The sequence below is a fragment of the Stigmatopora argus genome, chromosome 1, assembly GCF_051989625.1.
Source record: "Stigmatopora argus isolate UIUO_Sarg chromosome 1, RoL_Sarg_1.0, whole genome shotgun sequence".
Lineage (NCBI taxonomy): Eukaryota > Metazoa > Chordata > Actinopteri > Syngnathiformes > Syngnathidae > Stigmatopora > Stigmatopora argus.
In genome coordinates this window covers 10,342,477-10,464,372 of record NC_135387.1, presented here as the reverse complement: position 1 = coordinate 10,464,372, position 121,896 = coordinate 10,342,477, and the positions used below count along the sequence as shown (strand labels likewise).

The 121,896-nt window shown below is 40.7% G+C and overlaps 4 protein-coding genes across 11 annotated transcripts; all 4 read left to right on the top strand.

Moving 5' to 3' along the window:
- Positions 1 to 294: 294 nt before the first annotated feature.
- Positions 295 to 83,862, top strand: LOC144073748 (nck-associated protein 5-like). Of its 8 annotated transcripts, XM_077599799.1 has the most exons (19): positions 295 to 436; positions 7,249 to 7,345; positions 21,536 to 21,609; positions 36,766 to 36,829; positions 46,525 to 46,658; positions 61,067 to 61,157; positions 63,778 to 63,951; positions 65,890 to 65,958; positions 67,550 to 67,588; positions 67,669 to 67,788; positions 70,856 to 70,960; positions 71,592 to 71,780; positions 71,872 to 75,380; positions 75,762 to 75,867; positions 76,420 to 76,507; positions 78,130 to 78,435; positions 78,947 to 79,068; positions 79,802 to 79,940; positions 82,063 to 83,862. In XM_077599799.1, exons 1-19 carry the CDS (start codon positions 318 to 320, stop codon positions 82,137 to 82,139), a joined length of 5,622 nt encoding a protein of 1,873 aa, XP_077455925.1. In that variant the 5' UTR covers positions 295 to 317; the 3' UTR covers positions 82,140 to 83,862. The 8 variants fall into 8 exon arrangements, with proteins under 8 accessions (XP_077455925.1, XP_077455932.1, XP_077455931.1 ...); XM_077599800.1 differs by lacking the exons at positions 295 to 436; positions 7,249 to 7,345 and adding an exon at positions 12,684 to 12,800; XM_077599801.1 differs by lacking the exons at positions 295 to 436; positions 7,249 to 7,345; positions 21,536 to 21,609 and adding an exon at positions 28,589 to 28,902.
- Positions 83,863 to 86,699: 2,837 nt separating this feature from the next.
- LOC144073252 (ly6/PLAUR domain-containing protein 1-like) lies at positions 86,700 to 91,731 on the top strand. The gene is made up of 3 exons (XM_077598949.1): positions 86,700 to 86,872; positions 88,295 to 88,429; positions 90,251 to 91,731. The coding sequence occupies exons 1-3, from the start codon at positions 86,821 to 86,823 to the stop codon at positions 90,508 to 90,510; spliced, it is 447 nt and encodes a 148-aa protein (XP_077455075.1). The 5' UTR covers positions 86,700 to 86,820; the 3' UTR covers positions 90,511 to 91,731.
- Positions 91,732 to 93,956: 2,225 nt separating this feature from the next.
- On the top strand, positions 93,957 to 98,401 carry LOC144078826 (actin-related protein 3). The gene is made up of 12 exons (XM_077607228.1): positions 93,957 to 94,165; positions 94,504 to 94,559; positions 95,901 to 96,025; positions 96,091 to 96,201; positions 96,280 to 96,375; positions 96,454 to 96,561; positions 96,649 to 96,792; positions 97,171 to 97,344; positions 97,419 to 97,511; positions 97,580 to 97,705; positions 97,872 to 97,955; positions 98,028 to 98,401. The coding sequence occupies exons 1-12, from the start codon at positions 94,122 to 94,124 to the stop codon at positions 98,121 to 98,123; spliced, it is 1,257 nt and encodes a 418-aa protein (XP_077463354.1). The 5' UTR covers positions 93,957 to 94,121; the 3' UTR covers positions 98,124 to 98,401.
- A 450-nt stretch (positions 98,402 to 98,851) lies between these two features.
- On the top strand, positions 98,852 to 100,882 carry LOC144075707 (transmembrane protein 182-like). The gene is made up of 5 exons (XM_077603026.1): positions 98,852 to 99,057; positions 99,176 to 99,235; positions 99,285 to 99,468; positions 99,536 to 99,673; positions 100,278 to 100,882. The coding sequence occupies exons 1-5, from the start codon at positions 98,884 to 98,886 to the stop codon at positions 100,550 to 100,552; spliced, it is 831 nt and encodes a 276-aa protein (XP_077459152.1). The 5' UTR covers positions 98,852 to 98,883; the 3' UTR covers positions 100,553 to 100,882.
- Positions 100,883 to 121,896: the final 21,014 nt, after the last annotated feature.

Here is a 121,896-nt window from a genome sequence, read left to right as displayed (position 1 = left end):
GAAACTCATATCACAAAGAAAAACACAATGTCCGCCACTCAAGGAATTCCATGCATAGTAATGCTTTTGTATGTTTGTTTATGAAAAACCATTATGTTAGCATACCCTCCTCGATCTGCGGTGCACCTCCACCACGTTCGAGTTAATAAACACTGGGTTGTCAACAGCTGTTGGTGATGTCATGTGTAACTTCTCACTCTTCATCTGCCCGCCCCGGTCCGCCTCCTCGTGTGTATTTACAAGTCTTATTGGATGTTGCAGCAGACAACCCCACAGGCCCTGGGCCCTGCAACACTTCCTGGAGAATTTGCAGCAGCATGTTTTCAGCTGCCATTAAAGGAAATTCCATTTCATCACTCTGTCGTTCGAACCCAAGCACCATTGACGATGAGGGCTCTGATGACATACTGGCCTCCAACCTCGCTGCTGGCAGAGAGTAAGTGTACTTTGTAGCTCTTTGCCCCCTGAGCAATGTTCCCTCTAAGCTGCGCACGTGCGCAATTGAGCACTACGCTCGTCTTCTCTGCGCACAGCAAATCATATGGAGCGCACAAAATAAAATCCCTTTTTTTTTTAGCTGTGAGGCCGACGCGCGAACCACTCATCTGCCAGGCCGCCCATTCATAGATATTCATCATTACATTTTATTATTACTAAATCATTTATGTGTAGTAGACATGCACCTGCTTATGGCAGGTGTGATACTGGTGTGTGCCCTTAGCGAGCAATGATGATGTTGCGCACACTGGTACTCAGTGTGCTCAGGGAGGTTGTCTTTCTGCCCAGACAAACACAAAATTAGAGGGAACATTGCCCCTGAGTTTCTCTAAATGGACATTGTCACTATGGCATGTGTTGTTAATGTGCTGTTTGATGTAAACATTCTTTTTGTTCATATTTGAATGAATGAACAGTTAAATAATTCAATTCAGATTTAGATCTAGTAGCTTGAAAAAAAATTCTAGCCCAGTGGTTCTCCAATTCTGGTTTTGAGATCTATCAGTGGTACACAGGCTCCCTATAGTGGTATACAAAGGTTTGACTAAATTAAACATCCAAACAACCTGTCTTTTTTTTCTTTCCAAAAGTGATGTTGACGGCGTCTCTTGGCGTAGAGCAGACCTGGGCAATTAATTGCAGAAAGGGCCGCTGTGGGTGCAGGTTTTCGTTCCAACCCATTAGAGGAAACCTTTCCACCAACCTGGTATCTTAGAAGTTCAATCAATGGATTGCAGTCAGGCGCTTCTTGTTTCAGTAGAAATCTAATTGAATCTAAACTGTCTGTGTTGGATCGGTTGGGACAAAAACCTGCCCCCACAGCAGCCCTCGAGGACCGGATTGCCCAGGTCTGGTGTAGAGGTTCACTCGCCTGACTTTGGTGTGGGCAGGCGTGGGCTCAATTCCCGCTGGTGGCAGTATCTTTATGAGCGCGGATGGTCGTTTGTCTCTCTGTGCCCTACGGCTGACTGGTGACCAGTGTATGGTGTAGTCTGCCTTTCGCCCGAAGACAGCTGGGTTAGGCTTCAGCAACCCCCGCAACCCTTTCGAGGATGGGCGGTATGGAAGATGAATGAATGAATGAATTAACAAAATGATGTTGACATGAGAAGTCCGGCGGATGAGTGGTTAGTTTGTCGGCCTCACAGTTCTGGGGTCCTAGGTTCAAATCCAGGTTGGTCCTCCAATGTGGAGTTTGCATGTTCTCCCCAGGCTGGTGTGGGTTTTCTCTGTGAATTCTGGTTTCCTCCCACATTCCAAAAACATGCATGTTAGGCTTTTTTGGACACTCCAAATTGCTCTTAGTTATGAGTGTGAGCGTGAATAGATATCCGTCTCCTCGTGCCCTCGATTGGCTCTGCCACCAATTCATGGTGTTCCCCTGCCTCGTGCCCAAAGCTGGGATGGACTCCAGCACCCCGCACGACTCTTGTGAGGAGAAGTGGTTTAGAAAATGAACAAATGAATGTTGGCATGAATTGGTAAGATCATGAAACCAAACACAAAACAAGTAGGGGAGAACCAACAATGAAACAAAGTCACACTAAAAACACACAAACCATGACAAACACTGTTTCTTTTTAAATATGTATGAAAAACCTGTTGGTGTAATAGCACTCAAGTATATCACCAATTCATTAATATTTTTTGCAATGTTAATTCACAAACTGTCGCTTAGAAATATATATGTAAATAAATAAAGTATCTGCTTTTTTTTTCTATACATTTGTCCTGCCTATAGTATTCATATGAATTTATATTTAACTCCTGCCTCATGTCACTGTTAGCGACAGACATCCAGTTCTTTTGAACCGAGGGGACAGGTAGTAAATTCCCTTGTGTCAGTTCCTTTGACGACTCTAGCTGTCCAATTCATTTTGACTGGGGTGGAGGGAGTGGGCAGCAATCATTTCCTGCAAGCCTCTCCCAGTCAAAAATGGCTTAGATGTTTACCATAAATGGAAGCCAATGAGTTATGTTTGCACTCATGGTGGTATTCAGATAGCCAATTTTTCTTTAATGTAATAATGGCTGTAAAATATTTGCGAATGCTGTCCTCGTCAACTATCTTTGCTGATTTCTTTGCATTGTAATATTCTCCGTGGCATGGCCTTGATTCTTGCACTTAAAGTGGTATTTGGGAGCAAACTCCTTCCTTTACTTGAGAAAGGCATGCAGAGCTTTTGTTTCCTATCAGCAGTTCAACAACGTCAGAGTTCAGTTATTCTTCACTCTCACATGCTTCTGTATTTTAATAGTCAAACTAAAAACTCCACTGGCATTTTGTCCAAGCCACGGGGATGTACCTGAAGCAGGATCATGGGAGAATTGGGTAAAACTTTGCTGTCTAGCTAGAGCATGTTGGGTTTTAAATGACCTAACACTACTTCACATGTTCTTGGTAAGTGATATTGGTCTTTGGGGGCAGTTTAGGACGTTCGTACAGAGAACCGGTTCAGCCAGTGATCTTAGTTGTGCCTTTGGGTGTTGATTAAGTACGTTGTCATTTGTGTTTGACAAGCTTTGGGCATAAACAAATATTGAGAGATTGATGATGTAATCCAGTCACGGTTGAAAAGGTTACTTTCAAGTGGTGGTGATTTAAACGTGAACAAGTCGCATGACTTAGATAAAGGTTCACAACCTGTCTTTAGTACAAGTTGTTACCGTCACTTTTGTTCCTACTTTTATCTATCTATATATATCTATATCTATATCTATATCTATATCTATATCTATATCTATATCTATATCTATATCTATATCTATATCTATATCTATATCTATATCTATATCTATATCTATATCTATATCTATATCTATATCTATATCTATATCTATATCTATATCTATATCTATATCTATATCTATATCTATATCTATATCTATATCTATATCTATATCTATATCTATATCTATATCTATATCTATATCTATATCTATATCTATATCTATATCTATATCTATATCTATATCTATATCTATATCTATATCTATATCTATATCTATATCTATATCTATATCTATATCTATATCTATATCTATATCTATATCTATATATATATATATATATATATATATATATATAAATATATATATATACATATACGTACATACACACAGATTTAGTCATCTTGTTTCGTTATTATTCTAACCATTTCTCCTTGCCTGGTTAACTTTTTACTTGTGGCTCCATTTTGTATTTATGACCTTTTCTTTAACTTCTGTTCATTACACCCGTTTCCTTGTTTTGTTTTTATCTCCTTTTTGTCTCTGTTCTTGTTTCAAAATTAAAGAAATGTCTTCTCAATGTCTTTAAAAAAAAAAATGCTGTAATGATTATGATGTTTTGTTTTACCTTCTTACTGTTTTGTGGACTGACACACCCAAATATTTAATGAATGGACATAATTCTTTGGCACTTAACATGATGTGCAAATAAAGGCACCTTGTAAATTTCCAGGCGCCTGAAAGACATAGTACCCAGTAACAAAACCAAAATGCCAACTCATCAACTCCCTCACTTTCTAAAGCGTAGATCTGTTTTCGCATTCACATCTTACATACTAAACTGTAATTATAGTTCTGTGTGAGGAGGCTTGCTCCAAACGCCTTAACGTTAAAAGGCAGTGCCAACATCCAGGAAACAATTTGGTTGCTCATGGGAAAATATTAAAACATTAATAATAATAATCATAACAAATCTAGAAATAAGCTCATTTTTGGAAGGACCCATATATCCGGATCAGGCCCAAAAGATCAGATGAGTCCTCCAGCAGAGGGACCCGAAACATCCGATCAGCACAGACCATCTGTGCTGCTGCAGATGGATTCCTCTCTCCGCACATTAAACCCTGTGTCACACACTCAATGAATGGAAAGTAATAGCCTAACCCCCATACACCATGTATCACTCTCCTTACACTCCCCTCATTTAGCAAGCAAATTAAAGATCTCCAATGTATGTTGTTGTTGCACTCGCTCACATTTTGGATAATAGATTCATAATTGAGCTGACTGTGACTGACAGGTGCAAGGAAGGCAAAAACAAATTGTCCAGTTTCTATTTTTCAATCATCAATAATTTGCCTTCCTGAGAAGGAGTGAGTCCTAATATCAAGCTGTGCTTCAGTCACCTATTTCCCACTTTGGCTTTCCCCAGATTGCCATTAAAACATGTATATACAGTATTCTTTATATGTAATCCATGACTAATGCCATTGCCAAGGAAACAGCTATTCAAACATTCAAGTCTGAGGTGGATTTGGGCCGTTTTATTAGTGTTTAAATACACAAAGCGTTCATGTTCGGAACACATAGTCCTTTGTGGCAGCGACAGAAGGAGCAAAATGCAGCAATCGACTGTATCTCAATGAAAATGGTGGCTACAAAAAGCATGGAAATGAATAGTTCACAAAAGAACAGTATCTGAGCCATGACAATCCATATTCATGGTTTGAGCACCATTTATCCACAATGCTCATGGTCTTTTTTTAGAAGCAAGCTCTCAATGGGCCTAAGTGTTCTCATTAAGCTGTTATCCCTTCACATTATCCTCATCGTTGTGTTGAAGCTGACTGGGGCTAACCCCTTATTGCTGCAGCAGATGCCCCAAAAAAAAGCGGGACCCTTCTTCCGACCTTTAACACGCACACAGACACACAAAATATCACCCATCATCCTGGTATCTAATTAGGCTTGCAGCACAAAGACTCCCAGATGTCAGCGTCCTCCTGGCCTTCTTTGATTGCCTCCTTTCCACACCACAAACTGCCTGCCCGACCGGCCCGGGGCTGTGTGCGCTTGTAGGCGTCGACGCGTGTCACTCTGCGGAGGTCAGCACCAGACTGCTTTAACATACCAGTAATTGCTTTAGGTGTAAATCACAGCAAATCAGGATGGAGGGAGGACAGTCCTGAATGAAGCAATAAATAACTACAAAATTCTTCTTTTACCAAACCAGAAAAATGCTATTTCGCGTGGCAATGCTTTCATGCCGGTTGCTAAAGTCAAGTGGATTTGGAGTCTTATCCTGTTGATTTCACAGCTCGCCCACCATGTTACATGATTAGAGTGTCTATGTTATAATAATGTCTTTTTGGAAAATAATACAAAATAAAAATAATTAATAAAATTAGCATGATTTCAATATTATATTTGTTAATATCACCGTATCACTTGGGGTATAGCGCACCATCAATGAAGTTGAATGAGTTCATTTTTTATACATTCGGGGCACCTGATTATACAATTCATACAATTGCCTCACTGAATTATTAGGTTAACTGTCAATTGTGGGGGAAGAAAATTATTTTTGTTGAGTTTTATAGTATGAAAGTGTTTATCATTTATAGTAAAATACTATAAATGAGTTGGTTTGCGTCAATAGGACTACACTTCCCATCATTCGTAGTTCTATCTAATTCTATCTGTGAGTGATTAAATGCAGACAAGAGATGAATGAACAGGAATAAAAAACTGAAGACAATCCTGTCAATGCCCATGATTGATGAACAAGGGAGTGTTACTACACTATAGTATACTGCAAAAAAATAGCACTTTGTCCCACTATTAGATTTTTTTTTCAGTTAAAGCTGAATTTGACCAATTTTGCATTGAGACATTTAAAATAAAACGGGCTACTGCGCAAACATTAATCACTGTTTGATCTGTCCAACAAAGGATGATTTTTTTTATTTTTTTTATTTTTATCAGCTCCCTTATCTGAGCGGACACATTAATGTGTTTACTTATCACTTCCGATCCGTCTACAACCTCCTCCCGGCCACTTCCAATGTATACTGATGGAAACGGTGCCATACTCTCGTGCAATTCAGTGCAGTACTGACACCTTTTGATCTCAATTTTCCATGCCCACTTCTCCCCAGATTGACTTTCCGTAGATCAGAGAAGGCTGTGGGCTGTTTCATTTACATGAAATTGGAGCTTTAAACATGTATTGTAATTACATGTGATGCAAGACACATTTATACAATTAGCCTTTAGAGACTGCGTTTCACATCCTGTTCCCTGATTAGTCAGCTTCCTCCTCAACTAAACTGCCCCCGGACGTTTGGAAATGGGGCAGTGGGTTTGAAAACGTACCGGGGCGGGTCATATGTACTGAGGCTTCATGTCGATCATTTTGGATTTGGTGGTGTTGCACTGAACGGGATGTGTCATGTTGATGTGTGAGGATGTTTGACATGTGCACTCACGCAAGGGAGACCTCGCAAAGGGTGTACACCCGGCGCATGCCAAATAGGGACACATAATTGACCTGATTGTAATCCCTTTTCAATGCTTCTAATTATCCTCATACCAAATTAATTACTAGGTTCATTATCTTTTGCTAAGCAGAGTAGGGGTCATATTTTGAAGGCCTCTGACCCCAGGGCATCCATCAGCTGACCTTTGACCCTGGTCTTGCCAGTGAGGAAGTGTGGTGTCTCCTCTTTGCACAGCCATGGCTGTGTCTCTTTGTACAGGAGTAGTATGCATAAAGTAAAATGTTTATCTTCGGCTATGGCCTTAGCCAGGTCGAACTGGTTCCCAGCGCTGTTTGGAGAGGCCTAGAAAAACAAAGAGCTCAGGGTGGGTGGAAGGGGTGGGAAGATCTAGCTTTGTGAAGCCAGGAAAAAGGGAGGGAACTTGGACTATGATCTTGTGTAGTAGGTGAAAACTTCAACAAGAGCAAAAATCTGCCAGACATGAGGTGCTTACTCTCTTCACCTCTTTTCTACCCAACAGAGCGTCCCAGGTGAGCGAAACACTCCTGGACGGAGGTACCTCGAGCCGACATGTGGAGAGTAACAAGCAATTAAAGAATTTGTCCCTAGGCCCACTGGTGAGTAAATGAACATATCATCACCCTTTTTGCAATTGCAGTTTAAGGTTCAGCCAGTGTTATGTGAATGTGATATACAGGTAATGCTAATGCAGTATAATTTCAACTCCTGTGTAAAAGATTTTTTTTCACTTCCTGTGTGAGAAGTCATGGGCCACAAGACCTTTTCTGCTGGGTTCCACACTTTTTGAACATGCACTAACCTACATTTACAAATGGTAAATGAACAGTACTTATATAGCATATTTATCTACGGATTGGTACCACACACAAAACGCTTTTAAATCATACATAATGATGCCGCTAACATGCAAGGTGCTGCCAAACGACTTGGGGTAAATTAGGGTTCAGTGTCTTGCCCAAGGACACTCCAACAGTGGGCAGTCGTAGCCAGGAATCTAACAGCTGACCCCAGGATGAATCGAGCTACCACCTGCGCCACAGCCTCCCTTAAAAGCACATTCTAAATTTCAATATTTGTCCAATTTCTATTCTAAAACTATTCTTTTAGTATTTATTATAATTTGGTAGCATTTTCTTGCCTGCAATTATATTGTGTGAAATTGGATTGCTTTTGTCTAATCAGATGTCACTCTGTACAATGTGTGTAACAGCAGTATTGGCCAACATTATTTTATGTTCTTGACCCAATCACCCCCTGGCCATGAGGCCAGCATTTCAGCCTTTTATGTTTTCTGATTGGTTGGTCAGAGCAGATGTGTTCATCCAGCAAAATTGTTGAACGAAGTGTTAAAATTATGTTGCGAACGACATATATTATTAGCCATGTTATTAATAGCTGTGTCTTTTTAAATGTTTCATGAGTTTGTCATAGTTTTCTTTAAAGTAAATAATCATTTTGAAGTGCTCCAGCTGATGTGCACGAACACATTATGTGCTGTTTTATGGTTTGCAACATGATAGTGTACTAGATTCTAAAAAACCTGAAAAGTCCCATTGGGATTTTCTGTATCCTGAGAGAACAGATGAATGAGAATATTCACATGTAACATGATAGGGGTGGTAAAGGTGGCTTAGGAGGCCCAGGTACAAAATGAATAACACACCAACAGGTAAAAAAACTGTCTCTTGTAGTTTAGGAGAGATGATGCACAAAGGTTGAGTGTTCACAGCCATGGACAAATGATTACACTATGTCAGTCCCTCATTAAATCCATCCCTCGGTATAATAAGTAACTATGCACACGTGTGCGATTTGTGGAAGCCAACAGATTGACAAGCAGTTATCAGGGGTGGAAACTTATTGTGGCCAGGGGTTAACTGAAGGTGAATCCGTTTGTAAGTGCCTCTTAAAATGTCAAGTGCAGCCATGCACTGTGCCGCGTCACATCTGCAGCCCCTAGCCATACACACACCCCTTCCTCACGTGTACATATGAGAATGCTTTGCTACACGGGAAACATGAATCACCGATTGAGAGTAGTTGTGTCAGCAGAGAATACTGGAACCTGAGATTTATTGTTTCCTATTCCCTTGTCAATAAGCAATCCCATTCCGAACAATGAATTCACACCAACTGTCTAGTTTCAGTGTGCATGATAACTTGATATAGTGTCAAAATAAAAGTAGGTCATAATACCGATACATTTTTATGCTTCCACGTAGTACTCCCAATTGCACACTGATCTATCCCCCTAAAAGACTTTGATTATATTCAGCATATTTTGCTAGGATCTGGATAAAGCTGAGGTGTATTTAGAGATTAATTTTCGGTCTTCCAATCAAATTTGCATCAATGAAATATAAAATCATGATGATGCTGGAGAAAGAAAATCCCTTCAATCCAGGTTAACTTTAATACTGGAGATGGGCTATCAAGCACAAAATATAAAAGACTATTTTAAGTTGTGTGTACTGATGTCAGGAAGTTGTGTCCTTGGTGACAGGAATCACTATGGAATTATGCCTTTCAGAGCCTTTCTAACTTTTTGTGCTAAGTGGACAGCTGGTTTACTCGATTCTGGTGCAGTTGATAGCTTTATGCGCTTGCAGATAGGTGACCGATGCGAACATGTGGGATGTTTTCCATTCATAACAACTGTATATTAACTGCCCTCAAGCCAGGCTGCTGAAAAAAAACATTGCTTGATTTTCATTTATTGTTTTTGTAGTTTTGATACAAAATGCAAATTTATTAGTCTGGTTATGACTGGCATAGTAAACTATGGAAGATTCGTAGTATTTTGCAGCTCTGGATGAAGTGCAAGTACTTACCAAATGAATGAATAAATTGCATATTCAAATATGGCATGATAATCAGTTTCGTCTTGGCGAGCTGTACACCAAAGCATGCCACATTGTAAGGGAATGTGAAGGTGACTGTTATTGGCTGCAAATGGAGCCAGAAGCGAGTCTTCTTGCCAGGCGAACATTGCAAATATGTAGTTCTGATTGCAATCAAGAAGAGCACATTTTTCAGGAAGATGTGAATGAAGTGTACTCTGGGGCATTTTATTGATGTGTAATACCATGCTGTTTCCCTGTTTTCTGACAGAAGCTAAGCTGGGCACATTGTGTGATCTGAATTAGGTTGTACAGCTCGGGAAGAACCCAGTGCAGGCACAGAGTATCTGGGACACAGTCAGAATTACATAAGTGCTGTGTTGCTGGGTTGATTCCATGGCACTATTTATTTTTATCGCTGGGTGTCCGCCTGTGGTCGAGACGCTTGTCGTTACGTGGGGATGTGCACGGTGAGCGGCTGCCAGTGAGATTTAAACTAGGTCACCGACAAAGTGCTGCCGGGGGTCAAGCATGGACGGAAATGGTTCGATCGACCAAAGTTCCATGAAGGTGAAAAGCGTTTTGTCCATAATAAACCATATGATGTTGAAATTGTGGTGAAGTTGTGGAAAATGGTGTTTGAGTTAATTGCATTCACCCACACAATTGTGAAAGACAATTGCATCCAACTTAATTACAATTCTATCCAACTTAATTAGTGTCATGTTTTAAGGTCAGCAGCACGGCAAAGTTGAACCCAGGATGCAGAAAAAAAGGCGGCGAAATTTACTGGTGCAAAACTTAGGCTTTTAATGACAAAAATGGTGAATACAAAAGTGACAAAATAAACCCGGAACACGCATACACACAAAGAGGGCAAAAAAATGACTTAGTGGACGAGACACACAGGGTAATGGTAGCAATACTCCCACGCCAGACGTCACCAAACACTTTCCTTATATACACACACAAGGGTTAATTATATAAACTCAAAACAGCTGGCTACGAGAGGAGGGGAAAACACGCACACACATACACACACACCAAAATCCCAAAGAAAACGTGACAAATAGATTTGAATTCGTTTTCACTGAAACTCTGGAAGTAAATTCAGCTCAGTTTGTATACTTGTGTGTATTTGCATGCTCGTTTCTGGTTCATGGTAAGTGAATCAAATATTAGGATTGGACGGCGGCGAGTACCGAACCTTTTTTTGTGGTTGGGGAATCACCCCTATTCCGATTCAAATGACAGATAGATCAAATCAATTCCTCTATTTAGTTCAATTTGTGATATGTAGTCAAATCAAATTCAAAATGAGTTGTTCGATCTTGCCTATTTTTCCTGATTTCACAATAATGCTGTTCTACAAAACCTTGTGGTTAAAGCAAGATCCATTCATTAATAAGTCATTTCAATGTGGATCTTTTAATTTTTTTAGTTCATTTGGTCATGTTAGTGTTACAAGACATTGTTGACATGAAGTAAAAAAAGCTATTGAAGTGAAGCCAACCAATCCAAATGTAGTAAAGTGAAGTCACTGTTACTGTTGTGCATTCTCGGCAGTGTCGCAGTGACGAATGCATTTCCTTAAGGCGTGAAGTCATCAGCCCTAGGTCGGCCAAAACGTTATTCCCTATGTCCTTGCTCGTTCTGTTATATGCTTGCTTTATCTTCGCAACCCTCTGATATGTGCGGCATGCACCAAAGCTGAGCGATAATGCATAACATGAGGATTAATGGAAAGCACTCTGTGGGATGATGGTGAATGTTAATAATCACAAGAGCTTCATATTAATGGATATGACATAAACTTCACCAATATCTTTTGCCAAGATTATAGGGCTAGCATGCCTTAATGACCTGGAAAAGAATCACACTTTAATTCCTGAGCCTGAGTACCAGCCTTCATCATGACTATCGTGCAGGTGACGTACAACAAATACCCAGACGGACAGCATTTGTAGCCCCTCGCCCTGTGAACCCCACTTACCATTTTAGTTTGTCTTTGACTTCACTGCCTCCCAGCCTCCCCATTCAATTGTAAAATTGCTATAACTGTCAAGCCGGTTTTGAGGTGCGACATGTTTTTCCATCTTGCTTGATTTGCTGTCGCCCCTCGGCTATGCTTATATTGCAACAATTTAATCCAAGTCCGTCTCATGTGAACATAACCCTGGTTTCACAATTTTTAGTGGAGATTCCAGGTTATTGCAAGCGTTACATTTTGCTTCGGATTGAAGCCAAGTTTTCTGACTGACCTGGTTTTCCCTGCTTGGCATGTGTACCCACGCCTCTGCCTACCATTGAAATCTCTGATCCGTGTTCCAAGTTGCGTGTTGCACCTACAAATGATGCTCGGTTAATCTCACCTAATTTAAGTGTCTTTTTTTAACATAAATTCCTGTCCACAAAATTGTTTTGTTGGAGAATCATTTGGCCTGCATCTAGAGATCGTCTTTCTTGCACGATATCTTTTGACAAAAATAACAGTTCAAAAGTTGTTGTTCTGATTTGAAAGGAATGACTGTCATTGAGATTTGATTGCTTTCATCCTAATTCCAAAAATAATAATATCCAACAATTCTGGAGGAGAAACCAGCGAACGAATATAATGCCATTTAATATTGTCTACCCCTGGGGTTTTATTCACGACTGAAAGATCGACATGTAGATTGGTGAGACATCTGCAGTTATTTGGAGTCTACATAGGTCCGTCATGCTGAAAAAGAACTGAGCTGAAAGACGTTGCTCTCAATTTACCGGTCAATCTACGTTCTTACCATCATCCATGTTCACAACCTCGGATAAATGGAGGAAGATGAAGATGTTGTCTACTTCCACACAACACACAAACACACTGCTCTTGAAACATGAAAACACTTAAGGCATACTCTCAAGGATGATTAAATATTGACAACTCAACCGGCCTAGTTGAGGACAGACAAGATTTCAGACAAAACACTTGGCGTCCTGCTGCATCACGTCTACACGGTCACTTCTATATTCACACACCAACACACTGCTAAACACACATGCACGTGCTGTGGTATACAGCAGCTGAGACTCTGCCAGGGCAGAAGTGGGGAATGATGCATAAGAAGAGGGAGCATGCGGCGAGAGGGAAGAATGAGGATGAGTGAGGATGAGCCTGTTTTCTGACCACACCGACCCCAAGATCAGGAAGGTTCCCCTGCTTGAGCAACTGGCGGTGAGTGTCATCCCTCCATCCCGTCTTTTGGGACACGGTAACTGGGGCAGACCAGTCGGCGACCTGGCCCATCATCAGGGTGCCCTCCAGTCAGGGTAAATTTATTAGCGCTTAGCTTACGTTCTGCCAGACATGAATAGGATATGGGTTGAGATGTAGGTGGAGTGGAGGACGAAAGGGCATGCAGAAGCAAGTGTGCATGAAAGTTGCTATCAAGCAGTATTTAAAATGTAGTAAAGACACAGTTTTCCAATATGCAATATTTATATCACTGGAGAGCAGTGATGTTACGATGATTCAACTGAAGCTATCTGATCTTATACACCATGCACTGTGTGCAAACTAAACCATATCTGTTATACCATATGTAGGTCACTTGCAGCCAAGCTGTGATGCAGCTAATTATGCACCACATTCTGACTTGTTCTACATCTTGACAAGGCTGCATGGATTTAGGGAACTCGGCTGCCATCTGTGCACGTTGACCTGAAGCCTGGACTGTGACTGACATTGTGAAAGCATGTTGGGAGAATAAAACTGGTCCATTTTTTTTCTTGGCCATGTTTATTGCACAAACCTCAATGAGCAAGAAGTGCTTATTGGATTGCAGCATTGCAATGATACAGACAAGTCTTTATCACTCCATATATCTTTTAGCTAATTACATTAACAGGAGCTGAATGGTGACTAATGGCTCATGACGAGATAGGGAGTCAAACAAACAGCTAACAACTGGCGAGCCATGTGATGCATGATTGAAAATTTCCATCCTATTTCACTCTCTCATGCACAGATTACCTCCTGAGAGCTCCCCCTCCCAAACTTGAATGTACTCACACATGCAGACTGACCCACCAAGCCTGAAATACTTCCGTGTAGCAACATACATCACAAGTATTGCCATCCTTGCTGATGTTGTATTTCTTCAGAGCCTGGATCAAAACGATGCTGCATCAGGCCTCCAGAGCCGTCCATCTATCTTGCTTTTACTAGCAATCCAGCAAAAGCTTTACGTACACTAAAGGTACACGTGATTGCAGATATTTATGTCTTCCATGTGTTGTTTGGCACGCACGCCGACTCATCTTCAGCTGGCAAAATATCAAAGCTGTCTTGAAAACACAGTAACAGGATGACCCCTTTAGCACCAACTGTCTCCATATACATAGATCATCTTTTCCCCTCATGCAATACCACGTGTTGTAAAATCGCAAAAGAGCTACTAAATTTGAAGTTGAAATCTTGAATACATTGGACTTTCTTGAGTGGAAGTGGGATAATTTGGTATATCATTGCAATTCATGTTACTCTGGGTGACAGTATATTATGGCATAGGATACAATGGTCCTCCACTTTGTATTGTAAATTACAAGTATCTTGAGGATTACACTGCAATCTGCTACCTAACTTTATGCAAATATCCCCCAGCTGCAAGCTGCACCACCCTGCTGCTTCCTGACACACGTACACACACGCACATGCACGCACACACAAACACTCACATGCCCTTGGGACAGTCATGGGAGGCCTATGAAAAGGATGCTGAGATGATTAATTAACTCTGCCCTGGTTTTGATAGCGCCTTATTGGCTTTAAACACACTGTGTTTCTGCTCAGAGCTTTGCATAGATTAGCTCTCCAACCAGAACACAGACACACTTCCAAACTATTGAAGTCAGTTTATTTACTGTTTGCCAAGCTGAATGCATCATGTTGCTTGTTAAGGTTGACAGTTTTTTAAGCTATTGTTTCTCATAAGTGGAAGATGTCACCACTTCGGCTTGGATAAAGTAACATTATTGACCATGAGGCTTATTAAGAATGACTATGAACATTGCCTTTCAGTTAGCTGTGGCCATATTGAGTGAATAAATGAATGAATTATATCCATATCAACTTTGAGCATCAGTAAGTCTCGTGCAATTGCATGTTTGCTATCAGTGAAAATATATGTGACTCCTCGTGAGCATCCCTGGGGTTGGAAGCATTTAATGTGGTTGCTCACTGTATGTGTGTCTGTCCATTTGTGTGTCCCCTCCAGCTGTCCCCGAAGTAGCCCTGACCGAGCGTCCCTGGGGCTTGTGTACTTTTTCATTGGTGACAGCTTCAAAGGGCCATTTGCACAATACACTCCTGCGTGTCACCCTCAGCCCGAGAGAGAAGGCCTGTCTTTCAGTCTCACATTGGGATGTATTGTGCCTTGGCAATCACCTGCTTACATGGATAGAGTACGTGTAACTCATTGCACGTTTGCATATTTTTTGATTGAGTTTGTGCAGCGTTGGCTTGTGTCGCACTTAGTCAGAAAATGGTTTAAATCCTGTCTGGCGTGTTTGAAAGTGGTTATTTTCATAGCAGGAACCACTCCCTTAATTTCTTTCCTAAGTGCTTTTCTGTTAAGGAGCAGCACTGAGGCAAGGTAAGCAGAGACGTCTGTCTTGACTCAAACGTACTGGCTTTGCTGTGTAACAAGCTGTTGCAGGGTACGTTCTTTTGTACCTTCTCTGAATCAATCTCCAGTTTTAGCAGGTAAGCAGTCGTTATTGTCTGTTGTTGTTTAAAGCAAAAACTTTGTTGCGATAATGGGGGCGGGTGAAAGCATAATCATCAAATGTTAAGACCAACCAAATGTATACCGTATACCTGTGTATGTATGTATATGTACATTTATATATGTATGTGTATGTATATATATGTGTATATATCTATATCAGCAAAACGCTAATTAATTGATTTAGTTATCATTTATTTATTTATTAACATATTTATTACCTTTTTATTTATGTCTAAAATGTATTTTCCTGTGTCTGTATTTTCACCCTCTTGCAAATGTGATAGTGAAATTTCCTGAATACGGTATGAATAAAGTTATCTAATCTAATCTAAATAATTCTAGGGAAATTATTGTACTGCAAGGGCAGGTTATAAGTAAGTGCAATATTTCTGCTTGGTCATGAAAATGACCTAGCCCACCTCATCTATGAATAACACTTGTCTTAATAGGAAGGCGAACTTGAATATAAAAAGGTGTTTGTCAGTAGTTGATTTGACAAATTTATCTATATACTTCTTTGTCATTTGGAGTCGTTTGGTCATATACAGTACAGAATCCAGTATTTATCACAAGCATTATAGCAGGAGAGGGCAAAAGGTGTGTATATCTTGTCAATCTCCACAGTCACAATGTAACTAATTTATGTTTATGTTTTTGTGCAACCCCAAAACCAAGCTTTTGTCAGCATTTAACGTATTCAAAAAAATGTACAGACACTTTTGTTGCACCTGTTCAACTGTGTGCCTGTGTGAATAAATATAGCATATATTTAGAATAAAATGTACATCCTGGACCACATCTTTTGAGTATAGCAAAATCATTACACATGGGCCTTTCCTGATTCACTTTCAGAGGACACAACATAAGCTGTATGCCTCCCATGACTCTATAACTCATGTTTATGGTGATGCCCTCGTAGCGCTCACTGGGTTTCTGGCATGCTCACATGCAGCGAGCAGACAGAACTGTGATTAGGATTTTATGAGGCGGGCCAGGGCCCCAGGTGAACACTTTAAATGGGGGGACGCTCTTTGTGGGATGGGGTGATGCTCAGCGCTTGATTATGTAGAGGCAGTGGTCAATGGTTGTCTTTGTACATGGCCGCAGCGGTCACGCAGAGGCAATTGTGAGTACCCAAGGGCTCATTCTGCGAACTAACATCCATCTGGTGCTACAGCTGGAGAAGCCAGTTTAAAATCAAGGCTTCAAATAATTCAAATCTAATTTCTTTCTGTCTTCTTTTTGCATAATGGCAAGACATTGGAGTTTGTGGGGGACACTAGCTAAATTATTTAATCAATAACACTTCGACCCACTTCCCTCAACAGAATACATGGCGAGACTCCAAAATTGAAGACCCTCATTACAGTATGGTCCGTTTCCTGGTTTAGCATTGCATGAATGGCGCGAGGGTTCAGTGGACTCCGTAAATAACCCAACCCCATGTGGATGGAGCAACTTGTGACCTACAAGTGAACAATGCAGAATGCCCCAGTGTGTGGTGCACAATGCCATGGCAAACAGCTCATGCTGAAGGTAATGCTTTCAGGGGTAGAGGGCATCTGATGGGTGAGCCATTGTACACCCTTAGAAAGAAGCCACTACCTCACTTCAATCAGCCTGTTGGCCAATGCCGCTTGAGAAATAGCTTCCAGAGGCTTCAGAGAATGGAGAGTAAATCGCTAGAAGGGGCTTTTGGTTGGAGGTCAATGGGGGGGTTGCCCCAGATAAAAGGGTTAGCTGAGTAAACATGTAGTAATGATAGAACAGTGCTGTTTTTGTAAGAGCGAATAGCTGTCGTAAGCAAAGGAAGTTTAGGTACATTTTCCCATAGCAGTGGCATGATTACCTGATTGTGATGTTCTAGGACCTTCAAGAAAAAGGATAGTTTGGGACTTAAAAGATATTGTAAATCAGGCTGACTTGCTTGAAGTGGGAAGAGTTATCAATGGAGTTAACCATTGACACTCCACTGACAAACATGTTTCACTACCAAGTTGAAAGAAGTCTGCTGATGTAACCCTGTTTGAGAGGGTCAATGAGAACCAGCCATGATGTCAAATTCCTTGCCAGCACGCATCTGGAAACATTAAAACTGGTGTAACTGCTAAAAATAAGACTGCACATGAGACGATAACAAGGATTTTGTGCCATTAAGAGTGTAAATTTGGCACGTTTATGACACTGAATTCGCATTGGAATTCCAAGATTGCATTCTAAGTAGTTCACTCTGGAGATTTAGTGCAACCTTTGTACTAAGATAGAATGTACAGTATGTTGCAATTTCAGAATTCTGCTATGACAATAAAACAAAAGACCATTTGATAAATGCATACCAAAGGATGTAAACCAAATTCATGTATTATTTAACATGAAATGCTTACTGGGAACAGCGTTATTTACAGTTAGACCTGAGGATCGGGGGTGGGAGAAATTTACAACACCCATATACATAGTTCATTTCTGTTCCATTCAAGTTTAAACCTTTTGGCCTAGGCCAGGACTCCACACACCTGGGATTTGTAGAATCCCCCACAGTCTTCAGCAAGCAGATGAGAAATAATTCATGGCCCAAGGATTAATCACCAAACTTTATCTTGTTGGGATCAGAGGTCACCACAAGTTACCGCTTTCTTATTATGAATTAATCACAATTGCAACATGTCCAGCGTTGTCAGCCACGATGGGAAACCTAAAAGGCTGGAGTGGCACAGATCGTGCATGTAGGTGTGTAATAGTCAGCATCTGTCATTCACTTTTTTTTGTTTGATTGTGGACGCTTTCATAAAAAAGGGTTAGAAATTCCAACGCAATGATTTGGGTAAAGTTTGAGCTGATGTAAATGTACTCCAAAAGGCTTACCATCTGTTTGACACCTGGGTCGACAGGCTTGGTACATAAACGGCTTGAGACAATCAATCAGACTTTGCCGTAAAAAGCCAAAGGCTTTGATAGAGGTCAGTTGTGAATCCTGAAAGAAGATATGCTTTAAGTTTTAATTTCTGCTGCAAATGCATTTCACGTTGGCTTGTTAAGACTATTCGGCTACAATTCCACAGGACCTTTAATCAATATTTGCTTTCTATAGTTCTATACCACTTATCATCACGTGTACTGTTGGCTGGTCCTACCCATTGCCAGGGAACTTGGAGACAAACACCACAGATGTTTTTGGAAAATCACACAAGCCCAGGGGAGAATATGCCCTGAAATCTAGAAACAATTTCCCCCAAATCAGAACTGTGACACTATGTTATCCACCCGTTTACTGTGCTGCCCCAGTCTGACCCCCAAAATTTGACTGCTAAGTCAGGTGTGTCGTCTTCCTGTCAAATGCTAAACAGAAGCTCTACCTCCCACTTGTGAAAAGGCAGACATCTGTTTGCCATCACTCAGCCCAGTCTGCCCTTTTCCTCCTTTATCACTTTCCCCTTCATCTCATTTCCAAGTCATGATTGGAATGCTGAGATGGCGTCTAAGTTTGGGTGCAAGCAGCAGTCAGCAGTCTCTTGTCCAGGCTCTCTGACCATTTTCTCTTTGTAGCGGATAAAGCAGCCAGTTCACCTCAGCCCCCATGAACTCCTTGTCCCACCCAACTCCCCTGTTTCCTTTTTGTGTCTTTCATCACCAAGCCCCCCTATCCAAAATCTCCCGCTCTCCCTACACCTGGCAGAATATGAGGCCCTAGACGATCATAAAACCTGGGCTTGTAAAACTGGGGGCAAATCTGCACCCCTCCTGTCCGCATCCAGAGGGAGGTTCCACACATATTTTTTGAGGAAAAACACATAAACACGGACCATACTCATAGTTTTATCTGGGGTGAATTGGGCCATTACGTCAAATCATACAAGGAAAAACACAGGTGTTCCTAATGACTCTATTTCAAGTGTGGCTTTGTTAACACAATTACCAACAGCATCATGTTTCTGGCACCACCTGATTTGATTTATCCATCATATTTAATAATAACATGTCTGCAAAAGTGGTGATATCCATTTTGGGTGAATGCCACAGGTTTTGGACACTTCCACTCCGTAGCCTCTTTTCCAAATTTCCCGTTTGTGGTTTGCACCCTGAACAGTTTCACCACTGTTCTCTTTAGGCATGAATAGAACGCTCTGTGCAACTCAAAGACCCCGATAAAGACCCAAACACAAGGGGGGCTATTTTGAGAATTGCTGGTGGCTTATGTTTGGAAAGATAATCTGTCAATGATTCTTGATGGCGGTGAAGTGTTGATGTTTGGGCTAGGGCCCAACTGAAGGTGCTGCTAGAGTTGGGACATCAGATAGTCCAAACCCACTGAAGAGGACAAACAGGGTCGTTTTTGTCTCCAAGGTAATCCGTGTTGGCTGACTCGATGGCATTTGGGCCGGATAGGCAGGAAGAGAATGTCCAGTGAACTGGAAGCATTTGTCCTGTGCACTGCCACAGCCGAATAAGGCGACTTTGTCAAGCCGCTGATTGAACTTCCTACCTAAAATTAAAGCGATATGACCCTCACATTAGGACCTGCAAAGTAGATGTAACGTTGTCATATGAAAACTAAGCTTCGAAACTACGGTTGGCATCTAAAGTCTTGTCGTTTCTTCTGATAGGTTACAGCAATTTTAAGGAAACGTAACAGATTGTAGTCCCTAATGCTTCCATTTCACAGTTGGCTAATTTTTCAATTCATAAACCATATTAGGCACGTCAACGTTTGGTTTTATTATGGACAGCGGAGGTTTGTTCTCTATTTGGTCCCCAGATGCACACAGATTTTGCTTTCTAGTGCCAGAAGTATTGCCTTGCTGAGGCGTTCTTCTTTGTTAAAGCTGCAATTTAGAGTTTGGCTTTAGAAAACAAGAGACAAGTCCGAAATATCCCAGCCGACCGCTGCAGCTGGGGTTGATGGAATAGAAGGCACAGGTCATAACATGCTATTGTCTTTCTGACCTTTAAGTCTGTCTTATTTTGACCACTTACTTGGACATGATGAATGGTACTCATTTTTAATGAAATCAAAAACCCACAACAATCTTTGAATTATCATTCAGCTGGCAAAAGGTAATCAAATGTAGAAGGGTTTAATTTTTCGTAAATCATTTGGGAGACCCATGATCTTTGACGTAGCCCAATATTTCTGACGCTGGGCAGTACATTGCTCTCCAAAATGTGTTGATTATGTCGAAATTACTCAATGAAAATGCTTTGCAGATCTTCAAGATGAACACAAATCTGTCCAAAGGACAGCTGCCCAGAATGTTTGTGGTTTTTGCTCATGCAAATTGGCAATTTCTGGTCCGTTGCAAGTTATTACAATGAATAGTATTGTGTTTTTTTTTGTTTAATTGCAAGAATACACACAATTTCCACGACTGTGCCCTGACCACGTCTGGGAGGAATGGATAATCTTACCTGTCTGTTAAAATTACTGTGATGTCTGCATAAATCTGATTTCATTTCTTTCATATCCAGATAATAGGGAAATACAGTTGTGTGAAATTTTTACCACAAAATAGTGTAACATTGAAATGTTACAGTCCAGGGTGAACAGTAAGCAAATGTCTTTAAAAGGCTGGCTATCTAGTGTTTTTCACGACATTTGATTTCATTTAGTGCACTTTCTTGTAGAGGTAAAAATTTACCATTGATGATGACTTTTTAAGATCTGTTTAATTTCAGTGCTTAATTGTCTTGAACACCAACTTCTAAGCATGCTAAGATAAAGTTTGACCAAGTCCAGATCCACAAGTGCTTTGGCGGCATCATTTTTTCTTCTTGCTTTACAAGCTGTCAGAAATACAGCCTGCACAAAGGTGTACTACATTGCATTGCATACGTGTGCAAGGCTTTTAAAGACGTTGAATACCCTCCACATGACAACAAGTACAGCATTCCTAGCATTCCTGCATGTGAGCTGAGGATTGTTGTGGTCCCCTGTCATTAGGAGTGGGCTTCTTAATCACAGCACTGACTCAGGCACCCTTAGTGTGAGTTTGATGTAGCCGGCAAATATTTTCCCCAGACACGGGTTTTTCTACAGCAGTTGAAATGATTATGGGATTGTGTTGCTAATGGGTCAAGGGCATTTAAGCCCAGGCAGTCATTTTGTTTTACAGTGTGATCTTGTTCAGTTGTTTGTATTTGATTCTTAAAATCAATGAGTATTAATCATTTACGTTTATTTTGACAGGAATACATGGATGCCAACCTATGCATCGATAAGCTCTTCAAACAGCTTGCGGAAGAGCGCTGCAACATTTGGAAGTAAGACCTTCTTAAAACTAAAAGGCAGATGTTTAATGGATGAGAGACATGAGCAGCTGGCGGTAATCCATTTCCAGTCAGAGGCAGCAGAACAATGTTGTTTGATTCTAAGCCTGTGACAAGCTTTTCTGCACATCTCTCTCAAAAAGATGCTTTTTGTGTCTGGCAACAATGGGTGTGGGAGCTCAACTCTGGGCTCAGTGTGGGGTTGACTTGGGTTATTTCTCATGGAGAAGATTTTCAAGGACAAAGAGGGTGTGGCACTGATGGAGATGACAACCTAATGACCTTGTCACCTTGCTACTTCTAGACCGTCCTCTCAAAGACATGAGGCAATTTTTTCTTAAACTTCACGCTTTTGTGAAAGAAGCTTCTCTCCATCTCAATGGAGCTATATCCCCGTGGCCCAAAGTAATTTTCCCCTTCAGTAAGCAGAGAGAGGCTGAGGTTGAAGGGTCTCGAGACGGGTGGATGACCACTAACCAGCCAGCCCCTTTACTTGGTGAGGCCAAACCTCAATAAAGGAAGGGATGCGTAAAAGAATGACCCTTCTGTCCATGTTGTCCGCACCTCTATTTAGACACCCGAGAGTCATCGTCAGTGACCTGATGGTTTCTTAGCATGATTACAATGTCCTCACAGATGAAGTCTGTCTGCTGTGTATTTTTAAAGAGGCCATGAACTTTGTGGCTCTTTTAGTTCACAGTGAAACTTGACTGCATCTTTTCCTGGTTTCCTAACTGGCCAGGCAATAACTAACACAGAGTCAAAAGGTCTCTTCACTTTTACATTTGGTGCAATAAATGCCACACCTAAGAGACAATCTGAGCTTTAATAGAATGTATATATTGTTTGCTCTTCTCTGTTTCTAGAGATTTGACTCCATTTCCATCCATATATATATATATATATATATATATATATATATATATATATATATATATATATATATATATATATATATATATATATATATATATATATACATAACCATGCAAATTTAAGCAACCATCCTACCTAGCATTAAATCAAATATGCTGGATTGATGCTTTTACAACATTTTTTTTATATCATTGTGTTCTAGTATAAAAAAGAAAAGGGAAAAAACACACAGCTCCCCTCATTAGCTACGACCACTCTGTGTAGTAGACATCTCCCTCTGGACCCAATGGCGCTCATCAATCCGTCAGGCTCTTACATTCCTCTAGTCCTATACTTCATGACCTAGTGACCCGGTGCATTCATGTCAATCGTTGTACCGTATTATCGTGTATTTGCACACTGATGGAGTACAAAGATTGGACAATTATGGCTTCTTTTTAACCCTGATTATTTATAGGAGTCTCTGTGACCACGTTCGACTTTGTGCAAATTTAAGTAAGCCTTTTCAATATGCCCTTAAAAAGGTGATTGACAGTTTGTTTATTCATCACGTATTTCAAGCAGCTGCTGAATTCTCAGCATCTAAAATCAATGCACAAGTTGGATGGGGCCACTCCCACTGTCACTTGTCCATTCAATGTGATTATGTTTTGTGACAGGTCAAAACAAAGCTCTTAGGCACAGTGCCAACCTCAGATAGTGAAACTCCAATTTTTTATATTTTTGGCATATTTCCATTAGTCTTGGGAATTTTTGGCATGAGGCTGATTGGATATGCATTTATGTATATGTCTACGTACACTAATTGTGATTTAATACAATAAAACAAATATTCAGAGCCAAGATGATTTGCTAACTATTTGGTTCAGTTTGGAAGCGATATGATTCAATATAGGGATATATATGAAATAAAAAGTATAACATTTGATACCACACGGGGAAAAGGCATTTTTTTTCTCTTTTTTATCTTATAAAAAAGCCAGAGAAGCCATTAAAAAATTCTCAAACCAACAATTACAACAGGTATGTAAAATTAAATTTTTATTTATAACCCTATAACAAACAACAGAATCTCTGGTAAAGAAAACACATAAAAAAGAAGGATATATGTACTGTTCAGTGGTTAGCACGTCAGCTTTACAGTTCTGAGATTGAGGGCTCAGTCCTCAGTGGGTTCCGACCATCATGTGTGGAGTTTGCAAGTTCTCCCTGGGCCTGTGAGGATTTTCTCTTTCAATTGAGAAGCTTGCTATTGACACGCTCGTGTTTCTTATAATATCGGATAGATTTGGTCGAGTTATTCATAATTTTCACGTCTCTCCACTTTGTTGGTATTATTTCTATATTTCTCGGAAAGAATATGCCTATTAAAGAAATAAATTGTGTTTAGAAAGAAAATATTGATGCTTCATGGACCAAGACATGATGTTTAAGACAATTTGTTATGTAATAAACCATCTAGATTAAAGCATTTTTACGCAAGTTATTTTCCCGCTTTTGTGCTGAGCTGGTATTACCAGAAGTATTTGGAAAAGGGCCTGTTGACGCAGATGGTGTTTCATCCGCAACATCTCACACGCCATTTTAGAGAACACTGACAGGCTAATGAACCCCCCTTAGAGTGACACCAGCCAAAACTAAATTAGCAATGACATCTGCTGCCCAATAACTGTTTGTCATAATTTTATAGAGCCAGATAAAACATGGAGGTCAGATCAGATGTGTGCTAAAATAAGGAATTGTGGGTCGTGAGAAAAAATCTTTATTAAGAAGAATTCCCCTTTTATTGACCATTCCCTTAATATTCCACATCTGACTGTTTCTAGCTCTTCTTCTCCAGTAATGCAGTTAAAAAAATATTTAAAAAATAAAAAAAAACTTTCAGGAACGACCTTGTGGCTACGAGGGGATGCTCTTTGAAGAAAATCTCGTGAGTGTTCAACAAAGCAGCAGCTTTAAGCTGGGAAACAGCTTTACTGAACATGACCATACTGACGATACTACAAGGCATATATGGCTGGCGAGATGCCTGTCTGCTGGCGGCCATCTGAGCATAATGAAAGAGCCTAATCTTTCGTCCAAGTACGTAGTGAGCCTGTTCTTTCGAAGAAGAGGTGTGTACTTTTCAGATACTGAAGATCTGTTAGGCTATACTGTGTGTTAACTTTAATATCCAAAGAGCTCTCAGTCCAAAATTGCATCTTCTAAAGGTAATCACATGAATAATCCAGCCATTTGAAGTAAATATTCAGTAAAAACAAGACTTAAAGACCTCCAATTAAGACATTAATTGAGTTTTCAAATCCTTTGTCAGAACCTTCAAGTATTCCTTGAATATTAGTGAATGTTGTAAATAAAAAGAACGCTCTGTTGCATCTCAAGCTACGAAACCATCATGTCTTCCACTTCTCACAGATAAATGAATGCATCCATTTTATAGAGCCTTTGAGAGGTTAATATGGTGGTTTAATGTAGCCTTTTACCGTTGCTCCCTCAAGGTTGACCAATGAGAGTTACAGTACTTAAGCAGTATTATCGTAGTGTCTGTCCCCCTATTGAGTGCTTGTGACACGGTCAAGGTGAAACACAGAGCTAAGCTGTCGCTCCACAAATTGTTTTACTCAGCACATATTTATCTATCTTCTGTTATTGGATTTGAGAAGCACACATACATTTATAAGATGGATTCACCGTGCTGTTTGAGCTATTCACCACTGTGTAATGAAATTCTGTTTATCAGTACGGTACCAGAGAATGAGTGTGCAATTTCCTCTTTAGTGTTTATGATAGCATGAGATTTTGGACCAATTTTCATGCTTTCAAGTGCGTCTTGCCATAACATCCTCAGTCCAAAAAGACTCATAGGTGCGGTGTGTGTGTTTTTATTAAGTCATGTTTTGTGTCGTTAAGGATGACAGGGCGTCCATTCCATGATACTTACCTACAGTTTGGAGGTTTTTTGAAAACATCACTTTGTCCCACAGGAAACAGGAAGGAGGGAAAATGTGTAAAATCCAAAACAATCCTACGTGACTCACTGTAGTTCAAGCTTTGATGTGCTTCAATATTTTGCACAAGATTACAATCATTGACATGTTTTCTTTTTTTTGTTCTGATCATCACACTGGAAAATCTAAGATTAATTCTACATCTACTGCATCTGAGTTAATTGCGTTTATGGAATACTTTCAGCATTTCCTGAGTTGAGAGCGGAAATGAATCTTTACAGATTGATGTCTAGTCAGACCTCCAACACCCCCCTTCTCGCACCACTGCCTAATTGGAAAATGACTAAGATGCCGTAATGTCTCTGTCCTATTACACACTCATCTTGCCGCATACAGATTCAAATATAGGCACTCATGGGTTCTGTCAGCATGACCATCTTGTGATTTGCATCTGTCTGGCCCCTCACAGATCTGAGTGGGTTTGTGCTGGGTAAACAAACAGGCTTGCCGTCTGTATTCTGGAATTTCCTTTGCTCATGCAAGTGCAGGAAATGAAAATGTCGCCATGTTGACACTTACTTGTCTGCTGGACAGGCACCACATGTCCTTCTCCCTGACGTTTAAAAAGCATCCTGAAATTATTAAGAGCGGTGTTTTCAGTGTAACAACTAGTTATTTACCTGATGTGTAATAAATGTCTTCTGTCTTGTAACACACACCAAAACAACATAATGCACCAGAGGAATAATGAGCTCCAGTGACGCATGCTGGCGTCCCTTGTCTGCCTCTGGTTACTCAACTGTGATCAAACTACAGAGGATTAATGTCACAGGGGGAGAGTGTGGCTGATGGCTCTGGCGATTCCACTGCCGGCCACACAGTGCATTGGCACATTTATGCTATACTAATTGAAGCCATGAAACATAGCAGGGGTCTCAAAATACTCGGCTGTGGCCCTGTGCTGGATCCTATATCATTTATTTATCATCATTTATATATATATATATATATGTATATGTGTGTGTGTATGTATGTGTATATGTATGAAAACTTTTACACCCATAGTATCCAATACATACACAAAAAAATGTAATTGACATATTTATATCACAGATATATCTCCTGTAGTCAGGAAACCATGCCAAAGCTCATCCAAATATGAGACGGAAAAAGCGCTTGTACCATCTCGAGTGGTGGTGAGCTTTGTGAGAAATATGTAAGACAATCCTAAATATGTATTTGTTTTTTTAACTGACATTTTCATGCTACTCTAGTATAACATAAATCTGACAATTCTTACTGAACAAATCAGTATTCAGTGGAGAAGAGTGCTAACACTATGAAGGCATTGAAACACAGCTTGTACAAGCCAACATTTTTAAAAGCTTTTCAGCCGCACATTGTTCCAAACTGAAACAACTATTCCTGGGTTTTGGAAATGAGTCCGATCAAATCAAGGCAACATGCAGTCTGGTTGTCCCACCAAATAATCCGGTATTAAAACAACATGCTGTCCAACTGACTAAAATTAATTGGACAAGCCCATGCGCCACTGCACTTGCATTCCAATAGCCCTTCACTCTTTTCTATATCGATCTGTCGGTCCTCCAGCGACTGTCTCACCACTGTCTTGTCTCCCTGTCTTTGCTTACCAGCTCCCAGCGGAATACTAACTTAGACACTGTGTGTCAATCTCTACATGTGACACCGGTGGTCTGAGTGTATGGGCAGCCAAGTGTTCCTAAACAGAGGAATTTCTCTCTGGCACCACTAACAGTACAGCTACTGTGCTGTCTGTACTGTTCTGCACGTGCTTGTAATTTTTAAATCCATAACAACATACAACAGCTGTTTAAATAAAACATGCGTGCATCATGTTTCTTATTTTGAGAAGCTTAGTGGCATGTGGAGAATCGTTATTGGGAAACCATTGGCTGCTAGCTCCAAATCTAATTAGTATGGAACACTGACTTTTGATTTTTTTTTAATTACGCCACACATGTACATGTTACTGCTGACTCAGCCGTCCATTTGTCTTTTTTACCCCAAATAGGACAATGGCATGTAATTGGCAGCCACCTGCTATGAGAACCAAATCGCGCTGACTCCATATTCAGATTTGCCTGCGAGACAGCTGTGCGTATGTTAAACTCGATTATCTCGCTGCATAACACTCATCATCACCAGCCATCATGAATCTTTCAGATTTTTATGATGATGAATGAGACGGCGGGCTCCGAACAATGTGCAGCATCATTCCTAATTCTTCATCCACCTTCTGTGGATAACTCCCACTTTGTCCTGCAGACTAATTTCCTCACATGGTTAGTGTCATTGTTCTTTCAGCACATTAGTGACAGTGAATGTGAGGCCAAGTGGCAGGGATGGCCTCGACTCCAAGTCAGACCAGTGCCTTTATTCTCTCTCTTTAACTGTCCGCTTCTGTCAACGGGACCCTTTTAATTCTCCTTTTCTCTCCTCCCATGCACCCCCCCTTGCACTGGTCCCATTGGGAGGCATACAAAAGGGGGTTCCCCCTCCCCTACTACTCATTTTCCTCATCGTCTTCCTCCCCCTGCGTCCCATCTCCCTACGTTCTTGCTCGCAGGCCCGGTTTAGGCGGCAGTTTGTCACAACCATTCAGCTGAGACTGATTATGATTGCAGCAGATGGGCAAGAGAGCTCCGTTTTTTTCTCCTACTCTGCCTTTTACCTTCCTGGCTGTTTCACTCCCTCAGTCAGCATTGCTGGACTTCACGTGGTTTTTACCTGAAACGATCATTCACCATCATACCGATTCCAGTGTAGCATTTTTGGTTCTTCTTATACTGGTTGTTTTGTTGCTTTTTCTAAAGGATGGTTTTAAAAATTTCTGCTCCTTTCCAACTAACATTTATTCTACTATCACACACAGAAACCAGTTTGCTCCTTTCTATCCAACCTTAGATTGCAATAACCCCATTCCGAAAATTCCACCTTCTCCTCCATGCAATCCCCCAGTCGGTTCTCCCACTGCTGGAGATGCAGCAACAAACACATGTTCAGTGTCCTGCTCGGAAGGAGAAGCAGAAGTGGAGATGTACTACTGAGGCAAGATAAAGCTCGGGGGCGGGGCGGGGCAGGACGGGGGGAAGGCTCACAGAGCTGCGTGTTGATGTGAAAGAGACCACAGCTGAGAGCCAGAGCGCATGGAGAGAGAGGAGAGGAAAGAAGAGTCTATGCATGTCGGCCGACTGAGAAAGGGCTCTTGAGAGGAAGACACAGAGTACTAAAAGGGGTCACAGAGAAACGCAGGCAGCTTGAGCTCAATCCAGTCGAGAGAGCTCTGATGACTTGTGGACATTAACTTTATCATCTGCGGGGATCAGCGGGGTGCCAGCTACAGAGAGGACAGAAACTGCTGGCGCTGGTGGATTACCATGAGTGTCCTCTGATTGCACCAGAATGCCGCATCTCTACCACAGTAAGATCTAGTTTTTATTTTGGTCCACATTTTACTGAGGGAATCTATTCACTTCAAACCTGGAATATTCAAGTACAAGTACATAGCAATCTTGGATGCATTACTGAGTCAGACAAACGAGTTGGAAAGGGGGCAGTGAGAATAATTGTGTGTCCTGTTGCTCTAGGCAACTGAATGTGGCATGAACCACGTTGAATGTGACAGATAGCAGGAGGAAATACATAGCTGTCATATTGACTATAGCGTTGCAGGGGGATTTGCAGGAATGTTGCCCATCTACTCTTTTGTTCCCTCACAGTCCATTTCAAACAGATTAAGATTTTCTTGGTGGCCTCCTAAGCCCTTAGTGGAATGACTAGTGTAGATGAGGATGTGAATTTTAGATTCTCATGATATGGTATCTGTGGGTACGACCCTTCAGCTCTTATTTCGGTCTGTCAAGCTGTGCAAGAATAAATCAAAGTCAATGACAGATTCAGCTGTGTTGGGTGAACACAGAAGAAGTACTATGAATGGGTATTTAAACTTTTCTTGTTGTCTGTAAAAACAACCGTACAAGAAGATGATAGTGAAACATGGGAGAGTTAGGGAGCTTCACTCTTGTTGATTTTGACAAAATGCCAGAAAAAAGAGTTATTTTTCTGCCATGGGAATCACTGCCGTCCAACTTTGACAACAGAAATAGATTCTTCCATGAAGTCATCGTTTGAATGCCACCCATGAAGAAGAGAAGGTTCTTGTTGTTTCGGCGGAGAAAGGTGAACAGCACTGTAACGTGTAAGGTACTTTGATTTTTACACACAGGGGCAGTTTCTCATAGTCTCTTTAAAGGCAAGGTGGGCAATATGTCAACTTGTGACCGAGCCAGATGTGTTGCCACACTGGGCTGTTTAGCCTGCCCCTGTGAGAAACCTACCTGGGGATTACAGGATAAGAGGATTGGCTCGGGGAAGGATTTAATTTGTTGAATTAAAATCCTAATTCTGCCCATTGCGGCCAAACGCCAAACGATTGTTTGTGACATTTTCATTTTTACTCATGCTATTCCTTTGGGCAGCTAAAAAGTCACTTTGTTAGAAACGGTCCAACGAGTAGGACCACAATGCAAGCATTGGAACTGTTTGAATAATAATTGCCCCAAATTCCATGCCTGGTGAGAGCATAAAATCTAGGATAGATCTAACTGAAATATCACTGCTTTTGTGTTTCCTTTTCATCAGTTTGCCTTTCAGTCCTCTACATTCAGTTTTACAACCTAACCCCGACCTCCCTCATGCACGAACCCCCCTTCCCAGCCTAATCACTCTCTATCCATTGACCCTCAGCTAGCGTGTTGGGCTCAGGTCAGAGTGAATTATTGAGGAATGTACCCCCTTGTTTAATGGCTCGTCAAGTGGGCCTCAGCATGGAAGTGTTCCCTCTTCTTTGACAGCCAAGAATTAGGAACTGGGTACGTCCTCCTTCAAGGCAACTTTCCCACACGACCTCCACCTCCATGTCATCTTATAATGGAACAGTGGAAGGTTAATTAAAAAAATCAGGAAGATGTGGTTCTTGCTGTCTTAACTTAGCAATAGGTCCATTAGGCAACACACACAAACACATCATTTATGAATAACAAAAGGCTTTCATTTGCTTGCAATCAATGGCTAGTTGCGTACAGAGAAGCTCTTGCCTAGAGACACACTTTTTTGTTAAGGCTGCGAGCAATCTTATATGTAGTCTTTAAATGGCTGCGGTGCCTCGGTGAGATTTTAAACAGCCCGATTCCCCCCTCATAACATAAATATTCATTGTTGATGAATCTCCTTGTGATGCCTTGAGTGTCTAATCTAGATGTTTTTAGGTCACATGATTGAATGTTGCGCATTCCTGCTTAGAGCAAGACCATAGGGTACCATCCTTGTTCACAGCATGGAGGCGCTGAAACACTTCCACAATTGTGTGTGTCTCTCAAGATTTTGGATCAAAGCCAACAAAGATAATTTCAAATTTCTATAGTTGTCACAGTGAGACGTTTATGAGAATGAGCTGCTGAAATGGGGGGATGGGGGTCTTTGAGTATTTGGCTGCACAGGCAACCCGAATGTCAACAAACCTTAGCTCTGGACTATCTGGGGTATAAATCAGCAGGTAATAGTCTCAGAAACATGCAGGCTGGGGTCCAATTTCTCAAGGTGTCGGTGCAGCTGGAGAAGCTCGAGGTCCTGTTCTTTTTCCAAATACCTCTTCTGCTCTCTTTAAACTTCTGAGCCGTTTGCTTTTTTTCCTTTGCCGGGAGTGAATTATTGCAAGTAAAAGCCCTCGTGCAACTTTAGTGTCGGCATGCCTGAAGTCCAAAATGAGGCTGCTATGCCGATTTCCACCTCCTTAAAGTGTTTAGATAACAGACCATCAGCTCAAGTGCTACTGTTTACACATGTTCCCATTGTATGTGAAGCCATTTGTCCACACTGTAAAGCACTACTGTTTGATTGACACTCCGAAAACGATGTGTTGACATCCAATGTAAAACATCCTATAGCCGACTCTAGGTGTCCATGAGTCAGCAGAACATTCCAGTAAATATGAGTCCCTGCTGCCCAGTTGTGTCAAGCCAGGGCAGCCAGTAATAAAGAACAATGCATGAAAACTGTGAATTACAGTTTCCAAAGTGAGCTTTTAAATTTTCCCTCGGACAAAAGGTTGGCTTTTTCCAATGCAATGTTCGAATCAGCAATAAAAAATTGGCATTCCTCCCATGGTTCATGACACGTTTGTGAGTAGACAGTAGTTCCTAAGAGTTCTTCACTTGTTCTTCTTCCAACTTCCTGTCAAGTGTCAAGTCAGGAAAGCAAGTTAATAACATACTTGAACATTCCTTCCCTTTTGGCTATTTATTGCATAGCAAACTCAGTAGATCTTTTTTAGAGATCCTTTTTTTCACAATTATTATTCTCCATAATGAAGATTTTATCCACAACTAAACGTTTATTTCAAAGTTGGACCTTAGTCTGTCAAAGGTGGCCTGGGCGTGCTCACCTTGAAAGAGCCGAAAGGCATGTGTGAGAAATGTGAGAACATGATCATTGGAAAAGATGAAACACACAGCAGACAATTACCGGAGCTCAAGGCAAGGTATGTTTGTGTGTCAGAATGAGGTGTGTCAGGAAGATAGTCTGTTAAAATCTTTAATCATTTTACATCTAATATCATCACTGTTCTCATCCACCCTTTGAATCAGACGTATGGACATATACATCTTTTCATTCCATCTAATCAGGAATGTGTCTATGAAATTAAAAAATAAAAATAAAGGTTTGGTCCCTGTATCAGTTTAGAAAAAAAAATTGGGGCATTTGACAGTGAAGCAAGAGTAAGCTACACCTGACAAACACTTCTTTGTGGTTTAGGAGGAGTTTGTCTTTTGTGTTGTAATTGTCTGATTCATTTTGGGCATACACAGCAACATTCCTTTTGGGCTTCTTAACAAGCACACTATATTATGTGACATTATACATGGGAGAGGTTATTGTTAGAGTTGCACCCAGAATTTAATGGCTACAAATATTTGGCCTAAGTATGACTAAAAATGTGGTTTTGATCCGCCTTTTTTTCATTGAAATATGATTACTGAAACCGAAAGTTGCGATAGCACACAAAAAGCTTCATTGTGTGCACTTGTCTTATAGTGTGCTTTACTAGGGCGGCGAATTTCGGTGTGTCTGCTCATTGTAGCTCTTCGCACTTACAGTGGAACAGCGTCTGTGACATACACTTCTTCTTTGTAGACCGTTTCTCTTCTTGCACTGTTTGAGCAGCTATAACAGGGCTTTTCTTGGTTGTCTTTCCAGTTATGCAAACTTTTAGTTTGATCTCATTCTGGCGTGCGGGCAAGCTCTCTCCCCTAACATTAACTTGACTGCATTCACAACTACATGTCTGTTCAAAGGCCACTCCAAGAAATCAGTTTCAAAATGAGCCCTTCAATTACATATCCGAATACATAAAAGAAAGTGATAGAACACCAAAATGTAACACAAATCGTAGTACAAAGGGGTGTCTTGGAACCAATAATGGATTATTATTGTTATTGCTGTTTGCACTTTCACATCGTTTTTGTTCAATAATGTGTCAAATTAATCATTTAATTTTGTGTTAAATCGTATTCTATATTGTGCTTTGGCTTGAAATTATTGTATCAAATAAATCAATAATTTAGCCATTCTAAGTATTAAGAATTCATATATCAATATCATATTTGAAAAACTGAAACAAATAATACATAATATTTTAATTGTGTTTTTCAATATTAATGTGAAAAATATTTTTAATGTAAATGATATATATATATGAATATATATATGAATATATATATATATATATATATATATATATATATATATATATATATATATATATATATATATATATATATATATATATATATATATATATATATATATATATATATACTCCCTTGATGCTGCTGATTATGGCACCGTGTGACTATGCAGAGCATTGCCACTGGGCAAACAAATGGCCAAATAGATGGTCCAGAATATGCTACTGTAGTGACTTAAGTCATTCACAAGTAGTATGAGGAGGTTCTTTGTGTGCACCAGATCATTACATTTCACCATGTCAATAATTGATGGTCTGCTACTGTGGGGTAAGGCTTTATCAGGCCACTCCTGCCAGCTGCATGGGTGTGTACTCCACTGCTGTTTGTTTCTTCACCACCATCCAGCACACACAGCGTCTGCATCGGGAGACGCTAGGTCTCCAGCTGTGGGTGAGGCTACATCCTCGATGGGGAGTCTCACCAGTCTGATTCACCCTCACTATTTGAACGTTTACAGATGTGCGCGAACCCCGCCACTCAGACTCTTGTAAGAGATGAGCATGCATCTTTTCTTATTACTGTTGTGAGTGCTCTGCTCCTAGACACTCTTAAGCATTAACAAAATTCGCTACGATTGTGTTACTACTACAACTACCCCACTATAATTTAGGAATGGAGAGCCAAATGTTCAGAAAGTGTAAAACAAGTCACTACTTAAATGGATGCTGTAGAGACTGCTTTAGGAGGCTCTCTGCTCACATGAGAGGATTTTGGATCGCTTCTGACAGTTACGTAAACAGTCAATGGCCCGATTAAAGATGGGAATGACCAGTGCTGAACCGCAGCCAGTATGTAGAGAGCATCTCTGTGTGGGCCACATTCACATCAGAGCTCTTAACCCAGCAAGAATACAAACACTAATGTGTAAATGTATGGCAGCACTGTCCATTACAAATGTTCAACTGTATCTTTCTGGCTTAAAACATTGTTTTAGATCACTGGCATATTCTGTGTTTATTGTAGGCGTGTGCATGGTGGCAAGAGGGGGATGTGACAATCTAAGGGAAATGGGCTAAACTATACTACAGTTTAAACTATAGGCCTTCTAAAATCTAATGCAAGTGTTGTATGTATTTCGGCAGTGCAAAAAATGTGCAGACCATCATTGCGTACTAAACCATTAAAGAGATTATTTTTTTGTCTCAGTCACAGCAACAGCATTAACGGCAACCCAGACTCTGAATGCAAAGTGCAAACCTACCACAATATAGTAGTTCAAAGTCCATTATGTTCACATTCTTACTGTGATTTGTTGTCCTTAACCTTGTCATTTCCTCATATCGTTGAATGCTCTTGCAGATTGCAAATCATCGATTTTGTCACCCCACCTTCAAAAAAATCAGGATGTGGTGCTGCGATCTTAAGAAGCTCATAAATTGTCACCGTCATCTCCCACTTATCCATTTCCATGTCGTGGGGGCAGCAACCTCAGCAAAGAGGCCCAGACAGCTCTCTCCTGCCACTTTCACCGGGCCTTCTAGGAGAATCCGCAGCCCAGCTAAGAGATATAATCCCTTCCCTTCAGCGTGTTCTGGCTAAACGTGAGACTCATCATAGTTGGACATGCCTGAAACACCTCCCGAGGGAGGCGCCCAGGGGGCATCCTCACAAGATGCCTGAACCACCTCAGCTGGCTCCACTCGACATAGAGGAGCCACAGCTTTACTCTGAATCCCTCCCAGACTCTATATCTAAATCTGAGCCCAACCACCCCACTGAAACTCCTTTTGGACATTACCCAAAATTCATGGCCATAGGTGAGCGTAGGAACATAGATCTTGTAAATCAAGAGCTCCGCCTTACCGGTAAACTCTCTCTTCACCATGACGGATTGGTTAAACTCTGCAACGTTGTGGATGCCACTCCAATATGCCTTTTGATCTCACAGTCCAATCTACCCCCACTTGTGAACAAGATCCCAAGGTAGTTATTAAACTCCTCCACCTGGGAGTAGACACCCCCACATTCCATGTCCCAAAAGTCAGTTCCCACAACCAAGGATTGGACTGCCAAGGGCCTGGTCTTGGTCTGACACAGGGGTCAACAGACACCGATATTTATAGTACCCAGTATTCATTATTTTTGGTTTTATCACGCAAACTATAAAGGTGTTATTCTTAGTATGTTATATGTTTGATTATAAATAACTGAAATACAGAATACTTTTCTAACAGCCATTCTGTGGCACGGTAAGCATGTGAATTGTTGTTTTGGAGTTTTTTTTATTGGAAAACATTGATTAAATTCTTATTTGCTACACCAGCAAATTGCTGGACTTTGTTTCTTAACTTTGTTTGAGCTTTACAAATCCCACAGCAATGCCAGTCACATCTCAAAGGAAGCATTCCTAGATTTACATTCTAAATGCCTGATGTGCTGGTGCTTTTCCCAGAGTGGAGTTGTCCAGTAGAACAGGCCTAAATGATGGAAGCCCACAATATAATACAAAGTGAACCAGTGCCAGACACAGCTTGTTAAACAAAATAATATGTGTAAGACTGTTGAAATGTCTGGTTCCCACCAACATTCACGGTACTCAGGGAACAATATCACCAGAGTAATGCATAGCTGGTTCCACTCAAGTCTTTTATGAGTTTACTAATAGAATGTGAAAAAAAATCCTGTAAAATTCGATTGTATTTAGTAATTGAATACAGTTTGGAAACCTCTGTCCTTCAATTTCTTTTTTTCTTTTTGAAAAATCTCCATTTAATAGAATATTAAATTTCACTGAATATGCCATTGCTTCAGTCCAGACTGACCATTAATCCATCAGCCGGTAGCACCCATAGGTCCAATTCTAATTAACTACGTGTTCCTGCCTAGACAGGTGAGCAAGCAGCAGAGAAACTGTGATGTCATGCTGAAATTTGTGAGGTGTGATTTAGAGTTGTTTTGTGGGATAGCGCTGCGGGTGGTCTAATGACATGCTTGCAAATGTATTCCACTTGAGAAAGTATTCTTCTCCCTGTGTTAGGAGAGAGCAATTTGCACTTTCTAGACATTTATTGATAGTCATGACTAAATTGTTACAGAACCTCAATGCAGGCAATTTTTTTGGAAAGGCCAGAAAAAGCAATGCTTTATAGTCAATGCGGGTGTTCCAAGATTTGACCCCATTAATAATCTGGAATAGCCTCACGTGGAAGAAGGCTTTAACCCACACACTCTTTGCCTTTGTTTTAGCCTGCTCACGTTTTGGGGGTTTTAGACGGAAGGAGAAACATGCATTGTGACACCCTGCTCCGTTTCCTGTGAACTATTTTGTTCTTGCACAAATATGCCAAACATGCTCAGTTTGTGTTTTAGTAGCAAGGACTGTGTAGTTAACTCCTGTTTCTAATGAACTGCTTTGACCTAAATAATTGAAATCTCCTGAATTATTATTAAGGGAAATTTAAGCCTTTTAGTGGGTTGAGTAATCATGTCACACCGCTTATTTTCTGCATTTTTCTCTCTCTCTCTCTCTCTCGGTACAGGGAAAAACTGGCCGTGGCTCGCATGCAGAGGGAAGTTGCGCGGAGCGAGAGTGAGGGAACAATGGTAAAGTACCCTAGAGTGGCTTGTCTGCAACATCTGCACATGCACCCGCAAGTCAGTCACATGGTGCCTGCTCATCATCTTGTTTTGTAGGAGACAATTATGGAAATTAAATGATCTAGAAAGATTACAGGCAGATTAATGCTAAACGAAGCTATGCATCTGAGGATTTTACAAGGTAAAACCCCAAACTATGTGATGCGTTGGCGTTTAGTTGATGTCTAACCACAGTCTGCCTTTGATTTGCTGACACGAAAGCAGAATTCCTTAAGAAAAATGCATATGCTGTAGTAGACTTATGTTCAAGTCTTTATATATATATATATATATATATATATATATATATATATATATATATATATATATATATATTCATGGCCTTTAGAGTCACGTGGACTGTTCATATTGGCTCTTTCAAGCTTTTTCCTCTACACAAATTATATAAAATGGTTACTTGTCCCTCCAAATTTATAGCCCTGTCACGGCCTCTGATTCCTCACCGTGTACATACACTCATTTTATATGAGCACACACAGCAATTCTTTGTGCTGAATCTGTGTCATTGCCTCCTCCTGTAACACTAACCTCGCCGACTTCCGCCAAGGAAAACATGTCATTGGGCATGGAGGAGCAGCTCACTCTCCACTGGGAGCACAACATGCCAAATTTTGTCTTTGAAGGAGTGTGTGTGAGTGGATGTGTGTGTATTGTAGGCGTGTGCATGTTGGCAAGAGGGGGATGAGTTATCTTTATGAGACAGGAGCTGGTAGGGGGGGTATCACTAAGCTCCATTTGAAATTGGGATTATCCCAGTTGGAGTCCCCTCACGCTCCCTTTTTGTCTCTTTCTGGCATTCCTGGGAGGCATCGCAGCTCCAAACTAAAAGAGAGAGGGGAAAAAAGCTGCATGGAGATGATAATAACTGCCGAAACGTTGCTGGTTGGTTTATAAAAAGTGGAAACCAGCAGCGACTTGTGAGGATGCCCACTTTCATGCTTGGGCTAAACCCCCCGTCTTCCTTGGTCAAGTAAAGGAGATTAAACAGTAAAGGATATGTGATGCTTCTCTATGGGAAGCGGGTCCCAGACAGAGGAGTCATCTACCTGCATGTCTCTGCATGGAGACTTCACTGTTAGGAACACAGCATGCAGGTTGGTGCAAGCCACAGGTCTCTTGTGCAAAATAACACAACTGAAGCGCATTAACAACCTAGTTTACAGTCAGTGTTGCGATTTCATTGGAGCTCCTGTTGGGTAACACGACAACTTTTGTACTGCACCACTCTGAGTTTATGGATCTTTTGGGAGAATGACTTGAAACCTATTGAACAATTTGCAGGTGTCAAGCCGCAAACTTTATCGTCACACTGTTGCAATTTGTTATTAGTTCAGCTGGAACTTCTTCACCATCTGGACACCAAAATTTAAATCTCAGACAAGAAAAACAGAAGCGTTTGACAGAGGTCAGATTTGATCGTGTGGGGTCTCCTTCCCAAAGCCTCATCTGCTCTGAGACGTATTGCTCATTAATGGACTCGTCGCCATTTGAAGTTCCGTCTGGAATTCTTCCCAAAGGCGTGGTGCCGGGCAGGGCCAAACTCGTTTAATACCATGCTCTCCGTCCTTTCGGGGAGGGGGCAGGATGCTGGGTTTCCTGTCAGCCTCAAAACACACGTCCACATGCAGACCCATAAAGAGTGCGTTACATGCTCTGCTGAGGGGGCGGGGCTCTCCATTAAAAAGGCATTTGGACTGTTAGCTAAGATTATGGGCACTGGAAACGGCTGTATAAACAACATGTGAAAATAAACCATCTCCGCTTCGGGAGCTTTATTTTTCTTTGAGGTCTGTGGACGCTCACTGACACGTTAGCCAAAAAAGATAGAACGTATTCACGGAGGTGTTACTGTCAAAATTTAGCTTGATCTTTGAGGCTGAGCTTGACTAAACAGAAAAACACTGTATAAGGAAAGCAAAAAAATAGAGCAATCATCGAAAATGTTTCATTTCAAACTTCCTTGTCTTTTAAGTGCGTGAAATTAATGATATGCGTACGTTTGCAAATCTTCGGCACCATGGTAAAAGCTTGATTTTTTTTCAAATACAAAACTTTTAGTTGCTATTAATTGTGATAGACATCTAGTAATCCATTTTAACTGTTTAAATGGGCTTTATGTCTTTCGCTATCAATGGCAGCAAACATATTCCAATTAGATTAGATATTTTGGTGTTTGAAGATCATAACATTAAGGGGGATTATCAATGATAATAACAGAGGAAATCCCAGGGTTCCAGTCAATTGGCCCCTCTCCCTTATACAAACAAATATAATTTACATCAATGTATCAGAAAGATTAAATATTGGTTATTATCGTCATACGATACGGTAGTGAGCAGTTTTCACCTCTTACATCTTATTCATTCTCAATAAGTGGAGGCTACATATTCAACTCCATTATTGTCGTTTTAAGTTTCATAGAAGTCTCAGGCTCCGATTTTCTTGGTTTGCTTCAGTAACCTTTTTCCACAGCAGTCATTCTAACGTTTCAAGACAATCAATAGGGAAGATGCGGGATGTTGAACATTAAATACAAAATCTAAAATAGAGCTGAGTTAAGTTAGTGTGACATCAATGTAACCAGTTAATACTATGTGGTTTGTACTAATTAAATGAGAGTTGACAACATGATTAACGACCATTCCATTAATCTCTAAACTACATTGACAGCACCGCAAAGATGAAAATCTTGCGTTGAGCTGATAACGAAACGCCTGACAGGGCTTCTTGGTACTCGCAGAGTATTTCTGACAGCCATAGCCTGAATGTGTGACAGTGTAGCCTTCTGTGCGTGCAAAATGGAAAGGAAAGAGGAAGGGGGGCATTGGTCTCAGGTGCTGTCTTTGCACATGGGGCTTATCGTCCACGTCCAGCGGGGCTCAGCTTGCCTCCCCCTGGAACACATTGACCTGACCGATGACAGCCAGGTAGAAATTGGTGCTGCACAACATCCCGCTCAACCACTAGATTGACTAAATGTCCCAGAGTGCATGGCAAGGGCAGCTGAGATAGGATGAAGCAATACTAAATAAATGCTAATTGATTATTGAATTGATGATATCTTAGAGATGGAGTTAGTTAGATGCATCCCAAAAAGTCAACATCCAATTTATTTTTTTGTTTGTATTTATTTCAATTTAAATATTGAGACATGTACCATTGTTCTGTGATAGAATAGTTTTTTTTTCATACCGCAGCATAGACAAAACATGGATAAATATAGTGATATAAATAATAAACAGTATATGTAGCATACATACAGCATTCAGACTATTTGGTTTGTTTCATCCTTATAATGCAAGCTATATCTGCTAGTCATGGTTTTAAGTTAGAGCTCAAAATAAAGATAGCTATTGTCGCCGGTTGTTACCTAAAAAAAGACAAGAGATTGAAACTGTAGTTTTAGCTTTGTTCTTCTGTCCACTTCTGGTTTTGTCATATAGGAGAGCATTTTCAGTTTTTTTTCTTTAATTCTACTTCCATCACTATTACTGTGGAAAAAATATTTTAATTTCCTTTTATTATTCTGTAGAGAGCACAATAAAATTGCTCAGACGTATCGTAGATTTTTAGCTTTTAAATATAGCATTAATAATATTTCATGTTGGATTTCTTAACTGCTTCAGATCCTGGGAGTAAGTTACATTTCCTCACTGTGAGATTAATAATGTACAAACTGAACTAATGTATTTAATTAATATCAGGAATACTGGCTCTGAAAATTCTTAGTACCAGCCAATAAAATATGCATGTTTTGTACACTGACTGTGTCAGATATCATTATTATTCTCCAAAATCATTTTTTTATATACTAACATTAATTCATTAAATTTGTTGAGATTGTTTTGCATATTAGATTCTGCGCAGTAGCTGGCATGTATAGTGTTGTGGAACGTACGAGGGAATATGAACTACAATAGGCTCAAATGAAATGTAGATAAATACCAAGATGGAAAACAATAGACTAAAATCGCTGACTGAGATGGTCTCCATAATTACCTACCTTATTTTTAAAGTCGTGGAGCGAAACAGAAGCGCATTTTCCACAATAAACAAGAATAAAACTCTAGCCAGATATTTTGTCTTCGTGCCAGCTAGGCAGCCAAAATCCTTGTTGTACCCTCTTGAATATAGTGTTGCTGATGAGCACACACACATGCACACTGACATGTTTTATTAATGAACGGAGATCCTTTCTTTTGCATTGTGTCCCTGATGTTTGCTTTAGCAACGAGGCAGAGACCCGCTCCAGGCCCTTTGATTAGAATCTGAATAAGGGGGCAAAGGCGCGGGGGTCTGCGTAATGAAGAGATTACTGAACTGCCCCAAAATTCTGCTCGCTTTCAACATGAGGATGTACACACTCACAGACAGACGACAATTGATGGGCAGGCTTGGCCTACTCGTGCACTTAGTCTGATAATGCTGATGTAGCTTTTCCTAAATGGGAACTCCAAGCAGAGACTGAGGTTTCGAAATTAATTTACAGCCCTCCGTGTATCTTTCAGGGCACTCGGATGAGAGGTGGAAGGGGGTGGGGTGCTGTTATGTCTTGTAGTAATTCAGCTCGGATGGGCGCCATTACTTTCTAATGCGGAGCAATTTCAGAAGCAGGGATCATGCTGGACCCTGCTTCAGCTAATACAATTTAAGACTAAATAACAAGCATGCTCTCCAAATGGAATCTACATCCTTTCATTCAATTTTGAACATTGCATGTTCAGACTGATAAATTGATTCATTTTTATCATTAGGAAATGAAGCCCTCTGCGTCTGTGATGGAGGTCAAATATTATCCTCAAAGACCTAATCTGGGTGTATGGAAAATACTGTATATTGCTCAGTAGATAAAAAGCCCTCCTCGGGCCATTTGTGAAATTACTTTTTTTCCATTGCATTTGATATGGTTATTTTACCCACTGTGATGTTTAGGGAGACAGATTTGTTAAAGCCCTTTCTTGGAAATAGCGTACTCTTTAGGCTAAAGCAGATATTACACCTACAAGTCTCATCAAGGATGACAGACTATCAAAGGGTGTTCTTTTATTTTTTTTCTTAATTTAAGTAGAAGAAAAGATACAAAAAAAAACATTGGGGTAGAAATGGTATTAAATATTTCATAGTCAATTTGATCTAATGCTGTGGATTTCTGGACATAAAGATATGGGAATGATGCTTTTAACACCCTTCTGCCTTGTTAGACCGACAAAATTATATATTGAACTAAAGAGTGCCTTTATGGGAACGACTGTATAAATCATGCCTTGTTATTGAGATTCTTGGCAGCAGTTTGTGAGCAGACATGGCTGCTTTAGTCTTAGGCCTTTCACAGGGCCATGTGGGAAACAAAGCAACAAAAGCTACTGTTGCTTGAGGAGTGTGCAACAATACTGTGCACATTACTGCATGAAGAAAAGGGCCTTTGTTTTTTGTGGTATTGTAGCATTGTCACTCTAATCGCCTCTCCACTATTCGTGCTTCTTTTTGTGTCTCTGTGTGGAGTTTTAACTTTTAGGTAAAGGCAATAGAGCTGAACTTTATGCTTCTTTTAAACCTGGATTTATAGCACCCATTAGATTTGACAGGGGAAGCTCTATGTAGTGCAAGGAGCTGTTCCACATACTGTACTGGCCGCGATTTACAAGCATGGCAAGACCCTACACTGGTTTTAATAGCGTCTTGGGTTTTGGTATGTGCACCCTAACAGATTCAACAATAACAAATGTGCGTTTGTGTGTGGAACATTATTTGCTATACAAGATTTGAGCTGGTTGTTTGGTCGTATAGATTGTATAGTTTACCATAAAAAAAGCAACTGCTTAGTTGCCTAATTTACAGAGTTGAATGATTTTGAATGTGTTATATCTCTTTATTCATATTTAGCCACTTGAATAGCATCACAATATGAAAATGTGTTGGTCTACACCACAATCACAATATTCCTTTTAAAAAATGTTGATGCCTCTCTTAATTAGCTTTAATTTCTATATTAATCCTCTTTTAGGACGGCCCTACGGCTAAGTGGTTAGTGTGTTGGCCTCACAGTGGGGCACCCGGGTTCAAATCCAGATCGGTCCACCTGTGTGGAGTTTGCATGTTCTCCCAGGGCCTGCGTGGGTTTTCTACGGGTACTGCGGTTTCCTCCCACATTCCAAAGACATGCATGGTAGGCTTTTTGGACACGCTAAATTAGGTATGAGTGTGAGCGTTAATGGTTGTTTGTCTCCTTGTGCCCTGCGATTGGCTGGCCACAAATTCAGGGTGTACCCCGCTTCTGGCCTGAAGTCAGCTGCGATAGGCTCCATCACCCCCTGCGAACCTAGTGAGGATAAAGCGGTTCAGAAAATAGATGAGATCCTCTTTTATACAGATGTTAAGTCTAAAGACTGAGGGAAAAACATCATGTGTCTACCCTATTTGGCCAGTAGATGTCCCCCTGACACTTTTCTTCGTGCTCCTATAAAATTACAATTGGGTTGAGAAGTGTGTATACTAGAATTGGATTGGATTGGATAACTTTATTCATCCCGTATTCGGGAAATTTTGTTGTCACAGTAGCAAGAGGATGAGGATGCAGGAATAGGAAAGGCATTTTAGACATAGATAGGTAAAAGTGCAATAATAATTAAATTTCATGTTCAAAGTAATAGCAGACCACTGTGACTAACTATATCAATCCACATTTCCAGTATATATTTTTATTGCTCTATGTCAAACAACCAAAACTTTGCATGCTTACTAGTGTGTTTGGGGTCATTGTCTTGTTGAAACATCCATTTCAAAAGCATGTCCTCTTGAGCATCAGGCAACTTGACCACTTCAGATATTTTGACATGTGCAAACTGATCCGTTATCCTTGGTATGCAATAAATAGGCCTGAAAAGAAAAGGAGAAAAAAACACACACACAACAATATCATGATGCTTGCTCCCCCCATGTTACATTGTCTTCTGACAACATATGTTGATGTATGTTATTAAATGTACAATTAAATTTTATTTCTATAATGACAATGCAAAAGTGTTTTTATTACCAATGAAGTGCGTCTCAAAATGAAGCATAGCAGTCGCAAAAACATCACAGCCCTCGACCTAATGAGCAGCTGGTGGTTATAAGTTGGAGCTGGAGAGAGAGAGAGAGAGAAGCGCGGCTGCATCTGAGCCGAAATACCACTGTTTTAAATGATTTCTTCATATCAGCCGGTCAAATGAAAAAAGGGCCGATACCGATATGAATAAAATTCCCAAATATCGTCCCAATATATTGGCCGGCCGATATATGTGTCGATCACAATTTCACACAGACGTTTTCTCACGGTATCAGTACTTTTAGGTAATTCCAGGCTGTCTTCGGTCATCCTGGAGCTGATCATTGGCTGAGCCTTTGCCATTGTGGTTATTCTGCGGTCCATTTTGTTGATTGTCGTCTGGTTTTGTGTTTAATTTTAATTTTTAGAGATCATTTTAGTTGAATAGCATATCATTTTTTGCACCTCTTTATAGGTTTCCACTTTTCAATCAACCTTTGAATCAAAGTAAGTTGTTCTTCTGAACAATGTGTTGAACGACTCATTTTCCTCAGGCTTTCAAGGAGAAAAATGTCTGATGGCTTAACCTTTAAAAAGAGGCCACATGATTCACACTAGTCTGTTTTACATAATTGATGTTCTCACTGATTGAATGCCATACTTCTATTTTTTTAACAAGCCCCTTTCAACAAATTGCCCAATTTGCCCAAAATCCACAGCCTTAACCCTGCACACGTGGGGTCAAAAAGGACCCCAAGGCTCGTCATTCTGAATGTTTGTATTATTCGGTCATGCATCCTCGTATTAAGAGTGTGTATATTATAAGTGACGGGTCCTGTTGGTTTTCTGGTTTTATACTGCACATATTGGTAACTTATTTGTCTTGTTTGCATCTATTCAAGGGTTGCGTGCTAGAGCCTATCCCAGCCAACTATGGGCAACAGGTGGGGGACACCCTGAATTGGTGGCCAGCCAATCGCTGTGCACAATGAGATAACCATTCACACTATGTCGGCACAATTTAGAGTGTTAAAGCAGCCTACCTAGGGTGTTTTGCGGATGTGCAAGGAAAGCCAGAGAAAACCCACACAGACACGGGGAGAACGTGCAAACTCTACACAGGAAGGTGGGAATCCCACCGTGTATGGAACCCTTGATTTCAGAACTGTGAAGCAGACATACTAAACACTCCTTCATCGTGCTGCTTTATTTTCTATTTTGTAAATTATATGAGACACAGCTCGGCACATGAAACATTTTGAAGATGATGGGTGGTGTTAGTTAAGCAAAAAGAGCCTGAAAGTGTTCCCAGCACCAAGCTGAACTAATTCACTAATGCCTTCAATCTCCCAACCAGTGGAATGTCTGTGACTTTGAAGTGTATGTTGAAAATGGTCCTCATTGAGCAACAGATAACGGAGGCCATCAGACAGAAGAATCCAATTAAAGGATGAAGAAAGATTTAATTTCAGACTTGTCTTGAGTGAGAAAGCGGGTGATAAAAAGCCTTATGACACAAAGAGGACTTCACATACAACAAGTCCTTGTTGATTTGTGTTTGCGCTTTGGGCTTCTGTGTCCATATCAAGTCTTATGAGAATATGCATTTCCAAGACAAGCAGGGTACAAAGTCTCCAGAGCAATGAAAGATTGAAGTTGTGATGTAGTTTGACATTTTTGTGAACTTTCTTTGCAAGGAGAAATACAAACCTCTTTGAAAACACCCCGAAGTAGCAACAACTAAGTATTAAATGTCATCATCTTTTACTTTCATGTATTTCTTTGCCAAGAAAATATGTTTTGATCAAAACGGGTTTTGTTTGTGTTCAACTTCAATGTCAACCTAAGTTGTTTTTTTTTCTTCAAAAAAATATTATTTTATCTGTGGACGTTCTTTCAAGATAATATGTATTCCTCCAAATACTACTTTACTTTTGCTGTTAACATCAGATGAATATGAACTACTCAAATCACATTGGCCTTAACCATTACTGCACTTTTAAATGTCTTGTAGGTATGCAGAGGTTAGAAGGGTAATCGATAAAAAGATGTTGAAAAAATGTCAAAGAGCACTGAAAGAAGAACATAAACCTTAAATCAAATCATTTTCATTGAAGTACAGAGCTGAAAAATATAAGATATGGCACCCACTGCTTTTTTTTCATTCATTTTTCTGAACTGCTTATCCTCACAAGGGTGCTGGATCCTATTCCAGCCAACAGCCTTAATCGGTGGCCAGTCAATCGCAGGACACAACGAGGCAGACAACCATTCACGCTTAGATTCATACCTAGGGATGTGGGAGGAAACCGGAGTACCCATAGAAAACCCACACAAGCCCAGGGAGAACACTCAAACTCCACACAGTGAGGATGAAACCCTTGACCCCTGAACTGTGAGGCCAACGCGCTAACCACTCGCCCACCGGGCTACGCAGCGACTGTTAATCTAATAAGGATTCACTTTTTCACAACAAGCTTTTTTCCGTCTAAAACAAAAAAAAGGATATTTAATTTTTTTCATAAAAATATACATTTTAAAAATGTATTCACATTGGGCAATCACTCATGCAGATGCATTCAAGTAACATACTGATGTTTGTTTGCCTCTACAGCGAGAAAAGCTGATCCATGAGCTAGAGGAAGAGCGACGCCTGCGTCTGGAGAGCGAGAAGCGTCTCCGGGAAGTCACAGAGGAATCCGAGCTGGGTCGGGCACAGATCATCTCGCTGCAGCAGCAATTCTCCAGGTGAAAGCATACCGAAAGCTCAAGACGCTCATTTTACCTTGACACATGAGCCGTGACTAAAAGGAAAATATGAATACATATTCTTCAAACAAAGCCTCCATAACCTTATTTTGCTTGCCAATGTTGAGTTCTTAATTTGCAGATAGACCCTCTGTAGTCTTGTAGGAGTCTTCACATTGGCTTACTTTAAATTAGCTGCTTATCTCCTCATTAGAAAAGCACTTCACACTTTAATGATCCCAGCGTGGCGCCGCAGACTTTTCAGTAGCGGAGGGTGGGAATATTTGAAGAGACATTTTGATGATTAGTGCATATTTTAAATGTGCCATTGATGCAACAATGCTCTCAATTGCTCTCTCTTGTGTTCCCATAATATCCTTGCAGAACAGTATCTTTTTATTGCTCATACTTTCTTATATGATATTTTTTTACTTTGAGTTTGGTCTAGTCAGAACCAATTTTTGTATAGCCCACCTTAGAGCAAGCTGAATTCTTCTGTCTGGTTTTTGTTGTGGGAAAATTGCTCACTCAGACTTCTGTCCAGATACACAGAAATGTAATTATAATTTGAGACCCGTTGTTTAGCAACCCTTCCCGACTGTTAGACTCAGTGTAGCGACATTTTGAGAGGAGAGAAACGTATAAAGATGATCTCTGATTGGGTCTTTAAAATATATCCCAAATGATTTTGTCGGTATGACTCAATACCGGCTGAAATTGTCTTGGCAAAGGTTCTATTGTGCACTTGACAAAAGCTGCTGATCGTGCTGTCATTCCATGAGGTATTCTCGATTGCTTTCATTTCTGGGCTCAGATAAGAAGCCAAAATGTTGTTGTTGTTGTTGTGAATCAAACCTCCTCATTCACTGGATTAATGAAGTCAGATGGCTGCTAGTTTCAGTTAATTGGTGAACTTTTGGCATCACCTTAGAAAGCTGGTTACCATAACTGTCTCCTAGTCTTCCAATGGGGAGTTTGGAAGTCTCCTCCGCTAATGTTTCAATCTCAAGAAAAATATTTAAATCCTTTTTGTCAGGCCTTTTCAGATCAATCACAAATAAAAATACCACTTTGCTCATTTTTTCATGGTTGAAAAAAAAATAAAAAATAAAAAGGGCCAGCATTCTTTAAGTCACAGGCCACTTAGCTCCAGACGAAGGTACGCACACATGCCAGCATATGCAGACCCCTTCCCCCTAGAGTTCTAAGCTTGGTGTGGGTCACATGCTCAACCCCTCCTGACTTGGGTCAACCCCCCAGAGCTTCAACGCCACTTGGTGTGGCCTGCTGTCATTAAACTACAACGGATTAGTGGTAGACTGCAGCCCACAGCTCTGTATCCCGCTCAGCCCACCCTGAACTTCGCTCCATCTGGGCTGAGACCTTTAAAAGCAGGAACAGCAGGGAGAATATTTGCATTGAGAATAACATCAACTAGAAGCTACATTTGGACTTGTATCCTGCAACGGCATCATGAGACTTTGAAACCACACGGACAGAATGAGTGGTGAGCAGGCGGAAATAAAGCGGCTACTTGAAGCCTGTTCACATCTTCTTTTGCAAGGATGAAGAAGGAGGTCACCAGGTAAAGGCTATAACGGCAAGTGTGCCTTATCTCAAATTGTTTAACTGTTATTTCTCAAAGCTTAGATTTACTTATAATGAGGTGTAACACATAGCTTGAAAACAGAAACTCATAAACTAAGTGTCAGACGTGTCAGCCAATAAGGTAGTGCAACTCTTTCCGTGGTTACAAAGGTGAGGAGGATGTGCTTTGCAGAGAGGAGATCTATTCCACTCAGCTTTAAAAATGCCAGAAACATAAAATAATTGTGAAACATATTCAATTCATACATGAGCTTCAAGATAATTACTGACTCTAAACTGTGTCACATGAAGGAGTCATGCCATATCAACTAGGACAAAACTTCTTTCAGCTTTATATGTCTTGGGGGCGTGTTGTGACAATTGATGCTGGCATCCCTCAGAGCGTTGTTGTTTTGGTTTGGCTGTTACAAGTTTGGATTGTTGTGCAAAATGGTCAGATACATTGCCTATGCAAATACGTGGCTTTTATGTAGTTGTCTTCCCCAAGATAATCAGAGTAATATTTCTTTTAAGTCACTCAGTTATACTTTGTTTTTCCCTCCACTGACACTTAGAATTCCATCACATAAATAATTTCCTTTGTGATACAGAAAAAGTGTCTTAGAAATACGGAAGTCTTTACTTGTTATGAACAACAGTGGCAACCTGTTAGAGTGGAACTCCATTTGGCACCTGCCACTTGGGATCTTAGTAAATAAGGCCTTTAATTGCCTTTTAATTATTCTATGCTGCATCAAGAGTCACAATGATTTACCACTCTTCTCTATCACAGTGTTGCACTTGGCACTTTGTGTGGGACAATACTTTATGCCCATTGTGCTCTTGCCCTTAGCAAGTTATTCATTGCATGAGGACACAGGCAAGCATGAGTGATGAAAACAGGCAGGAATGGCTTTTCAAGTCTGGACTTGCTCGTTGGACGCTCATGCACAAGTTGAGACGCAGAGTAAACCTTCAGAAATGAGTGTGCTTATATTATTGTCTCATTAGCCCTAAAGAGCTAGAAGCAGGAAGCAAGAGGGTTGAAAAGCAAGCAGCGATGTCTGTCTGCTGATCAATTCTTTCTCTACTAATCATTCCAGCAGACGCCATGCCTGGCCCAGTCTTTTAATTTGGCACAGTGGAGAAGCCCCCACCCACTGTGCTTGGGAGGCCGTGGTATGAATTGAGCCCCTGTCCCAAAGCGCACATCTGGGGTCATTACAAGAAGGTCGGCTTGAATCTTTGAAAAGCTCGTACCACGCCTCCCAAATGAGTTGTTCGACGAGGGTTGTTCAAGAGAGTGTCTGCGCTATTTTGGGAGCAGCTCACATTTAAAGGCTTTATTGACTTTGCTTTTAACTTCTATGTTTGAACACGGTCGTAGTTCTACTCACTTTTGGTCATTTAAGTTTAAATCCAAATTAAAAGCTTTGGTACCAACCATGTTTTTAAAACACCTCCCAATGTATCTATTAACATTCAACGTCTTATTTCCATAAGTCAGCTGATTGTAAACACACATACAGATGCATGCCACCCTGCTGACTTCCGCCACAGATTAAACATGCTGGTTCTCATCTTTACGAGCATGCTGAAAGAGGTCAGATTACCAGCCTTTGCAGATGTAGGGCATATCCTCACTTTAAAATGGCTGGACTGTTCACTCTGACTCACGAAGCTTTTCCGCATAGATTGTCGCCTGCAGCCAAACAGCTTGTAATTCAAACTGGCCTTGTGATTGCAGTATAGATTTAGTTGTCTGGCAGTGGCTGTAGTTTAAATAAACACTACCACCGCGTCACTTCTGTACTTGGACTGTTAAATCTTTAATTCACTTACTCTATATGTAAAGAATGAAGTGTAACAAATCAATATAAACTGATCAATCCACGGTTGGATTAGACTTCTAATTTCCTTTCACCTGATCAATTATAATTGGAATGTACAAGAATAGAGATTATGAGTCAACAACATTGATTCACTATTCACTCTACTGGATTAAAAGCAAAATACTCCTGATGTCACTCCAAAACCTTGTCAAAAGTCTTATAGACATTTTTATTTTATTTTACTTGTTGTGTGGGTCTAATTGTCAGGTGTCCATATAATTTATCATACAACACCACAGCTGGATATTGTTGAGAGCACTGATCCGTCTGAAATTCTTGTTATTTTGTATTGCAGTTGATTTATTGCATTCATGCACATGGGAACACCTCTGCAGTCTATCCTGTCATCATGACAAAAGTTTCTCACTGGGAGGCCAATCGCACTCAGGTCTTCCCTTTTGGTAAATTACTTTGCAGGTTCTGTTCATGCATTTTGCTGAGCGCCAATAGCTTTCTCCGTGTTTGCTGCTTCTACTAGCCAGTGGTGAATATGTGGGGCACTTTGTGTCCTTCCAGATGTCCTGCATGTAAGATTAGAACTCTTTGGCTGCCTCTCTTTTATGTATCTTTGTTCGTAGGTCTACCTTACAGACGTGGCATCATGAAGTTTCTTGAATTTCATCATCGTTTGTTGAAACCTAGTCAGATACGGCTGGTCAAATGTTGAGACGTGGCAGTGGTTAAACCTTTGTACCATCCATGATTCATTCTAGAAGGTGGATTAAAAACTTTTGGCGTTTCGACACTCCAACATTGAGGTCAAATCTAAGAAAGGGTTTCCTTGCATGTTTTCTTCACAACAGCTCTGAGAGGATCAGAGCAGCTTTGCGTTAGGTTAAGCCAGCCAATCATTTGTTTGCTTCATATGAGGAGAGGAAGGAAGAATGGAATATTCTTGAGCCAGAACGCAAGATTTTCCATTGGGTTTTCTCTGGACACGTAAGGCGATTGTCGCACGCAAACTGCACAGGCTCCGCTCCCAACGATGGCCTCAATTCAGACGTACAACCAGGTGATTGTTCTTCCTATCGTTTCAGCAGCTTTGAGATTTTGCAATTGTTCTTTTGTCAAATCTGATTAGCCGCTCAGGTCAACTTGGTGGTGTTTGACAGTGGTGATAAAGTGAAAGTGGGACCTGCTTGCGTTAGACAAAGGAAAGGTGCTCTATTCCCTATTCTCTCCGCGATCGTGGACCCCTACTTTTCAGTAAAGAACTGTGCTAATTGTTTTTAAATAGTCACAACCTCATAAAAACATTATTTTGGTCAAAGTGTTTTGCTCAACGTATGCAGGCAACGCAAATGTCTTGCTAAAAGTAAACAAACCAACAGTAGGCCTGCATGCCAATGATTATCAAGTAGAGCATTTAATTAAACAAAGGATGTCTGATGGCATGTTGAGAGGGTCGAGCATATCAGTGTTCACAGAATGTGTTGATGGTAGTGAGGCTAAAGCCTCGTATTTCCCGTTACAGGGCCATAAGATTATCAGACAAAAGAGCGTAAGCCACGTTCATCTCGGCAAGCTTCTTTTTCTTTCTTATATGTTCCAACACTACTGAGTGGGTTCCGTCTCAGTGGGAGAGGATTTATTGACATGGAACATATGAGAAAATATCAGCTACGTGAGTGGACAGCACTGCTGTGAGGCAGTATGAATGTAAAAGATCTGTTTCTAGGTTGGCTCAAAAACAGTCACTGACCTAGCTGTATGTGGCTTTAGTTCTAAGCAATCAAGTATTACAGTGTTGCCATTTTTGGCTTAAACAGGCACAGCACCCTTTGGAGCGCGCACAAGAAGGTGATCTGTATCTGGGCCATGTTTAGGAATACTGTATCGAAAATAGGGGGAATCTTAGGTAAATTGACTAAATTGGATTACATTTTTTCTTTGGCTTTTGTGAGAGATTTTGTCACTAGTGGACTCTAGCACTATTACCCACATGAACCCCGATATGTTCTTTCAATATAAATAAAGTGTACACAATCTCAAAATACCAATGCATATCAATGCAATCCAGTTGCTTAAAAAATGCATAATTTATACAAGTATACAACAAACATGTAGCATGAAAACTTATCAAGTCAATACCATACCTGTCAACCTCGGCCAATTGCTCCCCTTATTAATGATTTCAATTCATCTTATTAAGCGATAAAAAAACGTACAAATGCAACGCCACACATATTTACTCACATAGGGAGCACGTAAAAGTCTAAAATTGTGGACGGCTTTCTGACGCGCTATATTAATATAATGAAAAGGCGGATGGGTGAAAGGGGAATGCTGCTAGTGACCGAGACGATCTGTATTAGAGCCAAAATGGATAAAACCAGATGGGTTTTACAAAAAACATAGTACTTAAAAAATCCTGCACTAAATTTGTTATATGTACAAAATTTGAAATGATCAAAAAATGTATAAGATACGGGAAAAACATAAGTTGACAGGTATGCAATACATTAAATGAAATTGGACATAAAGAGAACTATTTTTGTTAGTTGAGTGCAAATGTGTTGAGCTTCAACCTTTCATGCACATTTTTTTATTCTTAATGGGCACTCATTGAACTCATCTGGTGTCATTGACAACCTTTGGCGTACAATCCCTTTTGACTTATTTATAATGATAAAAAAATGCATTTAACTTTTTTTTTTTTAATGCTAATAATTTAAGTGACTAAAAATAGTCTAAAGAGTTATTAGTTATTCAATTGAAATGTTTTGCATAAAACAAAAATGAAAAATGTTACCAAAACAAAGAGTTCTTACAAGTTAATTCAAATGTATTGAACTTAAAAGTTAAATACACAATACTTATTTTTCCCTAAGAAGAAATTCATACTGTGCTGGACTTTGAGAATTACTGAATTAAAAAAAAAAGTACGTATAGAAACAGGAAAAATCAAACGAAACACAAAGCAACAGTTTTCCAGGGGTGAGTTAAATATAATTTTCTCAAGCAAGCACAACTTTCTTTTTTTGATCATGCCTCAATGTGACAAAATGAATAGAATTCTACTTTTTTTTTAAAAAGAGCATCAGAAAGGACCTTCATAGAAATGTCTTCTATCAAATCTATGCCTCGTAATAGCACAAGGCTACTTGCAGATCCTAAGAAAGCTGTTGTACAACATCCTATGTTTGACAGATTGCACACACAAAATCATTTTCTATCAAATCCATTTCATGTTGCCATGCTGTACAATGATTGTGCATCACTGAAAGTGAATTTCATATTCCTTACTCCTCTGGCATAACGTTTGTAACACAATCCTCTATGCCAGGGGTCTCAAACTTGCAGCCCGCGGGCCAACTGCGGCCCGCGGGACGATAATTTGCGGCCCCCGTCTTAATATGAAAGATCGATTTTTTTTTTTTTTAATTTTTTTTTATTTATTTTTTTATTTATTTTTTTATTTTTTTTATTTTTATTTTTTTTACCCCTTTCCCCATGATGGCGCCGTTTAAGTGGCAGCCAGTGGCAGTAGCTCTGTCCACTCATGTTTTACATGAAAAATTAGAGGGAACATTGACATGCACCTGCTTGTGGCAGGTGTGATACTGGTGTGCCGATAGCGAGCAATGATGATGTCGTGACCGGATGATTCGCCTAAAGACGTTTCGCCGACGGACGTTTGACAGACGGACAGGTCGTACTAGTGTTTGTTAGTTTAATGATTAAATACAAATACTAGTATTTGTATTTAATTATTAAACGCTGTTTTCAGCTGGATTTGACCGAATTTGAGAGCATTTTGAGCCGTTTGGCGAATGGACGTCTATAGACGTTTTTTTGCCTCCATCGCGATATCATCCAGTATTTGTATTTAATCATTAAATGCTGTTTTAGGATGGATTTGACCCGATTGCTGTCATTTTACGGCTCGGTTCTGCTACATCTGCCTGCCCAAGAGTGCTTATTCCCGGACTGCCATTGATGGTAGACGAACATTGATTTTTACTATAATTTGGACAACACCGGCGGTGGGCCGGATTAAAAATCCTAACGGGCCGTATATGGCCCGCGGGCCGAGGTTGAAAAACTTGTACACACACGATCCGGCAGGGCGAGCGTTCGAATCCCGTTTCGGCGAAACCTCCGTTCGGCCGAATGAACGTTCGGTGGAACGTCCATTCGGCGACCTGCCCGTCTGTCAAACGTCCGTCGGCGAAACGTCTTTAGGCGAATCATCCGAGTACCGATGATGTCGCTCACACTGGTACTCAGTGCGCTCAGGGAGGTTGTCTTTCTGCTCAGACCAACAAAAAATTAGAGGGAACTTTGGTTCGGAGCTGAATGAACCAATCACGGTGAGGTATACGGCTCTGGAGGGCGGGACATCGGCCGGGCTGTCCAGTGCCTCGCTCACTCACTCATTCATTCCTCCAATCAGCTGGGCGGAGGAGAAGCCGTGAGGCCGATCACTCCGCTCGGCGCGCACACTCCTCCGCTGCTCTCAGCATAGAACTGAATGAGGCGCTATGATCCGTGATCCAGCCTGTGTCAGTGTCTGTAGCCATCTCCGCGATTGAAACGGAGAGCGAAAGTGCACATGCGCCACAAACCCGCGCGACTGAATGTGAAAGATCAACCCGAGACTCATTCCAAGTGGAAAAACATATTACAGAGCCCCAGAGATGTCTCTTTCAAAGCCTGCCGTGAAGAGAAAGGTCGGTGATGAGCACAGACAGTTTCAAGAAAAGTGGGGAGTGCAATATTTCTTTGTTGAACACAGGGGCACCCCGACGTGTCTCATTTACACTGAAAAAGTTGCGGTGCACAAGGAATACAATTTGAAACGTAATTGTACTATGAGACATGCTGAGGAGTACGAAAAATACCAGGGAGATGAGAGAGCCAACCAGGTTGCCAGTCTTAAAACACGTCTTCTGAGGCAACAGGATCTCTTCAAGAAGGCTACCAAAGACAGTAATGCAGCAGTCAAAGCTAGCTATGCCGTTTGTGAGTTGATTGATCCTGTGCTAAGTGATCCCAAATGGCTCATGGACTTGGCTTTTCTTGTTGATATCACACATGAGCTTAATGTACTGAACAAGAAGCTACAAGGCCAGGGGCAACTTGTCAGTGCTGCCTATGACAACGTGAGAGCATTCTGCACTAAACTTGTGTTATGGAAAGCCCAGCTCTCTCAGACAAACCTTTGCCATTTCCCAGCATGCAAGGCTCTCGTGGATGCAGGCACACCATTCAGTGGTGAGAAGTATGTTGAGGCCATTTCGAAGCTACAGGAGGAATTTGATCACAGATTTGCAGACTTCAAGACACACAAAGCCACATTTCAAATTTTTGCGGACCCCTTCTCCTTTGATGTGCAAGATGCCCATCCTGAGCTTCAAATGGAGCTCATTGACCTGCAGTGCAACTCTGCACTCAAAGCCAAGTTCAGGGAGGTGAGTGGAGAAGCAGACAAGCTTGGGCAATTTTTGAGAGAGTTGACCCCCAGCTTCCCTGAACTTTCCCGAAGGTTCAAGCGGACCATGTGCCTTTTTGCGAGCACATACTTGTGTGAGAAGCTCTTCTCCACCTTGAACTTCAATAAGTCCAAGTACAGGTCCAGACTTACTGATGAGCATCTTCAAGCTCTACTGAGGGTCTCCACTGCTTCCTCCCTCAAGCCAAATGTGACTATGTGAGAAGAAGCGCTGCCAGGTCTCTAGCAGCAAGGAGTAGGCAAAAGAAGCCGTGTTCAGAATATTTCATGTTCAATGTTCCATTCAAGTTCAGAAAGTTAAAGGTTAAAGAGCTGTTAATACAGACATTTGAAACGGAATAAAAATAATTCATTTTCTCTACTTAGCCAGCCAGTGTATATCTACTGTATGCTCATTAGTATTATTTGGTTTTATATTACTGATTGATTTATTTTTTATTCATCTTTAAGTTAATTTATTTAATTCATTATTTTTTGTTAAAAAATAAAGATATTTGATAACGTTGGAAAGTTTTATCAGTGCTTTTCTTGTGGAAATCCTGATGCGGCCCAGTCTCACCCAGACTCGGCCTCTAGCGGCCCCCAGGTAAATTGAGTTCGAGACCCCTGCTCTATGCCTTGTGTGCCCTGATCACTTTGCTTTAGAGCAGGGGTCTCGAACTCAATTTACCTGGGGGCCGCTAGAGGCCGAGTCTGGGTGAGACTGGGCCGCATCAGGATTTCCACAAGAAAAGCACTGATAAAACTTTCCAACGTTATCAAATATCTTTATTTTTTAACAAAAAATAATGAATTAAATAAATTAACTTAAAGATGAATAAAAAATAAATCAATCAGTAATATAAAACCAAATAATACTAATGAGCATACAGTAGATATACACTGGCTGGCTAAGTAGAGAAAATGAATTATTTTTATTCCGTTTCAAATGTCTGTATTAACAGCTCTTTAACCTTTAACTTTCTGAACTTGAATGGAACATTGAACATGAAATATTCTGAACACGGCTTCTTTTGCCTACTCCTTGCTGCTAGAGACCTGGCAGCGCTTCTTCTCACATAGTCACATTTGGCTTGAGGGAGGAAGCAGTGGAGACCCTTAGTAGAGCTTGAAGATGCTCATCAGTAAGTCTGGACCTGTACTTGGACTTATTGAAGTTCAAGGTGGAGAAGAGCTTCTCACACAAGTATGTGCTCCCAAAAAGGCACATGGTCCGCTTGAACCTTCGGGAAAGTTCAGGGAAGCTGGGGGTCAACTCTCTCAAAAATTGCCCAAGCTTGTCTGCTTCTCCACTCACCTCCCTGAACTTGGCTTTGAGTGCAGAATTGCACTGCAGGTCAATGAGCTCCATTTGAAGCTCAGGAGGGGCATCTTGCACATCAAAGGAGAAGGGGTCCGCAAAAATTTGAAATGTGGCTTTGTGTGTCTTGAAGTCTGCAAATCTGTGATCAAATTCCTCCTGTAGCTTCGAAATGGCCTCAACATACTTCTCACCACTGAATGGTGTGCCTGCATCCACGAGAGCCTTGCATGCTGGGAAATGGCAAAGGTTTGTCTGAGAGAGCTGGGCTTTCCATAACACAAGTTTAGTGCAGAATGCTCTCACGTTGTCATAGGCAGCACTGACAAGTTGCCCCTGGCCTTGTAGCTTCTTGTTCAGTACATTAAGCTCATGTGTGATATCAACAAGAAAAGCCAAGTCCATGAGCCATTTGGGATCACTTAGCACAGGATCAATCAACTCACAAACGGCGTAGCTAGCTTTGACTGCTGCATTACTGTCTTTGGTAGCCTTCTTGAAGAGATCCTGTTGCCTCAGAAGACGTGTTTTAAGACTGGCAACCTGGTTGGCTCTCTCATCTCCCTGGTATTTTTCGTACTCCTCAGCATGTCTCATAGTACAATTACGTTTCAAATTGTATTCCTTGTGCACCGCAACTTTTTCAGTGTAAATGAGACACGTCGGGGTGCCCCTGTGTTCAACAAAGAAATATTGCACTCCCTACTTTTCTTGAAACTGTCTGTGCTCATCACCGACCTTTCTCTTCACGGCAGGCTTTGAAAGAGACATCTCTGGGGCTCTGTAATATGTTTTTCCACTTGGAATGAGTCTCGGGTTGATCTTTCACATTCAGTCGCGCGGGTTTGTGGCGCATGTGCACTTTCGCTCTCCGTTTCAATCGCGGAGATGGCTACAGACACTGACACAGGCTGGATCACGGATCATAGCGCCTCATTCAGTTCTATGCTGAGAGCAGCGGAGGAGTGTGCGTGCCGAGCGGAGGGATCGGCCTCACGGCTTCTCCTCCGCCCAGCTGATTGGAGGAATGAATGAGTGAGTGAGCGAGGCACTGGACAGCCCGGCCGATGTCCCGCCCTCCAGAGCCGTATACCTCACCGTGATTGGTTCATTCAGCTCCGAACCAAAGTTCCCTCTAATTTTTTGTTGGTCTGAGCAGAAAGACAACCTCCCTGAGCGCACTGAGTACCAGTGTGAGCGACATCATCGGTACTCGGATGATTCGCCTAAAGACGTTTCGCCGACGGACGTTTGACACTCTTGGGCAGGCAGATGTAGCAGAACCGAGCCGTAAAATGACAGCAATCGGGTCAAATCCATCCTAAAACAGCATTTAATGATTAAATACAAATACTGGATGATATCGCGATGGAGGCAAAAAAACGTCTATAGACGTCCATTCGCCAAACGGCTCAAAATGCTCTCAAATTCGGTCAAATCCATCTGAAAACAGCGTTTAATGATTAAATACAAATACTAGTATTTGTATTTAATCATTAAACTAACAAACACTAGTACGACCTGTCCGTCTGTCAAACGTCCGTCGGCGAAACGTCTTTAGGCGAATCATCCGGTCACGACATCATCATTGCTCGCTATCGGCACACCAGTATCACACCTGCCACAAGCAGGTGCATGTCAATGTTCCCTCTAATTTTTCATGTAAAACATGCTGTAAAACAAGAAAAACATGAGTGGACAGAGCTACTGCCACTGGCTGCCACTTAAACGGCGCCATCATGGGGAAAGGGGTAAAAAAAAAAAAAAAAAAAAAAAAAAAAAAAAAAAAAAAAAAAAAAAAAAAATCGATCTTTCATATTAAGACGGGGGCCGCAAATTATCGTCCCGCGGGCCGCAGTTGGCCCGCGGGCCGCAAGTTTGAGACCCCTGCTTTAGAGTTTATGAAATTGCTTGTGTAGAGTGAGAGAAAAAGAGTGAGGGAGAAAGAGGGGAGTTGCAAATTCACAGACCTTGGGCTGTAAATTGATTGCGCCCCAATTGTATTTCCTGGTCTGCTGGCTTTTTTGAAATTCAGCTGAAGCTGCCATGGGTCAAGCGAGTCATAACTTACTTTTGCCACCCTTTTTTCTCAACAGCCTTCAAGGGTTGTCTTCTTGCCAGGTTCCAGTGAGCTATTTGGTAGTCATCACAATCAGCGTTCTGGTTAAAGAAATTTGAAGTGAAGCTTTTTTCTTTTTTCCTTTTTTCAAGTTATCACTTCGGCAAAGGTTGTCAAAGTCATTATTGTCGGAGGCCACGTCATGATTACAGTTTCATTCGGAGGGCCACATTTAATCGACTAATAAATTGACATTTTTTCCTGATTGTCGATAGTTCATTTATTCATTCGTTCATTTTACATTCAGCTTATCCTCACAAGAGTTAGTACACGAAGGACACCCAAAAATGGTTGCCAGCCAATCTTGACATTAAAATAAGTCCTCATAATAGCATATATTCTGTTATATTTTTTTAATGTATTATTTTTTAAGGAAAACATATTTCAATTGTTTCTATCTTTTAATCTTTTGTTTAAAAAAATAAAAATGGTAAATATTTAATTTTTTATGTATTTATATTAACAAAATAAAATGCTAAAAGGGTAGGCATTCTTAGTTTCAGATCTTTTAACCTTTTTCTAAATTAAGATAAAAACACTAAACATTGGATATTTATCTCTTCTTAGTTTTCCATTTTAAAAAGGCAAGAAAAACATTTAAACAATTCTACTTTATTTCCTACTGACCTTAAAAAGTGGAAAAATATTCAGTTGTAGTATTTATTTTTCTTAGATTGCTTTTTTTCATAAAAAGAAAACTGAAAAAAAACTGTAAATAGATTTTCCAAATGAAAATGTTTATTTGAAAAAAAGAATTATACAAAAGTGAGATTCAATTCAATTTTACCATGAAATATAAAAATGGCACAGGATTTACATTTGTGGGCCCCACAAAGTGATGTGGTAGGCTGGATCGGGCCCCAGTGCTGCCACATGACACCAGTCTTAGACTAATTGTTGAATGAAGCTTGTTTATCTTACCATCGCATTACTGCCTTGAAGAGGAAAGTGCACCCAGGTTGCCCTTTAAAGCTCCGGGATGCCAAGACTCATTTTCCAAATGTTATTTTACGCCATGCGCAATCTGATGCATCAATGATAATGTAGCATTAATTGTGGTCATACTCACTAATTGATTGCCTTCTCCACACGGTCATCTATATGATTTGAAAACGACCAAGAATACTAGGTGGTTGCCATCTGTCCTGGATTAGAAACACGGTTTGAATTGTAAGTGAGGGATTTGCCACTCCAAGTGAATTTATTTCCCCCAAGTTGTGTGTGGATTTATGACGTGATCACTGAGACAAAGCACAGCAATCCGCCAATGTCCCATTATCATCAGCGTCATTTTCCTGACTCTACCGATTTCCTCCGGTTTAAAGTGTTCACCAGAGCAGTCTGTCTTTCCTTGTCTCGCTCGCTGCCTGATTACAAGCGGCTTTGCAGCACAGCCCGGACAGATGGCGAGACAAACCTTCCCTTGCATGTACTCGTCAGAGATAGTGAGGCAGATCAGCTGTCTAGCAACAGTTTGAATGTGACAAAGCTTGTTTACCACTGTTATTAGCAATCACGGCTCATTAGGTGTTTTCCTTTCATTAATATAATATATCTACTATGAATAATGGTCAATAGAAGAGAATAGCTTCATCTTAAATGTTAAATATGGCCACCAAAAGGTTTAGGAGACATACGATCCCATGATGTCACCAAGAAAAGCTTATTTTACTTTAAAAACACAACATTCCTGCTGGGTCAATGTTCCTCCTGAAACTCATGCGAGATGCAAATCTAGAGGGCCATTTTGCCTCGTTTCTCCGATACCTGCTCTGCATGCAGGCTGCACGTTTGGCGGCTGATTGTTTGGAGGAGAGCGAGCCCTCAAGGTCAAAGTCACTCAGTGGCAGTTGCTGCTGTGATTGCACTTTCATTCACACATGCAAATAGTCATTTGTAAGCACATGTTGTGCCGCAAAGCAAAAATGTTGGAGGCAATCTTAATCCCAGTTCCTGTTTGTAGAGGAAAAGTGACACCAAAATCCTGTGAAAACAATCAAATGGTAATGGAATTTCTTAAATTCACCTCCTTGATGTCATGCTTCGTGTGTGCAGGATGGAAGAGGCGGTGCGGTTGCTGCTGGAGAATCAAGGACTGGTGGAGCAGACGGCAACAGACACCGTGGACATCATGAAAATCTACAAAGTAAACAATTTATTTGTACAACAAGTTTTGGCTAATCTTTATCATACTTGCTAAAGGATCATTAGAATTGATGAGGTGACATCATGGGAATGGGTGTCTGACTCATATATTTATGTTTAGTGAGAAGAAAGGATGGACACAATCATGAGGGATTTATCAAAATAGGTTCTGTTCTGATTGCAGGGATGTAGAAGAAATAATCAGCATTCACAGGGCCACCTTTGCGTCACATTTACACAACTGTCTTGTTGGTGTGCTATTATTTTGTCCAGGAAATGAGAACACTTCAGAATAAAGTTAAATATAAAAAATACAGATTAGCATAGCAGCAAGATGTGCAGGGTAACTAGGATCAACCAATATTATCGTATTTTGGGGATTATAATTTGCACCAGCTCCCAACCAGACCCACAAAAAGCACAATTAGGAGGGGAGAAAAACAAAAACTGTCACACCTAGTATAAATAGGAGACCCAGCAAACTTTAGGGAAAAAAGTTTGAATTATAGTCTGGAACATAAGGTGTAATTTTAAGATGCAAATTCTCAAAAGTGATCGAGGCATTCAAATAAAAGGTCATTCCATCATTCCAGAGTACGCCGTTTTATTTTTGTGCATTGCCGTTCAGTGATGAGGGCAAATAAGAAGAGGGCCAAATAATGCCACTAAATGTCATTGGTAATGTGCAAAGTTTGGTCACACACACACACACACAGACACACACACACACACACACACACACACACACACACACACACACACACACAAAACTAATAAAGAAAGGGTTTGAGAAGAGGGTTGTTTTTTTCGATGAAAAAAAATAAAAGGAAAATAAATGATGAAAAAACTGTATGCACTTAGGAAGACAAGTAAAATCTGACAAGAAGGCAAATTCAATGTTTTAACTTAATTCCCTGTTCTCCTGTGTTTATCCGCCTGTGGATATTGTGGAAAAGCGCAAACATTCAGGGCTATTAGTTCATTCCCACCAGCTGAATAACCAGAACTACAGCTTGTCCTATGCAGCCACTTTCCGTGCATTCAGCAGCCAAACTCAATAACTTGAAAGGCCAGCACGCGGGAAAATGTCCCCACCCTCTTCTCTGCGGAAGCTATTACAGGGTCTTTTTAACAGAGCCTGATGAGCAGCTTCTTCAAACTAGCACAAAGACCCCACCACAATAAAGCATCGCCTCCATCTTAATTTTAAGACCCAATCATATACTGTAGAATTGCAAACCTTTTGTACAAATTAGATAAAGTTGGAGATAAAAGAGCCACCTGATGGTGTAGTGGTACTGACTTCGATGCGGGCAAGTGTGGGATTGATTCCCACTCAGTGGCAGTATGATTGTGAATGTGGTTGGTTGGCGTTCTCTCTGTGTTGCCTACAGCTGGCGACCAGTCTGGGGGAAAGGGGAAAGACCAATTCTGCCCTGAAGTCAGCTGGTATAGGCAGAAGCAGTATTGATGATGAATGAAGGAAAGGAGACAAAATTTTTATTAGTTTGTACCAGTCTGTAATAAAAATTAAAAACAGACAGGTACCGATAGCCTCCACTCTCTCTTAAGACCTCCTAACGATCGTTTGGTATACAACTTCCATTCCAAGAATTTAAATCAATAGACCTTACCATTCATTCATTCATCTTCGGGAGCGTGTATCCTTGTAAGTGTTGCGGGGGCTGCTGGAGCTTATCCCAGCTGACTTTGGCCGACAAGCAGACTACACACTTGATTGGTCTCTGTGGGAAACACAGAGAGACAGACAATCATCCACACATCCAATCTTACTACCACCAAGCGGGAAACGATCCTACGCTTGCCCATACCCAAATCAGGCGAGTGAACAACCTACACCAATCAGGTTCTTTTGCCCTTACTAAACACACATTTTTCTGGTTCCCTGTCCTTTCACTGATTCATTGGCCTCGTTCTTTTCTGGCCATTGTCGTTATCTAAGTCTTTTATGTGACACCAACTGCTTGCAAAAATGATCGAATTGCAAGAAAGTGCATCGGTGGGACAAATTCGCAAACAGACACAGCAGCGCTTGGAAAACTGCTATCGGTCTTGTGAACCAATTTTGAAATAAAGAATGCTCGTGTGACTCTAGCTTTTCGGACAAGGCAGATTGCCCATTAGTATCTCTCTATGCGTTTCTGCGGTTGCCAGAAATTGCCTAATTAGAGGCTTATTTGTACCAGTCGTTAATTATGGGATGCAATGAAGAACTCCATCTACTCTGAAGATAACTGGCAAAAAGATGTACCAAGGCCAAACGGGAGCGCCATGAAGGTCGCTGCCTACAATTTGGAAAACAAGAGAAACATGATTAGGGATTATGGGATGTTTAGTTGAAGCTGCCTCCCTGTCGGCCCATCTGCCCATTTGATCCGCTCCGCTCATCTCTCAGCTTTCATCTTGTATTTCACTTTCTCCTTCTTCTGTGATTTTTCCCTTTCACAGCTTCCTGCTTGCCTTCCAAAAGCCAGTCATCTTTCCTTTTTTTGTTCTCAGGCCATCTGCTGTGGTTTCTTCTTGCCAAATCCTCCCTCCCCTCACACCACACTTATTCTCGCTCTACCTCTTCTAACCTGCCCTCTTTGTGTTTGCCTCAGGAGAAACTCTCAGAAGAAGTGCAAAAGCAGCATGATTGCCCAGTGGAGAACAGCCCCCTGCCGGCAACTCAGACGGAGCTCGCGTCTGCCACGCAACTGCTCACCGATGCCAGCCAAACTGACAATAACGATGACAGAACCAAGCTTCTGTTGGAACGCCTGAAGACCCTAGAGGTATTTTCTCTAACAACATCCCTCCACCCCATCTTTTCCAACCTTGCTTCTTCCGCAATTAATTGTGGAAAAAAAACAACTATAGCATCCTAGAATATTCTCTAACAGGAAGTACATTTAGTCAAATTAGTATCAGAGATAATTATTCATCAGAAGATGATTTCCTGTTGCTTCACAAGTCATCCTTCAGGTTTGATGAACAACATTATATCAACGTTTTATTTGCAAAGCCTTTATCACGAGCCAGATGCCATTTAATCCTGCCATGCTGCATCATGTGATGGATGCACCACTTGCTGAAGTGGCTGGATCAAGGCAGACGCTATTCATCACTCGCCAATCCATTGATTATTTTTGGACCTGTAACTCTAATGTGAAGTGTTTAAAATACCAAATGGAAAACCTTAGGAGTTCTCCGAGAGAGCAAACTTCCAAATAAGCAGCCAAATTTCTTACTTTGTGACCTATGACCCTTTTCCTCTCCACCCAGCAAGTTTTTTATTCAAGTTTACGTCAAATTTCTTTTCTGACCTTTTATTTCATCAACCCAAAATTGAATCACTTCTTCTGTTTCATATTGGAAACATATCCTCCAAGTGTGATAATAATACATTCATCTTGAACAGAAATACATAGACAACAGAAATACAGAACCAATTTATCACCACCAACTTCCGTCAGTAATCCAAGCCATTTATTTTTTTTCTCTTAAGAAATTTCCTGTTCCTATTCAGTCACTGACCCTAAAAGCTTTTAGTTTCTTGCTTTTTAGTCTTATAGTTGAAAGTCATTCAGTATTCACGTCATCCAAATTTGTAAAATCTATATTCCTAACATTTTGCTGTTATAGGATAGATTATTCACCATAAATGTTTACCTAGTATTTTAAGATTTATTGTTCCGTATCAATGAAAAAAAATCAGGTGAGGTGGTGGTTCAATCAAACATTCATAAATACTGTCGATTTCTTTTCACACATTTACAACACTGGGCAATAAACATGAACCTCAGTTTATCAATGAACTGTTCCTGAATTGTTCTTGAGATGCATGATGTGAATGATGATATTTGTTATGATAGCTTGGCAACTCAGTCATAGTGGTCAGACCCACCAGCCTCGTGAGGATAAGCAAAAGGAAAATGGATGAATGGATAGAGACTGAAATGGCAATGTGGAAAAGTGTGCTGTTTGCGCACACCAATTGGAGTCGATGAGTTCAGAAGGTGCATTTGTGTGCACTCTGAAAGAACTCTTCAGACAAGTCTCAGATATTGCAATCACCCTATGAACGATTTTCTGAGCAATACATTATTTAAGTTTGATGTGTTATTAAGAGTGAGTAAGGCATCTGAAAGAGAGGGTTGCTTCGGTAACCATGGTGATGCCTTACAGCTATCTAAATCTACCAGATTGCCTTAAATACCTGCTAAAAGAAGTGTGGCTGAAGCATTCCTTAAGAAAATCACTTGTTCCTTCCTCATTACATTTACATCCATCTGGTGAGCTTTTGGGATTTAATTTAGCTTCTCCTCCCAGAATGTTTGGGGCTATAATTACGTCTCCCATGTTCCTAGGAGGAATGGCAAGTTCCTCCTAAAGGGCAGAGGGTGAGCGGCGCCGGGCTGGTTGACAGCTCCTAATGCGCTGCCGGCCTCTGACAAATTGGAAACCCCCAGAGATCAATAATGCTGCAACTAGTCCCTCTGCAATTGAAGCAGATATTCTTATTATATCAGAACCCCTAAAGTTCAGAATCATGACTGGCACCACCTTGACCTTTCCTTCCATGTTACCTTGGGGTGCTTTATTGGCCACGGTGAGGCTCTGTTGACATTTTTAAAGTCAAACATGAACCATTTCACTCTTGTTTTTGTTGCATCATATTGACAATGTCGACAATGACAGCAGTAATTGAACAGGGCATCTTTTCCCTGCAGGAGAGGAACTCAGTCTTAGCATTGGAGAATGAAAGCCAGAGAGAGCAGTATGAACGCTGTCTGGATGAGGTGAGTGCCTACCTTCATACAGTATCCATACTCTTTCTGCTGATGCCTTTCTAATAGAATATTCAATTCTGCAACAGTCAGTTTGAAACTTTTTAACACAGAATCAATATCATATCATCACTTACTTATTCGCAGCTTTCTGTTTAGTGCGAATATGTAAATAGCTCAGGATTTCAGCGGAAGGCAGTCGAATCAACAGTTCGGAATGGTCTTTGGTGGCATTAAAGGCATGTATTTAGCTAGATGGGCACATCTTAAGTTACATGACTTCGTAGAATGCGCATCTATCATAATTTATTTATGATTACTTAGCGACAGATGATGTGGACATCATTTTTCTCAGAAACTGCATAATGTAAAAAGATAATTCTTTGCTTTTACACTCATCGGGGCCCAATTAGCCTAAATATCAAAGAGAAAGTAAAAATGCATGCCTTGCAAGAGTCTGGGTCTTAGGATGTTAAGGATATTTTTCTTTCTATTCAGAGTCCACTATTTTAATAGTGTTTGTATTTAAAGTAATCTTTAGTATATGCCCCAAGCCACAAACCACAAATGGCCTTTCGAGTCTTAGTTTAGACACCACTATCCTACTGGGTGCCTTTAACCTGAGGTTATTTCACATGCTATCTGTGCTCAATAAAGCCTCCATAAAGCTATATGTTGGCTTTGATACAGCACAATTATCTTTGCCTTGTGGTTATTTTTTAGCTGAGTGCTGCTGAGAGAGTCACACAGGGGAATAGCTTAAGTTCAGCTGCTTGCTGAATCACTGTGACTAGAGGTGCATGGTCCGAGGGAGGAGAGGGAATGCGAGGAGACAGCATCAGCATGTGCTGGGGGGTGCAATTGATGGCAGATGAAAGCCAGTGATTAAAGAGGATTATTGTTTTCACGGGTTCGTGGAGTGTGTGGGCAAACACGTTAGCTCATCAAACAAGAGAAGAGCACAATCAGATGCTGGGTCTGAACTCATCGTTTTTGCTCTCGCCTTTCCTCTTTCAATAAGAGGGAATACTCCAGAGCCAACGTAAACTTAATGAGAGATCGATAAGCAGTAATGCGAGCCACTGCTCTATTGACACTGTGGTGAGAGTAAAGACGTGGTGCAGACACAACAGTACTTACACTACAAACACCTCTGTGCTGGTCTGACAAAACAGTCGTCAGTTTCACTGATTACTTGAGACTTTTACTGCGGCAATAATCCATATTACTACAAGCACCTGATTAAACTATAGGGACCAAAGTATTGAAACACTAGGCTACGGATGTAGTGGTGTAGCCATGGTACACATGCACATTAGCATATAAACATAAATGTCAATGTCATGCGAAACATATGGATCCTGACTCAAATGCTTCAGAGGTCTAAAAAGTCTAAAAAATGTATTACCTTACAAAAATTCACATACTCATACAAATATGTTTCTGCACCAATGCAATTTTGAGCTTTTGTGGCCATAACTTCAGGGCGTAGATACAGTGCTGTGACTGGCTAAGCGTTTATTCGTTCCCAAATTTTAATTAGTTTGAATGTATTCAAATTTGTTCATATGTTAATAACCATGATAATTTATTTCCTTTCAAGGTTGCCAATCAGGTTGTGCAAGCCCTTGTCACCCAGAAGGTTTGTCTCTTATTCTCCTTACATGGATTCAATATCCACAACCAAGGTTTTTCATCTTCTGATGATTCTTTTTCAACTAGGACCTTAGAGAGGAATGTCTAAAGCTGCGCACTCGAGTTTTTGATCTGGAGCAACAGAATCGGGCTCTGGGCATTCTGTTTCAGCAGCGTATCAAGCCCACCTCAGAGCTGCTCCTGCAGGTAGGCTGCACAACCCAAACAGCAAGAAACCTCTTGTGAACTCAAGTTATTTTACACTTGATTTGTTCTTAAAAGAGTGCATGGGGTCAGCTGATAATGAATAGAATTTAATGAAAGAATAGGCTGCAAAGTGCTGATTGTTTTATCTTATGTCAATTTTCTCAGTAAGGCAATGAAGTAAATGACTTTGCACTGCCTTCTAAAGGGAGGTGCTTTTAGATTGAGTAGAAATTGCCTCGGATCATTGCAGGCCAACCTGAAAATCAGCACTATACTGCAAAGCGTCGGACTGGAAGAAAAGAAATGAGTGCTATCCAACCATTTGTTGTTAGTGATGATATAATATTGCAGGTGCGGAAGGTCACCACTGGGGCCAAGAGGCTCCACGCTGTCAATATGACAGCAAATGGCAGCCTAGAAAAGGGGGAAAAATTGCACAGGACTGTCAGTGCTGGGAAAAAAATGAGCTGAATTGAACAGAGCGGGAGAAGCAGCATAAAGGGAGAGCCAGGGGAGATAAGAAGGGAAGAGCGGCGAGTTGAAAATGAAGCTATCAGTGAGCGCAAGTGCCACAGGGAAAGAGAAGAGACAGAAAAAGACAGTTTAGTGCTACAAAAGTATAGTGGGTGTATTGTCAATCTGAAACGTGTCAAAGGTTTCAAGTGGATTGTACTGTAATGATGTTGCCAGAGAGCGGCTTGTTCAGTCTCTGCAGTGATTTTCCTCCAATCCAAGCTTTTTGAGCAACAAATCATTCAAAAGATTATAGATTTTTTTTTCCTTTATTGGCGTCAACAAAAGATTGGATAGGTGTGACTCAGCAAAAATAAGGCAATAACAACACTGCTTTGGCTATTCAAATCAGCACATTAATTACGAGCCTTGCATTCTGGAGTGCTGAGACCACATTTGTATTTGTTCATGCTGGCGTCCATTCAATATGCATTTTCCTACTCTTTGCATATTCACAACATAACTTTGGCACCTCTTTAAAAGTGGACATTTTGGTGAGACTTTTCCTCACCAGGGTCATGGTGGGTGCTAGAGAGTATCCCAGCCAACCATTGGCTGCAGGCAGGGGAGACCCTGAATTGGTTGCAAGCCAATCGCTCAATGAAACAGACTACCACTCACGCTCACAATCAGACCTCCACCGCCTTGGAATCAAACCCAGACTGCCCACACCAAAGTCAGGCAGAATAAACACTGCACCATCGGGTGGCTGGTGAAGCCATATTATTGTAATCTAACTTCCTTCTATACTACAGCTTCAGTGCTTAGCTATTTTCAGTCCAGGTCTGAAGCTTTTTTCTTATCAGTAATTAAAATGTTCTGTGGTACCCCATGGGCATCTTGAGCTTCCCTGATAAAAAGCCATCATGAATTCGATGGCGCCATCGCCAGCTGCGTGCTTTCAACCGCCTCAGGTCTAGGCTGCATAGTGGTGCCGCATTGCCCAAACATCTAAAAGGGGCTCTTGAAAAAAAAAGGTATAAAACAATGATGGCTGCGTTCAGTTGGCAATAATAGAGTACAGGTGTGCAGCCACCCCTAAACAGCATGTACCGCTTATCAAATATGGCCGGCAATTGGCAATTAAGTGTCCCATTACTTGGGACAAATGCTGCCTTACTTCAAGGTCTCAAGGACAGAGCATGACCTCAATGCTGCTATTGCGTTTGCAGCATTCCCTGCTTGCTAATGTCGCAAAAAATGCCTGAATAGAACCGTATAGTAAAAGGGTGCCAATTGTTGTCATGCAGCTGTTTCTTGCTATTGTTATTATCACAATTAAATGCTGATGAGGACCAGTGCACACACATTACTGTCATGATTTTATCTTGTTAATCTGCTGATGTAATCTGATGAATAAAGCACGCTATCCACATTTGGTCATGTGGATGAGATGGAATATTTATGTTTAATACTGAAAATATATTTGCTGTATTTACATTTTAAGTATTACGGCCTTGCACATGTTTTGCAGTTTATTCAACATTTATTCTGACCTTGAACCCATGAAAGGGAAAATCCATGCGTCAGTTTCATCCACTCAACTTTTTGGCCGCATTCAACCCCCCTCCCTCCTTGACCCACTGACACTATCGACTGAATGCTTGATGAGGATGCTGAGGAGGGGAAATTCTATACCTTATGATAAGATCCAAAACCCTATGACACATCAGCCCACCTTACATCCCTGAAAGTCTAGATCAATTTGGCATTGGAATTGAACCATTAAAAAAAGACAATTTTTAAAGTATCTGCATTAAATTGCACATATTTATTTAGGCATTTCATGAAAAACGAACTAGTATCGCATATTGAGCTTCTTGCTTATACCGTAAATGTAAAAGATAAACATGTGTAAAAAAAATATTTTTTTGAATTACAGTTGTATGTGGTTGCACTCTTGTATCTCATAAAATACAAACATATACTGAACTGTGCTCTCAGGCAGGAAGTATACATCCAAATGGTGTTCATTTGATCACAGCAAAGCCATACTAATTAAACTGTAAGATTAATACATGGAGCCGTATTTCGTTTTGTCTCCTTCCCACTCAAGCAAATGAAATGGGCGAAATATTAAAAGGGGTCCCTTATTCCCTCATGCAATTATTTCTTGTTCACTTAATTTTTTTAAATTCCAATTGATGATGTAAATGCCTTCAGTTAGAATTTAGTCTGTTGATAAAACCATTAGAGAGGAGTTGATGGGCCTTTTCAAGAAATAATTTCAATGTGTGGCTGTAACTTCCTTCAATTTAAGCATTCATTTAGATGGTGTAGTGGTTCACTCCCCTGACTCTTGGTAGGCTTGGGCTCGATTCCTGCTTGTGGTGGTATGATTGTGAGTGTGAATGGTTGTCTGTCTCTCCATATGCCCTACGGCTGACTGGCGACCAGTCTAGGCTGTGGTCTGCCTTTTGCCCGAACTCTTACAAGCATGCATAGTATGGAAAGATGAATGAATGAAAGTGTTTTATTTTGTGCGCTGAGCAAATCGAGGGCATATTCAGTTTTAAATCGTGGAAGTCAAGTGTTTGCAACTTTTTGATTCCAGAAACTCCAGTCACGGATCATGGATCTGTCTGCGGCTGATTTGCTGCAGGAGCCGGAGAAAAGCAAGGCTTTCTTACTCTCCAGGAACACAGATTCTCCTTCAAATGTAAGCTTAATGGAAACCAGTTTCTCTTTTTTTCCTACTGGTGCCATCAATGTGCCTACTACAGAAATCGTTAGATGATATTAAAATACAGCCCGTATCTAAAGGCATGACCCTTACCCACTCTTAGCAGAAATAGCTGGTAGTATCACTTAACACTAAGATGAATAAATCCGTGTCATGTTACCAGAAAGCCATCGATTGGGATGGCTGCCATTAACAACAACTTTAAGTGAACACGTGCTGCATTAGTTTCCTTATATATTATTCAAAAAGGAGAGAAAATTAGTTTGCTTTGAAATAACTCCCAAAAGATTCATTTAACAAAATGAAACGAGTGGATGCCCTTGTTGTGCTCTACAACTGACTGGCGACCTAGGGGGTAGTCTGCCTTTCGCCCAAAAGACAGTTAGGCTCCAGCAACCCCCGCAACCCTTTCGAGGATGGATGGTATGGAAGATGAATGAATGAATGAATGAAAGGATTCCCTTGCCTCAGTCTCATCAAGTTTTCACATATTTATGAAGCCAGACTATTTTCTCAATTTTGGAGCAAGCACAAGCTTTGTTGTTAGCAGAGCTATTTAGTTTTTAAAATCTTACAATGGCATGTCTTCAATTTCAATACCTCATAGGATATTCAGTTGAATGGGAAGTCGGGTTTGCCCATCACCAAGTGTCTAAGCCAGCTGAGTCTAACTGCACCGATGCCAGTGTACCCACGCAGCAGCTGTAGCAGCAGTGAAGTGTCTTTGTCAAGTGCGTGCAGCGAACTCTCTAGTGGCTCCTACACCTGGAACGATGGCCGCTCCTGTGGGAAAGTGGTAAAATATTTTACTTCATTTCTCAAAATACGTGTCTTATCAGGATTTACATTTTCTGTGTGTATTTAATCCACTCTTCTTTTGTCTACAGCACTCATCCCTCACTTGGGATAAGAGGCTAAATTTGGGTTCCTCGGCCCCAAGCAACATCAGTGTCCCACTGGAAGAACAGACGTCTACCAGGCGCAAGGAGACCAAAATTCTAGAGGGACTAAGAAAATTACAGAGGTGGAAGCACAGATCTTCTTCTTCTTCCAGGATCTCTAAGTCAGGCTACAAAGATTGCATGAACTCCAACGAGGGCATTTACTCACTTGGCATCAAAAGTGGCAGTAAAGGTGTATCTAAACCCACCCATGTTGGAAGAACATCAGTTTTTGTAGCAAAAAAGTGTTTGTATGATTCTGATGATGCAGATGATGAGCTCATGCAAGCTGGCCATGTAGCCGAGATCCCGACAAAGGATAGCTGGTTTCACTGCAGGAAGCCCTCCCGCAGCATCTCTGGCACACTGTGTAGTTGGGACGGAATACAAGACAATAGTAGTATAGGAGACAATAGTGTTGGGCTTGTACCAACGAAATCGCCGGCTGACTTGGACTCAAAAGATTGTCCGGAGACACTCACGAGTTTCCTCAGTAGATGCCTCACAGAAGATGGACGACCATCAGCTTTCACTAGAGTGCTGCATGTTGGCACACGAGACTCCGAAGGGTCTAACTGCCTTTCAGATCTGGACGATATAGAAGAACTGAATTGTGATTCTAGAGATTTGCAGTTGCCCTTAAGCCATCGAACAGAGCAAGTGGAGAGGATATCTTGGGATACTTCAAAGTCACTTATGGCACAATGCTTGCAAAGGGAACAAGTAAGAGGCCAGACCGCAGATGGCACACCCGAACATGTCAATGCACTTAAAGGGGCAAATATTTATCTATCTGAGGAGAGAATCTCCACTGTTTTTGATGCGGAAGGGGAGCCAATTGAATTAAGTCCACAGGAGCGTACCGAGGATTCTGGTTCTATAGTTGAAACTCCAGTTAGCAATGTAGTGGATAAATACAACGCAATAGCCCCTCAAGAAAGGCCGACAAAACAGAAACCCACACTTACGGGAAACTTGACAGTCCTTGATTCTCCAGAGAAGCCATCTGAATATCAGCTCAGGACTAACAAAACAAACCACAGCATAGGTGGAAATGCAGATAGGTTATCAATGCAGTTCACTCCACAGAGGAAGTTATTCAAAACCCCTGGCAGCCGAGCTAATAAAGGACATTCTATCCCACCTTTGAATGATTCTGCCAGTCCCATGTCTGTTGCCTCAAAATTACGGGGGTTTAATAAACCTTCTGCACCCCCAATCAGACAGTCAAAAGGCACGACCACTGATCCAAGTAGTGGAAACTCAGGAAATTCTATTCAGGAGAAAACACCGCCACCTTCAACAACTAAACTATCCAGGTTCATCAAGAGCTCCCACAGCCCAAAGGTAGTCAACTCCAAGCTACCAAATAGGTCTGAATGGAATAAGGGCTCTTCCCCCAGTTCCCCTCGACTCTTAAGGAGACAATTACAGTATGCTGACAATTGTGAACAGCCAACGAGAGACAAACACTGTGAAAGCATCCAAAACAAACTCAGGTCTCCTTCACCACCCCCTCCCCCTGGCCGCACCACCTCCTTACTGATCAAACCAAATTACGAGGGGTCACCTCAAGCACATAAAAATGGGGTGTCTCAGCCATCGATGACAACCACTGTGAGAGGCCCTCCTCCGAGTTACTACACCTCTCTCCAACCATATATGCAAGCTACATTACCCATTAAAGATAAAGACTTAGATATGGATGCCGGCTATGGGACTGCACTTGCACCTCAAAAACTGGTTGAGAAAACCAGTCAGCACCTTCTAAAGTCCTCTGGCATGACACCATTACAGGAGCATTCCATTACAGAAACTCCCAAGAGGATCACCACAAAAGACTACCTCCCTCCCACAAACTCAGGCTTTGACCAAGACTCTGAAAATTCACCTAAAAGCTCAAAGAATGTCCCCCCTCCCTACAGTGCCGTCAGAGGGTCTTCTCTTCACAGCTCATTTGCTTGTAAAAGAGGGTCCACTCATGAATATGACCATCAGTCTGTGCAGAAACCCTCAGTTAGTTTACCCGTTTCTATTCAAGAAGCCCCTCTGGTGAAAACAGAGCTACAAAATGTAAAAACTGTCAGTACTGCAAACTCAGTTATGACTTCCACTAACTCTTCAGAAAAGGGTCAGAAGACTCGTATCTCAATGGGGTTCAAAGGATTTTTAAAATCACCCCCCAGTCATAAAAATACTCCCTCTTTGCCAGACAAGCAAGAGAAAGATCATATCAACTTAGTTTCCAAGGAGACTGTGACCTCTAATGCCTCTATTCAGTGTGATAGCTTGCATTCCGTGTACAGTATTGATTCTCCCACCAAGATGTCACAAGGTGAGGTTCACTGTAGGTTACCAGAGGAAGAGGTTATTCCCGTTCTGACACCAGAGGAGGTGGATGTTTGCGACAAAGGGAAGAGGAGCAGTCAACTTTTCTCTAGATCCATCTCTATTAACTCCAAATCCCATCTAAAGCCTGCCTTAGGAATGAATGGGGCCAAAGCTAGAAGCCAGAGCTTCAGTACCAACTACATTGAGAAGCCAAACGTCAATGTTATGGAGGGGCAAGGAAAAACCAGAACTCATATTATAACAAACTCCACAGAAAGGGGAAGCTCGCTTTCCAGACAGAGTTCCTTGGAGGTACCGAGTGTTGGGTTGATGGAGAGTCCAATCTATTCACCTAAGGCAAGAACAAACAATCAAAATGTTGTACCTGAGAGAACCTCTAAGTTAATCTCCAAAGGGGATGAATCTCAGGGCACAGTCAAGGTGCAGACACTCACGTCACCCTCTCACAAGGAAGCGTGCTATAAAAATAGTTTAAATAATATCTGTAAGCCTGGAAAAGTCACATCACACAATGCGCCTTCAGCATCTGGCCCGTGTAGTTCAGAAAACCTAGTGGGAGAGACAGGAGGCACAATGATCAGCCTTAATGAGGAAGAATTTAGCTCAGGGGTAAAAACCCAGACAGACTCTCCGAACAAAACCCCAGATACAGACAGCAAAAAAAGCAGCCCATCAGCCTGTACTATCGAAGAGAAGGTCATGATGGGAATTGAAGAAAACTTGCAAAAATGTCAAGAACAAGAGAAAGTTGCAGCGAGTGAGGCCAAACAAAAAACTGTTCCCTCACTGGCAAACTGGTTTGGTTTCCGGAAGAGCAAACTTCCCGCTCCAGCTGGGAAGAAAGCAGACATGCCCAAAGGAAGAGAAGAAAAAAAGGATATGAAAATTGGATCGATGCTTGGCGTCAAACAGACAAAGCTGGACAAGAAGAAGGACAAGAAGAAAAATGACACTGTGGAGACCCAGAATCAATCTGAGTTGAACAACAAGCTCAGCTCCATCATGGACCACTGTAACAATCAAATGGGCCAGATTGCCAGTCAGATCCAGTGCACGACGGCGCTCATCGGCAAGGACCAATTCGTAAAAGAGCTTCTTGGCAGGTGCGTAAATCCACAAGACAATCATGAGTGAATTCCCCTTAATTGATTTCTGATTACATCCTGTCGCTGCAACAATCTTGAGTTGTTCCTCAACTGAGTGAATCCAATCCTTCAAACAAATAGTGTGCTCATTCAAACATGAGCCCATATTGCTAAGAATGTGTGTGACAAAAAATAATCACAATCACAGCTGTCTTTTCCAGTTTTGACTTCATGACAGTTGTTACTCAGACATATTGCAATGCTTTAGTCCATTGATCTGTTTGAATTTCCATTTCTTTTGAGAATCATTTTTGTAGGCATTTTTGTCCACATGAGACAAAAATTTTGAGCAGTCCTAAATATGTCATTGAATACCAATAACATATACTATTTATTTAGGACTGCTGAAAAAGCCAACTTTGTGACTACATCGCCAACTGGGATCTCCACACCTAAGAAACATTCTGAGATGAAAGGAGACATCAAAATCTGCCCAGATGCAACTGTAAGTGGAAATTGTGCTTCTTTTTTTTTTAAATTGATTGCTGTTCTTTACACTTGTTATTGTATATCGCACTAATTCAGGTTTCAGTTAACACATCAACCTTAACCTAAAGAAAAAGTGCAATTTATAATGAATGTGTAAAGAAAATTAAGCAGGGATGCAGTTTTCGCAAGAGCTTGGAAAACAAAGGAAGGGGAAATTTAACAGAGAAGAGAGCCTTGCACAGAATAATGTTAGAAATTTAATCCTGATGTGGGGTTTTGATAGCAGTGAGGAGGCTCCTTATCAGAAGCAGTCAATTTGACAAAGGGCTATTTGATACCATTCCCCAAGCCCAAGCCCATCTTCTGCACACAAAACAGCAAAAAATAGAGGCACTTTATGACCTCTCTGACTTGTTTCGCATCACACTTGAATAACCCAATTATAACTCTGTATGTATTTTATTGAATAATTCACTTCACGGGTCTGTCCACTTTACTATGTAGATGAAACCAAAGCATATTTCTTGCCACATCATGCTGAGGTCATTTGGTCATTTTTATTTCATAGACGCTCCTAATGTGTCAGAAGCTCAAAATGGGGTGTGACAACAAGGAGGGATGCGTGGGAGATGCTGCTGGCCAAGACAACCTGATAGGTAAGTCTTACTATCATTGGCAAAATGTAAGCACAAAACATTCAGCCTATATCTCACACTACCACAAATTCAAGAAATGAGAGCATGTTCGCTCTGAGGAGTGTTTACAATTGGACATTTGGTCATGTGATGTTTTGCAATTTCTTTGTAGCCAATTAAGTTGAGCGCAAACTCGGATAGCATGATGTTCGTGATTATTGTAGTGATATTTTTTATTCAGCAGGTGGGATTTACTTCCAATTTGTCACTCAGGCTTCCAACTTTAAAGGTCATAATGACTGAATGGTTACTGTAAGCGAAGGTATTTCGAAGGTTAACCTTTGCTGACACAGATAGTTAATTATGATCAGTCAGACAATACTCCTTTCTGTCATCATTTTTATTTTCTACAACATAGTTTAATATACATTAAATGCTAAGCAGGTGTAACTAATTAAAAATAAGTGGGGCAGAAAATAAAACAACATTCTTAATTAGATGAACAGATAAAATTTCACCCCCTGCATGCATCCCAAATATATTTTTAAAAATCGGTACATGATGAACCAACCTGAAATCGTTCCCTTCTTTTGACTTATGATGCCTGTGCAGTAAAGAGCACTTTTTGTGGTCCATAGCACAAAAACAATAAATACATCAAAACAAATGGTGGCTAACCACCAGACAGAGAAAGTATCATCACACTAGCTTTCTCGCCCCCAAGCATGCAGCCTGGACGTGATAGCAGCTCATGAAAAACTACATTACGTCCAGTCGCTGTTGCCTCCGGCTGGAATTACAGTGGAACTTGTTATAGTTTGCTTATAGAGGGCATTTTGAACTGTCAGGCTTGGCATTCGATTATACGACTTGGTAATCTATGGCTGGCTCCACTTTGTACTCCCTTTCCTACATATAAGGACCCACTCCCAGTTCCCCAAACGCATACCCCCCACTCATGTTACTATTTATTATGCATTTTGATGCTGTACAGCAACTATTCTTTAGCTATTTGTCATCACTTTAGTGTCAAATGATTCTCACAAGTGCTATTTATGTGCATATATGTTAAATAGTATACAAACCAACAACTTGGTGAGCCTCATTAGGAGATATTTTGGGACGCTACGGTTAAATAATAAATTGGGGTGTGTTGGTTAGACATTTTGACAGTTACAGTATCTTTCCATTTGTGTGGGAACAGTTAAGGAAGTAAATTTTCTGTTATGGTGCAGAAAGTAACACAATGGGAGTGAACAAAACTATGTTCAGAAGAATTTGATCATAAAAAAAACGTGTTTCTCTAACCCTACTAGAAAAAAAAAGTCATTATGGCGACCAGACGTTAACATTTTACGTTCAGTGCATAATATCCATATACTATGATGATTGCTGCCGCAAGCCGGGACCAATCGCTTTAGCACAGCCTCGTTTCATTTATGACCATAAAATTTTGCATTATTTCATTTGACTCTCTTAACATAATCCAATTTTTTTCCTTTCTCCATTGTGCCAATGATTGAACCTGCCACAGACACCCTATACTCTCACCACCCTTTCCGTTGCATGTGAAGCCCTCTTTCCTCAGTCCGTGTGCTGACCCTTGCTCCCCATTGTTGTCATATTTCCCCATGTCACTTTAGGCTCCAGTTGTCAGATGAGAACACTGGACAGCGGGATTGGCACCTTCCCTCTCCCTGACTCGGTCACACGAGCCAACGGACGTCACCACTCAAAGTGTGACCCTGGGCCAGATGAGGTTACAGCCGAAGTCCGAGCGGAACCTCTGTCACCTTCTTCAGAATGCTCACAACGGCGTGTCAAAGTGCCTTCCCTACCCAACACCTGCCTGCATGCACCTGGAAGCTTGGGTCACTCCTTCTCAGACCCATTCCTTACTCACAGTGGTTCCAACACTGATGTTCAGACACGATTACCCAAACCAGCTGGTAAGTTGAGATCCAGTATCTCAATTTTTGTGTTAAAACATTTTCCTTTTTGCACTACAGAGGACACTACTTCATGTTTAAGAGGCTCATGCACAATTACTTCTCTCCAGAAGCAATACATAGAACAATACCTGGTCAGAATTTTTGACACTAATCAAAAACCTTTATGTGATCAACACAATATATTCCAATCCATTTCCATCATCTTTGAGCTTAAGTACTTGAGATTGAATGTTCTGATGTTTGGCCACTCAGCATACAACACAAACTATTGGAACCACAACTTCATCTTCTTAAACAGCTCAAGGTTCTCTGTAGACACCAAACAAATACATTCAGATAGTTATTGTAAGCATAGGTCAGAAGGCAGCCCTAACCTCACAAATGGCAAGGTTTATGGAGTACAATCAGAACAATGTGTTTTACCTTAATGTAGTCAAGGTACTACAGTTGTCAACACGACTACTAATCATCATCTAACCCTAAACCATCATCTTCTTTAAACTCGTAGGAGCAAACAGAACCAAGCGGTTGAGTCTGTTCACCCCTCGGAGTAGTGCTTCAGCCTCAAATGGGTATAAAGATGATGAAACTGTGCGGAGGAGAAAAGCCAGCGACCATGACATTTCTGCCGTAAGTTAGAAAAATGTATTACCATTGCATACCCATGCAAGGACAAAAATAGTCTTTTCCTGTGTTTGCATGTCTTCTTTAGTTATGTTTGGAAGTGTACAAATATTCCGAAGTCAGTTTATTTTAAGATAGGGTAGGTTCAGTTCTACACTCCATCCATAAGTGATAAAATGAGAGCAAAGTGGATGGTGGTTCAAAATGTGTAGGAGTTATGTGCGCATCGTTATCATTTATAAAACATTCGCTCCAAAAAGTATAAACATTGCCTGCAATTGATGAAGGCTTTTGCTTGCCCTAAAAATCATTTTTTACTATAATATCAGTAAGCTGTAGATGTGGCTTGGAAGTTCAAGTACATCGCCAGGCTTTAGCAACAGCCTAAAGAATTTGAAAACATGTCTTGTAATGTCTTAGCCAACTGAGAAGCAAAAATGGTTATGTGCCTTATTGCTGTCTAATACACAACCAATTGCAAGCTTCCGAACTGCTTCAGCTCACCCGTCCCTTCTGATTTGGGACCCCATCTAAATAGGGCTTTCTAAGAATTAACTGGCAGCACGGCATTGGGGAATTGCGACAAGCAGTTCCCAACGAACGTCTTCCTTGCAAGTGAAAATTCAAAAGGGTATCTTCCCTCTTCATATCTGCATTCTTTAATGGGTGTCTAAACGGCAAACCTGACAAAATAGTGGTTGAACATTGTGCATTTTTTAACACCTTTTTGTCTCTTTAGGAAAGAGCCCTGCAATTGTGTACAACATACTCAGGTAGCAGCAGTGGCAGTGACACTGAGACCGAACTTAAGCAGCCTGGAATGACTTTAAGCCCTCTGCAAAGCTCAAGGATCAACTGCAGCAATACGACCAACCCAGGTCAGATACTTAGCTAGAAGAAATGATGACTTCTTTTAGGATGGAATATTCAACATTTCAGACCAGCAATGATTAGCATCTCAAAGTCAGTGGTCCTCCTAGTGATATTGGGGTAAAACACTCTCGCTAGTTTCACTGGGACACATCAATTTGACAATGGTAACATAGATGCTCATCGTTAATGCAAAAAAATTATCCCCATGTGCCACTTCCTTTTTTTCCCCTCTGAGAAATGGGGAAAAAACAGACCTTGACTGTTAAGTGGCACATTCCCACAGTCGATTAATATGAAAAGAGAATGAGCAGTAGCAGTTTGGAGAATTTTCTGTCAAAGTGAAGTTGTACCCGCATGAAATAGTCCTTCCACTGGAGGAGGATATGAGAGATGCCAGTTCGACCTGTTGCACAAAGAAATGCCCTTCAATACGAGACATGCACAGCATCCGTGTTTCAAACCCAAGGTTTTCATTTGTCGAGAGATTTTCATAGCAAAAGCTGCCTAATTGCTTTCGATCGGCTCGCCATCTCGTGTCAGGGGGTATTTGCCTACCCTTATTTAACGACGCCCAATGACAAATGAGGACCAAGGAGCGTGAAATGGCCTCCAGCTGCCGCCGCAGGACGGCCGAGCTACCCTCGACTACACTGATGCCGTGCCTGACACAAAAATCGATAATTTTACGGGGAGGAAAACCTCTTACTCAACACTTGTGTAAATTTGAGTTTGCTCAGTGAGTTTTATGCTTGACCTTTGATTTACTTGAACTAGATGATTTCAAACCAAATCAAACTTCATTGTAATCCTATCAGTGACACAGCAATGATGCAGGCATTTTTAAGCCATCTGCAAAATGTCAAAATTACCCAAACATGCGAAACGATTAAACAAAGTAGCCAAGTTAGAGTGTAAATACTGCAAAACTATAGCAATCAGGGGTCAGAGAGGAAAAAAATAAAATATGACTATATATATGAATAAAAAAACTCATGACTTTATTGTGTGTGAGGATTACCAGAATACATGTATCATCAGGTTTATTTACTCCTATCACTGCCTTGCAACCACGCTCAGTTTGTACAAGCAGATCCAGACTTGCTGTAGCACAGGAGCGTCACACTTGTGAGGAATTGATCACGGCTACACTTTTGGAAAATTTGGGGGCTGGTCTCAAAGATCTGTGATTTGAGGCCCTTTAATAGCATTCCGCAAACACTCAACAGAGAATGCAAAGCTCCATGGCTCCCATCAGAGCCCTCACGGCCCACGTTGGCCTCTCATTCATCATCCTGACAGCACCTGACAATCCCGCTAACCGCTTCGTCTTTGCTTTTCTTTTGAGTGCTCCTTTTCAGGAACATGTCGGTCTTCCTCATGTCTCTCTTTTATATTCAACTGTTTTGTTTTCAGCTCATTTGTCCCCCTCAATAGACTTGTCCTATCTCTATTCTTGCCCGACTCCTTTTGCATTTTACTTTTGCTGGGGAATAAAAATACCTCAGGAAAAATTGAGTTGGAAATAGTCCTAGTTGTTTTGTGCCAAAGTAATAGACAATTTATCTAAATGCATTGCCGATTGTAGACGTTAAAAAATAGAATGTGATATATGAACTAAATGGTTAAAATGCACAACACCTAATATTTAGTATGGACAGTAAAGTAAAGACAGTAAAATCGAAACTTTTTTGTTTTTTTATTAGGAAAAAGCTACAATGAATAATAATGCCATGTGGTTAATAATGATAATTGGACAAGACAGAATTGGTGTTTTGCCTTGCACAGACCTGTCTGTCCCCAGATCATTTAAATCCCTTTTCGCAAAAATACAGAGCAGCCATCTGTGTAACTACAGAAGAAATGTGTTCATGCTTCAAGTTGTTGTTTAGAGTTTAAGGGAGGTGAAAATCCCAATAGCCCATATTTAGAATTGGTCTGGAACATCTCGAACACCATCATTTGTTGTTTTGCTCCCAGGCTCCATTTACTGGCCTCTCATGAGAAACCATGATTGTTCCAGCGTGCTTCCAAACGCACCTTATAGAAAAAACACAGCTTTAGCTAATGTGTCGAGTAGCTTGTTAATGTTAGCTGATGTGAGGATTTCAAATGTGTCTCTCTCTGCAGAAGGACATTCCTCCTGGGAAGACGGTCATCTACCCCAAACAGCCGTGCTCTCCGGACATCACCGCGGAGTCCCTTAACAACCTCAATCACAGCAGTTTGAGTTCTGCAAAGAAGACGTCCCTGACGGCGGAAATTTTGATACGTTGTGCGACAACAAACTAGTCGAGCTTTCCTCCTCCAGTTGCTTCTCGGGGATGGTTGACGCTGATTCAGCAGGCTCACTCAGTGACTCGCTTTACGATTGCTTCTCGTGCTGCACCAGCTAGGTCTCCACCCATGTGCGACGGAATTTTTTACCGCGCGTGATCATTTGGGTGTCCAACAGCGTAGATTTACTGACTGCTGCAAGCGTTCCTGCCGCCAGCTATGGCCATGAAGAATCAGTTTGGTTTGAGTGACTGCAGTCCCGCACCTCCCGATTGATGAAGAGCCCAACAAAAAAAGCACTTAGAGGCGGCAAGTTAAAGTCACACTAATAGTTGAACGGTAGCAATACATAACTCATTGCGGATTGTGACAACCTATTTGTTGGCTGAGTCAGACAAGAGGTTTCTTTGGATCTCCAGGAAATGTAGTCTGCTGCTACAATGCACCTAGCTCAGTTTTTTTCACTTTACTAGTTTAATGAGTTGTTCCAATAGCCTTATTTAACATGATATGAGAAAAATGTCTGCCTTCATATACTATATATATAGGAAAAGGCTGTCCATCTCCATCTTTGCCCGACTGACGAGTGGTTAGCACGTCGGTCTCACAGTTCAGGGGTCGAGGGTTTGATCGCAAAGTGACTGTATGGAGTTTGCATGTTCTCCGTGGGCTTGCGTCGGCTTTCTCTGGGTACTATGGTTCCCTCCCACATCCCAAAAACATTCAGGGTAGGCTGGTTGAACACTATAAATTGCCCCTAGGTATGAGTGTGGGCATGAATGGTTGTCCATTTCCATCTTTGCTTGACATCGCTTGACTTTCTGAGACAGGTGAGAAAGTAAGTCTTTACTTCCTCAACTTCTATTTAGAGCAGATTAACAGACTGTTGGAAGCTCAGGGAACAAACTACTAAACTAAAAATCGATTGTACCATCAGAAAGATGTTGACGTGCATACAAACACCCTGAATAGTTTGTTTCTTGGTTTTTGTGATGCAAAAATCCAACGTGTGTGGATTTCTGAAACAAACCAGAACCAGACCTCACTTTTCAGAATTTGTAAATACAAGTAATTAAGTAAATATCAGAAGGGGTAGTCTTCATTCACATATGCAGATATACACAAATAAAGGTGTACATTTTTTTGCAAATCTTTCAAAAAGAACTTTTGAAAATGACTTGTAATTGTTTTTATTGAATTCTTTTGGGGTTCTTGTTTGAATAGAAATCTTTATTTTGATTTAAAAAAACAAGCTGAAATATTTTATTTTAAAAGACGTGTAATGTTATGCCAAATTCCTATCTGGAACTTGACCAGCTGGTGCTAATCAACACAGTTGACTTTGTGTCCCTCTTCTTCCTTTTTTCTTTTTTTCCGTTTTTTAATGCAACTGTTGATCGTGCGTGAGTGCGGAGAGCTTGTGTATTTTTCTAGGTGTCAAGTATTTATACCCATGTTTTTGTACTATGAAACTGTAGAGTGATTCACCTCTCTCCTTAAATGGCCCCTTTAAAACGGTTACCAGCAGTGTTACTTTGGTAAATACTATTAATTATTCATTGTTATAATTATTCCTTTGTGCAATCTCATCTGTTACTCTAATGCTCTATTTTATGTAACTATTTCCTAAATAAAAAAATATTTTCTCTTGCAGTCTAGTGTGTACTGTATATCCACACACACAAGAAAAAAAAATCGCCTCAGGATGATGCCTGTAATCAGTTTTCTACTAACAGTCTGTCAACAGGCGACAGTGTGCGCCAAGAGTGCAGAGGGATTTCCAAGTAGTCCCATGATGCTTCATTATGTGGCTTGAATAAATGTAATTAGTTGATCTCCGTTATGGTGATTCTGCACCATTATCTGCCTAATATGTTGCATCGATCTAGTGCTACAACAGAAAGTTCATTCCTATGAATAACTAACTGTTGCTCCATGTAGGATGCATGTTGATGATAGATCACAAAGCTATCAACAAATCCTACCTTTTCAAAGATGTATGCTATATATACCATATTTTCTAGATTCTATAATCGCAGCTGAATGCACAATAAGGAGTGGGAAGAAACTAGTCACACTGGCAAATATGTCACATTTTAGGAGAAAATTTTGTTCATGAGATACCAGGAAATAACTACACTACTTTTATATTAATATCAAAATGGAGAACAACAGGCTGTTGACATAACTTATTCAATTAATCCAATTAGCCTAAACAACCCAAAATATTGTGTTTACCAGACTGTTGCTCACACTCCATATTACTACCGATTCTATTTGTTTTTAACTTGAGTATCCTTTTTGCACAATTCCCCAAATGTGTAAATTAAATTAAATTGCACACTTAGAGTGCCCTTCTCACCGAAGTCAGAATAAGGCAGTAATTCTACACACTGTATATATTCGTACATTTCTGCAAGCAATGTAGCATGAAGGTCAGAACAATTTGATGCTTTCATTAAATGGCGCTGGATAGCCAGCCACCTGTTGCCATTCACGCAGCATAAACCATGACTCATTTAGTATAATATCATGATGTTTAATTAATAGGCCCATATTTTAGTCATTCAATTTGAATCAAACTTTTTTTCTGGAGTATAATAGCTGCAGCAGTTGCAGGATATCTTGTAACTTTTTTTTCCAAAGAGCTCCTAAAATTCCAAACCGTGAAACACCATATTAGATTTTCAGTGACCAGGATAAGAGTGTGAAACCAATAACACGTAATTCAACACACCTGTTCCCCATTCCCATCTGAGATAATGGGTGCGTTAAGAAATTCAATCTGACATGCCACGTCTGAGAAGGTTAGTTTCTGAACAATCAAGATTGTCGAAATATATATATTGCTGAACTCTCACTGAGTTACACAATGGGAAAAAATGTTAATTGGCCTCAATCCAGAGGACCCACGTTGGTCTTCTAAATTAATAGGTAATGGTGATGTGCTAAATTATTGGTACACGGTCGATTGGTGGCCGGTCTTTTGGTCGCCCGGAAGGTAAGTGATAATTACCATTTAAATCGCTCAAATTCCTTAAATACAAACTGCAAATTACTATTTAGTCATACTTAATGCCCTAGTAATTATTAGGCTAAAGAAAAGCTCCAAATTTCGCTGACTTTTATTGTGTTTTGTTGGAGAACTTGTTAAGACCCTGACTGAACTGACATAGCTTGTACATACAAACTCTTATACACTCACGTCGGCTCAGTGAAACTGCTCATGGCCATTGTTGGCTTTTATTGATGCGTAGACTGTGTTGTTTTAACTTGTTTTGTTGCCAGTCTTTTGGCCGTCGGTCTTTTGGTCGCCAGTCTTTTGGTCGCCCGTTGTTGCGGTCGGGGCGACCAAAAGACCGGCGACCAAAAGACGGCGACCAAAAGACCGGCGACCAATCGAGCGCCGCACACGGAATTATTGTAGCGGGATAGTTAGCAGCACTGATATCCATGTTGTACTCTAAATAGTAATTATTTTACAATGCCGCTTATTTATAGTATTTTTTCCTCATCTTGTTCTATGAAACTAAGGTTAAAATGTTTATTTAAATTAAGCACTTCTGTCTGTCTGAGGAGAGATTTTATAAAACGGTTATGTTATTATTTATCTCATCAAATGTTCCAAATGTAGTTGTTTATAGGTTTCCCTTGCATTTAATCTCATCTCATTTTCTGAACCACATTATCCTCACTAGGGTCATGGGGGGTGCTGAAGCCTATCCCATCTGATTCCAGGCCAGAGGCGGGGGACACCCTGAATCGGTGGCCAGCCGATCGCAGGGCACAAGGAGACAAAGGACAACCATGCACACTCGCACCCATACCTAGGGCAATTTAGAGCGTCCAATCAGCCTACCATGCATGTTTTTTGGAATGATGGAGGAAACTGGAGTACCCAGAGGAAACCCACGCAGACCCGGGGAGAACATGCAAACCCCACACAGGTGGGACGTGGCCTGGATTTGAACCCATGACCCCAGAGCTGTGAGGCCGACACACTAACCCTCGGTCCAATGGGCCGCCTGCATTTAATCTCAGCACATTTAAAAATGCTCTCTACATAAAAGTATTGATTAGTTGTAGTAGTTGCAGAGTCACCCTTGTGTGTGGATTTTGCACCCATTCCTCAAATCCCAGTTAAAGCATTTTTTTTTATTCTACCACGATACGTTTTATTTTTTTACCAATAGTAATACAGGCTATGTAAAATGATGTTTATATTACAGTACTTGCGCTTAAAGGGGGGAGGGGGGTCATAGAGCAACAAATGGCCCTAGGATTCTAAAACATCACCCCACTTCCGTTGTTTTATGATTGAATATAAAATGAATTAAACTTTTCGTACTTAACTGCGGCAATGTGGTGGCATCCCAATATTTTTAATCCGAAATGGCAAGCGGCAAATATGCCCGCATGATTCGCGACTCCGTCACGTGATGCTCTATAAGTGACGGGCGCTCACCGTGCGCGTGCAGTGGCGGCCAAGATCCACGACAATCGGGAAGGATGCGGGGGAGGCAAGTGTGTGGGGGCTTCATCCGTGATGCTTAGTCCAGCGTTTAGCCTTTTGAGCAACTTTTTTTCCGGGCGGATGCCCTCCCGGGAGACATGCGTCTGCTCGTTTTGGCGACCCTCTTCGGAGTCCTGCAGGTTCGCGCAGGTGGGTTGCATCTAATCTTTTTCAGTATAAGCCAAGCGTAAATGCGTTTTTTTCATCATTAGTATTATTATTTATTTTTTTAATGTTGGTTCATTGCAAAGTGCAACCTTTTCCTCGCTGATTTTCATAAATCCAGCCTTGACGCTGATCAGTGGGGGGGAAAACTTCAAGGCAGTAGTAGAAAATGATATAAATGGGGGGAAAAATAGGATTACACGATTGCTGTTTAAAAATTGCACCATTTATTTTTGGAAGATTTTTATTCATAAATGTGGAGAGATAATTGACTAAAGGCAGCTGTTGTTTGAAGATTTTTTTTCCTTCTATTGTCTTGCATGAACGCTAGGGACTACATTTATTTTCTTATCAGTCTGAAGTGTCCCCCGGTGGATAATCAAAAGCTATTTATTAATGCTGATAAGGTGCATTCTGCCCCCCGGCGTGACAAAGTTCCCCTGAAATAATAAACTGCTGCTAGTGCCGCTGGCATCCGCAATCTGATTTCAATTGACGGATGGAGCCACTCAATTCTTGTGTGATTGGTTCCGTATATCAGCTGCAAACGTGGCAGATTAATAGCTTCCACATTTTCATAATTACACCAAAGAGCAGATGTGTTTTGTTTGGCTTGATTGAGTTCTGCTTCAATGAGTGGTACTGATTTAAGTTGATACGACGCTCAGGCTTCATTGACGTTATCCAATAGTGTTTATTGTTTAAATACTCACTCAGCAGTCTGTCAAACAAATTACCAAGGGTTAAATGAAGATTTTAGCGGGACAAACACAAGTTGTATCCAGTGACGTGGTAGGACTTCCACTCCCTTTAGGCACTTAATCACACTTCTATGTTTGCATTGTTAAGGAAACTTCACTGACCTTAAGAAACTGGTTGTTAAAAAAATTCCACTGGCGTGGTTTTATGGCCTTTTCTCACTTCATGAGCATCATTATGTGCTCAGCGTCCTTTGCGAAAACTCAGCTGCCCTCCAGCTCAGGGTGATGTCAAGCAGTGCAGTAGAGGAAGGACTCCATTCGATTTGTTTAGACATGGAGCCATACCTTTTGTTTGGTCTTTGTGGACTTTTAAATCTGTGAGTGGGTGCATTTGAGTATTTAAAAAAAAAATGGGAGACACGAGTTACACCATAAAAGCAGTGGGTAGAATCAGTAGAATAGAAAAAGATGTGATGCCATTAAAGAGAAAATGATATCAGATCAAATTCAAGATTTGTTTATGCCTTCTAAATTTATGTTCATAACCCTATCAACTTGCCATTATCACTTGTGCATGGAAAATGTAGAAACAAGGTGGAAAAAAAATCCAAAAGAAGATGGTGTAAAATATCCATAAATATATATCTAAAAAATAATCATAATCTGTTTCTTTTATATCATCCTCTTGGGTTCATGGGTATTGCAGGAAACGCCCTTCAAATTCAGTGTTACCAGTGTGAAGAGATGAAACACAATGACTGCTCAACGCCCGAGTACATTGTCAATTGCACCGTGAACGTGCAGGATATGTGCCAGAAGGAGGTGCTTGTCAAACATGATGGTAAGTGATTATTTCCCTGTTGACAAGGTAACACACATTTGTCACTCAGCCTGACAAGGTTACTCCGCTAAAGCTGGAATAGCTGCAAACTTCAAGATTCAAGTTAATAAATATTGTGACAGAATCACAATCTTTATCACTCCTAAACTCACCAACAACGGTTATGAAATGAAACTAACATGTAGTGATTTATCTGCAAGCTTTGAGAATTCATTTGAGATTATTTAAATCCAAATGAACAATTATAAATCACACATTCACTATTTACTAGTTTGCAAATCAAGTCAATTACAGAGTAGGTTCTGGAATGCATAAACATCGCCAGATGCTGATTTTATCCCTGGTGATGCCAGGCTGTCTTCCATCTCTGCTTGCTCATGGAGTGTGCAGCCTTCAGTTTTATCTTCAACAAATGTTTTGCACGCTCAATCAGATTCACTTCAGATCCACCGCAATGGCATTGCATTACATTTCACTTCTTTGGTTGCTTTGACAAGATCCCTTGGATTATTTCCTCATCTCCATTTTACTGTATTCTCTGTCTGTTATCTCTCTGTCCATCCATCTGTCAGTCAATGCATTGGATTGGATAACTTTATTCATCCCTTAGTCGAGAAATTTCGTTGTCACCATCCATCCATTCATCCATCCAGCCATCCAACCATCCACTTTTTCTCCCGCTTATCTTGAGTCAGGTATCGGCTGCAGCAGTTTCAGCAAGGAAGCCCAGACTTCCCTCCCCCCGTTTCTTCATCCAGCTCTTTCAAGAGGATCCCAGGCCAACCAGAAGACTTAGTCTTCCAGTAATTCCTGGGTCTGTCCCATGGCCTGCTCCCAGTCGGACATACTTGGTACATTTCACCACTGAGGGGTCCAGGAGGCATCATAGTCAGATGCCCGAGCCACCTCATCTGGCTGCTCTCGATGTGGAGGAGGAGCATCTCTACTCTGAGGATCTCGCGGACGACTGTGCTTCTCTACAGGAGAGCCCAGACTCCGTACGAAGGGAACTCCCTTTTGCTACTTGTATCTTGTTCTTTTGATCACGATCCACAGCTTGTTATATCCCTTTTGTCCACCAGCAGGTTCTGAGATTGTCACCACAACAGGCACCGACCAACTTACAGTCGCAGTGCCAGTCAGTGCTCTCAGCAATAGAGGCATGAAACATGGTCCACTTGGACTCAATGGCGTCTCCCCTGGAAATGAGCAATGTTCTGCAGGAGATTAGAGTTGAAACTCTTTCTGAAAGGGAACTCCGCCAGGCATTCCCAGCAGACCCTCACAAAATAGTTAGGTATGCCAATCCAGACCAGCATCTTCCCCCAGCGTTGGAGCTAACTCACCACAATGTGGTGACCACTGAACAGCTCTGCCCCTCTTTTCAATCGGGTGTCTAAGACATGCAGCTCCAAGTCCGATGACACTTCCACAAAGTCAATAAACAAACTGCGGCCCCGGGGGTCCTGGTGCCTAGTGCACATATGACTGAACATCCTTTTTCCCCTCATCTGTTTTTAAATATATATGGCCATGCCTGAAAACCATGCCTGGTTGTTTGTGCTTTGAAAAAGATAATGTGGCTCTTAAATTTCATCAGTACACTAAAGACAGAGGTGGAGTATGTTCAAGGGTTTGCTTGAACTTTCTAGTGCCATTCACATATGTAGCTCGATGTATTTTTTTGTCTCGCTAGGTACTACTTAGATTAATAACTAAGTAGTAATAATATATTATTAACAGACTGATACTTGAGACTCTGCAGCAGTTAATTCAGATGCTTTATCTGACCCAATGATCTATCTTGTCCTTTCCCCGTAGGGGTTCATTATCGGAAGTCATGTGCATCATCTGCAGCATGCCTCATCGCTTCCTCTGGCTACCAACAGTTTTGCACCGGGAGGCTAAACTCAGTCTGCATTTCGTGCTGCAACACAGCGCTCTGCAATGGGCCCAAGAGGAAGCGACCTATTCCTTCAGTCGCAACGCCCAGTGTACAAACGAACCTTATATTTGGTCTCTTTCTGACGTTTTTTTCACTAGCAAAGGCAGTAACGCCGCATCTCCTGCACACCCCTTGATAGATCTAAACAATGGGGTTTTGGGTGGTTTTTATCAAACCTCGTTGCTGCACATACATATGTTTGTATATGTATGTGTATATATGTACATATAAACATACATAAAATACATACTGAACTCTGCTTGCACCACTGGAAATCTCTTTAGATATTGGTTTTCGATCCCTTTTTCTTCTGTGGACTAAAATTCTTTATACTTTTTTTTCTTTTTGTGTAATAGAATATAAGGTAGACTTTTGCTCTTAGATCATAATTTCCTGTCATTTCTGCTACTATAATTTGTATAAATTGACTTGCCCTTTGTGTTTCTTTAGCTTCCTGGTAAAGACAGAATTGGAAATCCAGAGGTGAATCATCTTTTGGCATGATGGAAAGTGCCTAATAGTTACAATTTTTCACTCAACTAATAAAAAAAAGGATTATCGTTGCATGTACCGGGGAGAAAGAAAGTGGCCTGTAGTGAATGCACATTGTACAAACGTCATGTGGTGAAGCTGGCTTGGTGAACACATGTTGTTATGGGAATACAAGCCAGCTAATGAGAGTACATTTAAACTGTTAAGCAGTCAAGTCAATAAAGCCCATCCCAGCAGTGTGTCAATATTTTGATTGCTAGTCTGCTGGTAGCGTCTTACTCCAAACAAAACGGTAACAGCCAAAATCTTGTGAGCATCAGGTATCCAGTATGATGCCCAACCAGACAAAGGATGAATATATGGCAACAAACAAACCCATATTCTACATTTGGTCAATGTACAGCAGGGGTAATGGCAATTTCAAAATTGAAAGCAAAGCGCCCCCGTGTACTCTGCTCCAGAATATAGTACTAGTTTTCTAAATAAATGAGGCTTTTTTTGGTCCCCATATAATGTAGATGAAGGACTGTAGAATTGGGTGAAATTCTCCGATTATCATTTTGCTAAAATTGGATTTCTCATTTGTTGGATTTCTACGGGTACCTGAAAGCAAATAGTATAACATGAATGAAGGCAGCACAAGGACTATAAGCACAATTACTAAATGCTCACTTGGGTGCTTCTCCAGGTCATTTAAAAATATTGGTAGATCAAATTGATTGATTAGTGTATAATCCACTGTTAACTATTTCACAAAAATTACACTTTCATGCTTGCTTGTTTTTTTTAATCAGTAATATGTAAAAATATTTCTTTGTTTGATTTTACCTGTCATTGTTAAATTATATATATTTTTTCTTTCTGTTTGGCGTTCACTTAAATGTGACTATTCTTCCCATGTGACTTCAATAAATTTAGTCTTGTCACAAAAACAACGGATTCTTACATTTGCACTTATTTGTAGGACTTTTGAGGAGATCGCATTACATTTACTTTTATTTTAGGTAATAAACATAGTGTAGGTACTTTCTCTATAGTTAATGCTTTTTTGTGAATGTTTATCAAGCCTTTTTAGTTGGCAAAGGGACATGGAGATAATTATAATGGTATTATTTGAGAGCACATCTTGGTCCACTGAGTACTAATTTTAAATAGCTTCACAAAATGGTTATGTAACGCAATTACTCATTGATTATTTTCTTCTTGAATGAGCTTGTTGGTTTGATGTTAATGGCATTCAAGATGTTTTGAAGACAAAATGAAAACAGGAAGACCGTCCAAAGGCAGGTCTCAAAATCTCATTTACTTCATTCTTGTTGTTTTTCTTGGGGAGAACACGAACTAAAATCCCTACTTCTTTATTATTCATAGGTGGATGAGGATGAAATGTGGTAGGTATAATTATTCGGCATTTTTTTCTTTCTATCTCAGGGCTGGTTAATTACATTAATTGTGAAATTAAAATTTAAACTCCTTTATTTGTGGAAGCATCAGAATAAAATTAATTACGTATATATTCAGGTTATGTGTATTTATCAATCCACTGAATTGTTTATTTTTATTTTCTATTTTGTCTCAGTACTGATTGATTATTAAATTGCCCACCGTTTGTTAAAATTTCTACTCCTTTGTATTCATAGTCTCATCAGAATGACATTTGGTAGTTGCGTGAATAAAATTCCTACTCCTTTATTCTGACTGATCAGAATTAAATTTGGTAGGTATATTTTACGTATGTAGTATATGCGTCGAACTTTGGAGCCCTGTTTTTTTTTCTCTGAGGCAAATTAATTACATTAATTACCAAAAGACAGGTCTAATGCTGAACTTATGTACTAGCTTTGTGTTGAGTGTGTCCCCCTATCAAAACCCAATTAAATTGTATGGAATCCGATACAGGTATTCATTGCCAAGCACACAACGGAGGCACTTACTCCGACTGGATGTCTTCAGGCAGAAAGGAAAAACTTAGTAAGACAATAACTCATTAAGCTGGTAAGACGCAAATGACCATGCCGCCTCAAAATGTTTGTGTTTTTGTGTATTTTGGGCGTGATATAACAGTGTGCCCACAGCAGACATTCCACAGGGGTTAAAGAGCAGCAAAAGCAGCACATTGTTATGAATAATGAGAATAAGGTCAATGCAAAGCTTAGCTCTAATGACGAGCACATAAACAAGCCACATTAGTGTTTTAGCAGTAATGCATATGGTAGTTTAACACACAGGTTTTTGCAAGATCGACAGGTTTTAATAGCATATTGATTAAATTATTTTTTACAATTTTAAATATCTGTAAGGGTGGCCCGGTGGAAGAGTGGTTAGCACGTCGGCCTCACAGTGGGAGAACTGGGTTCAAATCTGGGTCAGACACACCTGTGTGGAATTTGCATGTTCTCCCTGGGTCCGTATGGGTTTCCTCTGGGTACTCTGGTTTCCTCCCACATTCCAAAGACATGCATAGTAGGCTGGTTGGAAACTAAAATTGCTCCTAGGTATGAGTGTGAGCATGAATGCTCGTCTTTTCGTGCCCTGCGATTGGCTGGCCACCGATTCAGGCCGTCCCTCGCCTCGTGCCTGAAAGTCACCTGGGATAGGCTCCAGCACCCCCGCGAACCTTGTGAGGATAAAGCGGTCCAGAAAATGAATGAATGAAAAAACGCACGTATTGGATTGAGCACTTCTGCCCTCTAGCGTTATTATTTCATTTTCAAACTGCAAAGTTAAGTAGCCCCAGCCATCTCATCATGGGAAAGACATTCTTTTGCGGTCAAAACAGCGACATCGTGCTAAAAAAATATCAACTTGGGGACACAAAGCGGTGGTTCCAGTTCATTCACATTGTGCATGTTACAAAACATCCAAAGAAATCTCTCTTTTTCAATCTTTTTTTCTCATATAACTCACACTAATGGCAAGTATTCGTGTTCGTATGGCCTGAAAGTAATATCCCTACCTTAGGAAGTGATACATTCAAAGCATCCCACATACAAAATGTTATTTATATAGGCAAATTAACGCAACAAGCTGGCCTAGCACGTGCCATCCGTTAGAGGTCGCTGTTTTACCTAGAGAATAGTCATTCATTGTGCAAGCGAGCAAATCTCTTGAAACCCGGAAGCGCTCATCCTTCCTTCGGCCGTCACTGCAATTGTGTTCATTGAGGTTGCGGAGATTTCAAACTTCTGCGATCGGCACATCAATTCAAATCAGGCGCTTGGGATCTTCACTTTGACTTCGTGTCGGCGAGCGAGCATGGCTGGTCGTCTGCCGGCTTGCGTGGTCGACTGTGGCACAGGGTAGGTTAGCAACATGCTAGCTCTAGTTAGCCGCAGCTTGCATGTCCCTACACTGGATAACGCCCTGTTTTGTAAAAGTCGGACAGCTTGTTCTCTTTTTTTGAATTGTCAAAATTCCATCTGATATTTTAAGTTAAAGTGTCTTTCCGACATTCCCAACTCGATTTCTGTTTAATAACTGCATATTAAAACAGATTTTCTTTTAGCTCGATACTAAAACTGGTGCGACTTCCTGGTTCATTCGCCACACAATCCGCAACGTCAACATAATTTTGCATTCTTCTATAAATGCCATCGGGAAAGGTGATTTTGAATGACCTCATTTTCGTCCTCCGTAGGTACACAAAGCTTGGTTATGCTGGAAACACGGAACCCCAGTTCATCATCCCGTCATGTAAGTATAAAGAGATGAAAGGGCTACATAGAATGACGTGACTGCACATTTTGTGCATTTACGTTGCGTCATTCAAACGCAAATTTATAGTGGTCTAATGGGCATTTAAAGTTCCTTCCAAGCTCTGTAGACCTAAAAGTAAGGTTGAAAACACGATTTTCCACTACGGATGTGCAACAATCACTGTATTCAATTATAAAAGACCCTTTTTGTCCAATTTAAGGGCAATTGTTTTACTCACCGATTGTTTGACGTCCTTGTTATTACAATGTTGTTGTTCTTTTGGACACATACTTTAGAGACTTACTCTTCTGTCATTAACGAACCGATCGTCTTTTAGCATTGGGCATTATCGATTGCTCGTCAGAGCCTGATTTTTTTTTTCAGGGGTGATTTGTTAACGCTAATTTATTGGTGCCTGTGTTTCCTGTAGGTTACAAGTTAGCCAGTAGAGCGCTTGCATACAATTTTCAGTTTCTATTGTGCAGAGGCACACTCGTGCTTGTTTAACTTCAAATGTCTGAAATCCTTGGAATTTCTTCATCTTCCGCTTATCCGAGGTCGGAATTTCAGCACCTCAGGAATAAATATTCCCTGAATTGTGCATCCTCCATGAAAACAGATTAATAATGTGCATTTAATCCAAATTAGAAGAGATTTAGATACATGCTATTATAGTTTGGAAAACATCAACTGAAGCACTCACACAAAACTTTTCAAAATGGAAGTTGTGCAGGTAAAACCTTACAAGGTGCATTTTTGTTAAGATTTGCTTGTAGACAACCTTGTGGTGTTTGTCTTTTTTAATATCTTAAAAATTGAACATCAAACACAGAGACATTTGTTCAAGATTGGATTTGATTCTTCACCCAAATGGAACAATGTAGTTCCCACTGGATAGTTTCACAATCTAAACCAAATGAGCTATACCAGCATTCAAATTGGTGACATATCTTGTCTAATTATAAAATGTATTCTCACTTTCATAGTACTTTTTATATGTCTGTCATTTCTCTTAAGATGCAAAAACAATACCAGGTTATCTCGTTCTAAAAATTCTGGTAAACTGCTGCATATTGCCTCTAAATGCGTAAATATAAAAAAAGAAAACACTCAATGGTTAATTAGTGACACAAGCTTCAGAATTTTGATTGTATTTGTCCATTTCTACTATTTTCTGACATAATAGTGAGGATAGTCCTTCCCTTTGATCAAATTTAAAGTTTTATGTATTTCTAATCTAATTCATGAAGTCATCGAAAAATTAAAATACAAAGATTATAAACACTTGATTGTCTACATTTTTGACCACGCTTTGATTTACAACAATTTCATGATCAGGCATTGCAATCAAAGAGTCAGCCAAGGTTGGGGACCAAGCGCAACGCCGGATGATGAAAGGCGTGGACGATTTGGATTTTTTCATCGGCGATGAAGCCATCGATAAGCCATCCTATGCAACAAAAGTGAGTTTTTGCCCTTTTGGTTACACAGTTCAGCAGAGGACTGACACCATCCCCTCTTTTCCCAGTGGCCAATCCGTCATGGGATCGTGGAAGATTGGGACCTGATGGAGAGATTCATGGAGCAGGTCATCTTCAAGTATCTGCGGGCAGAACCTGAAGATCATTACTTCCTTTTGGTAACATTCAGTGTTTCTACCGAGAGATAGTAGTTGTAAAGTTTTATTGTGTGGCAACATGTCTGTCTAATTCTTCAGACAGAACCTCCTTTAAACACACCAGAAAATAGAGAGTACACCGCCGAAATCATGTTTGAGTCATTCAACGTTCCAGGTCTCTACATTGCTGTTCAGGTAACAACACCAGAATAACTTATTTTGAGAAAAAAAAGCATTCTTTGCTTTAGGTTTTAATAAAATTGGGTTCTTCAGGCTGTTCTTGCGCTGGCAGCATCCTGGACGTCCCGGCAAGTTGGCGAGCGGACACTAACAGGGACTGTCATAGACAGCGGTGACGGCGTCACGCACGTCATCCCAGTGGTGCGTTATACCGACCGACCGACTGACTGTCTGCTTAACTACTTTCACATGCTCTGGCCCTCATTCTGTTTCCTCTTTGCATTTCAGGCTGAAGGCTACGTCATTGGCAGCTGTATTAAACACATTCCTATTGCGGGCCGTGACATCACCTACTTCATCCAACAATTGTTGAGGGAACGAGAAGTGGGAATCCCCCCTGAGCAGTCCCTGGAGACCGCTAAAGCTGTTAAGGTAAATTGATTTATAACTTTTTCCTTAAATATGCTATTCATCTTGGCCACTAGAGAGCAGTATTGCTCATAAGATGGAATTGATGTTAACAAAGTCCATCCATTTTCACTGAGAAGGGTGACAGTGCATTATTACTTTTATGAATAAGTTTCGAAATTAAGAAATGTTGCACTATATTGTAAAATCAAAATATTAACAAATACTTTTTGTCTGTGTTTGTCTTTTTGTGGCATTTGCTTAATGTTCTAAATGCACCAAACTGTTTTTCTCCTTTTTTTTTTTTTTTTAATCCCCGTTCCAACTGAATGTTGGTATATATGAAGCTCACAACGCTCATGCTGCTTGAATCTCTATGTATTTCATTCGGTTTCTCTGCAGGAGCGCTTCAGCTATGTGTGCCCTGACCTGGTCAAGGAGTTTAACAAATACGATACAGATGGGTCCAAATGGATGAAGCAGTATACAGGGGTTAACGCCATCACCAAGAAAGAGTTCCAGATAGATGTGGGCTATGAGCGTTTCCTAGGGCCTGAAATTTTCTTCCATCCTGAGGTGCCTTCTATTTTGCTCTTGCCTGAATGCCTCATTCGACACAATGCAATTTACATGAGTTTTCTTTTATATAGTTTGCCAACCCAGATTTCACACAGCCCATCTCTGAGGTGGTAGACGAGGTCATCCAGAACTGCCCTATCGATGTCCGTCGTCCTCTCTACAAGGTACATTAATGTAATGCAAAACAGCTCATGTCTGTCGACTTGGTGTTAAAATACTCATTTGGCCACAGAATATTGTGCTGTCTGGAGGCTCCACTATGTTCCGAGACTTTGGTAGGCGCCTGCAGAGGGATCTAAAGCGGTCCGTGGATGCGCGGCTGAAAATCAGCGAGGAACTGAGTGGTGGCAAATTGAAGGTTAGGAGCAAAAAGAAATGACGTGACTTTTCCATTTGTCCCTGCCAAATTTAATTTCACTTATGTTTTTACATTTTTAATTATTGGTATATTTTAGTGCAAAAGTACTGCTTTGCTTACTAGTTCTATTATCAATGGTTATTTATAAATCTTCACTGTTTTGCAGCCAAAGCCCATTGATGTGCAGGTCATCACGCATCACATGCAGCGTTATGCCGTCTGGTTTGGAGGCTCCATGTTGGCGTCCACTGTGAGTACTCAACTATTTTACTAGCATTTTTTTCTTACTTGAAAAATTTTAACTCTGCATTTTATTTGGCAGCCCGAGTTCTACCAAGTATGCCACACCAAGAAGGACTATGAGGAAATCGGTCCAAGCATCTGCCGCCACAACCCAGTGTTTGGGGTTATGTCTTAAAGCTGAAGAGGAAATGGTGGAAGCACACATTTGGCAGTTTTGTGAGCATTTGGTGCTCTGACAGTGACAATGGACCAAACAAACTCCCTACACGGGCAGCAAAGTTCTCCATCAATTAGAAGGGACAAGCAATCGCGTTTACTGCAACTAATTTAATAATCGCTGGTCAATATCTGGTTTGTACTCACAGGGCTGTATCATGCTTACTCAACAAGAGGCTGCTTGAAAACAATTGAGACATCTTGAGGTGGGACTAAATAAAAACATCATTCATGAAACGTGCAATATTGTCTTTCAAAAAATGTTGGGGTAAAGGAATACTTCATCATAGCTGGTGTAAAGTTACAAAGTAATATAAAAAGTAGATAAAATATGAGGTTTTGTGATGCTGGAGAGTGACATAATCACCGTGATGATGACGCTGACAATCCAGAGCATCGAACTGTACCATGATGAAAATTCATGAGTCATGTCAAATCACCACCACTTCACTTAATAATTAAATAAAGTGTCGTCATATAATGTGCAAACATACGGTAGGACTATTTGGATATTGGTGTCATTGTTGCCATTCTAATAAATGCAGAACTGTTTTGACAATTTTCTTTTTTAACCTCCTGCTCAGCATATTATATTTAGTGTGGCATCTGCTCCCTTCCTTCTTGACACATGATGCTAGCGTTTATTTTCATCCCTCAACTGACGGGGATGTCCTACAGCCACGCTTCAACACTGGGAATTTGTGAAGCCAACTTCCAACATGTCGGAGGGCTGCAACCTGAGCCCAAATGACCGCTTAAGCGTGCTCGTCTTCTTCGCTTTGTTTTCCGGGGCAGTGGGAGTTGTGACCACTCTGTTTTCTTGTGCAACTAACTACTGGCTGCTGGGTTCTGCTGAGTTCTGCCACCCAGGAAGAGGCTCAACAGGCACAGAGGTACTCTACTTATTTTTTTTAAGACATTCATTTACTGTTCCAATTGTTACAATGATTGAAAAATTGTGGGAAAAAAACCTAAAGAAACAATGGCTGTTATTTCCTAACGGTGTTCTAGTCCGAAGCCTCAGATATCCTTCTCTTCCATGAGGGACTGTTCTGGCGATGCTCCTTCCCAGTGACATCTCCCAAATACTCTCTTTGGGATCTTTTGTTTTGTAAGGTGATTTTTCATCCACCCTGGCATGATTTTACCTTTGCTTTCAAATAACTGGTTTTGTTGTTCAGTAAAAGAGCCTCATGTCAAAGTCTGCCAGGCAGCATTCCTCTTCCCATTTCCTGTCAAGTACCCATTTTGGGTGGAGTCGCAGGACTTTCCTGATGAACCCTATGAGCATCACGCTGCCATTGGTAGGGCATGTCATTACGTATGTTGACTACAGTCTGCCTTTAGTCTAACTCACGGGCAATTTCTCAGTTTTCAGAACGTTCTGGAGCATCTTCCTCATCATGGGTGTGGCCACTTCGCTTTCTGGTGGGCTTTCAGTTATTTGTACTGCCCCTCTCACAAAACACAAATTCTACAAAGCTGGTGGAGCTCTTCTGCTTTGTGGGGGTAAGTCTAATTCTTGAGTTTTATCATCCAAATGATATATATCTGAATCCTCATTGCTTGAGCCTATCCCAGCTGACTTTGGGCAAAAGGCAGACTAGACTGGTCACCAGTCTGGTGTAGGGTACACAGAGGGAAGAGACGATCATTTGTACTCCTAAAAATGATGTACACATACTGGGATAGACTCTTGTGGCCTTTGTGAGCATAAGCATTATAATATTTATGAATGAAAGAGAAGTTGATTATTAAGGTAAATATGAATACATTTCTGCTGAGAAATGTCTTCAAAGCAGTGAAATTGTGCATTCGGTTAGTCCCACTGACAAAAAATGTTCAATCTGTATTCCATATCTTCAGTGCGTAGTGGGACATTATCCTTAATTTAATAAAACAGCTGATAACTGCAGAAACGTAAATTTGCATTGAATAATCACTCCAACTCGTGCTGTGCAATGGAAAACCCTCGATCTCAGAACTGTGAGACCGACGATTTTTTCATAATACTAATAATTTTTTTATATTTAATTTTTATTGTGATTTTATATGAAGGTAATTTATTTAAGGCAATGTCTTTCCATTTAAAATATATTTAGCTGTCCAACAGGTTTGTGTCTGCTCGTCGTTGTGTTCATGTACCTAATGTGGGTCCAAATCTTGGACACGCTAGAAGAGTTTGCCCGAGGTCAACGTGTGAACGGCTGCACATCTTTCCACCTGAGCATTCAGCATGGACCGTCGTTCATGCTGGCTCCCGTGGCCTCCTTCTTTTGCCTGCTGTCTGGCCTGCTCTTTCTCGTGCTTGCACGGAATACTCGCTCTTTCGGACCAAACTTGACAAACAAAATGCCTCAGCCTCTGGAGATTGAAACTGACCTGTGAACTTTAATATCTGCTCAAAGAAAGCTGTCTTCCTAGAGACTAAAGACTAGAATTATTTTTTCTTCTAAACATTGTACTCCATTTTGTTTTTTTAAAGTTTTTTAAATTTAAAATTTTACGATCAACATTTTTTCCATTGCTGTCAAATATCCTGGTGGGTCAATTTGTGATCAAATGAAGTCTGTAACCAAGACATTAATGATATGACAATTTTCCCGCATACTGAGAACATTGCCATGTTAAAAATCAAAGTTTACAGTGTAAATTACATCCAATCATCCCATCTCTCATGGATTATAAAAATAAACCAATGAATCCTTCTGACCTCCATCACCGAGTATAATTACAATACTTAATTTGTAGTTCAAATCCTTTTTTTTTTGTTAATCTAATGAATAGACCCACTCGGTCTTTATTGTAATTGATCGATTAGATTAGACAGAAATGCTGAAATGAGGGGTGTCGAGCTTGAATGTGCACACAATCCAGACATGAGAGACACGCTTGGGTCACAGGGATGGAGGTAATAAATGAGGCTGTCACAATCCATTTCCTGACAGGGATGATCATTCCTACGGTGGCCGCTAGGGAGCAGTGCTGCTTTGTGATATTATTTCATTTTGGCAGATTTGGTACGGGGGCCTTAAACACGCGTAAAACTAAAATTGTTGTATGGTAATGGGTTGGTCATAGAATTAATAAGGATAAAGGAATATGAAATCTTATGAGTTTATGATTGGACATGGGCAATCACAACCGTGTGACTTGATCCCCACATTTTCAAAAGATTACATTATGCTCAAACGTGAATTACAAGGTGAGTGAATGAGTGTTATTGCATATGACCGTGTACCACATGTGTACAATGTTCACGCCAGCTACTAAAACAGTGTGAAACTTTGCTCTTCATCAAATGGCAACAAGCTGCAACTTCTTAACATGCAGCTTGATGACTTCATGACGCGTGTGAGAAGTGGCAGTACAACCTGGAGGGCTTCATCCCGTTTCCCTCTATCCACACATATGTCTCGCATTAATATGAATGTCCCTATTACTAGTAATAATAATCACAATAGGACAATTAATTATTGTTGGTTTCTACTTGAAATCTTTCCATCGAAGTTTGAGATCTTGTGGCAGATGTTTTAAGCCAGATTTGTGCATATTCTAGTGACATTTATTAATATGTTTTATTTATGGATATTAATAATTATATTTTATTATGACTATATCATTTATGGGTCGTCGAAATGTACCTGCTGATGGCAGGTGTAATACTGGTGTGCAGCCATAACGAGCACTTCTGATGTTGCTCACAGTGGTCCTCAGTGTGCTCAGCAAGGTTGTCTATATGCCCAGACATAAAAAATAGAGAGAACATTGTTCAAAACAATCATATTTTTATCCGCCTCTCTTTTACCTTTGCTTCACTGGTCCAACAAAGCATCCTTAATTTTATTGATCATGCTGTGGAAAGCAGCTGTGGTTTAGATCAGGGGTCTCAAACCGATTCCGCAAACAGCTGCAAAGTAGAAAGGAAGACCTGCACTTACTGCGGCACTTTTTGGAATTGATTTGCTATCCCTGTTCTAGATTCTCGAGGTCAGGGGTGGGCAAACCAGTCCTCGAGGGCTGCTGTGGGTGCAGGTTTTTGTTCCAACCGATCCCTGCACAGACCCTTTAACCAATGAGATTTCTGCAGAAAACAAGAAGCACCTGACTCCAATCCACTGATTGCACTTGTAGGACACCAGATTGGTGTAAAGGTGTCCTCTTTATGGGTTGGAATGAAAACTCGCACCCACTGCAGCCTTTTGTGGAATACTTTTCCCACCCCTGCTCTCGGTTCTCTCCCGTTTTACCACCGTTTCATTGTATCGCAGTTCAATTTAAAAACAGCAGCATTTGAACAGTCACTACTATTGAGTGTATTTGTGCCTCAATACTTTATGGATTTGGTGTCATTTTACTTCCCTCATAGGATACAAGTAGTATGCTCACTTTTTCAGCACCTAACAAAATATAATGGGGCCTGTTGGCCTCAAATTATGGAACACACTTCCATTTTCTTCTGTAGAAATATCTTTTTGAAGCAATTTAAGATGAATGCATGCTTAAAATGTGCTTTAAGGTTAATAAAGCACCTTTTAGGTCACCTCTATGGTGGGTTTTGTATAAATACTGGGCCTTAACTGCGTGTACTTTGAAACGCCTAACACAGTGTGTTCCAAGATCCTCCCAATTGCTCCTCCCGTTGCTACCCGCAGGCTGACCCAGGGGCCACAATTATTCAAGACTTTGCTCAACCAAGTAGAAGGATTAGCCTCCTCGCTGCAAGTAAGACCTTCGAACCTACGCTCTGACCTCAGACTGAGGCTCTGACTATACCAACCCCCTCATGGTGTCCTCGCCAGACATCTTCCATACGTGCAGGCCTGAGCAGACCCAATAAATGCTCAGCTGTGCATGATTAAAACCATAGAAAGTCAAGAAATGATGATATATCGAGTGGGAGTTTGTTCTCAGATTAGCTCTCATCTCTTTGGTCACGACCTCACCTGGTTCTGATACCATGTAAATAGTAAGACTACCCCGCTCCCTATCATCATCTACTCTTCAAAGCAAGGCGACCTTCAGTCAAGATGCGTAAAATAAATAAATATAATATTTCAAAAACCGCCCACACCCAGCCATCATCTCTGTGTGATACCTTTTATTTCCTTTCTTTTTTTTCATTAAGAAGTGTGTCAGGACTAATTTGGAAAGGATCGAATGCACATGTCAGGATGCCATCAGATCTCATAGCAGGGCCAAACTGAGCTAACAGGCTTTACAGAAAGATTCGGTGCCATTGAGAGGAGAATTAAAGTAGTGTCGCATCAGACCCGCCCCGCTGAATCTCAAATCTATTTCTGACACTGGTATTAATTATCAAACTAAAGCTGCTGTTGCATATTGATTCATTGGGCTTCACACTTCCATTATCTCCTATTAGGCAGTAAAAGAAGGGGAGCTTAAACTGAGCCTTCAGGGGCGTTTCACGACTCCCGAGAGAATGTTAAACCATGTCAGATGGCACATCCAGGAGCCAAGCTCCTTTTGTTTTTGCTTGAGTACACCATGCAACTTTAAGCTTTAAATTTGATTATTTTGTTGAGTGTTTTTCAATTAGCCCCTAAATCTGTGCTGTACATAAATGTGCCATCTGGGTGCAGACATTTTTATTTAAAGCTGCAACCTTAAAGTAAAATTGTCTGGCTCATGTGACTGTGTGCCAACCTACTTCTTGGAATCAGAGGTCTCTTGGAATGATTATTATGGTTACTATAAACCTCAATTTCCTCAAGAAGATATAACTGGACGGAATTATTTGTTTTCAGTTCGTAGTTATAATGACTTGATAAAAATGGACAAACAGACTTCAGAAACAAGATTATAACATGTTTAAAAAATATATATTTCTGCAGCATTAAGGCAGTCGTCAGTTGTTTTGTTGCTGTAAAGAAAAATAGTGAGCAACTCATGGTGCACCTTCACGTTTTGAGATCCTCAGAGGAGATGGAGGTCCATTCTATAGATTTTGTGACCGGCGGCCAAATAATGAGACTTCCAACGGCGTGACACCCATTTCACACATGGATGAAATCTGTGACTGGAAAACATATGTTTATATTGATGTCTAATTATGATGCCCAGTGTCCTCTAAGTTGGTGGGGTTGAGTCTGTATGTTGGAAAGACAGAGTTCACTGGTAAGCGCTTGTAAGCCAACACCTGGCTGACTGCTTTCAATCGCCTTCTTAATTACGCAGCGAGAATCCAAGATGCTTTGTGTCCGGAAGCAAATTCTGAAACTTTTTTTTTTTGCAAGATATCTTTCATGTCACCTTTGCTGCCAGTTCAGGTGTGGCATAGGTGTTGCGACTGATTTTTTTTTTTTAACTCATTAGGTGATATGATGAAACTCGGGTAGCGTCTTCCTGAAAATATGAGAAGAAACATGGATGGGAAGAAATAGGGATGATTCAGTTTGACGGTGAAGGTTGGATTCTGAGGATGTGTCAAGGTGGAGGAAATAAAACAAAATTTTCTTTATAAATCTTGCTGTTCCTGCTGTAGGTGCCATTTCACTAAAGCAGGGAAGGATGCCAATGCCATTAGTTTCTGAGCCCCAGGTGAATTGGCCACAGTTCCACATGATTAACCCAGATAATTGTGTGTTGATAGAAAGCATGGTCGATGGAATACAATTTTAGAGCCCAGATTCCTGTGCAAACAGCTTGCCGACGAGGCGGCGTTCCCACATAGAGGCTCATCAAAAAAGAGGCGGAACTACTAGTTGATACTGTAGATAAAAATACTATTCTAGACGGATGAAACCTACATTCCCTGTAGTGGAAGTATTTACATATTATTGAACTTTGCCCTTCCTTGTTGTCTAAATTTCTCCAGCAGTAATAAAACACCTGCAAGGTGACAATTACTCTTCACAAAAAAGGCTGTAAGATAAAATTCCATATTTCCGTCATCTCTTGATTTAACATCTAATGTTGCTTTCATTTTTGCTGAGTGAGCTAGTCTGGTTGCCTTGCACTACTTCTTGCATATTGTTCAGCTTATGTGATTTGCCGGCTAGCCTTGGAATTCATCAGCAAGGTGAGAATTAGTCAGAGGGGGGAAGGATGCTGATATGCTGAGTAAACACACACAAGATGCCAACATGTCCAAAATGTATAATCTCTGCTATGGCATGTATGAAGGGGGTCTGCAGTTGTCTTCTTGTGTAGCGATGTCATGAGGGTCACTCAAATTAGATCTTTACATTGTAGCTGGTGAAACAGTTCTGTTCGTAGGTCTGAGTTCACCTTCCCTAAGCTAAACCGTCTGAATAGGAAACAATAACCGCTATTCCAAGATATTTTCAATTTCTGGTTAAAACTACAAGGTACAGTCGTACCTCACCTTACGAAATGAATTAGTTCTAGAAGCATTTTTGACTGATTGACTGATTGGTTCCAAGGTCCCCACTACTATCAGTATAGAGTATAGTAGAACATGTGTGCAGTTGCAAACAGAACTGTTTGTTTTTATCAGGAAATTGTGTTGAATTGACAAATTCAACAAATGGGACAAATGGGTCTGCGATCGGCTGGCCACCAATTCAGGTTGTCCCCCGCCTCTGGCCCGAAAACAGCTGGGATTGGCTCCGTGACCCTAATGAGGATAAAGCGGTTCAAAAAATGGGATGGGATAGGATGTCAAATGGGTCTTTTCAATATAAATATTCATACCAGAAGCAATGACGCATCAACAATTGCCGTGGTTTGTTGAACTTTTGGTGTCGAGTGCAGTTACCACATGGTGCAACCAGTATGAGACCCCCCTTAGACCAGGGGTGGCCAAGTACGGTCCTCGAGAGCTCCTATCTGTTTTCCATGTCTCCTTCCACCAACACACCTGAATCAAATAATCAGGATCGGTATGAAGTTTCTGGTCAGGACCGGACTTGGCCACCCCTGCCTTAGACAATTGAACACTTGTGGCAGGTCACATTGTCAAATCAAAGATAAAATGTGAGCATGAAAAGATGGAAATAGTTTTATATATTTTCACAAAGTAATTAAAAATGTGGCCATCCTGGCAAATTGTTATGGTGATATAAAATGGCTCATATCGTCCTATGTTCCATATCGCTTAGCAATGTCATTAAGAGGTGACTCACTGCAGGGGGTAGTCATAGATCTGAAAATGTGTCAAGTTTTAGGAACCCATAACACAATGGTGTCAGTCATGTCTAGCTTTTCATTTTCACCTCTGCAGTGTTCCGGAGCCTGTAAGTGTTAATATTTTAAAATGTTCCTTTAGTTGACATGCTTGTGAATTAGCATATTTTTTGGACTATAAGTCACGCCTGAGTATAAGTCGGACTAGCTAAAGAATACACAATGAAAATGAAAAAAAATATGTATGTAATTTGCACTGGAGTGAGTCGCATTTTTGAAAGGGCATTTTTTGTTTTATCGGAAACAGAACAAACATATGCCTTAACAATTATGAAATGGATAACAACTGGCTAAATGTAGGTATCTGTCAACATTTTTTTAGATAATTACAGCCTAAAAAACAACAATATAACAGGCTGTCTTTGGTCAGAGGAAAAAAAAACATAAGTCGCACTTTAGTATTAGTCACAGGCCTAGCAGAACTATGAAAAAAAGCACGACTTGTACTGTTAAATACGATACAGTTTAATTTCCATGTAAATATATATATAAAAAAGTGCAAGCCGATCCAAGAGAACAGTTAAATAATCACCAATTTAACACTTGACAATGACAAAACTGCTTCAGTTAGTTCTAGAATGCTTTCTTTAGGCTATATAAATTTATGTCTAGACCTTTGCGATATGCTTTTCTCAATCTCACTTGATGCTTCCCGATCACCCCCAAAATGGAATCAAATCTTTACATTTCAAATGAGGACCCTCCTTGATTGCCATCTCAAAATGAGTAGGGTCGCTTGAATGCGAGCGGTGGAAATGAGGGCCAATTGGTCTGTTGCCGAGAGAAGGAAAAAAAAATCAAACTGATTAAAATTATGGGCCATTATGATACGTGGAGAAAGTAGCTCAATCGCTTGTGAGGTGCTGTTTTCTTTGCCAGCTAATTGCAAGGCAAGGACACGGGCGGCACACTCCACACCGAAAGCTGCGAGTGAAGGTGGCTAATTGTGGGGTGTGATTACATTGGGGTATCGCTGTTGGGAGTTAGTGCATGCCACCTTTCACGTGCATGTCATGCAACATTTTAGTGGGCTTTTAAACAATGCTCTACTTGACCAGTATACTCGCTTTGATATTTTCACTATGTGAGTCTCCTCCTCCCAAATAACTTCTCTTCAGTCCTTTGACTGGTTTAAATGGCCTTGTTAACCAAAGCTTTTTATTGTTATTTAAATTTCATTTCAACATGCCAAAACTTGGAAGAATCTTTTCTCTGCTGTTGTTGGGTTCGTCATGTGTTGATAAACCAGCTGGTCAGCCAAGGTGGTGACCAGAGGATGAGGTTAAACCAACTGTGTATGATCTTTGCATGAATATGGATGTGGACGGGCCATTTCTCCTCTCTTCTATTTGGCTCTCTTGAGGGTCTGGCGCATCTGGGGTAGCGGGTCCACTTGATTATGGGTAGAAGAACACATGAAAGACAGCAAGTGACTCCGAAATAGCCAGCGCCAACCTTTGAACATCCCTCATGTTGATTTGCGTAACAAAGCCTCAATGGCGATGGAGGTGGTGGTTGAAGTTTCCCACTTAATGCACCTCTAATTTCAGGACCACATTTGTTTTTGAATGATGACTTCTTAGCTTAAAAATATGCATTTTAAAAAATCAATGGTGAGTAAAATAAATGTAGAATGCATTGTTTAAAAAGTGTGTTAGATGGCATGTGCTCGTTAATTGGTGAGACTCAAGTGTCCACTAGATGTCAGCCTAATTTCGTTTTTTGAATTGTGGTGGAGCTTTACAAGCAGCATACATTTTTCAGTGTATTCTCATTTCTTTCTTTTATTTCGCCTGAGCAATTGATACAACATTCCAAAATGTAGTAGTTGTTTCATGTAAAGTAATACTTATATTTAGTCCTTTTTTATTTTATAGGTGACAGAACCAAAGTAGTGTGCTAAATTTGCAGGCATGGGCTTATTATTTTTTATTAACATAGATTTAATGTTATTATTTTTTATATGTTTATTATTATTATTATTATTAAAATGTGTTCTACATACAGCTAAGGTTTACACCATTTTCCCAGAGAGCAGTAAACTGGAGAGTAGTCCTTGTGTACTCCATAGTTCCTCATAAATCAGCTGATTTGCTTGCAGCCTTCAATCTTACCAGTGACCTTAAACAGCTGAAGCAATTTAGAATTTAAAATAGATTGACTGTGTGAATCAAAACATTTTTTAAAAATCTTGTTAAAACAGATTTTTGGAAACAAGTCTGGCATAAATCTAATGTGCATATTGCACTGTAATTTGTGACATATTTAAAGCTATAACAGAGAGATTTGACTGCCATCAACAGCTTGCCATTCAAGCCTAATTTATCTCGGGTAACCTTTTGCGAAAAGTCCATATGCCTGCAATGGCGACATGCTAAATAGCTCATTGTAAAGACAGCTGGACTCAGCTTCTGCTGAAACAGAGGTGAACATCTGTATGGAACGGTAACCCCCCCACTTATCACATTGCAGGCCCATATGGAATGTGTCTTCTGCATATTTAGCCACATGGCCCCGTGCTGTTTTTATCGTGACTGAGCACGTTACTTCAGAAATTGTTCTATTAAGAACATAAAAAGGACTACAGTTTTTGGGGAAAGATTGAGGTCAAAAAGCTCATAAAATGGAGCACATTAGACACAAGTGAGACTTCACTTCTTTCCTTTCTTCTTTTTTTGATAACAGTGTGAGAAATTTACTGCCTTCAGAAAAAGATTAACAATGGTATAACAAGGTTCAGAATTGATGGAGTTATAGATTATAATGCATTTGTTATTATCTTTGTATCTTCACAACAAATCAGCAAAATAAATTCTGCAATCAGTGATTTTTTTTATTTTTTATTTATTGTTTGTTTTTTGTAGTAACAATATCCAGGAACGCAGATCTTAATGTGCTCCAACATGTGCTTCCAACATGTTTAAAATTCAAAAAGCCTCCCAGCCGTAGGAACCTATTTTATTTAATAACAACATTCCTTATGAATGTGTCTTAACCCACGTGACATCAAGTGTAATTTTCTTTTCAATGGGCGTTTTTGCCTCCAAGTGAGAATGACAAAAATGTGCATTCAGTTATGCACGAAGTGTGCTACTGTTTTTTTTTTTAAAGAAAGAAAAAAAACATAATTTGACTGACTCTGAGAATATAAAAATTATTTGCAATGTTGTGATGACGTTTATGAAATTAATGCACATGCTTACAGTGCCATAAAAGCACAGTCTTCATATACAAATTCAGGGCAGATGTGTAATGTTAACTAGTCAAATAAATGATGCATTTAATTTAGATCCACTACAACATTAGTAGAACTACTTAGAATTGATTTAAATTGTGTTTCGTTTTAAATATTTGTTTTAATTTCAAGTAACCTTCATAATATCAGTGTGGCTGCCTAAACTTTTACAAGACCCCCCTCCAACAACAACTGCCTGCCCCCCTCAATTAATTGGTACCTGCGCAACAACAAAGGCAAGTTCACATCAATAATAATCTAAAGTGCGAACTACGCAGTGGATCTTCTCAAGTCAGACTCAATCTGTTGTGGGTTTGACTTACAATTAGTTTGAACTCTGCAACAGTCACGGCAGGCAAGAAATGCCTCCCACGCTCTCAGTTGTCATAAGTGGGAAGTCAACAGTTGTTAAATGCAAAAGTGGCAAAAGTGCTCACATTCTACTTTAGTAACAATACTTGGAAAAATAAGAATTGTTAATGTAGAAATGCCAATGTTGGCTAAATTGCGGGTGGTGTGGTTCAGTACAGTACCAAAGGTTGTGGGTTTGATTGCCCGCCCTGATGTCCTTGAGCAAGATACTCAACCACATGTTGCTCCTGATGCAGTCTTCAATAGATAAATGAGAGTATAGTGTCAAAGCACTTTGAGTACATTGGAGGTGGAAAAGCGCTATACAAATATAAGACCATTTTGGTTTAGGGATGGAAAACCACCTCTGTGACATGGTAGGCAGTACAAAGTACAAACATTTGGTTAATTTTTGGTTTAAGCACTTGAGTAAAAGTATATACTGTACACTGGAAACATATCTAAGTGTTCATACCTTGTTGATTCAAACAAGTGCACGGTAACGTTCATTTGTTCATTTTTCGTACTGCTTATCACGAGGGTCATAAATACTATAAAACATTCCACCTTAACTGTGCAGTGAATTGATGTTTTCCCCTTCCCTTTTTCCTCCCTTTAAGATAAAATGCAGCAAGAAAATCACAAAATAAGCTGTTTTCCGGCAAAATGTATTGCTTTTCATCTTCTCAACTTGTCGTCCAGACGAGACGACATGAACAAACAACCTCATTGAACCTTCCAATTTGCACTGCTGTTGATGATTTAATGGTGATGTGTTTATTAACCCACCCCCATTAGCATGCCATTTGGACTTTGTTTGTAACAACACTTATTACATAACCTCCCAACAAACGATAGTAAGGAACAATTAGCTGCAAAGCGCTTTCATATCTGCGTCCATTTGGCAGCATCGGACAGTTGTTTGATGGACACACTGGCGCTTTGATTTTTAATTGTGTCTGTAATTCTCTCTGCTGAAGGACCTGGAGATGCGTTGGTTGAACCCCCCCTCCCTTGCCATTGCCCCCACATCCTTCATCCCATCACCCCTGTTGCCGCCACCTTTCAGTCGCTGCCCACTTCAGCTGCAGCATTAAAAGGTGTAATCCCAGTGAAATGTAAATCACAGTTCTCAACAAAAAATTGGACCAAAGATAACAGGGCTGACGCTCCATCAATAAGGCATCAGAGAGGCCCTGCCGCTTTGCCTTTCATACATATATTTCCTTTTGGCCGGCAAATTGCAGCCGGTCTGCTGTTGGGGCTAATGGTGGCCTGTCATAGGAGTCTGCGTGATTACAAGGTAGCGGGTAAACAATTCTGTGTATCTGCTGCTGACGGATGTTACGGTGGACGTTGTTCACGGTCTGCGACGCAGCCTAACCGTTTTTGATTTCTCCCACGCTCTGGTATGGCATTCCTCTCGCAAAAAAAAAAATGCTGATGAGAATTTGAAGTAAAGGAATGCAATAAAAATGAATGATTGACACCTCTTGCCACATGCTTCCATACAATAGGATGCTCCTTATACGTGTCACATAATTAGCCTCCTCTGCAGAAGGTCCACCTTTCGGTAGCTCATTCAAAAGCAACAATTTTGGTACAAATCATGATTGTGCAGCTGAAAAAGGCCACGGAGAAAAGGGTGGGCTTGCGAGATGGATCTATTACATCCTGCTTGCATGCCGTCCTGTCTCCTGATGTTAAAGATTCTCGCAGGGCCACGAGGGCTTTTGGCAACAATCGACTGCATTGTTAGGCCTGGAAAATGGCAAGACGGCAAATGGAATCATGTGAATTGAACAAAAGCTGAGGAGATCATTTAGTGCAACTGGAGTCCGGAGAAGGAGCCCCTTTTAGTCACGTTAATTGATATCATCCTAAATTTGGTCTATGCACTCAGTCATTACCATGCTGGAAAGTTGATGTACTTAAAATGAGACTTGAAACTTTCTGGCCACTCTGACACGCTCATCTTACAGGTAAGATTTTCACCAATGCTCCCGAAACCAGACCCTTCCCGACTATACCAATTACACCTGGACTTCTTGTCCATTTCGTGAAGGAAAATCTGCATTTTTGCCTCTTCTTTTGCATGGTAAGCACAAAAGATCGGAGATGGATACTCAGGCGGATGATATGGGTGTTTATCACAGTTAATTGAATGCAGCAAGTATGAACGAAGCAGTCCACCTTCCCCAAATGGCTTAATTCTTGTGTGTATATATGTTTTCGAGGTTTTGACTGATGTACGTGTCCTCCTACTTAACGCTGTAGTTTGTTTGTTGAAGGTCTGGCTAAAGCGAATCCACCAGCTCCTTATAGTGTTCTTTGTCTTCCCACGACTTTGACCCCCCCTTCCCGCTTTGGTTGCATTCAAACCCTTGTAACTGAGTGAGAGCTCTCCAAGCTGCCCGCAGCTTCACATGAATTCTGTTTGGCTGTCGCAAGGCGAGATGGGTGCCATTCAACCCAATTAGCAAAATCCGTTCTGATGTTGGGTCGAGAGGCGGAAGGAGGTAAAAAAAAAAAACAACAACCCGAGCAAAATCACATTTTTGTTTCGCCTCTTTCCGTCATCTGCCAATTTCACTGGAAGTAAGAGAGTGGCACCAATTAATGACGGTGGGCCGGAGGCGGCACCAGCGCTGGCACTGGAGCAGCGTGTTTCAAGCGTCGGGTGGCATCATGCGAGTGCTGCTTCTTTACCGAGGCTAAAGCAAATGAAATGAGACTAATAGGGAACTCGTTTCCAGCCGCTGATTAAAAGGCCTGGAAGCTCCTGAGGCATCGCCCTTGCTTAGGTTTGGGCTCAGCGTCACCGGGCCTTCATGTTGCTCCTTTAATGTCATTTCGGACATCAGCACGTCTATCTCCCTGGGGTCATCCTTCTTCAGACTCTTTCACTTTGTCTGTAGTGGAGCAAACGCAGGCTAGGAAATCTACACTTTCCTTCTGGGTGTTAATTAAGGGTAGCGTCCAAAATTAATCAGCAAATTCACTAGGGCGAAGGGCGATGTGTCTGAAGGCCTAGAAACAAGGTCCGCCGAGCCCACAGAGAAAGAAGCCCTCGGCTATGGCCAGGCGGAAAAACAACTGCACAGACGGCCATGTGACACAAAAATTCATGTAAGTATAAAATTTTACACTCATTTTCCTTGTCAGCTTGTCACAATGAATTATAAAGGTTGATTCGCTTATTCGGCTACAGGAGGTCCCACACACCCGTCTGTCTGAACACCATCATATGGTGCATGTCTACTTTTGGAGGTCCCATCTTCACGGCCTCTCCGCTTTAGGATGGTGTACATCCATTTGTGCCTGCGAAAAAGGCAGCAGGACAAAAATGTTTCACTTTTCATTTGTAGTGCAAACACCTTTTGGTGACTTTTGACCTTGAGCAAGTTTCTTTTGAAGGATTTGCCACTCCATTTCTGCTCTCACCTGTTTTCATCTCATCACATACCTGGATAACTCAATTTTTGTCTTTCAATTTAGCCTTTTTTTTGGGAACGTACTGTAATTAGCACAGTGCCTGCAGGCTATTTGTGACCTTTCTGTATGATATGTAAATAGCTGGTTGCTTCTCTCCCTCGGCCCACCCCCTACCCCAATTCCAACCCAAGCCACCCAAACCCTTTTGCTCACCCTGACAAGATGAGTGCAGTCGGAGTGAGCCAGCAATCGCATGTGGATGGATGTCAACACTCCCGGCATATTTGGCAGCGGCCGCAATGGTGTCAGGAAGCGAGGTGTTCGGGAGCGTCATGATTGACAGCTGCCAGGTGTGACACTGGCAGCCTGATGCAGTGCGCGGCAACTGTCAGCTGTCACTTCCCCTCGCGTCCCTGCCTAAATGCCAACTCTTGAGCCTGCGCTTACACCGGGGTTTCCACGGCTCGACCATTTCAACTTTGGAAATCTGCTGGGAACTATTTCATTGAAAGTGAACCTTTTAAAAACATATACATGAAGTTAGAATTTCGTGTTCTGGACACAAATGCAGACATGAATAAACACTATCAATTAGATTTATCATCATTGCCAGATTGGGGAGGTTCTTAGCCTGTTGGGCTGTTTTGACTCTGGGAGATCGAGAAATCCAATGGGCTAGCTTTGACAAGTTCTATTTCTATGTCGTATTTATGCAACACAAAACAGCAACTTAGCTCTAAATATAAAGCATTGAGACTTCTGAACTGGCATTTTAGCACCTCACAACCTGTTAACTGTAAGGTGCATGTTATATCTGATATATCAACATAGTGGTCAAATTTAATATAGTATATATATATATTTTTTAAATTATGCCATATTCTGCTGCACCTGAGTATCGGCTCTGGAAAATATTGTCTTTGTATTTTGATTGTGATTTCTGTTGACAAACATGTATTGTTGTTGTTTGATTATGAATTATTACACAGTTAATTATTGTATTTACTGAAACAAAAATAATACAACAGTTCGAACTTTGCGAAGAAGAGCTACATCGCTAATGAGTAAAAACGTATTGATTATAGTACAGTATTGACTTTTTGTTCTTGGTAGTGTTGTACTATATTGAATGCGAGGTTACATTTTGGGCTTGTTTTTATTGAACTGGGCGGGTTTTACAGTGTGTTTGAGTTGCAGTCTTTTCAATCTGTTAACATTGCGGTCTCCCACAATTTTATTTGTTTTGCTTCAAGGGCGTTCCATCAATTTAATATTATATGTACACATCGAAGACAATTGGTTAGATTTCACCTAAATCAATAAAAAAATAGAGAGCAAATTTGTTTTTGACAATTTTTTATTGAAATATTTCACACATTTTGAGAGGAAATTTTGAGTTTTTAACAAAAGATAGACCTATAAAAACATATTGAACTGTGTATTCTGTTTAGATTTCTGTAGCGCTTAATCGATATCTTGATTCAGATTGGTGTTTACACACCTACCAATATCATGAGAGGCAAAAAAGAGCGCACTCATTTCAATAGTGGAAAGAAGAAAACGACTGAGGACATTGGATATATAACTTATTTTCTCTTGTGTATTTTCTGTCTTTTTCAATCCTAGGGCATTTTGCAAATATACATCTTCAACTCATCTCTGCAGAGAATATTTTAGTTCAAAAATTACAACACATGTAAATAACCTGATCCACCAACCAGTTAAATTGGCATCTTTGACGCATGTGGTCGTCAAAACTGTTCTTTTAATGTGCTCTATTGTTAGGTTCAAACGAGCTTAAACATGACTTCCATTGAAATGCTTTCCAAACAGTAGTTAAATATGGTTTGTGCAGATCCCCAAGCAAACTCAGTCCTCTTGTGAGGTCAAGGTCAAAAAGATCTTTTTCCCCACCATGCAGGTGCATTCAGCTCCTGCACGCACGTCAGCTCCAGTGTGTCCTAAAGTAAACTCATTGTCCACTCTAGTGCGAGGCTTTGTGAAATGCAGGAAAGGCAAGGAAAAAAGCTACGCAGCGATACCTGTCAGATATTAACACTCCCTTGTGCAATATATGCATATTATTCAGTCACTCACTGATCATGCATAATGTGCGTGAATGGTAGTTCCTTCCTTTCATGTCGTGGAGAGAAGCATATTTACAGGCTGCAGCGGTCCCCAGAGGGTCCCCAACAATATTTAATAACTTGAACGTGCATAATTGCCTATCAGAGAATATGCAATGTTTGCAGTGTAAACGGCTTCTTTCATGCCACAATGGAGGGAAAAAAAATCCCACACCTCTGGTTTGGTTTGTTCAGAGGACCGACATATGTAACAGCAGAGCAGCATTACCATCACAAGACTTTTTTCGCCTGTCTCTGTTGTCATGTAGTGTCGGCAAACTATCGTGAGTTCACTTAATGAGAAAAGACACCCCTTGATTCTGATCTGGCTCGGTGACCTCTGCACGGGGGCACCCACAGGCTCTCAGTGTCTACCTCAGCCTGACCACAATAGGTGGCAGAGATGCAACATCAACATCATCCATCCCCCACACATTACTCGTTCTATACCCAGCACCTGCTCGCCCCCCACCGATAGTGGCGTCCCCGGCCGGCCAGGGCCTGCCACGGCGCATTTCGGCCCAATGTTGATGCGAGGTGACCGGACTCGCCGTTTCACATGGCCCCTGCAGTGGCGCCGGTGTTGAGGAAAGGGAATGAAGGGCACAAACAGCCCAAAGAGGGAACAATTGCATGACACCGGCAGCCAAAGACACTTGAAAGTAATCAAAACTAATGACAGTTGCGAGTGCTCCAAATACAAGCACCTGCCACTTTTTATCAGTGTCTTCAGAGAAGAAAGAAGAGCACATATTGCGCTTGTGCGTTCTTTCACACGCTTCAGAGATATACTAATTATTCATGTTAAAGCTACAAAAGCTTCATTGTAGCAAATATTCACAGTCTCTCACTCTTAGTTGCTCTTGGTCGGATTCTATCACCCCAGCAGACATTTCACTCACGCTGCAATGTGACGACAGTTAACGTGTGCTCTGCAGAAAGTGCTAATTAATGAAGGAACAACCTTTTTCCACAACCTTATTAGCTGTCCTCCATGAGCAAGCGAGCTGCCTAAAATGAAAGGCCTGAAATGCTTCTCTCTATTCGGAGTGTGTCCCCAACTCAGCAGGTGAGAAACACGGCCTTTTCTGTGTGACTGCATGCGGACGCTTTGTGTCAAGCCGTTTGTGTCCTTCCACCCCATTGACCCGGTAGCATCAGAATACCCACAGCCCCCAAAAACCCCTCCCCTCAAAATCGCGGAGCTTGTCGCCGAAAGAACTCCTAATTATCTCTGAATAGCAATTTTATTGAACCCTAATTTGTGGTAATGAATTGTGAAAGGTGAAACCGCTTCCCCATCCAGCACACGTGATGCCCTCTAATAAGCGTTCCAACTAGGTAACCAGCAATATTGGTGTTATCTCAAACAGAACAATGAGAATATTTTAGCACATACATCACGTTGTACCTTTAAAAGCTTTTAAGTCAAAAAATGCTTTTGTGGTTTACCGATGCCCTGGAAATCATTGAAAAAAACAATTTGAAGAGGACCTCAGAACTCAATTGTATTCATTGAAGCGCCCCAAAGTTTATCCCAAGTCAAATATACAATAAAGCAAGAATAATATGAAGACTTAAGAGCTCTAGCTTCTCTGTCTTGATGGGACCTTTTTGTCACTGTGATTGAAATGGCTCTACCATTCATATGTGCTTCTTGGAGATTCTGTTTGCTTGGCATTTCCTGTCTGTGCATGTACATCGCAATGCGTAGATTTACAGGATGGAATAGAATGACTTTCTGTACCCTGTCACACTGCGTTCCAAAACAAGCCGGTAGGAGCTCAAATACCTGATTACAATTCAACAATACAATCAAACATCAGGGGCAAGCTTAAGGGTAATACCTCTGCAACAATGTCATTTATTTCTTTCCTTGTTCCCTGCATTTCTATTTTTTTTCCTTTTTTTGGTGGCAGTACAATCTTTTCTCAAACATAGTTTCATTTTTTGGCCCTATTTTGATTCATTTTGTTTTAGGAGGAATTATTTATAAGATGTAAATTGTTTTGGAGCCCTGATAATAAGGATTCAAATGTATGCTGTTTATTCATATTTTGCAAATGTATAACATCTTCATCAAATAAATTAGAAATTAATTTTCATAAAAATGCTGACATGGAAAATAAAACTAAGAGGAATTTTGTGTAAATTTAAAACTAGATTTTATGCTTCGTTAAATTAAATTGATGTTATGGCTCCCGTGTCATCAGTCTAATATAATTAGGGAAAATATTCTTACATTTATATATATATATATATATATATATATATATATATATATATATATATATAGTTATTTTTATGTGTTGGCGTTTATTAATAAAATTCTAGTAAAGCAGTTATACAAAATACTAATTTAATGACTACAAAAATAATCTTCAAACTTGATGTTACATGAAACCTTAATTTTGTATTGCAACATTTGCACATTAATTAAGCCCTGATTATTTAATTGCAGTAGAGTGCTATTATCAAAAGTGCTAATTTTCATAAAATCAAATGACCCCAATATATAGCATTATTACTCAAATTACTTTCTTTCTCTCTTTTCCTTTTGCCGTAGTTTTGTTTTTGATGAATTTGAGAAAACACACCAAACTACAAAGAGTATAAATTTAAATGAATGATGCTTCATTCAAGAATTATAATGAAACTATTTCATGAATTTTCAGTTGACTCCCGATCCTAAAATATTTACAATATTGAGCCAGTGCATCAGAAATGATAATTTTGATTTTAAATAATTAAAAAAATAAAGTTGTATTTTTTTAGTGTTGTTGTTGTTGTTGTGCTAGTGGCACATGAGAACTGTAATCTCTTCCACGGTCAGTGTGATGTGGGCAGAGGTGCGCCTGGCCGCCCACACCATTGGTTCTCGTGCCCAGGAAGGAGCCACATCTACACCATCATTAGTCATTCAGCTCCTTATTTTTGTTTGCTTTCCCCTCTGGCTCTTAATTAATGCTTAATCGAAACTGCTGAACTGCGCTGGTAGAAAATTCATGAATATTAAAATCAACTCTTACGTGTTTTATTTTTTTTCCCGCTTTTGGCTTGTCGACGAACATCTAGGCGTCATGTTTTCTTAGCACTTTTCATCTGCTACAAGGATGGAACATGGATTTATTTTTTTAAATGATTTGAAGTAATTATAATCATGAGTATAGTTATGCTCAGATATTGCATTTGAGAAAGGCCTGATAGCGAAGGCTAAATTCTTACAACAAAAATGACTTACATTTTAGCCGCAAGACAGTAATAATCTTTGTCCTTGCCTCGACATTGCGGTTTAAACATGCATGTGGCAAAGGAGTAGTTTCGTGTGCAGCAGATTCGTATGCCAAGATGCCTCCATATTTTTTTTTTAAAGCCTATTGAAACACTGGTCTGCAATGTAAATAACTACAATAAAAAACTATTTTTTTTTATTGTTAGCTCAGATAGCTTGTTTTTAACTATTTTTTGGGTGCTGAAGATAATCTCAGTTTTGTTCAATAAGGTGATTTTTTTTCACAGTTGCCATATTTACTTTGTTGTTACTACTGCGCACAACTAGCCATATCCTTTGTCAAAAAATATGTATTAGTGTACAATATTTGACTTCATTGGATGACGATACATTTTATGTTTTATAAATCAAGCATATACACAGTGTTGTTCAGATTTTGATGAGAAAATTGTGATCAGAATTTAGGTTCTTTATATGTGTAAGATGTAAAACAATAAAAAGTAGTTACTTTGGAGATTTGAGATACATATTATTATCCCTTAGAGTGAGTGTGTGATATGCTGAATACAGTTTTAAGTACATATGAGGGCCTTTCATGGACACTATGTCAATGTTATATTGTTTATAAAACACAACAACACGCTCAAAGTAAACTGGGTTTGTTTCAATGTCAACATCCCTTGGAAAGACAGTTGAAAGAGTCTTGACAGTTTCTCCAAAGGCCCTCAAATGCAACTTGACTTATGATTTATAAAAGTGAACATGTTGTCAGCGGTATTTACATAATGAGGACGGTTTCATCTCCGCCAGCCATGTTTTTGACCAAAATGTTGAGGTGGCGAGGAGTGAAAGATGTCGATAGAAATCAAGCGTGAGCGAAGCAGCCACCGGATCCATCAAAGAGTCGGCGAAGGGAACAAATTCACTTTGGCAAAGAAACAAGATGCCGATGCCACTGTGATGCTACGTGACCGTGGCAGAAAAAGGACGTGGGGGCCCTCTGCCCTGAGCTACAGCCTTGACTTTGAACGCACCGGCGAGGAGTTAAAGGACCGCAGGAAAAACTAGAATAGAGCTTTCTCTGATAGGTTGACAAACATGACTGAACTGACACTAATGCCATGTAGCTCTCTTGCTCTAATTGTTGATTCAATTTGCTAATGACTAATTTGATTTAAGTGGCAGCCACATCTCCATGAACAGGACACAGAGAGCAAAAACAAAAAACAAAAAAAAATGGACTCGAGGTGGCGTGATGGCTTGTCACGCAAAGGCTGCTCGCCTATGAATATTCCATGAGAGTTCACACTTAATTGTTTTTGATTTGTTTATTTTTTTTCAATAGAGTGCTTTCCTGCACACTCCCTCAGCCCCTGCGTTGACACCCCTGTGCACCCCCACATCATAGCCGCCCCCACGCACCCTCTCCTCGCCATCCCCCGCACTTTCACAAGTGCTACTCACATCTGTCAAACACGGCGATGAAGGACAAATAGAAGTTGGATTCCGTCAACAATAAAGCTCCATCAACTTTGGCCCTCACCGGAGGAGCCTCGTTAGCTGTTGAAAGTGAAACAAAGAATAACATGCCTAAATCTGGACATGGAAGTTGAGTCTTGCATGACTCCCAATTGCCTTCTACTCTGGGAAATGACCGTGAGAAGAGTTAAGACAAGAGCACTCACCCACACGAAAGGTACTCCATCCTCAACCAAGATTTTCGAACCAGTGTTCCTCTTCCTGGTCAACGCCGGACTTTTATCTTCTCCTCGGTGGCTCATCCGAACTACATGACTTGCAAATCACACGGTGATGCTGAACAGGATTGACAACGCCACATGTAAACACACACTGTAGAATATTTCATATCTGGTCCATTATGCGACTCTGATCTGCGAATGTGTTGCTATGGAGATGATGAATAAATATGGCCCTCTATTTATGTATTAATTCCACTGTTTGGACACTGTCTGGGTGCTCATGTATTCATTTATTATTTCACACATCTGCCAAAGTGTCTCATCTGGACGTGGCTTCACAGCAACAGTGAGGAAACAAAAGCAAACTCTTAGTTTGGCGATGTTGTCTGTCTGCCTCCTCGCTAACAATTGGATGCATGCGGTTTATGCAAAACCCACGGAGACGCGGAGCAGGTCGCAGGAGTGTGACAGTCCAGGGCACTTTGTATTAGTACTGATAAATAAACATTATTTCAAACAAACGTCAAGACCTGTTAACTCTCCTCCCCAGTGTGGTTCAGTAGCTGTGCCAACCCAGGGCATCGAATATTTAATTATTGCACCCTGCGCATAATAAAAAAGTCAATTTGCAGACAAACAGTCGTCTGCGGAGGACAATTGCATTTCTAATATCTCCGCGCGAGATCGCGATGCCTCGAAGGGCTGTTGCTGACTGAAGCTGCTCCTTCCTTCAACTTGTCCCAACTAATTACGTGTTTAACCCTGCACTGCCGAGCTTGTTTTACATTCAAATTTATGGGGACTTGACGGATCTATGCGGCGGCGTGATGGCCAAATTCCGCCTCGTGGTAATTGATTGTTCTCTTAGAGAGGCTGCTGATCGACCAAGGCCTCGTTGTTGAACTTTAACCTCGGACAACCCGCAAAGGCCACGGGAAGACGTTATGACCCTGGTTTCCCGCCATGTGGATTTGCATTTCTTTGCTATGCTTAATGCAAATGCATGTTTTCATATTAACACAACGCGGTGGCAATTTTCTGATCGTGCTCTTGGAATAAATAATTATGTATGCTGTCAATATTTACATTTCCACTGTTTAATTTCATTCTAATGGAGGTCCCCAGGCAATATGAGACGTAAGGAACAGAAGAGGAATGATTAAAGCTTTGCCTGTAAAAAGCCAACTAGAACACAGGTTGCTGTAGTCTAATCCGATGCAGCATTTTTGTGTTTACAGCAAAATGAATCACTTTGCCTGTTGATTTAATTTCCCGACATAATTTTCTTTTTAAAGGACAGCTTCCCGATGGCAAAAGAAGATATAAAAAAATAAAATAAAAGTCTTGGATGTATGTTTAGCAACTTGGACTTGATGTTCCATTGTGTGCATATGTGTGTGTGCGCGTGTATGTTTGGCAGGCAGTACCAGGCCGGGTCAAAGCAGCTTAGTTCCGATCTGTTGGGTGACCTGCCTGTGCCTTGC

Coding starts and splice junctions, on each gene's coding strand:
- LOC144073252 (XM_077598949.1), top strand. CDS start 86,821: ATGCGTCTGCTCGTTTTGGCGACCCTCTTCGGAGTCCTGCAGGTTCGC. Junction 86,873..88,294: donor AGTCCTGCAGGTTCGCGCAG/GTGGGTTGCATC, acceptor TGGGTATTGCAG/GAAACGCCCTTCAAATTCAG. Junction 88,430..90,250: donor GGTGCTTGTCAAACATGATG/GTAAGTGATTAT, acceptor CTTTCCCCGTAG/GGGTTCATTATCGGAAGTCA.
- LOC144073748 (XM_077599799.1), top strand. CDS start 318: ATGTTTTCAGCTGCCATTAAAGGAAATTCCATTTCATCACTCTGTCGT. Junction 437..7,248: donor AACCTCGCTGCTGGCAGAGA/GTAAGTGTACTT, acceptor TCTACCCAACAG/AGCGTCCCAGGTGAGCGAAA. Junction 79,069..79,801: donor GCGACCATGACATTTCTGCC/GTAAGTTAGAAA, acceptor TTGTCTCTTTAG/GAAAGAGCCCTGCAATTGTG.
- LOC144078826 (XM_077607228.1), top strand. CDS start 94,122: ATGGCTGGTCGTCTGCCGGCTTGCGTGGTCGACTGTGGCACAGG. Junction 94,560..95,900: donor CCAGTTCATCATCCCGTCAT/GTAAGTATAAAG, acceptor TTTCATGATCAG/GCATTGCAATCAAAGAGTCA. Junction 97,512..97,579: donor TCCGTCGTCCTCTCTACAAG/GTACATTAATGT, acceptor ATTTGGCCACAG/AATATTGTGCTGTCTGGAGG.
- LOC144075707 (XM_077603026.1), top strand. CDS start 98,884: ATGTCGGAGGGCTGCAACCTGAGCCCAAATGACCGCTTAAGCGTGCTC. Junction 99,058..99,175: donor GAGGCTCAACAGGCACAGAG/GTACTCTACTTA, acceptor ACGGTGTTCTAG/TCCGAAGCCTCAGATATCCT. Junction 99,674..100,277: donor AGCTCTTCTGCTTTGTGGGG/GTAAGTCTAATT, acceptor GCTGTCCAACAG/GTTTGTGTCTGCTCGTCGTT.